Source organism: Chiroxiphia lanceolata, chromosome 15, assembly GCF_009829145.1.
Source record: "Chiroxiphia lanceolata isolate bChiLan1 chromosome 15, bChiLan1.pri, whole genome shotgun sequence".
NCBI lineage: Eukaryota > Metazoa > Chordata > Aves > Passeriformes > Pipridae > Chiroxiphia > Chiroxiphia lanceolata.
In genome coordinates this window covers 8,205,915-8,324,589 of record NC_045651.1, presented here as the reverse complement: position 1 = coordinate 8,324,589, position 118,675 = coordinate 8,205,915, and the positions used below count along the sequence as shown (strand labels likewise).

Genomic DNA, 118,675 nt, shown 5'->3' with positions numbered 1-118,675 from the left:
GAAAAGGGGAGGAAAGGAGTTAGTGTTTTCCCTTAAAGTCTTGGAATGGTTGGATGGGAAAGGACCTTAAAGCCCATCTCGTTCCAACCCCCTGCCATGGGCAGAGACACCTTCCACTATCCCAGGTTGCTCCAAGCCCCATCCAACCTGGCCTTGGACACTTCCAGGGGTGGAGCAGCCACAGCTGCTCTCTGATTCTGTTTCAAAAGATTGCAAACAGTCGCACTCAGAAGTTCGCAGAAACGAAGTTGCCAGACACCTTTGAGGCAGGGGAGGCCGGAAGGGTCACGGTCCTCGCTACAAACCACAAAGGTTTTATCTCTTGCGGATATTCTGTACCTTTGGCGTTTAACTGCAGACAGCTGGGGCTGCTGAGCTCGCCAGAGAACAGGGGCAATAAATCCTGAGCCTACAAGAAATTACCAACTAAGACAAAGAAACTACTCAGCCCTTGAGCTGATTGGACTTTCAGATCCAACAGCTCAGCCCAGCAGGCTCTTTGTTATGTTAAGCTCAGATTTATGTAAAGGATGGGCATAAAATGGAAGATTTGCTCTTGCAAGTCCTACTGGATTCCACCTTTTCAGCAGGTGTTGCTTGTGGCAGACACGGGCCATTAAAATGCAAACTGATGTCTTTTTACACCCACCGGAGTCACCAGCAACCCCCATGCTCCACATAGGAAACAATTGTGGGTGTATGGCTTGTTCACAGCTGCTCCATTGCAGTAACAGAGGAGATTATGTGCTCGACCCTACTGTGGGGTCTTAAAATACAACACGAACAGCTCATTTGAATGTTGGAAGGTACTATACGTGCTTTCCAAAAGAGGTAAATAAGGACATTTATGTACCAGTCTAATGGCCCACAGAAATATGATAACATAGGCAACCCTTAAATCCAAGCATGCTAACAGTAGTCATGTGGATGCAGGATGAAACTTGTAAATTTAACAAAAAAGCCCTCACTATATAATTTTTTTTCCATCCCAAATTCCTTTGACCACCATTTGATTTCTATTTATTTTAAATCTAACCTGTAATCTCCTTAGGATGGGATTTGTCTTACAGTGGCTGGTCTGCATAGTGATTGGCATAGCTGGAGTCTTGTTTCTATCCTGGAACCTTTAGAAACTGCCAAAATACAACGAATTAAGTTAATGAAACAGATTGCACTAACACACTCCCTGTAAATTAAAACAAATCTGTGTTCAGCAAGCGGCAGGAAGGACAGAAGTGGAAAGAAGAAATTATAAATTAGAGAGAGGAACTGAGACAATTGGAGGGAATAAAACAAAATGAATGCAGGAAAAATGTAAAGCTCTACAAAGATGTGTTACAGCAAATTGGCAGGATGGGAAGCTGAGGAAGGTGTAATCTTGGGTGGAGAGAGCGAAGGGATGTGATGTGGTTACAGGCATGAGGCCTGTAAGCAGCAGGTCTGAGTGGATCTCTCTGCACAGGGAAAGAATGGTTTGTGTGGGCAAGATGGGATGTGATGAGGATCTGGGACATAGAAATCTTTAAACTTGACCGTTTAAAGACCTGTGTGCTCAGTATTAGTGATATTGATTTGCTCTGTCTTGAAACTCAGATCTGGAGGTCTGTGAACAGTCACAGCATGTCTGTTAGTAAGTGCAATGGGTGGGGTGGGTATAGTTTTAAGATACTGCATAGATTCAGATGCCCATCATTCTCTGAGCATCACATTCCCTGGACATGCACTGCCAGGAAAGAGCCAACACAAAATGCAGGGTTTTAAGGAACAATATTCATAAATGAAGAATAATCAGGGTTACAGGGAAGCCAAAATGCAGCTTCTCTCAGCTTCCTTGGAGCTGATTTAGTTGCCACAGCAGTAAAGCTGTGTTAGTCTCCAGAAGGAGCTGCACCCTGGAATTTGTGGTGTTACTGGTATCCAAGGTAGCTGGATATGTATAAATTCCTTATGCCTGCTCTTTCTGCAGCTGATCTCAGTGTGAGCACACAACAGCTCTAAAGGTGTGTGTGGATGTATAGGGAGATTTTATAGCAGGTAGGACAGGAGATACCTCTCCTAATATCTAGGTTGAGGTGTAAGAATTTTAGAGAGGAGGTTTTCAAACAAGAGCCTTGCTGAGACTTTGGGACTGCACACATTCAAGAGGGTGTGGTTTATGTAAGTGCAGTAGCTGCAGCCTTTGCTGGCTCTTTGCAAACACAGAAACACTGTGCCACAGGAAGCATCGTGCTTTGCTCCCCTGCTCAGACTGAATTACAGTGACAATGGCTTCCTGTGGCTGTGACAGTGACAGCAATTTCCTGTGACCCTGGGGAAGGCCTGAGGCTCTCACAAAAAGCTCCACCGAGTTTAGTGTTCATAGTTTTATGCAGTGTTAATAAATCCATTATTCAGCGTTTGCAAGGCGCGATCTGCTGTTGTGAAATTTTCAAGGCTTTCCTACTTAAAAACAAGGAAAGCCAATGTGTGTAAGCAATGCAGAGGAATACAGGCAAATAAATTGAAAGTAAGGACTGGGTCTTGATTGTATGCAGCAAACTTGCTGCTTCTATAACATGCTCTTAAAAGAATTGTTAAGTATAATTAAGCAGGTTTGAAACTTTGTTAGTGACTTATTACAGAAAATTGATATGGGGTGAAAAAAAATCAGTCATTCCTGTAATGTTTGATAACTGATTTCTGTAGACATAAAGCTCATTCTGTTGGGCTTATGAATGACTGTTAAAGGATTTGTGAAATCTCACATGACCCAGAAGTCTACCCTGCAATTTGAAAAGTTAATTATGTGCTAAATTTCTTGTGAACAAGAGATGAAGTCAAAGACTGGGGCTTTACCTGATGTCCATAGAGAGAGTTGATTTAAATGCATTTCCATAGCTGGGGTGCTCTGTGTGAGCCTTTGGGGTGAAGTGCTGGCATTGGCTCATTGCTGACATGTCTCAGACTCTATAATTTTAAATGTGAATCTGAAGCTACTTCCTGTCTTACCTTATAGTCTGACTGGTTTCTGCTTTCTTCTGCAGTCTGAGCAGCCTCAGGTACTGGTGGTATCCAGTTGTATCTCCATGGATTTTTCCGTTAAATAAAACAACTTTGAAGATGCAAAATTCCTAATACTGCTACTGTTTCATATTTTGAAACAGTATCACCTTATATCTAGTTTTGCACACATACAATGTAACTGTCTTTTACTGAAATAATGAAATATCTTTCATTTAAAAAACTTAATTTGGGAAGTTATTTCTTGATTGATTCAAGCCAAGAAATATCCTGGTTACTGCAGCATCTTTATAAGAAGTAACTTACTTCTGTAGTGTTTCAAAAGTTGAAAGGATAAAAAATATGCCTCAGGCAGGACTGGAATTTGGAGTAAAAGAGCCTTTTGGGGTTTCTCAGTATTTCCCAACTTTGTTTGGTTTTTTTCTGACCTGTTTCCTCATCCCATTATTTCTAGGTGCATGCTGGTTAATATCACCAATGACTGAAGGAGAAGAAACTTCTGCACCAGCCTTTGTTTTATCTGTAAACTTTTTCCTAAGTGTTTTCTGCAGTATTTTCTATGTACTTATGTAGGAATTACATGGTGGAAATGCTTTTTTGGGCAGTGCATTGTCCAAGATGGAGTTTTTGTGGTTTGAGGGGTCTTTTTTGTTGTTGTCATGTATTTTATTTTTTTTATTTTTCTTCTGATTAAAGTTCTTTCAAAAGGCAGATTTCAAGTTGCATGGAGGTCTCTGTGTGTTTGTATAGAGCACAAAACAATTGGGTAAAACACCCACCACCACCACCTCAAAGCAATTGGGTCCAACCCTGGTTGTAACTTTTACCTGCCATCCCAATACAAATAACTCTGCAGCTTTTCCTGCAGTACCACAGGGACTATTTGTATCCCATTGAAGTCTGTTGCATTTATTCCCAGCCCATATTATAACTGCTTTGTTGTTCCTGTCCTGATCCCTGCCTGCCTGCTGTGAAAGTACTCATCTCAATTCCTGGCTATTTTGTTCAAGAATTACTTGGTTTGGCATTATCACTGAAACTGGAATAAATTGGGGACCTAACTCAGTTGTAGGTAAGGCAGCATGGTGATTAATTTACAATTTCTCACAGAACTCCTCTGAGCAAATTACAGAAGTCTCTCTAGCCATAAATAATATGTCAAAGGAACTTTTTGTTCTTTGTAGTGTTTCTGGGGTTATTCTACATCTGCAGACAAGCTCTGTTCACATCAAGAGAACGTACAACTGTGGAGCTGTGGCTTTTCCTTACCTGTGGTCCCTGCAGATAAATCTTATGTCAAATAGGAAAAACGGGAACTGTAAAATACTGACCTTAGTTACTTACTGAAGTGGGAATCCTACGTAGTCTGTTCTCATTTAGGTTTTGTGCTGACAGAGCCCAAGGAGATGGGACAATAGAGGAAACAGAATTGACTGGTAATCATTTGGATCCATTGTACTTCCCGAGCTGAAGCAGCTGCCAGTGTGCCTGTGACACTGTGTCCTTCTCTTTGTCACTTATTTGTAGCCTCAGTTTTGCTGGCTGTGAAAAATGAACAATAACTTTTCACTCACAGAAGTCTAATGTGGTTTAATTATAGTGAATGTTTAAAAACAACTTGAGGATGAAGTGTTGTGTGAGTGCTAAATGTCATCCTTGACAATGACACAGTAACCAGATCATTAGTATTTCAGATGCATCTAGTTGTTCCATAAATTACAAATTAATTTATCTCCTTCAACGAAGAGTTACTGATACATTCATCTTTCTTGCTAATTGTTTTACTTAAGCAGTTGGATGTATTTCAGTAAAGTGTCTGGTGGAGACAAATGTGTTTCCCATCTAGACATTGTCTTACATGCAACAATTATATATGGATTGGCTGCAAATCAGAGCTAGGCACTGCAGTGTGGTCACCAAAATAGAAAAAATATTGGGATTTTCTGGGTAGATTTCCAAAGGCTGTGCCTCCTGAAGCCAACTTGCCTTCCTGCTTTACCTGAATAAGACCAAGTAACTCTTGTCTCACATCCTTGCAGGAATTTCCACACGTCATTCATAGCTGGTATGTTTTGTAACTGGATCTTCCTTTGAGTTCACTCTCTCCAGTGTTTTGAAAGTCATAAAATAGAGACACTTTGGAGCCTGGGATTCCACACTAACGTGGTTCCTTCTGCCTCTTTTGTGATAGTTTTGAAATGTTCAAAAGGGAGGGGTGGGGCATAAATGACAATGCATTCAAGTTTTTCAAGCCTTTCCCCGTGCTTAAAAAGGCCAAACAAAGGTATTGAAAGCTTACCCTTGCCATGTAGTTGAATTCTCAGTTAAAAAACAAACAAAACAAACCTAACCAAACCCAAAAATAAATCCCAGCTTACCCTGAGCTCTGCAACTCTCCTGTTAGCAGTGGGAGGAAAGCCACACTGAGCTGGGAACTTCCCACACCATATAATCACATCAATATAAAGATATTTGGGGTAATAATAATTTCTGATGTAATTCCACTGACTTTTTAATCCAATTACACTGAGGATCCTGATGGCTGCAAACACACACACACAAAGGCACTAACAACAGTTGGAGAGGTCACGGCCCATTTGTGTATGTTAATGTCTCTGTGCCTGACAAGCACATTTCATCTCTTTATCAGATGCTCCGTTCTCTGACAAAATTAGAATAAAAACTTGCAGTTAGCAATTTTCAATGCCAGAATTTTTTCTTTCCCTGACATTTTTTTGGTAACATTTTGCTGGGTGATTGGTTCCCATTCCTGCTTTGTCTATCTGTTTCATTTTTCTTTCTGTCTTTCCACAGGGTTCCCTTTTATCCACCCTCTTACTTCCTCAGGCCGCATCTGACGTGCTCAGTTTACCAACTCAAGAGCTGCTCTCATCACAGACAAGTATTTTCAGCTCTTCTGATTTTGAAAGTAAATCTTGGACTGTGTCTGTCCCTGTCTGCTTTGTGTATTTTTCCGTTCTTGATAAAAATGATGAATGAACCCTCATGTGTAATAAAAATGGAAAGTTATTATTAATTTTAAAATATCACAGGTGTCGAGGAGGAATATATAAGGAAATAAAGTGCAGAGATTGCCCTCAATCAACCTTTTTTTTTGGTGGGGCAGAGGAGGGGGAGAGGGAAGAGTGGTTGTGTCCTTATGTCCCTACTTTAAAAGACAGTACAAATTTTTAGCTCTTTAAGGTCCTTCCACCACACCTCTTACAGATTTTTGTTCTTCTCAGTGTCTCATGTTGTGCTTTGTTGTGGACTTTCAGTTGTGGAGCCTGTTGTCCCAAGTGTATTTCAAAACAAGGAAAAGTGTATCCTTGTGTTCTATGCGTATCTGTCAGGCATGTTTTCTTACCCTTACCTAATCTAATTCCAGGTAGGATCAATTTATGGAGTCATCAGGTTCAGCTTATATTCCCGTCAGAGCTCATCAGCAATACTCAGCATGGTCCTTTGCAATACAATTCATTTGACAGAGTTAGGTCACTTCTTAATTACTCTTACCATGTAATCTTGTAACTTCTGGCTCTGGGGAAACACTGTTTGGAATGGGTTTGCACATTAAGAGAAATAATGCATCACACTAAGAACTTGCTCTCGTACCTTTCAAGCGTGTGCTTGATTGGCAATGGTTGGGAAATTGTGTGGCCTTCATTCAGAGACTCTTTAACTCAAGACTTACAGTCATGTAAAAAACATTCCACCATCTCCAGAACAAAACAGGCTGTGGCCCTGATATTGTAATCAATAAACTCCTCTGTTTGTTTTGCAAGGGTTGGTCATCAGCAGCTGATTCACAAAACCATATTAGAGATGGTTGACATGAGACATTTGATGAGGACACGTGGGGATCTGAGGAAAAAGTTGGTAAATGTTGCTTGTCTGAAAGTTTTGGGGAGTGTAGAGTTGGAGTGATGCAGTCAGAACACTAAGAAATCCTTTTCCTTGGTCCTGTCACAGACAAGTCCATAAAGTGACAAGTGCCAGGGTACAATAACAGCTCTGTCACGGTGTCACTCAGCCTGTGACTTCTGCATATCTGTCTGTTAGCAACTCTAAAAGCGGAAGACTAATTTAATTAAAACTAATCTTGATAATTTGAAAAACATTGTGCCTTTTAACTGCATTCCCTGGGATCAGAGTGGCTGGATCTTGCCTTTTTGCTCCTGCATTTTTTGTTTGTCACGATCATTGTCTGTGACCCACCTGCCAGTTGAAGTCCATGTAAGTTTTGCCACAGCACAATGTGGAGCACTGGATGCTTGTTTATATTCAGAGCGTTGTTTTGTTACCAGAAAGCCATGAAGAGCTTTAACAGGCGATTTTGAGACATGGAGCAGGGGTTTAGAGCATTTCAGTGCAATTTGAACTGCTGTGTTGCAGGGGTGGACAGTTCAAAGCCCTAAGCAGGAAGGCAGTGCTGTCTCACAGAATGTTTTTACCCACGTCACAACTGCACAGCCCGTGGAGTCTGGCTGAACTCAGGACTTTGTGAATGTGCCTCTGTCAGAAAGCTGGAATGGGGTGGTTCAGATTTTTGCAATTCTTCCATTTGTCAAGTGACTTCTGAAGCTGCAAAAGCCCAGTTTTTATATTACTGAAGTTAGCAGGAATGCTTACAGATTTGTCACGTACCAGGGTCCTGACTTTTTCTATGTCAACAGCTATATCAGTTTTGGGTGCCACAATATAAGAAAGATCTGAAGCTCTTAGAGAGTGTCCAAAGGAGGAACGTGGGGATGGTGAAGGGTCTGGAGGGGAAGTTGTAGGAGGAGCAGCTGAGGGCACTTGGCTTGTTGAGTTGGAGGAGGCTGAGGTCAGACCTCACAGGGATCTGCAGTTTCCTCTCGAGGGGCAGTGGAGGGGCAGCTCCGATCTCTGCTCTGTGTGACCAGTGACAGGAGCCCAGGGAATGGCTGGAGCTGTGTCAGGGGAGGGTTAAGTTGGATATTGGGAAAAGGTTCTTCCCCCAGAGAGTGGTTGGGCACTGAACAGGCTCCCCAGGGCAGTGGTCACAGCCCCAAGGCTGACAGAGCTCAAGGAGCATTTGGACAACGCTCTCAAGGACATGGTGGGAGTGTTGGGGTGTCTGTGCAGGGCCAGCAGTTGGACTGGATGATTCCTGTTGGTCCCTTCCAACTCAGGATATTCTATGATTCTATGATACGGTTGAACCTACTGAGGCTGTACAGTATTTTCTACAAAGCATCTTGTGTTATCTGTAGGCCAGGAGTTTTAATGCTGTAATTAAAATACAGAATGTATTTTCTAGGCAAATGCCCAATGTCACCACACACTTTATTTGTTTTGCTACCAACTAATTTAAATACTAGAGAACAGGTTGTGAAGTAAAGTAATATGTCTGCCTCAGGGAAGGGAACTTGAATAGTGGTGCTCAGCAGGTACTGCAGATTCTTGAAAGGTAAAATGCATGAAAATAGTTCAGAATGTTTAAACACTGTTATTTCACTGGTGTAACAGCAGTAATGTCTGATCTTGAATTGCATATGAAGGACGATGCAGTATCAGTAACTTTCATAACACAAATTCTGTTCTTTCTAGAGCTGTCCAACTGAAACTCTCCCCACTCACCCCTCAGCAAATAATAAAAAGAAAAATGCCAGCCTCCAACGACTGTTTCACCAGCCTTTCGAGGAAATATGTTGGTGTACCTACGTTGCATTTCTCTATAGCTGTACTAATCTAATTCCCCATATGGGGCTTATCACAGAACAAGGGCCAAGCCTGCAGTACCAAGGATATGCTGATGTAGCTGGACAGCACTTTATTTTTTAACAGATGGAGTTCTTTTCCCACTACAGCTGAAACCACCATGCTGAGCAGCACAAACTCTACTGGGAAAAGATAACTTTGCCAGTTTAAATATATTTCTGTTCACTGGAACAATTGGTTAGAAGTGTGTGGTTGTTTCTCTTCGGGCTTGTAGTAGGCATTTTTAGGCTTCTAAAAAAATCGAGAAATGCTTTAAAATGCATTTTCCAGGCATAGTTCATACTAGTTTAAAAATACAGAAATTAAACCACAACAGAGATACTTCATGCTGAAAAGGAAGGACCCAGTAATGACTGCTTTGTTGCTAGATTATAGGGTTCCTCTATTAGGCTCAGCCTAACTTCTGGAGTAAAAAGAGATGGAAAACTGTTAGAAAAACAAATGAACTGTACCATGTCATTGCATTTATTATGGGGAAAAGATTGAGAATTATTTAAAACTGCTTCCAAGCAATCTGCCCATCATACAGGATTCTTTCCTTGTGGTTTTGAGGTCTGCAGTCTGGATAATTCATGTCAGAGCACCACTGGCACCTGGAATTGCTTTCACCCCCTTGTCATTGATTACAGTGTCAGTTGGATGTTTACTGAATGTTCCATCACCAGTTCTGTACTTTGGTCTAGTACATATCTGGGGGTGGTCAGTTTGTTCTGTTTTGGCATCCATTGGAATGACAAAAATGTTCTGAAATCTGGAATTTCATGATGTGCCTGTCAAGTGACACATTTCTGTAGCAAATGAGTATGGTGAATCGTACAATATAAGGGTCTGGGTCCCAAAAGAATCAACAGAATTCAATCATGTTATATCTTAATGAGAATGCAGTTGGGATTCTGCATAAAAGCTGAAGCAGCCAAACATCTCCCCAGCGCAGGGGAAGGAACAGAAGGAGAAAGGAGAAAAAATGTCTTATCCTCTCTGAGACGAAGAATGAAAGATGTAGAAGTCAGCATGGTTTAAAATTTGATAAATGTAATATAATCAGTCATCACAAAGCATCCTCTATACCTCATCTGTGCTTGCAGGCACAGAACAGACTTTGCAGCTGCCTCCTGTATGAAATTTGAAAGGCTTAAATGCTTGTGTAAACCACTCAAAACAAAGTGTATTTTAGAGTTCAAAACACTGTTCTCTAATACATTGTAATTGTGGAAATGTGATATTATTTCTCCGGTTTTTCATCATGTTTTCATATATAAGTATGAGTGGATTTTTTGTAATTGTAAGAGGGTTTTCCTCTATGGCACAAATTTAATATAAAAGGGATTCATGGTACTCATGATGTTTTTCCCTCAGAATAAAATCAAATTGGCTGGTTGGTGCAGATTTGGACCAGTGATAGAGAAGATAAATCCTGCCTCTGCCTGCAGACTGGAGGCCAGGAATTCCTTGTCACATCAGCAGAGAGGCTGTAGTTACAATTTGACTATAATTGTGTTTTTTCTACACCAATCTCAATTTGATTCTAATTCCTGAAATTGCCCAGAATGAGTCAGATCTGGTCAGGCCAAAGGAAGTTCTTGAATCATTCCCAAAGGGTGGAAAACATGAGTCAATTCAGAGGGTTAAGCACATAGAGACAGTCTTTATAGGCATAAAGCACCCACAAAGCTTTACATGGTGGGAGAGGGGGTCCCCCACAGTGAACCAAGGCTGGATATTCTGGATTTCGGGGCCCTTGTATCAGCAGAGCTGGTGAATGGCTGGAGGAGAGGAATGACAGCAATGGATGGGGAGGGAAAATGGACCAATATTTCAGTTACATGACTGGTTTGGGATTAATGCAAAGCAATATGCCCAGAAGGGAATAGATTTGAGCCATGGCTTGGACTTGTACCTTCTCTTGAGGGGAAACCAGGAAAATTAACAACATGGAAATAGGCAGAGGACTTAGAACTGTGAAGGCAGGAGATGAGTCTGTGACATGTTTTGCACAGTGAGGACACAGTTCCTTGCATTCATTAGCATTTCTGTCACCAGCTGTATCAGCCTGGGTGCACATATTGCAATTAATAACTGTGCTTCCTCAATAGTTCTGGGGAAATCTGTGCTCCTGTCATGGACCACAGGGAATAGCTGCTATTTAGCACCAACGGCTGTTAAGCTGTGGGAAAACCTCTCATGCAGAGACCCAGGAAACAGGAGAACTGGATACAACACAGTGACACATCAGAGGTCGTCTTCAAATATGCTTTAGTTTTGGATGGTGGTGCTTCCTGGCTGTTCATCATCACAGGCAAAACCCAGTGCATGTGCTGAGTCAAGAGGAAAATTTGGTGAAAATTCCCTATATAAAGGCAGGGCCTCAATGATAATTTACAGTCAGATAGGTATCATAAACAAAATCCTTTTCTTTTAGCTCTTTTCTCCTCATTTGTAGCCTCTTGCATCTACCTCATTACTACGCTGCTCTTTGTTAGTGTTGTAAATCTGGAGACCTAATGGTGCACAAGCCCCTTGGAGGACAGCACTGGCTTTTAAAATATTCATTTTTATGCGGCTCAGGGATATCCCAGTCTGGCTGTAATCAGAGGAAGCAGGAAGGAGACAAATAATCACTGAACATGACTGCTCAGGGAGCAATTCCTGTCAGAAAAACAATCAGCAGCAAAGGTGATACAAGCTGGCCTTGCACCCCCAAGCACAAGTAAGAGTGATGTGGGCTTGTTTGATACCCATAAGAGTATAATTGCTTCTCTCTCTTCCTTCATCCCCTCACCAGCTGCTTCTCCTTCTCTGTGCTGAAATGCCTGTTGTTCTCTCAAACTGCTGAGCAATGTGGGGCTCCTGGAAGAGGAACCAGACTGTGGGAGCTGCACTTCTTTGTGCAGGTATTTCAGAGCCCTGACCTGCAGGGACAAGCCACAAAGCAGAGGATCCTTCAGGACACTTCCGTCCTTAGTTATTTTTATTGTTTGTCCAAATGGTACAACTCTGCTTGCAGCCAGACATCAATCCAGAGCCTGGATTATTCTAAATGGAACATTTGCTATGAAGTCAGTTTACAGCAAGTTTCCAGCCATGGGAGTCAAACTGATACCAAATTTATCTTACCCAGGCTTAACAAGTAGTCGCCAGGCAGTCATGGTCCAACCAATATTGATTTAAATGTAACTTATAGCAGGGGTTGGATTTCATATCCCCAGAGTAATTTCTTGTGCCGTCCAAACCTCATTGAAGTGTCTTGGTGAAAATTATTTAAACTCACCTGTTGTATATTGGCACAGGAAGCTGTGTCTCAGTCACTGGGGTTCAGTGGGAACATGTTAACTCCCAGGACCTTCACTTTGTGCTCAGTTCTGCATTTTATTAAGAGATATAACTCCAGACTTTTTTTTCTTTATAATATCAAGATAACAGCACTAGCAAGGCTGAGTCCATCACTGCCACCTTCAGTGGGTAAACTCTGTTTTTCTTGAAGATAGATATTTAAATATTTATATGGTAATGAAGAAAACAAAACAACCAAACAAAATTTGTATAAACTCTTTAATGACCCTGTATGAGAAAATAATACAGAGGCCACAGCAGCTCCAGGGCTGGCTCAGCCAAGCAATGTCACATAGAGCTCTCTTTCTCTTTAATTTTTTATTTGGATCATGTCTGTATGTAGGTCACAAAGACTTAAACGTGAAGGCACTGACCAGACAAAACCAAACCTCTCAAAAAAATACCATTGTTATAGGAGAAGGATTCTTTCTCTAACAAGACCATGAATTAGTACCAGAGGACTTCAGTGTTCCCTGTGTTTTGGTTCACTGTGATTCCCATCCCCAGCATGGGAGAGGCAGAGCTGCAGTGTTGTGTGCTCAGCTGGGCTGTAACTGCACAGCCCGAGAGGCCACAGTGCTGCTTCAGGCCATTTCTCTTCCTGGCCTTTTGTGCTGTGATGACCCCGTACAAATCAATCCCAGTTTGATCATCCTTCCTCAGGAATAAAGAAGGGATGTGAAACCTCTCGTTGCAGTTCCCCATCCAGTACCTTTCTGCTTTCCTCCAGTCCTTTAATCACAGGGTCTGGACAAACATCTCTCCTGCTGCCTCCACCCTTGTGAGCATCGCTCCGTGGCCAGTTGCCACCGTAGGGATTCCCTGCTTCCCTGCAGGGATTCCTCCTTCCTGCAGGGACATCCACGCTCCACAGTCTGCCCTGAGCAATCCACTCTCCAGCTTTGAGGAGCCCGGGGAGGGGAGGGAGAGCAGACCTTCGGTTCATCCCTCTGGTCAGCCTTGTGCAAGCACAGGAACAGCAGCGTGGAACAACCACCTCACAGGCTTTACTTCTGGGAGAGGAAGGGGGAGGCTGTGGAGCTTTGGGGCACAGAAGGTCTCAGTGCTTCTGAACAGAAAGCTCTTGGTGACACTTGGGTTGCAAATAGTAGTTCTGGGTGGCAACAGTGCCACCTAGATAAAAAGCCCTACAAAAACCAAGGTATAAACTGGGCCCGAGAGTACAAATCGGTAGAAAGCTCTGTAGAAATGCAGGTTGATGGTTTTAAGATCAAAGAATGGTGATCAGAGAAACCATTAGATCCCCCTTGGCTTTAAAATCCACATTATGCACCCAGACTTTGCATCACAGTCTGTGCATGTGTGATGGACTAGTGGAAGGTGTCCCTGCCCACGGCAGGGTGTTGGAAATAAATCATCTTTAAGGTCCCTCCCAACCTAAACCAGCCTCTGATTCTGTCATTCTGTGATTCTGTGATCTTGAATTTTGTAAGTACAACAAAAATTCCAGTCTGATGCAGGAAGAGCTGAACTATTTTGGTTTCTTTACACCTTCTGTCTTTCAGGACACGAGCTGCAGCTGTGGATTTATAAACCACAGATTTTGGCCCCAGCTCAGAGGCAGCACAAAGCTCTGTCGCTGGATGGTGCTGTGGGCCAGGCACAGGTGAGATCACCTGGATGGCAGACAGAGCCTGGATGAGGAAACACAGGAATCCTGGCTGCTTCTGAAATCACCAGGGGAGTCACAGTAATAATCCTGGCCACTGAAATCCTGCATTAATGATGGATGCAACTGCTTTTTAAACTGCAAATTTTGTCAGAGCCTTTTCTGCCTGAGGAACCAGAATATCATGAAGTTGATTCTCCAGTCACTGAACTAAGCATTTTAAGCCCCTTGAGAATAAGGGATTTGTGTATGTTACCAATCTGAGCCATTCAAAAATGGCTTAGATTAAAAATCAAGTTTTAAAAAATAAACAAATTTGTCACTGTTTAGTTTTTTTTTTCCCCATGATGCTTTCCTGCTATTTAGGATGGAAACAGCTGTTGTTTGGTACTACAGAGTAAAGAAACTTCAAGTGGAATTTCAGATTTTGAAGTGTTTTCCAGATTTTTCTTCTGATTCTGGAAGGAATCTTGAAGAAAATATGGCTTATTCCAGGGTTTGAGAAAATCACAGCTGTTATCAACATAGTCTCATTTTCCCACTTTTACATCAATGTTGTTTGATTAATAACAGCCAATTTATTGCTGAGCAATTCAAGAATAAATAAAACCGCTGAAGACAGACACTAGATGTAATAAAAGCAGTTAGTGACCAGAACATGCAGTTGCGAAGATCTACTTGTTTTGGTGATGGGGAAGAAATGGCACGTGAAATGTATGTGTTTCCCTGCCACAAAAGTATATTTATTTTTCCTTTTGCATGTATCTAAGGCAATATAAACAATTTCAAATACTTGTAAAATATGCAGTGAGATGTTACTGTGAATCACACACATCAAAGCGTAGTTGAAGCTCAAAAAGTTCTTTTGTGCAAAGAAAACTGGCTTTTCTTGTATTTCAAGAAAAGAAGTGGATCCTTCTCTGCTTCTCACATTTTCAAGCCCTCTCTGTTCCTGCATGGTTGAATTGCATCAGTATTTTCAATGGGGCACTTTGTAAACACTGCACTAACATAAGAAAAATTCACCCAAACACTGGTTTCTCTTGTCTGCCTTTGAGATTCTTTTAAGACAAAATCCTTCTTTGGGTGGTTTCCTGTTGTAGAAATAACTTCTCCCCATCACCATGCAGGTGTCTGTCCCACAGTAGTATCTAAATGTGATATTCCCTTTGACAGAGCTTCAGGAACTGCAGCTGAAGGAATGCCCTGGAATAGCAGGATTTCACTGTGTGGGGTTGATGTGCACAAATAAAACATCAGGTTTTACAAGAGCAATAGATGGAGCAATATTTTTGTACCAGCCAAAGTGTGGCATCAGGACCAGGGCAGGGATTGTCCCTCTGTGCTGGGCACTGCTGAGGCCCCTCTAGTGCTGTTCCAATTCTGGGCCCCTCAATTCAAGGACATTGAGGGGCTGGAGCATTTCCAGAGAAGGGAACAGAGCTGGGGAAGGGTCTGGAGCACCAGGAGCAGCTGAGGGAGCTGGGGGGACTGAGCCTGGAGAAAAGGAGGCTCAGGGAGAACCTTCTCACTCTCTCCAGCTCCCTGACAGGAGGGTGGAGCCAGGTGGGGGTCAGGCTCTGCTCCCAGGGAACAAGGGACAGGACAAGAGGAAATGGCCTCAAGCTGTGCCAAGGGAAGTTCAGGCTGGACATTAGGAACAATTTCTTCATGGAAGGGGTTGTCAGGTGTTGGAAGGGGCTTCCCAGGGAGCTGATGGTGTCCCCATCCCTGGAGGTGTTCAGGGAATGACTGGATGTGGCACTCAGGGCTCTGGTCTGGTTGACAAGGTGGGAATCAGTCACAGGTTGGACTCGATGACCTTGGAGGTCTTTTCCAAACTGAATGATTCTGTGATTCTGGGGAGGTCCTGGTTTCACTTCAGGAAAACTGATAAAGATACAGGGCCCTGTTCTGGAGAAACCATTATGTCTGAAAGGTGGGGAGGTGTCTATTGATATTTTAACAGGCAGCCTTTAGTCAGGATTTCTGACTGTTCATCCCATCTCTCATGAGCTGGGACAAACTACTTATTATGTATTTAAAGTACAGGACTGGTGCTGTACTGAGTGAGGCTGGGGAGCAGCATGATAATGTGTGTGTTTATTCCATCCATTCTGAACTCTGACTAACCCTCACAGTGGAAGATGTTCCTCTGGCAGCCAAGTGGGAGATTTGGCCTTTCTTTAGCTCTGCAGCTTTGTGTATTCACTTCAATAACCATTGATAGTCCAGACACAGAGATGGTGACATTACATAAGTAAACACGCATGAAAATAAAGAAGTTGTGAAATAGCAATATCTTTAAATTATTTTTTTTTTATGCCTTCCACTTTGGGAATAAGAAAACCTTGTGTTGACATTTGCAGTAGAAAGGGTCTGGTTCAAAATCAAAAGATGTATTTCCATGTATTAAATGACCTAGAAAGTTTTCTTTGGAGACATATAAAATGCATATCTGTGTTTTTAAATGGGGATTTGTGTTATTGAAGCTGAAGGGTAACCCCTTGCTTGCCTGAATTTCTCATCATAGGTATCATGGAGTAAACTCTGCAATATGTTAAAGAAAATGCTCTTGAGTATCCCAAACTAGAGGGAAAGGGTGAAGGGAACATGACTCTTATTAAGGTATGGTTATAAAGCGGATGCGAAAACAGATATTTCAGATGCTTTAAAAATGTGTTAAAGAAATGAAAAAACTAGTTTTGGGGTTTTCTCTAGTATTAACTGTGATTAAAATAAAAATCAGAGACTGACTGGTGTGCAAAAATATTATTGAAATTCAAAAAACCGAAATGGTTTTATATTTAACCTCTGTATTAGCTCGGGTGTTGAACAGAGAAAGTGGAATTCAGTATTTACTCTGCAAGGTAGAAATATTTCCTTTATTAACTTCAAGATCTTTAGTTATGCATTTGATGGAACTTGGTTGGCCATGGATATGGGAGCATGTCCTAGACATAGCACTGAGGGTACTGGGGACCCTTACATGTGTCTCTGGATTGCTGTCACTCTTCAGCACATTGACTCCTTAAAAGAAAGACAAGCAAAGACAGAAGCTCTTCCTGTCTTTGTTCTGCCTTGAAACAGTGCTTAAAACAAACGAGCTTTTCTTTAAACAGTGTAAGGTAGAAACAGAGACAAGTGGAAAAATTGTCACTGGGCTCGAAAATGTCATTTTTTTGAACAACTCCTGACCAACATGAAGAAAGGGTTTGTGCTGAATAAATACAAGTGTTCTGCAAAATCCTGAACCCCTTCAATTCCTGTTAGATCCTCAATTAATGTAACAAAATGCACTGTCTTGCAAGAATAAATAGTAGTATTTTATTAAGTAGATAATGTTTGTTGTTAAAAGCCCACCATTCCTTCCTTATTACCCATAAGCTACACAAAGTAGCCTATGCTCAGTAAGTCAGTAAAGTGACTAAAATTGATAAAGGCCAATAATTTATTACTTTCTGTTCTAAATTATCCATATGTTATATCTTTGTAGATTTTGAAAACCCCTCTCTTCTGTAAAGCACTTAAAACACACAGTCACAGAATCACTGAGGTTGGAAAAGGCCTCCAAAATCATCAAGTCCAACCTGTGACCCATCACCAACTTGTCACCCAGAGCAGAGCACTGAGTGCCACATCCAGTCCAGGGATAGAGATTCCACCACCTCCCGGGGCAGCCCCTTCCAATGCCTGACAACCCTTTCCATGAAGAAATTCTTCCTGATATCCAGCACTCCTGTGTGGTGCACATTCATTCTGTATTGGAACATAGATTTTCTCCCCTTTTGGTGGTGGCTGAGGATGGTTAGGAGGCCACAGCCATGTGAGGGAAGACTCCAAATGAGATTACCTTGAAGATAAGCTCCCATTTGGAGCTGTGTTGTCCTGGTGTGTCAGCAAGTACAATCATATAGATGTTATCAAGTAATAAAATCTTTACAACACATGGCATGAACTGTGTAGATAAAGGGGAGATTGTTATTGGGGTTTGGACAGAAAAGTTCAGAAGAGTAGTTGTAATGATTTGTATCTTTAGGGTTGTCAGTTATTAACTTTATTAGAACTATAGGTACTTTTCAAATAAGATATCTATAGAGGGTGTATCTTTATCTCAGTTTCTTAGTCAGGAGACTCTGCAGATAAGGTTGAATTATGTCTTCCATTTTAACAACCTTTTAAATGTTGTCTGTATTAGACTAAAACTATTGAGCTTCAAAATATTCCATAGTGGTTCTTAAACCAAAGATGACATTTCAAAGAAATCAGGCCAGTTTTCTGGGAACCAAATTGAGAGTAGCCAAAATCAGTTTTACTGTGCATTTTCAGGTTACCTGAGCAGAAACTGGTATAAAAAAATTCAAGTCTTCTGTTGTAGTTGTTGTTAAACTTAAAAATCAATAGAGCCTCCAATTTCTGCTGTCTGTCCCCATTCCATGTCATTGGATACAACTGATAACATTTGGTATGGGATAACTAATTAAAGGGAAGAATCATAAAGAAAGACAAGAAGACTTAAATCCACGAGAAGTTGCTGGTATCAGGTATGTTTTTCCTTAGGTTTAGTTCTCTGTTTTCAGTTGCCCAGCCCAGACCTCAACATTCCCACCAAGGTACCACTCTGAGACCAGGAACACCGGTCAGAACTGAACACTTCCCACAGGAGCTCTGCCAGCTTGTACAGCTTCAATGAATCACTTGGTTGGGTTCCTTTCTGGTAAATCCCTTTCTGGAGATCCAAACAGACAGAAGGTTTTCCCGAGAGACTGTTTCAGCAGGAAATAATTGAATTTTCTTTTAGGGAGTCCCTCAAAAATCCAGTATTTTCGGCAGATCTGTATCTTCCTCCCCTGTAAATATTTCTATCTCTAGTAGGATCCTTTTTCTCCTGTTTTTGTTAGGCAGATCCATGTCCCACCTGGGACAAGGACAGGGTCTGGGCTGTGTCACCTGTAGAGCTGGCAGGTGGATTTCTGTTAAATATTTGAACTCTGTACAAGCTGTTCAATAATTCAGCCACATGTTGTTGGTAATTACTTCTCTCTGCTTATGGCTTAAGAATAGTAACACCTCGGACTAGACTGAATGGGTACTTAATAAGGCAGCAGTGTAACAGGACTCCCCTGGAATTACACATTACATTAATACCAAAAGAGTTCATTCTGAATTCATTATGAATGATTGCTCTGAGTACCAGAGGAATTAATAATCATTAGTCATTTACTACAGAGGGTTGCTGAATAATGGCCAGATATAGCTGGTTTAAGCCCTTACAAGCTTTCCTGAGCAAGTTTCATTCTGAAAGAATCATTAAATGTAACTTTCTGTTCACTGGAGTGTTCCTACTTATACTTTGAATGTGTACTCCCAGTTCAGTTGCATTCCAGCTCTAAAAGCACTTCAAAGACACACAGCCCAGTTCATTCACTGATGGAATTACTTCCCTTATCTCCACGCTGTCTCCCAGTGTTTCCCATTGGCTTTATGCAGCACATCTGAGAGGTTAATAAACTTTAAAGGATGCTGGAAAGCATTCAAGGGCAGGGAGATTCTGACAGACAAAAGGAATGTAAAAGCATTATATTTATGACTTTGTGGCAAGTAAATTCTCAAAGTAAAGATATTCGAGGCCTTTGATTTGGTTCCTTAAAGCTCCCTCTGTTCCCAGCAGCATTTGAAGATTCAACTGTTTTGCATATCAGAGGTAGATGACTTGGGAGACACAGGGAATTAACTGCTCACTTTAGACGACCTTTTCCTTCAGGAATGAGCTTCCACACAAGTTTTACTTCTTTGACAACTTGTTCATGTTAACTGTCTACAGCAGCAGCACATTTGGAATTTACATCATCCCAATAAATTCAAATACAATGTCGAGCTTTTCTGCAGAACCTCTCATTGTAATCAGTGAATTATATCATAGAATATCACAGAATAACCTGAGCTGGAAGGAACCCACAGGAATCATCCAGTCCAACTGCTGGCCCTGCACAGGACACCCCAACACTCCCACCATGTCCCTGAGAGCGTTGTCCAAACGCTCCTTGAGCTCTGGCAGCCTTGGGGCCGTGACCACTGCCCTGGGGAGCCTGTTCAGTGCCCAACCACCCTCTGGGGAAAGAACCTTTTCCCAATATCCAACCTAACCCTCCCCTGACACAGCTCCAGCCATTCCCTGGGATCCTGTCACTGGTCTCAGAGAGCTGCCCCTCATGAGGAAGCTGCACATCCCCATCAAGTCTGACCTCAGTCTCCTCTCCTCCAGGATGAACAAGTGTGGGACATGTTCCCTGCCCCACAGGCACCAGCAGGTGCCCACCAGACAGACCAGGATGCTATGGAATAAGGAGTTTTGGTTTGCCCTACACAAAGAACCTCTGGGAATGAAATGGATGGGTAGTCCCAGTGTTCTGAAGACAATGGCCCATTTCTGAAAGCTCTTTTCAGCTTTTACACCTGAAGCTTTTTATTCCTTTACCTTTTCTGTTACCCACCTCGTGCCAGGGAAATATCTTTATTTTTTTACTGGACTCAATTACAGCTGTTAATTCAGTAGGATTTGAACTGAGTTCTGTAAAGCAGAAGTAGAACATAACCAGGGTTGTTTGCAGCATGCATGCAGGCTCTGCGCTGTAGTAGCTAGAATGGGTTTAATGTACATACTGTATTTAAAATGCCTGTATACCTAGATAATTCTGTTTTAATTATTTTTAAGTGGTAATTCTGGAGTTCTCTGCACCAGTTAGCTCAATGCCCAGCCCACCTGCTGTACAGGTGTGTAAAAGCCAGCATCACACGCTCACAGCTCTGAAGAGGCAAGAAAATTAGGAATACTGTAAATACAAAGTGGAAGATCATTAAATGGATACTGGTTTTAGCTGCAACTGAAGAGATAGAGGCGTAGGTGAGTAACCTGATCAATTGTGCAAGTGACTGTAACTTTAGTAAAGTCAGAGGCACTCAATTTCATTTACCCTTGGAGTAAACATTGTCCTGACTCAGTGTTTGTAGACTGCTTAATGACACTCTTCATTCTGCAATATTAAAAAATGAAAATAAGAAAAACAAGCTGTCCAGTTTTTGAAGTAATTCTGGTAGGATATGTGCAATGACAAGATTTCAGGTTTGAGATTTGAATAGGAAAACATTTCCCGCCTCAGGAAAATTTTTGCAGTTTCTAAACTTATTCACTATTCTATTTCATTTTGTAGCAAAAAAATGCAGGAATGAAAATACGGATTTATTTCAGAATGAGTGAGAAGAAACATGGGTGCAAATTCACAGTGTACATTAAAAATGCCTCTGCACAGACAGGAAGAGGTGATGGTATCATTACCAAAACCTGCTCTAGACTGATGCTGACCCCGGGCAGCTTGGCAGAGCAGCACATTTATTAACACTTTACCTTTATGGTTTGGATGCATGTTTGCAACCTGCTCTGGAACCCCCATGCACAGCGCAGTGTACAGCTCCTTGGAGGTGAATAAACTCACACTCAGTGTGTGGCAAGAGCGACCCAACCAGTCAAACAGTGATTCATTGATAATTTCCTGTGCTCCAGACGTGCACAGTGGCTCTGTGCCCACCACGCTCCCACAACTCTCCGTGTCGTAGAGTTGTGTAGATGTCAGCACTTTTATATCACAGCACAAACAGTTTGTCAATAACATCTGATCTTTATAGAGAGAGAATATAAAAGCTCAAGTACTGTTTATATAATCTGATTATCTTTTTCCTTTTACACAGAACTGGCTCATTTTCCTTATCCAGTCTGATCTATCTCCCAAGGTCCATGTGGTGTAACCACCTCAGTGGCATTGTCCCCTGGAAGTTTTATGTGAACAGGAGACTTTATGACTTGAGTTCATGGACCTTCTTCCCAGGGTTGTGCAGGTCCCTTTGGAACACTCAGAGTCCAGTGTAAGAGGGTTTTGGTGCTCACCTGAGGACAGTCTCCCCAGTCACCCTCTCTCCAGCTGGGGCTGGACACTGGGGAGCTTTGGTGAGCTTTTGGTGTACACAGGGGAAGTTCAGGAATCTTAACTAGAGACTTGCTCAGCCAGTTGTGCTGAGCTACTGGAAAGTCCCATTAGAAGTTCCCTTCTTGCTGGATTCAGGCTCTTCACTCATCAGTCAGTGTGTTAGTCTTGAAATTGTCTCATTTTTCCCTGTAAGAATAAGTTTAGAAACTGCAAAAATTTTCCTGAGGCGGGAAATGTTTTCCTATTCAAATCTCAAACCAGGAATCTTGTCATTGCCCATATCCTGCCAGAATTACTTTGAAAATTGGGCAGCTTGATTCTTATTTTCATATTTCAATTATATAAAGTATGCTTCCAAACAGAACAAGGCTATGATCCCAGGACACTGCTTTGAAGCCATTTTCTCCCTGTTTCATTAAAACTTATTTTACCTTTATTCCATCACGAACACAAAACCGGTGGAATCTTGAAAGTAAAATCGTATCACTTTGTTTAAATATGCACTAAAATGAAAACTGAGCTTTTGGCCTTGATTTCTGCTGATCTCCAGATTATTCTCAAGGATGTTTCATTGCATGATAACCTTGATTTTCACACAAGTCAATGGCATTGATGCCAGTGACTCACATGGGTCATAAAAGTATATCTCCAAGGGGTGTGGGCACAGGTGGGCTGAGCAGCTTGAGCTGGTTTATAAAACCCAGGGCCTCAGCTCATCTGCACTGATCCATTCCAGTCATTCCAGCTGCTTTTTCGCTCTCCCAGCCACTTCCCAGGGGAAACATGGCATTTACAGGCAAATACGAGTTCGAAGGCGATGAGAACTATGATGAATTTGTGAAGAAGATTGGTAAGTCTTGGCTTGGGGTGTCAGGCACAGGTCATATATTAGTTGAAGTATCTTTTTTTTTAAAGAAGTGGCGTTTTAACTGAAATTATTAGAAGGGTGGAGCACATCTCCTATGAGGAAAGGCTGAGAGAATTGGGATTGTTCAGCCTGCAAAAGAGAAGCTTCAGGGTGAACTAATTGTGGCCTTCAGGTACCTGAAGGGAACTGACAAGAAAGGTGGAGAGAGACTATTTCCAAGGGTCTGGAGAGACAGGACAAGGGGGAATGGCTTCAAGCTGACAGAGGGCAGGGTTAGCTTGGATATTGGGAAGAAATTCTTCCCTGTGAGGGTGGTGAGGCCCTGGCAAGGGCCAGGTTGCCCAGAGAAGCTGTGGCTGCCCCATCCCTGGAAGTGTCCAAGGCCAGGTTGGACGGGGCTTGGAGCAACCTGGGCTAGTGGAAGGTGTCCCTGCCCATGGCAGGGGGTAGAACTGGATGATCTTTAAGATCTCTTCCATCCCAAACCATTCCATGACTATGATTCATGCCCTGAGATCAGCTGGCTCTAAGCCTGCTCTTCCACAAGGAAAGCTCTTCCACAAGGAGATGCAGTTTTTGTTGTTATCACTGTCAGCTGCAGGAAATAGTCCTGTTCCACAGAAGGAATATTCCTTTTCAGTGGCAGCAGAATGAAGGGCCAAGATGTTTGAAATATGATGATTGTGAAGGTCACTTTTCCTGTCTCTAATATTCATTGGTGGGGGTATAAATTTAGTGTGACTATACTTGTCATAATCTTACATGGGACCAGGTCTTGGTGCTTTCAGGGCCTGTCCCAGAGGTTACCCTGAAAAAGTTCTTTGGGACACTGTGAGCTGTGCAAACAAGCTCAGTGCTTCTGTTCATTTATTTAAAGAGCAATAGCAAATATAAAAATAGGTATGTGCAGCTAATTAGCAAAGGCACAAAGGTCACACATATTAAATTCCATCTTCATGTGTAGGTTAACTAGAAGGGATTATTTATATGTACCTTTTATCTATACATTTATCCTGTGTATTTTTTCTCAGGGAAAAGAATGCATTTTAAAAAATGCATTGATGTCCCAGTATCTTCCTTTATACCAATTTCAACTCAGAGCTTTGATAGTGTAAAAAAACAAAAAAGAAAAAGAATTCAACAATTGTTTGAGCAAATCAGATGCTCAGACATCAGTGTCTGAGAAAAAACACACCTCTACCGTGCTTCAGTTCAAGTTCAGCTGGTAGGTTATTAGGTTTGATAAACTGGATGTTTTTATTGATTAAGGTCTTCCCAGTGACAAGATTGAATTGGGAAGGAATTGCAAAATAGTGACTGAGGTGGTGCAGAATGGAAATGACTTCACCTGGACACAGCATTTCCCAGGAGGCCGCACCACAACCAACACGTTCACAGTTGGCAAGGAAGCAGACATGGAGACCTTTGGTGGTAAAAAGTTCAAGGTAAATTCATTTGGCTCTTAAGTCCTACAGCCTCGGTTGTTTTTGAATTTAGGGTGAAAAGCAAATCTGTCTCAGGACTAGTGGAAGGTGTCCCTGCCCATGGCAGAGGGTGGAATGAGATGGGCTTTAAGGTCTCTTCCAACCCAAACTATTCTGGGATTCCCTGATTTTGTGATCACCCACTCACACTCATTTCTGGGCTGTTTGCTGGGAGGTTATTACTGTCTGAGATTGCCACTTCAGAATTAACTCCTACAATCCTGCCCTTTACTTCACTGCCAAAGCACCACATAAATCCCTGAGGATGGAATGAGAAGCACAGCCTACAGTTCAGCCGTTTTCAGAGCTATTAATGAATAGTGTGTAGATTTGGAACCTGCAGGTATTGTTAGAGAAACATTTTTCTATTTAAATTGTGAACATTTAAGAACGAAATCACAAGGATTTCAGTCTTGCTCATGAGGCTGAATGTGCAACACACAACTTCTACCATTTTAAAAGTAAAAACTTTCAGCATCAGGGGTACAGATGTTTACAGAGTATCTGATAATAGAAATTCCTGCAATCCCAGGAACATTAACCCTTTCTCTATTACAGGCAACTGTTAAAATGGAAGATGGAAAGCTGGTAGCTGAGTTTCCCAACTACCGTCACACTTCAGAGATCAGTGGAGGAAAACTGGTAGAGGTGAGTGCTCCAATATCCAGGGTGGTTTATAAAAAACAAAAACCTGAACAGCACCAGGCCTAAAATTTTAAGCTTAGAAAAAAATCTTTAGAAAGTAAAGCAAAACTATTAAATAACTTTCTCCTTCTCTCTAGATAGCCTTCTACAATTTTGTCCAGGTTTAATCCAAAAATTAAATGAACAAACTTTTCATCTTATAGTTTTGATCAACTTGAAATGTAGATCTTGCATCTAAGGCACAGTTTTATAGCTGGAAGAGTGGAATGTTCAGACTGAAATATTCCCAAACCACCATGACTTTGATTGTATTCACTGTGCCTATGCCTCAAGAATAGCAAATAGAACATACAAAACTACGCACCTACATATTTCTATGAAGTTATCGGCTTTGCTTTATTCTTAGAAAACTATTTACCTGCAACTCCTCACAGAATTTCTGTAGAACCCTATTTTCTTAGTCTTATCAAAGGAAAAACAAACCCACAAACAAAACAACAAAGAGGTTGGATTTCAAGTATTATCTTATTTTGGAAACAAAATGGTAACGCAGCTTTGGAAGATTATTGAAACCCCAATACCAATAGTAAAGCTTGTTAGACAGATTGGATGGCCAAACATCACAATTTCTGATTCTCACGAATCATCCTGAATGGACTTGTGTCTGTGCCAGTTACAAATGTCTGAGTGTGCCTTCAACAGGGGTGAGTCATTCTGGGAAACAGGAAAGGACACTCACCCTCCCCGAGAGTGATTGTGTCGGTCATTTACTGCTTCTGGAGAACAATTATCTCACTTGTCTAAAACCCTGACGGCTTGGAGTTGTGAAGCCACATCCAACCCGGGAGACATTGAAGTTACCCCTAAACCCCTGTTTAGAAGTTGTGCCTTTTGTATAAGGATATTTTTGCACTGTGTATCTCAGACCTGACAAGGATGTTCAGCTTATTTTCTAGATATGTCTCCTACCCAAGGGTAAACGATGTGTCAGTAAAGAGCAGGCTCTGAGCCCGTCCCCAGGGCTGCTCACCTGTCACACTGAAACTCTAATTACACTGTTCAACTTAACTTTTGATTTGTTCTTTATTCCAGATTTCTACTTCTTCTGGTGTAGTCTACAAAAGAACCAGCAAAAAGATTGCATAAGCCAGCAAAGCCTGTCTCTTCCAGTGCACTGAAAATCAACAATAAAATCAATAAAATAAAGTGGTGATTGTCTTTCTCTCTTTCTGTGCATTACAAGTGTGAAGAATTTTCAGAGTGATGTTATCCTCATGTTAACTCTCACTCATTCCTAAATATCTGACAATTACTCAGAAAATCAGAACACAAAAATTAGAAGATGCAGCAAAGCACTTAATGATGCTGTCCAGGTATTTCAGGATATGATAGAGCCTTGGCATATTCCAGTATTTCCCACCTACCACTTACTTAACAGAAGCTCTATTCAGCTTCTGCCTAGAGAATCCTCTGCGTGACCTGTACGTCAAAATGCGAGACTTGATGAAAATATTTTGCCTCACTGCAAAGGGAAGAAGTTTAGGGGCTTAAAAGCAAAAGAAAGTCAGTTTATTGCTCATTAGAAGACAAGATTCATAGTGCCAGCATGGTTTTCTCATTCTGTTGGTATCTGCTCTTGACCCAAACTCTTAGAAGACATTTAAGGTTTCATGGACAGACTCCTGTGGGAAGACTTGGAGCTGTATTTTCTCATTGCAATCCTGGTGTCTACCTGGGGTGCCTGTTTCTGGAGGGAAGGTTTGTGCTTCAGCCCTTGAGTCTCATTTGTGAGGCTCATCCCCCTCTGTGGCTCAGAGGCCCAGGATTTTTGTTTAAGCCCAGCCAAGCCCCTCACAGCTGCTTGCTCACTCCCCCGCCAGCAGGATCAGGGAGGCAATTGGAAGGGTAAAAGTGAGAAAACTTGTGGGTTGAGATAGAAACAGTTTAATAGGTAAAGCAAAAGCCATGCACACAAGCAAAGTAAAATAAAGAATTAATTCAGCCCTTCCCACGCAGGTGTTCAGCCATCACCAGGAAAGCTGGATTCCAGCACACAACACTGATTTGAGAAGACAAATCACCCCAAACATCTCCCTTTTCCTCCTTCTTCCCTCCACTTTATACACTGAGCATGATCTCATATGGTCTGGAATATCCCTTTGGTCAGCTGAGATCACCTGTCCCGGGTGTATCCCCCCCCAGCATCCCATTTACACCTAGCCCCCTCCCCAGGATGGCCTTACAAGGGGCAGGAAAGGCCTTGGCTCTGTGTAAGCTCAGCAATAACAAAAACATCTCTGTATTATCATCACTGTGTTCATCCCAAACCCAAACCACAGCCCCATTCCAGCCACTAGGAAGAAAACTAATGCTACCTCTGCCCAAACCAGCAGACTTGCACAGTCCAGCTTAGGCTTTGGTTTTGTTGGTTTCCATGCTTTATTGTAATAAATGTAATAATTAAAGTATTCTGCACCAGTATTTGAGTTACATGTCAAAGGCATGTTGGAATAATCGTGGAAAACATAATGGATGGCTTTGAGATGGAGAGATTCATCATGAGGCTGCTTAAAGAAGTCCTGGTGCCCTGTGGACTTGTTGATGACTTCAAGTAAATATCTAAATAGCCAATATAGGCTGTCAGAGCCAAAGCTGTGGCATTCTCTGGTAATACCAGACATGTCCATGTACAGGCCACACTTTGCTGGATTGAAGCCTCACATATTTCCTACTTTTTACTCCAGACCATTTTCTCATCCTATATTTCATTGAGATAATCTTGATCAGGATATATCAGGAACCCAGTAAATAAGCTGTCTGTCCAGTAGGGATCATAAAAGAGCCCGTTCTGTTCTGAGTAAAAGATCTGCAGCCATACCTCATCCTCCTGCTTCAGAGAAAGGATGGTTGATCCAGAGGCAACATCGTGGTTCCCAGTGTTGGCATCAAAAGTCTTGATCCGGTACTGCCCGTTGTGGACCAAGCCAATGGCCAAGTGTTTGTTGGCCAAAGTGATGTCGTAGGTGAAGTAGTAAATACCTGGGATGCTGCATACGAATTTCCCACTGGAAGCATTGTAATGTCCTCCCTCATTCATCAGGATCCTGTCAAATTTGATGGGCAGCCTTTCCCTTGGGTAGCTCTTGGAGACTGCCACAGAGAAGGCAGATTTGGCTTTGTTGGCATTACAGGTGCAGGGTCCCGGCATCCCAGCCTCGCCCTTGTTCCCTTTGGGTCCTTTCTTTCCTGGTGCCCCGTTTTTCCCAGGATTACCCTTTAAACCCTTGGGCCCTCGTGGGCCTGCCTTGCCAATAGCTCCTGCTTTCCCCTTCGGTCCTGGCTTGCCAGGGTTTCCTGTTCTGCCTTGTGGACCTAGAAGACAAATAACCTCAGTTTTTCAGTGGAAGAGTTGACATGGCAGGTGGAAATGCATTATATCACTGCAGCAGAGTAATGCATTATATCATTGCATTAAGGAGGAAAACCTTGCTGGTGTGAGAGTCCTGATGAAATACTACCTGGAGCTGGACATCTGCCTGGACTGACTATCCAGGGTTGTTGGTGTGATAACAGTGGAACTCAGGAGCAGAACAGTCTGCCCCTTTAAGGACCAAAAGTCTGGTTCTATTATCTGGCTCTCTTGAGAAAAAGGAAGAACTAAAGAAGAAGCTTTAAATACTTAGGTTTTACAGGAGTGAAGCTGGTTTGTGAAGCTTTTGGAACCTTGCTTTGAGCAGGTAGAGTATTTTTAATCACGTGTCTCTTTTTTTTTCCTTTTCTTTTTTTTTTGCATTCAGCATGAAAGTGTTAAAAAAAATTAAAAATAAATGTAGGTGTAGTGAAAGACCAGCCCAGCCCAGCTGGGGGATGAACCAGCAAACTCCCAGGTCCAGGACCGGCTTGAGATGGGAAATGGGAAGTGAGTTAGGCTGTCACAGTGATTCTGATGTAGTAGTATCTGATATAAGCAGATTCATGAGGATTTATGCACTGTCTCTTAACCTGCTGTAGCAATACTGGATTTAAGTGCAGCTGTGGTTGGAAATCTGTTTTCCAGATTCCCGGTTTTGGGGGTGGGAGAAGGGAGAAGGGAGTAAGGCGCATGTTGGGCTCGCTGGTGTTGGCTGAGGCAGGAGTGCACTCTAGTGTGGCAACAGGAAATCACTGGCTCTCCACCACAGCTGATCCCGGCGCCTCCTGACTCCAAGGGTGGATCCAAAGGGCAGCCCCACCTCAGGATTAAAGAAGGGTTGTTGTTTGCTTTGATTTAGGTCCAGCATGGCCTGAGCAGGGCCTGTCCCCTGGTGCTATGGGCAGTAAGTACTTCATTTTTTCGACTGGCTCTGTTTTGCCTGAGAGCAGGAGTCAGAGACCAGTACTTTGTCTCTATCAGAACAGAGCAAACCTCACTCTGTAACAAAGTGAAGCCCATAGGAATTGCACACAGTGGGACATGATGTGTGTCTGGAACCCGTCTGACAAGTGGGACAAGCTGGAGAGGGGAGAGTGGAAATTTCTGGAAGAGTTTCCTCTGAGATGTTGCCTGTCCTTGGGTTCAGTTTTGGGTGACAGGTTGCTGTGAACTGTTGCACCACAGCTTTTACACATTCCCTTGCTGTGCTGAGCACTTTTCCCTTACCTTCATCGCCGTGCTCGCCTTTATCCCCGTCCTTGCCATCCTTGCCATCTTTTCCTGGGAAGCCCATCCTGCCAACTGTCCCTGGAGTGCCGGGCACGCCGGGGGGGCCGGGAGGCCCAGGGGGTCCTGGCAGGCTGCAGGCCAGCTGGGGACCTTCCTGCAGCTCTCTCTTGGCAAAGCCCCCAAGGATGTGGTTTGCCACACAGGGCACAGTCCAGAGGAGGAGCACAGCAGAGATCATGGCACAGCCTGTGAGGAGGAGATGGGATGTGGTGGCAGCATGTGGGGTATGGCACCGGTGGGATGGGTGAGAGACTTGCATGAAATTGGGAGGGAACTGGGCTTTTTTTGGCAGGATGGGGGAGCTGTTTGCTTTGGTGTGACATGAACTCAAGGATTGGCTCATGGAGTTTTCTAGGTCAGACAATATTTTTTTCCAAGCTTACTCTTCTCTAAGTCTGTATCTGTGGCCACTGCTCATTTTGTTCTGCTACCTGGGCCTCTTTTCCCCAAAAAACCAAGGAGCAACGGCAGAGGGGTGCAGAAATCAGCTGCCTGGGATGAGGGGAGTGGAGGAAGGGGTTTGGTATGGTTGTGCCCAGTATGACCTGCCCTGCAGTTGTGTCACTGGGGTTTCTTCCCAAGCACAAACACATTGTGTGACGCAGGGCAGGATTCAGGAGACAGGCTGGGGAGGCTTTGGCCAGTCCTTACTGCCATTTGCCTGTCAGAACAAGCTAAGCCTCATAGCCAACATCCCATTCCCCACTGCAGCTTGGCTGATCAGGAGGCTTTAGCAACTCCCCAGTAGTGTCATGTTTAACTCCTGCACTGGAAAGAAGATGTTTAAAGTACTGGATAAATTCCATGTTGGCATTAGTGTTCTCATCCTGGTATTGGCTCCTGAAGGGGTGGAAATGCATATTTAGATGTTCCAAATCCAGCGAGCTGATCCTACATATTTATGCTCAGTGGGAGCCCCCAGTTCTGCAATATTATAGTTAAGAACATGCAGAGGAGTGGGAAATGCAAACCAGATCTCCAGGCTGGTTTTGGCTGCTAAACCATTTTGTTCTTAAGCTCTCTCTTGCTATTCTTATACGTAAATTTATTTGCTGCTGGTGAAAGGTGTCAGTTTAACAGACTTGTGAGATGGAAAACACCAACCGGTATTCATGTGGAGAGTTGAACAAAGGCTTCTCAGCTCGTGGAAAGGGAAACAAAATGTTAAAATTCCTGTGAAGTGGGGAGATCACAAGGAAAGCTATATCCCTGCTTCCCAAGAACCACCTCAAACAGGGCAGAAGAGAAGCAGGAGGCATCTGGAGGTGAATGACACTAACAAGTTGTGGCAAGAAAAAATGTCATTGTGGAGCATAACCTGGAAAAAAGCTGGGAATGTTTCATGTAGAGAAGAAACATGTGAGAGGGAGCACAGGGTGGGAGGGCAGCTCCTTCTCTGAAAGTTTCTTATCATAAGTACTTTTATTACCTTGAGACAACCCAAGCCTTGACCTGATGGGATGAAAAGTGGCAAACAAAATACCCTGAGGCTGCGAGGTCAGTAGTATCAGTACTTGGATAGATGGGGAATATCCAACTACCTGGAGCCGTGCTCTGGCACAGTTCCTGAGTTGGTGTTAATTAAGGACTCCAGAAGAACGTTTCATCCCATATCACAGCAACGTGTGTGGGATGCAAAGCACAATCACATTCACAAAGAGGATCTATAAATAACCTCTTAAAGAAATCTTTTTGAAAGAGAACAAACCTCATTCTGTTCCACCTTAAAAGGAGAATTGTTCCTCGATGTAGAACGTACTATGAGCTCCAAAAAGCAAATTGGAAACAGATCAGCATCTTTTCCCTCCACAGTACGGGCAGCTGGCCCAGCAATGGGGGCCGTGCAGCACGAGGACTTATTTTTCTAGTGACATTTTAATTAATGTTTTTGTTAATGGGGTTAGAGACCCTTTGGCCATGACCAATGCCTCTTGTGCATAAAAGAGGCGTTTCTGTAAGAAAAGATTTTGCCTGTAAGAACGAGGACCAGTTGTACTTTCTGCTGCTTCTGGCTGAAATCCCAGAGGGAAAGTCCTCGAGGGTTGCCAGATGTGGGGTGGTTTGGTGGCATGTGCACTGGCTGGATGGTGATTTTTGGCCAGGGAAGCCACCCTGTGCCATGTGGTGGTAAGAAGAGGAGAGTCTGCAGGAATTGCTGCTCTGAGGGAGGGAGGAAGGAGTAGGATGGTCTGAGTGGGGAGCCAGCAGCCAACAAACACCATGATTTTCTACTCTGTTTGCTTTCAATACTTGAGGCTTTCTCAAACAGAACAACCATCTTTCTGCTTCACAACCTCCTAGTGCACTTCAAGGCATCTCAATTAGTCTTTAAAATAATCAGTCACCACGAGCCCAGTTCTCAGCTCTGGTGGTTGCCCTGCAGCATCCCCAGGGTGGAAGCAAAAGGAGCCCATGGGTGTGCAGGGCTAATTTAGGTAAAATAAGGTGTGTCACCGGTGACAGACAGCAGCTGAAATGGGTGGATTTAACTTCTGATATAAGCCAGTGAAGCAGTTATACCAACAAGAGCTTGATTTGTTCTCTGCTGCTGCACAAAGCAATGTCAAAGGAGGGTGATGCACCTTCTGTCCTGAACCTGTACTGCCGTCTCGGCTTTAGGCAGCCAGGGATTCCTGTGGCAAACCTTTCCTAGCTTTGAGCTAAAACCCCTCACAGAAGCTGCCGAGGTGGGTGCTCTCAGCAAAAGGCTGAGGAGTGTTTCCCTCATGGTGTAGTTCTTTAACTGGCAACTGTTGCCTTCAGGGATTTCTGTGCAGGCTTTGGAAACCTGAGTGCTCAGTGACTTAGACCTTTTTTGGGAAGTTTTCAAAGTTAAGGTTAAGAGGAGGGAGAGAAAAAAAAAGGAAAAGTAGATCTACTCACCACGACTAATCCCCTCAGTGAGATCTTGATGGGCGCTGGCAACCAACACCTCAGGCAGATGTTTTGCTGCAAATCCCTTTCACACACAGAGCCCCGGCCCCGTCTTGCTGCAGCAGCGTCCCGAGGGCTGGGAAGGATTGACTTTTGTCCTTCTTTTAATTATTGTTTTACTCCTTTTTGTGCGTATTTTTAGCTTCTTGCAGCAGCTCTACTTTGGCTCCACGTTGCCAAAGGCATATTTTTATTATTGTGTAATGGATCTGCGCCTCTTCCTCGGTCACGTGGCACAGGAAGAAATTTTTACACACATATGGCTGGAAAGCTCTTGAGGCTGGGGGAGCTTTTCCCTCTCTCTCTCTCTCTCTCCCTTGCAGTCTTGTAGGAAAGGCTCAGGACTTGACTGGAGCATTTCTGACTGACACTGCCCCTCTCTGATGTAGTTGCTGCCCAGGAAAGCAGGGGATGGGTAATGCAGATCCAGCTAGGGAACAACTTTGACACTTTATCCTGGAGCATTAGCAAGGGAAGAAAATCTTGTCCTAAGGGTGGAAAATCATTTCTAGTTGCTCTAGGTTTGAATTAAAGACAGTCATGAAGCAGCAGCTTTGCAAATGCAAATTTTGAGAGGAAGCTGCTTGTACTTCAGCACTGCTTCAGGTGGATGCGCAAGACAAAACATGACTCTGTCATAGAGTTGGCATGGCAGGAATGCTTCTGTCTTGGGAAAGGATTGGGATTTTGTTTTAAGCTTGTAAAGTTATTACAACCCCCCAGCAACTGCTTCAGGCAAAGCAGGAACACTAGAAGCAGTGGCTGAAGGCTAAGCAGGATGCTCTGGGATGCTGCCAGGGTTGGTATCAACCAGACTGATCTTTTTATTGTGGATTCCTGTCCTGGCCCAGCCAAAACCCTGCCCAGGGCCTGGGACAGGCATGTGCTTGATGGCAGGGCTCCAGATCCTGCCCTGCAGCTCTCCAGCCACTGAACAATTTCTGCTCAGTGCAGACTATTAGCTGATTAGGAGCACACTGGAATTGTCATTCCTTACTCTGCCTGAATTCATCCTTCTCAGAGATGTTGTGGTTTATTTTTAAGCTTTCCCCTGTGCTTGCTTTTGGAACATGGTGGGAACAGATATAATGTAAAAATGAAGTATGTACACAGTTTGCTTTGTGAGGTGGGACCAGTTCAGATGCTCATGGGAGGAGTGGGAATGTTTGGCTGAGGAAGCACAGGGCTGTTTTTGTGCTGTGCCAATACTCTTGCAGAGCTCCTGCTGAGCCAGTGCCTCAGCTCCCTGACACTCTGTGATGTTCCCTGCCATTGAACAACCTCCAGGAGAGCAAACCCCCTTCCCAAACCCACAGAGTCATCACCTGAAATTTCACTGGGAAAAGGGCTGTTTTTAGAAAAGCTGCCATAGGTAGGGACAGATCCAGACACTGCTCCAGTGGCTGCTTTTCCCTGGGGCAGCTCCGGTGATGAGTCAAATAAGAATCATCATTTTTTGCCTGTTTTGATAAGGTTTGGAGGAACCCAGCTCTTGTGGAGGGCCTCTCCTGCCTGGGTGTGGACCAAAAGGCTCCAGGCACTGCAGGTGCAGAGGTCTTGCCTCAGATTTCTTATGAAATCAGATGAAAACTTCCTGTGGGCTTTGCCACGGTGCCAGTCAGATTGGCCTGGGAAGCCACGCTGTTTTACTCAGACACCAATGGTGTTGGAAAGAAAAATACCACTATCTTCTGCTTATCCTGCCCCACGGCAGCTGTGCTGGGGCACCGGGGCTTTGGGATGGGTGTGAAACAGGCCAGGGATGACATGATTCTTGAACACACAGCAGTCCTGCCAGGAAACTCCAAGTGTGACCAGGAAATTCACAGTTATGGGTGATTCTGAGCCCAGATCTGCAGCATGTTGAAGGTAGCAAGAGCCTGACCTAGTTTGTCAGCGTGGGGAGAGGCAGTGCTGGGAAGCTCCTGCCAGGCAGATGGAAAATATGTCTGTGCTGCATGGCCAAGCCAAGCTGCTCTGGGGTCCCAGACAGCTCTGCTGGAGAACATGCTTGGCAGCACACTGTGTTAAACAAATAAACTGCCCGTTACAGGGAATCAGAGCAGCCCTGAGACTTGTTTCTCAGTGCATTTTGTTTCAGAGAGACATTGCAGGGAAGCACTAGGAGAGATCATGTCCAATCTGTGCTGCTCTTCAGCAGAAGCCTCCCTGCCGTGGGTCTCTCCAGGATCCCAGGGAAGGCTCGTTGCTGCAGTACAGGGAGCTGGCTCAGGCTGACAGCCCTGCTTGCATAGATCACAGTGGGGAATGGAGAAGGGGTTGAACGATGCTGAAACCAGCCTTACTAATCAATCCCAAAGTCAAACGCCCTGAGAGTGAGGTGAATATGTAGCAGATGGCAAAGTACCTGACAAAGGAACAAAAAAGTGAAAGTACTGACAACTTATCCAAAGCTGCAGAACGGGCACAGCTGGCCTGGACACATCTGATTGACAGTCCAGCACTTTATACCATAAAAGCCCAGTCCCAGTTTTTAACAGAGGATCACACCCCTTCTTGGAGTGTATGTGGAGATTCCTCCCTGGAGTGGGGACACCCCTCAAGGTCATTCCTCAAGGTTGAGCCAAAGAGATTTGCCCATGGTCATTGGTCTGGGTCAGTAACATCAATCTCTACTTAATAATGATTTTTGCTAGCTTAGTATAATTGATTTAATATAATTGCTTCAGCTTCACTTCAAAAATAGTGCACTATACTATATAGTAGTTATAGCTACCTATACCATCTAGTAAACAATTCTGATTAAGATCTTTTAGTCTAAACATTATCTTAATAAATCACTTATTTTTATATAAGTATATATATGGTTTACTATCCTTAATCCTATGGGACAAAGTGGTATAGGGGTTCAATTACGCCTGTATAATCCTTTAGGCACAAAACTTAGACCAAGTCCAGAGCTAAGATTGGATTGGATCCAGCTGCACCCAGGCTCCTCTCTGAGGGGGAGATCAGGAAGACAGGGTGCCCTTTCTGCACATCGTGGCTCATCGAGGTCTTCCCTAATAAACTTTGTGCCCATTGTGGATGGGCTGCCTAAAAGGTGGGTGACTGCCCCAGGACAGCAGGTCTATGTCCAGTGAGGGAGGATTTCCCCCTGTTTACTTTCTGAGCGCTAACACATTTCATTGTTAGGTACTGACCTTGCAGCAACGACTTTGTAACCAAATAGTTCAGCAAACGCCAAAACAGCTGAAGTTCACCCAGAGGCTGCAGGCAGCCAAAAATCCAGCCTTCCCATGGTACTGGGCAATAGCAATGGAAATGTGCTCCTCATCAAAGACGAGTGTCAGTGCTTTGGGGATTTTTTGGGAGATACTAATTGGAGGGAAGAAGTGTTTTTTCTACCCAAAAGGCCTTCAGTACTAGTGTAGGATGGTGATTTGAGTAGTTTTTATTGCCCTGCCTAAAAGGAGTTTGGAAGTCTGTAATCAGTCTACAGAGAATGATTGTCCCTCTCCAAAAGCCCCCATAAAAATGAGTCAAATCTCTGTTTAAACTTCAAGGATGCCCTTGAGACCATTAGCTCTGCTTAGGATCTGCAGCCCTAACCCATTAAGATAAAAATAAATAGAGCTTATTTTAGGAAGACAGAAGTGGGAACCAACCCAAGCACCAGTGAGCCACCGCTAGCACAGAGCAGATGATGTGTAAAAGTTGGGGTTTTTTCTTCTGTTTCAAGCACCTTCTAATTCAAAGTGAAATTTAGTAACCTTTTTGACTCACCAGAAATGGCACCTGTCGAGTAACAGAGTTAAACAAGAAAAGACTTCTGAAAATGCCTTGTATTTCCCAAAAATACAGAGAACTCCAGATCTTCTGCTCTGGAGTCTGTAGCATGAGCAGCAGCAATCCCAGTCCATGGGGACATGAGCAGCACTTGCCCAAGCCAGGAAAGCCAGTGACAAATGTCTGAGAAAATAACTCACATCTGTTGTACAGCAGGTTACCTGCCCTATTTGCTGCTTGAGGTAACAGCAGCAGGCTTTCCATTTTTCTCAGGTCTTACTCTTCAGGGCTTTCTTTGCTCTCCAGCTCGTAAATAAGAGCTTGCCACACAGGAAAATACCCCAGGAAAGCTGAAAGAGATAATAACAAGCTTGGCAAACTCATTTTTCCACACCAGCACACTAAGGCAAGAGGAAGAACATCTAATATGGGATTCTAGTTTCCTAGCTTTTAAAATAGTTTGCTCCAAATATTTTCTTCCTCTGTTCTGAAAAAAAGGGAAGGGAGAACTGCAATCCTGCCTCCATGTTTCTAAAGAGGAGGGGGAAAAAAACCCCAACAAACCAAACAAAAATCCCAACTAAGTTCTACCTACTCATCTACATTTTTTTCACTGAATATTCCTAGACATCTACAGTATCTGAAACGTATTTGACTATACAATTGTATAACTTCAAATTATACCTAAATTAAGCTAACTATAAGATGTTCTCAAAGCACCAGGTCACTACCTTCAACCTTCTTTGTAAACAAAAAGCACATTCAAGGCTTTATCACAATTTCATATTGAGTGAGCAGCTGGGGAATGGGTCCTTCAGCTCAGAGCAGGTGAAAGCTATTCCACCAGCACACGAAGAGAGGCCAAAGGTCAAGAGGAGGAATATTTAGCTTTATATATTCCTGCAAATAAACAAGGATTAATTAGACCAGGCAACACTGAGGCCTCTCTGACTCCTTCTGTGGGCTGGCACTCACCCCCATCCTGTACTTTCCCATGTGAAAAAGGTTAACTCAGAATTAGGGTCTTGTTTATAATAAGCTTTCAGGGGCCAAGGCTCATGCCCAACTGCAAAGGAGCTTGTGGTTTCGGGAGCCAGCTGCAGATCTTTCTCTTTGCTTTCTAATCAGAAAGAAACCTCCCTCCCATTCCACACCTGCAACATATATAAGGGATCAGGCTCAGGCACTCTTGTTTTTCCTTGGATATCTTAGGGGAGATATATTTTTGGTTGCAGCCCTAAAGAGCATGGAGAGCACTTGGAGAATTTGTGTTTGTTTCTACTGCTGCCTGCCCTGGCTCTCTGCTGGCACCCAGTGCTCCCCCCACTTCAGGGGCCGTGGGGATTCGGACAAGGCCCCTGCCTTTTTGGAAGCTCCTGAGGGTGCTGCCAGTGAACTCAATCCAGTGTTGCAGCTGCCCCAAGGTGCAAGGCGAGGCTATGGCCCCCTGCCTCCCCTCCTCAAGGTGCTGTCTGATCAGGGCCCCCAGAGCTGGGATAGTGAGGTCCCCAGGCTGCAGCCAGACTCCAGGGCCCTCCGGTACATGAAGAGGCTCTATAAGATGTCGGCCACCAAGGAGGGGATCCCCAAGGCCCACAAAGGCCACCTCTATAACACTGTCCGACTTTTCACTCCGTGTTTGGAATGCAGGCGCCGCCACAGGGACCTGGTGAAAGGTAGGTGTGCAGTGACCTGGGTCGTAGAGGCTAAATGGGGTTTTTCTGTGTGTTCAGCTCTTGCAGCATGATATAAAAATAGCTTTCTTCTTTAGAGCTGTTGCTATTTTAATCCTCAGGGCTGTTCTCCTAAAGTGTAGGAGTTTTTCATAACCTACTTCTCCTTGAATGGCATTAGGTACAGACTTCACAGTTTGGGAAACACCACGCAAATGGTATGTGCAAGACGATACTGGTGTTTCGGGCTGACTCATCTCATCGTGAGTCAGAGAAAGCCACAATCAGGTTTAAGTAAAGTAAGAAAAATGGAAAAAATGCCTAGGCATAGCGGGCAGCACACTTCCTTCTACTGCCTGTCTTGGTATTGCTTCTTTTCAAAAAACCCACAGCACTGGAATGAGACTTGTATCAAACTGCCAGAACCCATTGCCAGAGGATTCCTCTCCACGTCTCGTACATTTGCTAGGGAAGAATCACAACCAAAATCTGTGAATAACCTGAAGGGAAGAGTAGAATTACTTGTAAATCAGGCTCAGGACTGAAACTAGGTTGGCTGGGCATCCTGTAACTTATGGTTTTCTTAATGAGGGCTGATGACAAGAACAGCACCCAGAAGTCACTGGCCTTTAATTCTACTTAAGTGACTGCTGACAGGTGATCTGAGTTCTTCTGACTTGAAATTTTCACTAAAAAGACAGATAACCACAGAAAGAGAGATAAACACAAACATCATACTCATACTTCTGCACAGGAAACAGCAGTTTCAGATGGAGTTTGTGGTTTGTATCATCTGGAGTGCCTTGCTCCTGTTTCCCCATACCAGCACTAAATAGACAACTGCTGAATTATTCCTGTACTGTTTCTTTTAATGAAAGGAATCATAATAGCTCTTAAAACCATAGGTTTCCTTGGGTCTGTTGAAATTTCTTTTATGTCCCTGCCCAAGGTAGATATTCCAAGTAATAAATGTAAGGGAGGGCATCTAAATTGGTTTCTTTTGCTGCCGAATCATTTCTACTTATCCGCTAGTATAGTATTTATGTTTAGTGGAAAATTAAGACACTCTTAACTCTACAGCATTCTGTTTCCCTTCCCAGGAGATGTTCACTCGGTGGATTTACTCTTCAACCTGGATCGTGTTACTGCTCTGGAGCACTTACTCAAGTCTGTCTTGCTTTATTCCTTTGACACATCTGTTCCCATTTCCTCTTCCATCACTTTCATATGCCATTTATCCATTAAGGAACATGATTCTGCCAGCCAAATTTGTCCCAGCATTTCCCACTCTCTAGCTTTTAGCCTGCACTTTGAAGTTAGAAAACGCAAGTGGGTGGAGATCGACGTGACTTCTTTCCTCCAGCCTCTAATTGCTACGAACAGGAGGAATATCCATATGGCTGTGAACTTCACTTGCCTCATGGGTGACCCACAAAGGAGCACAAAACTGGAAAACCCTGTTAATGTGACACTGGTTCCCCCTTCCCTTCTTCTGTATCTGAATGACACCAGTGAACAAGCTTATCACGGGTGGAACTCACTTAGGCACGGGAGGAAGAGCCCAGTGCAGGTCAGGCAAAGGAACAGCCCGCTTGTGGATCCTATGGGTGACAAAGGAAAAGGGAATTCCCAGGGCAAAAGGGCCTCTCGACAGCGAAGGAATGAGAATCTGAAAGCAGCACCAGCAACTTCACCTAATAACTTGAGTGAATATTTCAAACAGTTTGTGTTCCCTCAAAATGAATGTGAGCTTCATAACTTCCGCCTAAGCTTTAGCCAGCTAAAATGGGACAAATGGATCATCGCCCCGCACAGGTACAGCCCCCAGTACTGCCAGGGGGACTGCCCCCGGGCCGTGGGGCACAAGTACGGCTCTCCCGTGCACACCATGGTGCAGAACCTCATCTATGAGAAGCTGGACCCCTCTGTCCCCAAGCCCTCCTGTGTCCCAGCCGAGTACAGCCCGCTCAGCGTCCTCACCATCGAGCCCGATGGCTCCATTGTCTACAAGGAGTACGAGGACATGATCGCCACCAAGTGCACCTGTCGGTAGTGGTGTGCTCTGCTTCCACTCCAGTTTTGGGTATTTCTGAGTTCTCAAAGTGTCTGTAGCTATAATCCACTGAAGAACGTTGGTGTAACCTGATTGGGATTTAGCATGGAGTTAGCAGAAGGTGTTTACACCATAGCACTTATTTTTGTAGTCACTCAGCCTTTCTAGAATGTGCAATTAAATGTGAATAGTATCTTTTTATTGCAATAATTATGCATTTAAAATGTGGAAAAGGTTTCAACTATTAAATGTATATTTTAAACTGCTTTCTTGTAGATTTAAAAGAAGAAATAAATGCCTGTCACCCATCCCTTGACATCCAGTGCCTTCTAGTCTGCCTCTCTACAGAAATCTTGTGTCATCTCCAACATATGTCTAGGAAGAGAAGAAACTCTTTAATGTTAAAATTTCTTCCTAAGTTTTATATTCTTTTTCCCTACCACATTCCAGCTCTTCCAAGCAAGAAGACATAAATTTTCCACACGGTTCTGTAGAGTTACCAAGTGGTTTCTTGCTTTTCTTTTGCTGCACTCTTTGGGCTTTCTCAACAAAAAGGAGGGTAAGAGTTTAAGGACAGCTGTGGGGTGACTTGTGAACACTTAAGTCACTGAACTATATCAATAAGAACTGGTACCAGCTGACAGGTGAGCTGCTAAAACCAGGAAGGCTTCATCTCGCTCAAGAACAAGAAACAGCTGTTCATGGAGTGAGGGCACAGGATTGTTCAGGAGGAACCACACCACCACTGGCTTCTCAACTATGAAGAAATGTTTAAAAAGCTTAAAAAACACCCTGAAGGCTTCTAAAAGCCCTAAATGAGTTTCTGTGAATGCTGTTCAATTGGTTTAGTGTTCTGAAATGTGAGCCCACAGTCTCATTTCCTCTTGCAATGAAACTGTAGGTAACAGTGCCTCGATTCTAGATGCTTTCACATCAAATTTTTGCTGTGATTGTTTTATTTTCTCCTCCTAGGTTTCTTCTAGTTTTAAGAATTGCATCAAAAAAGCTGGTTTCATGCAGGAACCCAAGCTAGGAGATATTTAGTTGGGGTTCACACACAAGCACTCCCAGATTTAGTTTGGTGGTGGTTTTGTTTGTTTGTTTGTCGGGGTTGTTTTGGGTTGTGGGGTGTTGTTTTTTGGGTTTCTTTTTAAAGGCTGTGGAGCAGAACTGTCCTGTAAAATTTTTTCAGAACAGCCTTTAAATTTGACTTGCTAAAACATTGATACCTAAATGCTATAATTTTCTCTGCTAAGCCATCCAAACAGCCCCTAGCCTTAGATCCTGAGCTATACAATTCCAGAGGGTTGGGAATTCAGCCTGACAGGGAAGGAATGTCCCTGAAGGGACAGTGTGGTGTTACACTGCTGTGACAGTTCACCCAGTCTCTGTGATCTGATCGATGTCAGAGTGCTGGAGTGCTCTGGGGAGGTGCAACAGGCATAAATCTGCCGGAAAAGTGAGGTTCCTGCTGCAGGTTTCAGCCTGAAACTGCTTTTGGTTAAATACCAAAAGCTCAAAGCAAATATCTTGATGTCACACAAAAGACATCCTGGCCCCAAACAACACTGTGGGTGGTTGGGTGAATTCAGGTTGTGTCATTCCCCCTGATCCCTTCAAACTCTGGGAATTCAGCTTTGCCAGCCTGCCAGGGTGGTAAATAAATTATTTCCTGATACAAATGGAAAACGCTATTTCAGATGGAGAAACCCTGGATTTGAGTTAGTGACAGGTAGCTGTAGAAAATTAGGACCTCAGCCCCAGGGTAAAGGTCAAGATCTACTCCCTAGAGAGCACTAGACCACCACAACCCCCACACAAAAGTGGCTTTTTCTCCGACATTTACTTATTTTTGGTACTTTGGCGAATTTTCACGCCCTGAGGTGCCGCCGCCCCCTCACTCCCCTCACAGCGCGGGTGCCGCGTTTGACCCCCTCCCTCAGGGCAGGACCCATTCATTACACACAGAATTTATTGCAAGCATCGCTTATTCCACACATAATTCATTGCAAACACCTCTTATCACAAACATACTTTAGTACAAATATCATTTATCACAAATAGAGCGCGTAACCCGCGGTTCCAAGCGGCGCCAGGGGGCGGCGCAGCGCTGAGGGAGCGCCATGGCCACTGCCCGCCCCGGAAGGCGAAGCGGCGCCGAGGCCGTTCCGGGTCGGGCGGCGGCCATTGCCCGGTGACCGAGGTGACTCTGCGGCCATGGGGAAGCACTTCGGGAACCTGGCCCGGGTGCGACATGTCATCACCTACAGCCTCTCGCCCTTCGAGCAGCGCGCCATCCCCAACATCTTCTCGCACGGCCTCCCCAACGTGATGCGCCGCTTCACCTCCCAGGTGTTGAAGGTGGTGCCCCGTGAGTACAGCGGGGGATTCTCCCCCTTTTTGTGCCCCCTCTGCAGCGTAAATTTGGGGAGGGGGGATGTGGGTCTGGCGGGGAAGATGGCGGGTTTGTGGGACGCTGTGTTTTGTCGCAGGAGGTCGGTGCAGTGCGCAGTGCAGTGTCCCCTCACTGCGGTGGCCCCATATTGTGAATATCCCCTTATTCCAGTGTCCCCTTACTGCAATGTCCCTATATGGTGAATATCCCTTTATTCCAATGCTCCCATATAGCAGTGTCCCGTTACAGAAGTTTCCCCTCATTGCATCGAATGTCCCCTTGTTGTGAATGTCCTCCTATTGCAGTGTCCTCTCATTCCTGTGTCCCCTCATTGCAGTCTCCTCAATATTGCAGTGTCCTGTTATTGCACTGACCCCTCATTTTAGTGTCCTCTCATTGCAGTGTCCCTATACTGAAAGTGTCTTCTTATTCCAGTGTCCCTTTATTGTGATTGCCCCGTTATAGCAGTGTCCCGTCATTCCCATGTCCTCTGATTGTGCCTGCCCTCTCTCCCTCCCAGCATTTGCCGTCGGATACCTCATTTATTCCTGGGGGATGGAGGAGTTTGAGCGGCTGAAGAGGAAGAACCCGGCTGACTACGAGCACGACCAGTGACCACATGGCCCCGGAGCTCATTCCCGCACTGTTACGGACCTGCTGTGCTTGTTCCCATGGCCAAAAGGGATTAACAGGGAGATAAGTCTTGTCTAATAAATTGTAACTTTGCCCCATGACTTTGTGTGAAATCTCTGTCTTAAGCTGTTTAAGGTGAGGAGCATCAAATCCCTTGTCTGGTTCTCTCTGTACAGGCAGATAATCAGGCTTAAGTTCCCTGTGCTCGGATGTTTTTATTGTACAGCACTTCCAGCTTTCGTGATTCCCGTTTCTTTGAAATATTCCTCAATATAAAGTGCAGTGAGGGCTGGTTTGAAATGACAGTTCCTTGTTCTATTTATTTTCCCATCATTGGCTGCTATTTTTCCTCCAGCCTTGAGATCTGTGAAAAACAAACATTGCCTGATTTGGCATTGATTACAGCTGGATGAGCTAGACAGTGGCTCAGGATTGGGGATGGACCCTGACCTCTCTCTTCACTGGAGCCCTGGCCAGAAGATGAGAGGGAACAGGAACAAGCTGCACCAGGAGAGGTTTCATCTCCATGTAACAAAGGGATTTTTTCCAGTGAGAACAATCAGTCCCTGGAACACCCTGCCCAGGATGAGGGGGAGGCCCAGGGAAAGATTTCAGGAGGTGACTGGCTGGGGTGCCAGGTAACCTCATATGGGCTCCCACAAAATGCTGGACTAGCTGATCTATCAAGGTTCTTTCCAACCTGGGCTGTTCTCTGATCCTGTGCTTCTAATTACCTAGTTATATTAATGTTAATTGGGTGATTAACTACACTCTGATATCTGATCATTGTTAATGGGCTGCATTAGAACTTTCTTGAGCACATAACTGATAAATGCCTGAAGATGATTAAAAACCAGCTGCAAGTAGTGAAGTCACTTAAATAGGTGACAAATTCACCCCGTGGCTCTGAGGATAGAAACAAGCTCCACTGTTTGAAGTCCAGAACACTTGGCTGGTTCCTTTGTCGGAATTTTTTCCTTCCAGTGTTCTGCTGACTGCCTCAAGCACCCGCCCTACACAGAGCAACACGTTGGTCTCCCTGCTGTGCTATTCCTGTACCTGTACTGGGAGTTTATCTTATCTGCAGGGCAGCAGTGACGTTTACCTGTATGAGTTCTCCACGTGCTCAGGGCTGGGAGACAGATGCTCAGGCTCTCACTTCAGGAAGCTGGGGGGCAAGCAGTTTTAAGAGGTCATTGCTTGAGTATTTTGGGGCTCATAACATATACTTAAAAAGCACGAGACTAAGCTCAGTCTCTTGTGTATCCTCCAAGCACAGCCTGAGGTTGGCATAAACTGCAGGAAAACCAGCTGGCCAGTGCTGCAGGTGTTGGCAAAAATGTTCTGTGCTTAAATGTACCTGCATTTTGGTTCACTGGTATTTTCTAGGCTGCTTAAGCAAGCAGGGAGCAACATCTGGCTGTGAAAGCTGGCAGAAGTGTCTAGAGGCAGATTTATAGGATCATAGAATTGCCTGGGTTGGAAAGGACCTTAAAGCTCATCTCATTCCAACACACTGCCATGGCAGGAACACCCTGCACTAGACCAGGTTGCTCCAAGCCCCATCCAGCCTTGTCTTGAACACTTCCCAGGGTGAGGCACCCACAGCTTCTCTGGGAAACCTGTGCCAGGGCCTCACCACCCTCACAGAGAAGAATTTCTCCCTAACATCCAATCTAACCCTGCCCTCTGTCAGTGTGAAGCCATTTCCCCTTGTCCTGTCAGTGTCTGCCTGTGTAAAATATCTCTCCCCCTCGTTTTTACAAGCCCCCTTAAACCACTGGAAGGAGATACTTCATTCAGAACTTTCTGTCCTGCCCATCGAGCCTCCGAGAGCCCTGGAGCAGCTGCTGGGTGGTCTCAGTGACAGCCCCCGTGAAGTTCTGCTCAGTAAACATTTGGTTTTCACTGTGTTGTCTCACAGCTCTGCTGAAGGCCAGCACTCCCTGGGGCTCTCACGAGGTCCCTGCCCCTGCTGAACTGTGTCTGGACCAGGTGCCAGACAAATGTAAACGGGGGCACCGGCACGGTGGCCACGTGCTGGCCCCGGGGTGGCTCAGCCCCGTGCCAGGGTCAGCCCTGAGCTGCGGGGTCAGCCCACAGCTCCAGTCCAGGCCTCTGCCCCTCCTGCTCCTCCACCTGTTGCTACCCTGCCCAGCCATCCTCTGACCCCTCCAAGCCAACCTCCCCCTCAGACACAGGCCCTGTTCCCTGCAGGGATGGTTCCCCCTAGACCTGTGGCATTGGCACTTCTGTCCCTGGGCATTTCAGAATCTGATCAATGCACTCAAAAATTTTTCGGTTGTTGGTTTATTTTCGTCCTCCCTTTGGTAGCTATTAGAAGTGGCAACACTCTAATAGTTCTCACATCTCTGCTGTGGGTTCTTACCAGCCTCCAGGACTTGTGGGCATGGAAACAACTGACTCAGTTTTGCCCTTTTGTTGCCAGTTTCTTGCACAGTTTGCTGCCTGACAGGCACATGTTGATGCTATTAGTGACCCAGAAGGACACACAACAATTTTGATGTACCATCACAAAGTACCAGCCTTACCCAGCCAAAAAAGCTGAGAGATGATGACTTACAGAGGGCTTTGCTGTCATTCCAAATCCTGTGCTTCCGTGGATGAACTCAGGGCTACTGCTGCTGTCTTGTTCTCCTTTCTCTGTTCTACACTAGTGCCTAGTGGAAATAGCAGAAATTAGAACTCAGATGCATGTAAAGGAAGGATTTAATGGGAAAAGTAATTGGGAAATTCCCAGCCAAATGTAAAAGAAACTTTTAAATTCAGCTACTTGACATGCTATGATTTACTGTCCCACTTCCTTCTTGTCATAAAATCCAGGAAGGAGAAATAATGAAAAATTTTGCTTCCTCCTCCCAGAGAAGCAAGACAAACAGGGCAGAGGAAGGAGTGTAAGAACTACCTTAGGAAAGGAAGAGATAATCCAATATTGGTTGTAGACAGTATACTGGTTTTAAATAAAAAAGGGGAGGTTATTATTTATTTATTTATTCATAAAAAACTGGGAAGGTTTTTTATTTAATCCCAGTGAAATTTGGGCTAAGGGGTAATCATCTGACAGCATGGCATTATCTTAATCTAAGTCACTTACCTTCCACGCTGGCACTTGTGCCTTCATATTAAGCAATCACAGAAATAGAGCCTGTGACATCCAGTATTTACAATTTAGCTATAGGATAGTTCACTATTTTATACAGTATCTTCCACCTTGAAGTAATTTAAAACGTGTTCCAAAAATCCCACACACTGACACAATTAAGTTGGAATTCTTTTTATGTCACCTTGCAATCTCAAATGTCTTGACCTGACAGATTCGGGGCACATGGGACAGATGTGGGAGCCAGACAGAACGACAGACTGGTTTGGGTTGGAGGGACCTTAAAGCTCATCCAGTTCCACTCCCTGCCATGAGCAGGGACACCTTCCACTAGACCAGGTTGCTCCGAGCCCAATCCAACAAGATACACAAGATCTCACAGATGAGGAGACACAAACACTGGGACAAGTGGGAGAATTGTGTAAGCGGAGGATGACAGAGGAGATGAGAGGTAACAGCTCTGCTCAAACACTCTTTTCTCTGCTGCTGCAATCTCAGTCTACAATGGAAAAAAATGAAATTCCTCTTAATGACAAACAGCCCATCCACATCCATGGGAGCTGCTGGCACCGTTTGGAAGCCCGATGGTGAGTGACAGGCACAGAGACAGAGACAGCTCATCTAAGGAACCGCAGTCCTGCCACATGGAGCACCTCAGCTCCAGACAGCCCTCGAGCAGCTTCTTCCAGTATCCGTTTGGAGATGATTATCTTTAACACACTTCAGGACTCCTGGGAAAAGAGCTCTATGAGTTACTGCACATTTTACATTCCCAGACCCATCTGAGAAGTGTTACACCTGCTTTTTGAGCATCATATGCCTGGAAAGGAAGGTTAAGCAATTATCTTACGGTTCTTTCCTGTACCAAGAGTGAGAAGCAGAATCAAAAGCACAATCCTCTGCTCCAAATAAGCTTGGCAAGACAACACCCTGGCTGGCAAACTCAGAGCAGCACACACTGAGTGGCATAGATGTTAAATAAGGTTATGGCTTTCAATCTTGACCATAATAATTTGGGCCAACCCCCCTTTTGGATGCAAATAGACCATGGAGTTCTGGTAACATATTAGGTAGGATTTAAAAAAAGGAACAGTTGGCACAATGGGTAAGGTGACCAGACAAAGTACAAGTGGAAGGGGAGTAAATTATTAGCTCAAGAGACAGGCCTTGAACCAGATCACTTCAGCAGATGTAGACTTAGCAATTCCCTCTTGCTCCAAACCGAACTTTGTTCCTGTAATAACTGGCAGCTGATGTAACGATAAGAGAATGAAGTCTATAAAAATCTAGCTGAAAGCCTGGGAAGTTCTCACTAGAGTTCTTCCTGCCTCCTCCGCCCACGGCTGGTCGAAGTGACAACTCACGCTGGGAAGATGCACTGGTGGAAAATGATGGCAGTCCTTTTGCTCTGCTCACTGCTGCTCAGCCAGGTAAAGAGAAACAACTATTGAAATATAGCTACTGAAATAAACAATTAGAAATACACTATTTAAAGAGCTAATTCAAATGGATAGGTAGTTAACGAAAGCTGCTATGATTTGGATGGAGAGCTGGCTGGAGTTAGAGGTGACAGTAGAGCTTTTTTAGAGGATTCAATGTCATAAAAATGAAGTGTAAATGCCTAGTGAATATTGGGCTACTCTGAGCCATAACTTAGCAAGTGATTCTGCCTTTCCTCCCAAGATTAAAAAACACTGTTAATTTTGGTACTTAGTTCTTTGGGGTTGGGCTACAAGCAATTAACAGAGTACGCTATGTTCTGAAAACCAGAAACATTTCAAGTGCTTCACTTAATTTTAAGACAATTGACCTCAGCATCAGAGTAACCACTCGCAGGTGCCTCATGTGCTGACAGTCACCCTGGCTCTGTTTCAGGCACACGGTGCATCCCTGCCCCAGACCCGGGTGCCACGGCAGCGGCGGATGACGCCCTTCTGGAGAGGAGTGTCCCTGAGACCCATCGGAGCCTCCTGCAGGGACAACAGCGAGTGCATCACCATGCTCTGCAGGTAACTCAGCCTGGCCACGGCAACCCTTAATACTGTGTGATGGAAAGGAAGTTCACACTTAGTCTCACCCAAACGGGATCCAGAGTTCACAAAAAAAGATACCAGGAACAGGGATGGGGCAACAGACTCAGACTCTTTTGTAAGCAGTGCAAACAGAGCAGAGTCCAAGTTCCTTGACTGCCAGTCTTAGTCCTTTCACTGCAACCCCAAATAACCTGGCTTTGCAAAAAGGAACAGAGGACTCCAGACAGCTTTTAGGTAACCACAGACCTTAAAATTAATCCTTCCTAAAGCCAATGCTGTTCACTTTAAAGCATGTATTAATTAAAAGTAAAAAAAACCATGCATTACATCTTACCCTAAATTAACCACTTTAAGGTGCTTACTGAGCTCATAGTTTAAAAGACAACAGTATCAAACACCACTGAGTTCTCATGCACACTAGATGTGAGCAAATTTTCCAACTACTATAGTTGAATACATAAATTGAATAGTTAAAATTTCTACTTAGTGACTGAAAGGTGATTTTGTGTGGCACCTGCTGTACATATATACCAGAAATCACAAACGATGTAGAACATAACCACTTTCTACTATATGTAAATAGGAGAAATGGATAAATATATCCTATTATTAATAAATATGATTATAAATAAGATTATTTCATATTCTATTATAAATAAATAGGATAAAAAAATAAATAGTACAGGGTGGTTGGGCTGTATGCTGTGTTTGAAATGAATCATTGGGTTCTGCTGCTTCCCAGAACTGAGCTGGACCAGCAACTACAGGGAAGTACAGACAGAACAGGACCCTGTGGACAGGACTGCAGTTCTGTACCATTTCTACACTGCACCTGATCCTATAGCCCTGAACAACACACATTTTGGAGCTACGATGTAAAGCTAAGAACAGAAAACGAATCAAGACAAACTGAGTAGAGTTAGAGGTGAACACAGTGTGCAGGGCTACCTGAGCTGGACCACTGCTGGAACACCTGGGCGTGGGGAGCACTGCCAAGGATGCACCTGGGATACCTGTCTGAGCCCAGCTCAGTGGCAGCCCCAGCTCTCAGTGCCTCATGATGGTTTTTTTTCCAGGAAGAACCGCTGCCTCCTCTCCACGGCCTCGGCATGAGCTCATGATGACAACACCCCTCACTGTTACTGCTGACGATGCTCCACACACTTGGGACATATTTATTGACTGCTCAGGAGCTGGACAGTGATTCAAGCAATCAAATATAAACCATATTTAATACTTCTGTCACATGTGCTGATAAAAGGACTTCAAGAGCTCAAGACCATCTCCTGCCGTGGCTGCGCTCTGTGCCTCAGGATGCCTCTGGCCAAGCTCAATAAAAGGGCTCTGCCTCTCCTGCTCGTTTGGGTTTTTTGTAACGGTTCATATTATTTATTTGAAGGTGTGAATTAAATTATATATTCAGCAAACCACCTTGGTTTTCCTTGTATCCTGTGAGCAGAGTGGACGGTGAGTGCAGAGCTGGTGCTCAAATCCAGCTGGACCTTTATCCTTCCACCTGGCAGGAGCGTAAAGTAGATCAGGCTCCATCTCCTCAGTCTGACAGATGAACTCTTATCAGTGCTCAGATAAAGGCCTGTTAGAAAGAGGGAGCCAAACTGATAATACTGATACCAATTTCAATATCCCAAATATATCCAGTGATAACTGGAAGGAAAACTATTTACTTTTAATTATTTCTAATCAAATTTACTTAAATACATGTCCTAGACTGACTTTTGCCACTGACCTTACCTCCTATTTTAAAATAAATTGATCAAAATGCTGTTTTGAGCTGCTGGATGTTAATTCAGAGGGCTGAAACACAAAGCAAAGCACTTTGGATTAAATAAGAACACACTGGATGCTGCTCTCCTTTTGTTACACAGAGCACTAGGATCAGAAGAAGAGAGAAGTCTGCCTAAAAATGCACTTCCAGGGAAAACACCCAGAAAACAGATACAAGCACAGGGGATTGGAAGTTTAATACAGAAAATCTATTTGATATTTATTAAACTTAGTTTCTCCAGTTACAGTTTTGCATTGTACAAAGCATTTTAATGACACAGTAGTTAAAAAGATCTTTACAAATTGAAATGTGATACCCTTTTCTCCAAATATTTTAATTGCCATAAATTTGTTTAAAAATACACATTAAACGCATGTTTCAGACACTAAACTTTCTATAATCTCAATACCACAAAATACATAGAATATACTATACAGATGTGGAAAAAATCTAGTTAGTATATAATACTTTGCTCACCATTACAGCTTTATTACGTGAAATGCACATACTGACTTAGAAATCCTAATTTTGAGCCCCAAAGTACCCTTTGAAATTTCAAATGTATTGCAACAAATAAAATCACAGTTTGTTTATTTTTTTCAGGTTTTGGTTGAAGACAGATGCCCAAATCTTTTGATAGAAAACAAAATGTAACACATGGACTTGTCATGTACAAAGCATAAAACAGAGACATCCCATTAGTTACTAACAGTACCTTTCTGTAGGATTAATCAGGGCTTCATTTATAAGTGACAGGTTAAAAGTTACCTCCCCCCCCAGCCCTCCCCCAAAAGAAAAACCCCTTCTTCACCAAATAATAATTTCAAATAAGATAAAGGATTTTTAATAAATATATAAGCACTTTATCCTCCATATACAAAATTTTTTTAAAACAATTTAAAAGGGGGACCAGATACAAATGTCAGGAACTGTGCTTGAAGAGTCATTCCTGGTCCTTAGAGTTGAGTTTGGGATGTGGAATGCCAAGGCAGCCCCAAGGAGCTGCTGCAGCAGCACTGTGCCCCCAGCTCCACCACAGGAGGGTTGCATATAAAACTGAAGACAGGGAACACTGCATTGCCATTTTCCTACATTGCCTGGAGTTACACCAGGAATGGGCACATTTCCATGAAGTTTCCAGGTGAAATAAAACAGGTGAAGCATGGACATACAGACAGCCCAGCTCACTCCATGCTGCAGCACAGCAGCTGGAATTGCTCAGACAGTGGACTGAGGGACACTCGGCTGAGCCGGTGGCTCTGGAGGGTCCAAGGGGCACCCAGCTCTGCCACACTCCCCCTGAGAGCAATTCCTGATGGCACAGGTGCCCCTTCCTTCCATGCCTTCCCCTCCCAAATGGCACCACGGACCGAGTCCTCAAACAGCATCGGAGCTGGACACACCACGATTCCCCACTGACAACTTTCCTACTTGGGAAACCCTCTCCTGGAATAGCTCTGGCTCTGTGTGAGTTGGTGAGCAAAAGCTCTGGCTCCTCTCTGTACTTTAAGATGTCTGGCACTAACTTTGTTGCTTGGAAACACGGGGTTTTCCGTAACACTGACACATCAGATGGAGAAATTTAAACCCTGACTGAAGGATTTGTCGGAAAGGTAAGAATTTGGAAGTTGTTTACTCCCCAATGGGTAATTCAAACTTGACTTGCTCAGGCCCTTGTGGATCTGCCTCAATACAAACACTGCAGTGACAGCAAAGATCTGTTCAGAAAATTACATTAAATACAACAAAGGTAGTTTCTCTCTCTCTTTCCAGCAGTTTGCCATTTGGGCAAACTCCATAATTCTCTGCCTACGGCTTTATTTTACTTGCCCCAGGCAAGTGCTACATCATTCCCATAAATTCTGACTCTCTGTGTGTAGGGGCCATTCATAAATACATTTCAGGGCATTTTTTGTTACCACAGCAATCAAGCCTCAGCAATCTAAAGGAATATACATTGCACTCCTGGATAATATGCAATATTTATCACCAATAAGATGGTGACTCAGCACTCAATAAATAATATATCAATATAGTCAGTTGCACCATAATCTAAAAACAAGTATAACATATACTTTGGACAGACTGAGTCATATATATATACATATATATTAAAAGACACATACAATACAAATTGCATACTGCCATCGAAAGCCAAGGAGAGCCATCCGCCCGCTCTGCTTTATGGCTACGAGATTCAAATCAAAACAAAACTCTCGGGCTGGTTTACTCTGGTGTCCTGAAGATTTGTTTGGAATTATAAATGGTTGCACCTTATCACCTGGAACCTGCAAGTCTGAGAGCAAAGTCAAACAGCTGAGCAAGCCTAGTCTGATTGAGCCATTCTTAAGATTCACCAACTGGGACCACGATCAGCGAGGGAATTAAGATTACGGTGTTGATATGTATTAATACACACCTGTCCAGGGAATGATTTGGGAAGCCAGAAGCCGGGGAGTCCCTCCTTAGTCACCACTGAGATGGGTGTTGGTGCTGCAGTGACCTGCACTCCCACCGTGGTGCTGGAGGTGCAGAAGGACAGGAACAGACCCTCCCCTCACTTGGGTAGAGGGATTGAAACCTAGGACATACTTGCTTATTTTTTTTGGCTATGAGATCTGACTAAGTTCATAACTTTCCTCTTGGAAACAACGGTGGATCCCAAATTAACATATGCTTTTGGAATTGTGAAGGTTAAACTGATCTGTTTGCAACAGCCCCAGATGCACAAGGCATTTCTGATCCATTAGCAAGCCCGCTGCAGATCAACAGGACACATGGGACAGCACTCCAGAGGATATTCCACCACGGAGCACCCTGTTCAGCTGGGACACTTCCAACCAGCTCAGGTCCACATTTTGACATGATGCAAAAAGCCTCCTGTTCATTTGAAGACAATTTCTAAGATCCAGTGATCTGGGGATAAGCGACGCATTTTTAGGAGACCAATTTAGCGTGACACCAAAAGGTATTTGTGGGACTCTAGTTAAGGAAAAAAAATTCCCAGAGATGAGACCATTCCTGCTGAGAGCAATGGTGACTGTGCACAAAGGAGCAAGCCAAGAACAGCCATGCTGGCTAGTGCAGCACTACACACAAAACCAACCATGAATGCAACTTCTACAAAGGTATTTCTACAGCGTCAGAGGTGTGCGAGGCACTTCAGAGTAGGAAAGGAAACACAGCTGACAGTGTCCCATGCCCACGACAGGGAGTTTGAGGGTACAGAGTTCTGTCTCCAACAGCAAAGACTAACAGAAACGTGACCTTGCACAGTGATTCCATAAAAAGGATGCTCCAACAGACCTGAAGAGTCAATTCAGCGACCAGGGAAAACCACAGGTCTGTTACTCAATGTATCAATCCGGACGTAGCAAAGCTTTTCTGGAAGTACAAAACACGCTGGGACGCAAAGGAAGCTCTACGAATATGCAGCTACCTTGTAGTAGGTTACTAATTTGCAAAACTTCTAAACTCTTAAAGCCCATAGGACATACTGCAGTACTAAGGAGCGTAGAATTCTATTCCTTCTCTCGAGGTTGCCGTGATTTTGGCACTTAACTACACCTACACAAAAAATTTAGTGCAATAATTTTCCTGAACATGCACGTTCATATCTGGTACAGAATAAAGGGTTCAGTGGGAGAGAAAACAAAGCAGCATTCCACAATCTCACTCCAAAGGATTCAGAGTTGGACTCTTGCAAAGGAGACCACCGCGATGAGTCAGTTTGTGTGACAGACACTGGGACTTGGAAAAAGGAAATGGAATTTTACCCAAGTACTGCAGAAGACCACTGCATACAGTATACCTGGTCCTGCTGTAAAACATCTTGTAAACAGTTCATAAAATCTTCATCTAAAAGTAAGGCATAAGGCACACCAGACATGTTGGGGGCACTAAGCAATACTGAAAGCAGTAGCATTTGAAACCTTTTACTCAGACAAGCACCTCATGTGAAAGGTACTTTGGTTTGCACTCTGAGAGCAGCCAACTGCAACTCCAGAACCATTTGTGTTGCACCGAGTGAATGTTACGCCCCATCAAATGTTAACAGGACCTTCATTACCACGGGGCAAAGCCAAGTTTTAGATCCATTCTGCACCAGAACAGTCGTTTCCCTGCAGGAGCAGGTGAGCTCCCACCCCACGGTGGCTGCGGCACTGCCAGCCTGTAGTGTCCATCACCCAGCAGACCCCAAGAAGACGAAATGGACCTCGAGTTCTACTAAAGATTCCTGGTTTCTCAGTCAATGGAAAAGATGCAAATGACAGTTCTGGTAGGAATTTAACTACTGTTGGGTTTTAACCACAAAGTTCACCCATTTTGTAAGTGTCAAAAAGTGACAAGCACGGAAACAAAAGGTATTTTAAATGAAGAGATGCAAAAAAGCACAAGATTGTCCTTTTCCAAAGCCTTTCCTGTTTGCATCGCACCCATCGGACTGAAGGTCATTCCTACACCATTACTTGGATGTTACATTAAATGCAAATTACTGTAATGTTTTGTGATTGTTATAGTGTTAATCGATGGCTTGAAACTGCCTTGAAAACAATCCAAGTCAGATCCAGCTAAATATTTCTCCATATAAATTTCTTTATAATTCATTTAAATGAAGTATCTCAATACGTAGAAGAATATCTGGAACTTTTCTATTTAGTACAAATTCTGCAATAATAAATCTGTAGTTGTCATTTATTAGTCGACTCATAGGCATTAGGCATGAGAAGTATGGTGTCCCTACACGTTAGAACCTATCAACCCTAGTTCCTTTTACAGGCTCTATCACCACAAGACATTACAGAGTAACAAAGCTCACAAAGTACTTAAATAAAGTGTCTAGGTTTAATTTCTAAGTACTCAAAAGGGAAAATTTAGGGAAGAAGAAATAGCTAAAACCAGCCCCCAATGGGGCTTTTCAAAATTAAAATTACAAAAATTAAAATAAATAGGATTTAAACTGACTATTTGTGTATTGTGACTGGAATTCCAATGATCTATCCATGACAGATCAGCAAAACTACAACTTTCATGTAGCAAATTTTAAAATATTTAAATAACTTAAACCGGGAATACTGAAGAAGTCCATGAACCAGCTGATTTGGGGTTAAACACAAAACACAAATGAGGATGGGAGACATGGGAAAGCATTCCTTGCTCTTAGTGTCAACTAAGCAATGTGTTATGGCAGTCTTCCTTATTGACATGACACAGTGTTGTGGAGAGAAATCAGAGGCAGCGAGAAAAATGGGTTTGATTTTGGGTTCCTTCAGTTCCAGCCTCACTTGGCATCGAGGCGCAGCCAGTGCAGGCCCTGCCGGGTGTAACGCACCAGCTCGGTCATGATGCTCGTGTTAAAAACCAGAGGGCCCATAACTTTATCCAGTTCAGCAAAGAACTCTAAAACAACAGAAACACGAGTTAAATAAGCACATTTTGGAATATGGGACATACGACACCCAACCGCCCTGTATTTTCAGCGTGAAGGTTTTGGATTAAGAGAAACAGGAGTGATGAGAGATGGCTGAGTGGTGGAAGAGTAAAGGAAAAAAGGTTTTTCCTAATAAATTTCTTTACTCTTTTGCAGAAGACTGGTTGGAAATGATAAGACTATTAAAGTATTGCCAAAGTTCCTTGGCTTTTCCCCTCAAACGTGTACTTCACTTTAGAATTTCAGAATGGGAAATACACCAAGTTCCTCTTCCTACACTGAACAATTTACAAGAAATGCAACTAAGATTTTTACATCTCCAACACCACCTTGACAAGCACAACACCCAGCTCAGGTAATCCCTTCAATCCAAGGTGTAACTTTCCACCTTATTTTGCAGAGAACCTGGTTCAGCATCCTGGGCACCATTAACTGCCTCTCTGAAATCAAAAGCCCATGAGCGTTTGCACCCTCTGGAATGCCTGAAGTTATAAAGTACCTGTGTAAGCCCTTACCTTTCTGTTCTCTTGCCAGCTGTTCAGCTTGTTCCCAAATTTCAGTGGCATAGAGGAAGTTGGATGTGACCTGGACGTAGCTGGCAGCCATCTGATGGATCCTCTGCGGGATCGTCACCGAGGACCCGCTCCCTGAAGGATTGGCTGCCCCAGAAGAGTAATTTCCTGAATTCCCTGGAGACAGCTTTGGAGAGACTGGAGACGGCATCCCGACAGGTTTGCTGCTCACCCAAAGGGAAAGATTAAATTGGAAATGCATGAATACACGAACTTTCAACACCTCATGCTGTGAGACACCCTCCAAGACCTCTCTGTCCACACTGAGGGTGTGGGATGATCAAGCACTCCCACTTTACACATCAAAAATCAGGATTTGCCCTACAACAAAGTAAATACTCGAGGTAGTAACTGCTGAAGATCCTCCAGCTCTTACTTGTAGCTTACAAAACCCCATTACCAAACATCTTCACCTCTTAATTCAATAAAATCTTAATTCATTGTTTGAATAAATTGAACCTTAAAGAATGAAAAAAATTTCAACTACCTGGTAACCACACTGCCATAATATTACATTATATAATTACATTATATAATAATACTGCACATAACACAATGGAAATCTGAAATGCCCTCCTAAAACTCATTGAAAGATTTATCAAAGGTCCATTTTTGGGTTTAAAAGAACAGAAGTAAATTGCTAATTTACTTGCAGACAATGCTGCAAGTATGTGTAACCATTTGGACTTGTAGCACTAATAAAGCTCTTGTTTTGGGGGGAAAAGTACTAAAGTAAACAACAAAACTCAGTGAGATAAGTAACTTGTGGGTTAATGACCCTTTGTTTGCCTGACAAACCCTGCACAGCAACATCACCAGCAGCAGTCTCTGTTCTCAGAATAATTACACAAAAAATAAATCAAAATCCACACCCTTAGAACTATTACCCCAAAAGCTGCTCTCTGAGCACCTCAGGCACACGGGAATACAGAAAATGTGCCAGAAGTTGAGAAATACAGGTAACAGCTTTTACTACTCACCTTCCCATACCAGGTGATGGTGCTTGAGAATTATTGTAGCAATTCTGTTTGGAGAAAAAGACATTTGTCACCTGATTTATGTTTATAATTTATCTAGTTACATTTTATCTGGTTATTTACTTGGTTATTTTTGACCAAATTGATTTTTGTAGTTTTTCTTTTAAGCAACATTCTCAATAATATCACAGTATTTATCAACTGAAATTTGGGAAAAGATCCTTTTTTACTAATGACTTAAGACATGAATTAAGGGGTTATTTTAGCAACACAAAGAAGGATTGGAGTGGTCCTCTGCTCTAACCATTAGATACCACTGTCCCTTATGGCAACATTTTGTTTTTTTCAGCCTTTTAATAGAATGAAATCTGCTACTACTGGCATTGAACAATTAAAAGATCTCCCAAATTTATTAAAGAAGACAAAATTAACAGAGAGTTGACATGCCCAGACCAGCAGGGTTATGACATCCAAGCTGTCTCTGCCCAGCTTTAAACTACTCAACTTTAATATACTTTCAAGGTTCAGTTCTAAATGGGTGTATTCCAAGTTCACATGTAGAGGTCTGAAAATTGGATCTGGGAATTTTAAATGATGTAGAGCTTTAATATCATTAGGTTTTAATATTCTAAGAAAATACACCTGCAATTACCTTCAGATGTTCAGTCAGAGTTTTTGAGTATTTCAATGCACTTTCCTTTTTCAGTTTGAAAAGCCTCAGGTACAGCAGAGCTTGGCACCGAAGGCTGACCAAAGACAGGACAAAAAACACTCAAGGTCAGGTTTAGCATAACTCAGTGGGTTTCAAAAATCTAACAGCTGTGCTCTTAAAGTTTTCTCTACCAACTCAACCAAGAAAATCCACAACTACCTTTAAATTCTCCAGGAAACTGAAACAGCTTCATAAGCCTCAAGCTGAAACTTTACCTTTCAGTGATTTTGCTGATATAATGAGCTTGGGAGACAATACAGTGATTTCCTAGACAAGGGTTTCCTTTATTTTTCACCTGTGTCAGGACATTCTGAGCACTTTGCCACAGCCTCCCCTTTCCCTTCCCCCTGAACCAAGGGGTTCTGGTCCTCCATACCTGTTGCAGACATTCCATTAAAACCTACAGGGCTACTGACAGTTCTTACAGCCAGTCCAAATGGTGACTTATCCCTGGAAGTGCACAGGATGGACCCCCATCCTCTCTGCTGTTACTCCTTAGTGTTTCAAAGACTTGATCTTCATGAACATCCCCTCTGCCCCCATTTACAGCAATCAGATATACAGCATAAATCTTTATGTACAGTCAAGTGAAAACCTCATGTATTTGGTTCAGAAACACCCCAGAGCTCAGTGGAACACAGCACTCCATGCAGATAAAACATGTGAAATCCATCAGGGCACTGTATGAAGTGCAGAACACACGTACCAAAGCACTGCCAGCCTTTTGTCCGCAGCCGTCGCATCCGGTGCCAAGTAATTCTTCAGTTTCATAGTGTATCTGCAAACAGAGGCATCAAGTGAACCACAAAATAAAAATTACAGTTTCATTTATCGATCACAAAACGCTTGACACGCTTATGAATTTCTGATTTCAACTGTCTTCACCATTTCAGGAACCTCTCTCAGACTCTAAACAAAACACTAACTGGGCAGTAACCAGAATTATTTTGCTTTTCATGGGTTACTCGCTGTAGAGAGACTTCAAGAGCCTTAGCAGAAACCATCTCAACCTTCATGGAAACACTTCAAACCTCAGCAACTGGAACGAACTGGTCAGTGATCCAGTTTTAGTGGGGAATGACAAAACATCTCAAAAGCTGGTGGCCAAACCTCAGTCCATCTGACAGCTCTGATTCCCAGGCCCCTTCCCCACCCACTTGTCTTTGTATGTGCTTTGCAATGCTTACTTGATTAATTCCACAGTTTCTGAATACATAGGGAACGGGGACTTGGATTCCTGAGCATTTTTCTCCAATGCATTCCCACACTCAATGAAGGACACAACAGCATCCAGGTAGTACACGGCCTTCTCAAACCTGTCCGACTGCGGAGAGGGGAGAGACACTTTTAGGGATGAAAAGCAGAGAGAAGTACAGGAAAGTTCCAGTACAGAAGGGCAGCAAAATGGCAAAGGCAGCAAACCAACCCCAGGATAACATGCAAACACTGGGTAACGTTGGAGATTAACTTACCAAAGCATCTGCATTGTGTTTCAGCTTCTTCGCTTCTTGCAAATAATGATCAGCTGAGTAAGTCCTGCAAGAGAGGACATGGATTTAGGGACTCAGCCCCACCCATATTTCATGGCCTTTTATTACTGAAGCTTCTTGGTGTTGCCAAATTTCAGATTTTTTTCTGTTCCTAACTCAAGCAACACTATGATAAAACTGTTTACATAGTTTCAAATTAGTTCTCTAGTTTCAGGTAATTCAAAGAGTATTTCAAGCAAGTTGATTACCACACATGAATTAGTTCAATTTACCGCATTTGATAGCCAAGCAAACCAAACACTTGACCAACAACAAGGGCAGGGGAAGGAAAAAACCCACAAAATTTGAGGACAAATTAAACCAGCACCGTCAGGACTTACATTGCTAAGGGTGTGAAATATATAAAATCATGACAGAATAAATCAAGATGCATTCAGGTGTTAATTGCCTTTGCTTTGCCACCTGGGACAATCAATGCTAAACGATTTCCTCAACTAGATGAGCACAAGGAGTCATAAAAGTGTAATGATTCATTTCAACGCATTAACATATTCCGTACAAGTTGATTAAAGTTTGCAATAAATTATCCCATCCATCCTATCTTACTTGTCAAAGAATTAAAGATATTTGAAATGAACATTTTTACCAGACCCCTTACAGGAAATTGATGTCATTAAAAAGCAACAGTTAATATTAACAAGATTCTATAACTGTAAAATTGTTTCAATCAGTTCTAATCTGATGAAATCCTAAAATGGCTCCGTTATAACCACAAGGTTAGAACATGTCACAATTACTGTTCCTTGCAGTAGCCTCTCCTTATGGCTTCCTATACTTCCATACAATTTCAGGTTTTAATTTTTTAATAAGTTTGATCTTATCTCAATTTCTTGGCTCTGTTTTATCTTGGGATAATCACAAAATCCCCATGAACTATTTTGTCCTAAATGATTGTGTATCCTAACCATCATATGTGCTCAACTTTTTTCTATTTCTAAAGAGCTTTTAATCAGAAAGCTACTATTATATTTGGTCCAAAGATAATTTCATCTGTAGAATGAATTTAAAGAAGTGCTTCCAGAGTAAACCTTGTGCTGAGATCTGAGTTGGCACAAACGAAACCTAAAGTCTGCACAAGATGAAGAAGTATTTGTTTTATTTTCCTTTCAAGGTATTTTCTTTGACAAAGAGCTTTCATGTCAGATCTTTTGTGAAGCAAAATGACAACTCTTCTCTGTGAGGAGCTGGCTGTGCTTGAGATCTGCAGCCACAGAGAGGGAAAGGCAATTTTCTGTTCTTACCTATCATCAAAAACGAGCTTTGCTCTCCTTGACTTTGTACTTTCCGTAGCCTGAGCAGAGGCAGGAGGGCAGCTGGAGGAATTGTTCACAATCTTTTCCTGAAAGGGAAATCAATGCCAAATAATACATTTAAAGAACAGTTAAATTTCCTCTGCATTCAAGAGAAGCATTTGTTGTGTAAATTTCTCCCCTGACTTCACACATTCTATGCAACAAGGACAATTTGCAGCTGCCTGAGTTGCCACTGAGCACAGGGAATAAATAATCAACTTCCAGGAGGCTCCCACCTAGTGCTGGCACAGAGCAGACACCAGGCTGGGATGGAGCTCCTCACTCCAACCCTCTCCATCAGAGGGAAGGATGCAGCCAAGGCTTTCTAAACACACTTAGATCCAGGAAATTCCTCCCTCAATCTCCCATGTCACTGTTTCTAAATTTTGTTCTTCCACTCTTAACAAACAGATGATGAGGATTTTGATTTCTCATTTCTATAAACAACACACTCTGCTGAATGCATTTGCCTTGAAAAAAACCCCACAGGAGTAGGTACTACTCTGAGAAAGGTATGAGTAAGCACAGCTGAAGTATAAAATGATAAACATATCACAAATGTACAATTGGCTTTGGGACATTTATATTTTTAAATTTCATCACATCTAAATTCTTCCCAACCTAAATCTCTTAAAAACCATTTTCTGCACCATCTTCATAACCATGTTTTTTCCCCCCAACCACAGAGAGCACTGTAAATTCCTGAGCTGGAGTTAAAATTATCTTTCTGAGCTCTTACAATGTCATAAAATGAGAGCTACAGCTTCCCACCCCAGCACTGAGCATGGACCAAGCTCCTGCTCTCCTGCAAAACCAGGACAAATTCTATATCTGCTCTGAGGAGACAAGAGCAACTTCATTGTTCCATTTACCAGTGTGTAGACAGCTTCCTAGTGATATTTCTCATTAACCAATTAATACACAGGCAGCATCAGTCACCAGGAGATGACTAAGACTAAACTAATTTCATTAATTAACAGAAGAATTTGCAGGATAACCATTAGTATTCCACCTCTCCCCCAAAGTGTTTTCTAACTGATGGATTTCCAAGGCACCTAAGCACTATGACACAAAACAATGCATACCTAATATTAATTCCATTTTAACTTGAACTAAAAACTATTTAGATCAAACTGTAGAGCAAAGGAGGAGGTTTAAGGCATGTACAGAGTCAGTCCTTTACCTTGGCTTCCTTGGCACTACTGGAACCCTTCCCCTCTGTCTTCTTCTGCTTGGAAGAGGAGCTGCTTTTGCTGCCACTGCTGCTTTCCTTGCCTGGGTTGCTGCTGGATTTTAAGGATGATGACTGACTGACCGTCCTCTTCCGGGACCCGTGTTCCTGCTTGGAATCTTTCTGTAGGACTGGGGCAGCAGGAGATGGCAGTAAATCCTTCTCTTTAACAGCACTTGGCTTTGAAGACCTGCACAAAAGGAACAAATTCAGGGTTAGGGTTTCTTTCCTTAAAAAACAAACCCAAAACCAACCCGACAAAAACAACCCAAAAAACCCCAACACACAAAACTCTGATTTTTAACTTTTAAACTGAAAACCCCTTGTTTTTTAAACAAGACTTGGTAAACCAGCTACAGAGAAAAGGAGAATAATTTTGGAGAATAAGTTTCTTCAAAGCCAGATTGAACTCGTTTTCACCATTTTATTTGTTCTGACCTGAAAACACAGGCAAAACTAGACAAGTTCTAACCATAAAACCACACCCCTACACCAGTTCTTAAAAAAAACACCCTAAACACTCACAATTTCAGCACTGCAAGCCAATGCCAGCGCCAGGCTGTCTGTGCAGACCAGCCAGCCAACAGCTCCAGGGAAAGATGCTCCAGATAAATCACTGGAACCCAGGGAATGGGAAAACTTCCTCAGTGCAGCCTTTCAGGACAGTCTTACTTTGGCTGCTGAGGGATGCTGTTGGCTATTCCTGGCTTCCCACAACTATTATTTCTACACATTATTCCTGTAAAATCATAGTTTCATTTAATTAAGTGTCCTTCAGAGAACTGCACTGGCAATCAAGGAAATATCAGAAATAGTAGGTGAAAAAGCAAAATCAAGCTAGAAATGTATGCCTTCATTCCACATCTGCTTCCTAACAAACACTAAGACACTGTTTAATTCAGGAGGGGTGAAGAAGAGTTGTAACATCTGATGTGCTGCAGCTTCTCACATATTTGTAATTTGGCAATTACTAGAAATATTATCCATGGCACAATTACACCAGTTTTCAATTGCTTGAACTGAAACAGCAGTTTTTAAAAGGCAGTGGAAAAAACTTACTCTTTTCTGTGAATTAACACTGATTAAGAAATAAATCAAATAAATCAATTGCAAAAAGCATGGGAAATTCAGAAATAACATATTAAACTGTTTGCTATTTCCATATTACTTTGCTTTTGGGTCACTCTCTCTTTTCTTTAGCTAAAGTTCCAAGCTAAATTGATAGAGGCTAAATCCATGGATCCAAAGCTCAGTGCCATCAGCTTCCAAGACAAAGTCACCTGTGTAATTTACTCTCAGTTTACAACCTTGCTAAATGAAGAATTACCAGATTGGGTTAATTTAAAAGCACAGATTTTGCAAGATCAAAAGGCCAGCTGCAGAGCTGCTTTCTAAACCAAAACCAACTCCACTGTGTATTAGAGAAAACCAGGAAGCAATCACCTGACTTCTGTTAAGTAACACAAATGTCTTTGGCCAATGTTTTTGGGTATGAAAATTGATTTTCACCAACTAATATCAGAAACTCTGAAATAAATTTTTTTGAAGGTAAGAAATAATGAAATTTTACTAAATGATTAAGGAAACACTTGGGGTAGGGGAGTGGAGAAGAGGGTGCAGGCAGGTACCATCCTCTCCATGACAACCCTGAGCCTTCAGTGTTTGGAACAGCCAAGATACTCACTCCCTACTGCTGGAAGTCTTGTGTCCTGATGGAGCTTTTTCTTCCAGTTTCGTTTTCTTGCTTTCGCTGGCTCTGTTTTCATCCTCATTCTGAGTAAAGCAAACAAAAAATACATCCAGGACATATCCACTTGTACAGCTTCACTGACAGCGGCAATATTTCACATTAAGAGACCTTATTTAGCAGGTGTTTCACAGTGTGCAGAGTAAAATACACACAGAACACAAAAACATAACCTACAGCATCTAATCCTTATCAAATATTTGACCAGACCCTGATATTGGAACAAAATAAAAAACCAAGTCTGGCTACTAAACTACAACCTGCATAAAAGCAGTAGCAGCCAAGTTGTTCATTTTAGCACAAATATATTATCATAATGAAATCTGCCAAAGGCTTTGGCAAAGATCAGGAGACAGATTTTATGTTGTAGGGTTTAAAGAGTGTCTTATGAACGCCAGGAAAGGGTAAAAATCTAATCAGTCTATTAAATTAAGCTCAGAGATGTTGAAGACTATATATTTATATAAATTTAATCCTGAAGTCAAAGGATCTTGAAGATGAATTTCTCAAGTGTCTTCATGGAGCACTTGAGGGATCAACACAGTGAATAAATGGAAAACGAGGCCTCAGAGGAAATCCCCTGGTAACACATCCCACATTCAGACCCAAAAGGTTTCTGTTTTGTGACACTGATGCTGCAACTCTGAGCCTTGTGACTAAGGAAACACAAGAGCAAACAATGAATAGACCTGTGGTGCCAGTTGTGTTTGGAGCACTCAAACCTAAAACTGGAGGGATGGGGAAAAGGGGAGTTCTTTATTTGCCTCACACAGGATTCCATCCTCTCTGGTAGCACCAGGAAGCCTCACAGTAATCAGAGGCTTCCCAAAAATGAACCACCAGACTGTTTTCTGGGATAAAACCTAAATTAATTGGTCTTACCAAAGCTTTCTGGTTTAGATGTCAGAGCACAGATCTTTAATGCTCTAACTCCAAATGTGTACTGAAAGGTGTAACTGCTCAAAGAAAGAAAAGTCAGTGAATTCAGACCCATTGGAGCATGCAGGTGCATTCTCAGGACATCAGGAATTATACAGCAACACTTGCAAAAAGTAATTATTCACTGTACTGGTCAGTGTGATCCCCTTTTTACAAAAAACCCTCGTTTTCTGACTTCATTTCTTTAACTAGAGAAAATAGGGAACTTTGTTAGGAATAATAGAGGACAAACCTCTGTTTGCGGTTACATGTCAAGTCTCTCAGATGACATTAATTTCAGCAAGTGATCAAGTTTACTTTGGTTGCTCAGTGGGAAAACTGGTTTAACTGAAATTATCTATCCCCTCAAATGACTCTCTGAATGATTTCACAGAATCCTTGGACTGCAGATATCAACAAAGTCTCACAACCACTGCCAAATCCCTGTCAAAATCAGAGCGAAATCCAGAGTAGCACAGGGATTTCTGAATCCCCGATCCAGGGTTTCACAGCCCTAAATTCACAGACACCAGATGTTTATAAAAACTGAAAGTGGATCACTCAGTCCATCTGACAGTCCCACGTTTGCTCTGTCCGTGTGTTGAGGTTTCTAAAAGCAGTTTAAAATTACACGATCAACTACTTCTGACATTCCTCCCAAGAGTAGTATTCCTCCACTGATTCCTCTCCATTTTACTGCCTCCAGCCACCCTTGCTTTTTACTTATAGTTGAAGACATTAAATGCTTTTTCTGAAAAATATTGAATATTATTATGGAGAGATCCCCTGCTCCCAGTGAAGCAGCACCCCAAGATCATGTTTTCTGCTGCTGCCACACCCAAGGTGCAGTCCTGCCTCATCCCTTATCCTGGCAGTAGCCAATTCCATAGTTCAGGGAGCTGACTGAGATGAAAACTGACTTTTTGGGTTTTTTTTTCCCCAGGTGGATTTTCCACTGGATCAGCTGCCTGTGCTGGCCTGCAGGGCACGAGGAGCTGGTGCCAGGTCAAGGGGAAGCAGGAGAGGGCTGGATGCAGAGCTCAGAGGCACAGAATGTGTGTCATCTCCATGAGCTCTGGCTACAGGGCTAACAAACACTCTTACAGGAGTGTCCTTCCTCCAAAGGAAAATCCCAGCAGTCTCTCTCATAAGAGCACAGGGATGATCCATGTGTTCTACACAAACAGGCAGCAAAGCCATTCCTAAATCGCTCAGTTGCTACACTGAGGGGTGATCTGGGTTCTGGGATACACACAGTCCACTGTGGGCTGAGGTAACAGGCAAATCTCTCTACGAAATTATCACCTGTTTGTGTTTCCTTTTGCCTTTCGTAGAACTTTTGTCCGACGGCTGTTTCTGGGATTCCCTGGGGTGCTTCTCCGGGGCGCTTTTCTTCTCCACTTTGGGTGCATCAGCATCCTTGTAAGGCTTCCCTGGTATTCGGGATAAGAGGCTCAGGTCAATCTTCACAATGAGTGGGTACCTTTCATCAGGATCACTGAGTGGTGAAAGAAGCTCTTTCTCTTCCATAGGAGAGAACATTCTTTGCCGAAAAAAGCTGTCATCCTCCTCCATGGAAGATTTAACAGGAGTCCTATTGCTCTCAGAGTATTTGGGTGTTTGTGATGAAGGAGGCAGACTCTCATTTTCATCTGAATCAGAGGATGAGGTATCTGTTTCGATGAATTCCCTGGATTTCTGGGCAGATTTGCTTGAAGCCTTGTATTTCTTTTTCTCTGTTGTAGGCCGAGGGGAAGACTTGGGCTCTTTCTTTATATTGGGTTTCCTGGAGCCTTTCGTGGCCGCCTTATGCCTGTTCGAAGGGATATTTGTTGCCATGTCTACTGGGGTTTCACTTTCTATTTTAAGACCTCCTCTAGGCTCTTCCACAGATGTCTTTTCTGCTTTCTTGGGCTGTTTTTTCCCCACAGTCCTCCTCTGTGCAGAGCTGTCACTCTGGGCAGGTGATTTCTGCCTGCCCCGACTGCTCTCCGAGCCCTTCTGGGTGGGTTTGGAATCTCGCCCTGGTGTAGAAGAAATGGAATCCTTGGATCCACCTTGATCAGTGTACCCACTCCCTGTGCTCTGATCCCGTCCCTCTTTTTTGTAGCCTTGGGAGGATGGAATATTGCTGTCCACGGAAGAAGCTGGTGACACTTTATGGGAATTGACTTTGTTCAACCAGTTATCCAGTTGCCACTTGTTTGTCGGCGGTGGCTCTGGCTAAAAACAAATTAAAAAACAGAGTTAGAGAAGATATTTCATTTTTCATTGCATTTCTTCCATCTTTTCCATGGGATAGCTGTGTGATGCTGCACACCAAAGCAAGAGGTGCACCCAAAAACCTGAGATAAATAACAAATGAAATACCGGTATAAATAACAGCTCAGTTTTCCCTTCATCTGGAGCAGCTGCTATCAACAGGCAGTATTTGATGTCATAGTTTTTTAAGGTACTGTTATTTAACTTCTGCTTTCCAACAGACAACTGGTGGTACAGACCACCTCAAACTTAAACATCAGGTGTCTGTTTATATAGAGAGTTGTCATACCCAACTACAGGTCCTTCGGCAGAAGAACAGTCCAGCTTGAAAAAGAACCCATGTTGGTCTATTTATTTTTTCCAATAGTTTGAGAATTTATTAATCTTTCCTGTGTTAAAGCTGAGCATTAATGCCAAGCATGGGTCAAACCCTACCTCGGGGGATGCACTCTGGGATGGTTCATTGGCTTCACTGTCACTGGAACTGCTTTCACTCTCCGAGTCAGATCCTGAGCTGCTTTCAGAGCCACTGTGGCTGCTCGAGTCATCCCTGGAGTTATCTGCTCCTTCACTGTTATGCTGGGAAGGTTCAGAATTACTGAAAGAAAAATGGTGAAAAACAAACATTACCCAAGCCCCAGATACATCCTAGAACTCCTTTCATTAGAAATTACAAAACATAACATTCTAATTAACATTTACTAGAAAATTCAACATAACTGAACACAGTTCATTGTGGAAACAACCAAACTTTGGTTTTTCCCTCCTTCCCAAAGTGGTCAGTGTAATTTGCAGGATAGACCCTATTTAATCACTGATTAAATTCTAATCACCTTTTGCTTTAATACAAGACAAAGGACAAATACGAATTTTGGAAACGAGCTCAAGCCAAGAGTGCTGACTAGGCTGAATATCTTCCCTCTCTTTCCTATGCTGCAATCCCCCAGGAATTCCTACCTTCCAGGTGTGCTCCTTGGCACTGTCTTATCGCAGTCCTGCAATTAAGAAAAACAGCATGAAGCTTCTAGAAGTTATTTTAGGCTTGTATATACAATTAAGTTGCAAGACATCAATTTAGAGCCTTTAATTTTTTTAATATAGCATCTTCATTCAGTATTTGCAGCAGCTTAAATTTATCTGCATTTTCCTTACAAAGAAAGAAAAGCAAGAGTTATTTTCTCCAGGTTTTCACCACAAATCTCTATATTCTGACTACAGTTGTGAGAATTCCCATTTCTACCACTAATTAATAACACATTTCCATCTTTTTGAATCATATGATTCAGCATTTAACAATGCTGAAATCCTAAAATGCCCAGGGTACTTGGAGTTCATTGACTAAATGCATTATCTCCAAGTTTTCCACATGAAGAAAATCAAGTACTAGAACTGGGAACATGAAGAAAAGAAACACCAGAGGAGTGAAGTTACTGCTGGGCAGCACAGACATACAGGTATTTTTATTTCACATGCTGAGGGCCATTTCTGGCAGAAGCTGCATAAAGTTAATACCAAAAAGAGTAAAAAAGAGATTTTTTTTTTTATAAAAATAAAGGTGCTGCTGTACTCCCAGTGACATATACAGCACCTCTTATCATCCCAAACACGCTCCCAAGGTACCAATGCACAGAGATGTTCACACCATGAACTCTTTAGCTGGAATGGCAGAACATGAGGGTTCCATCTTAAATAATGAGCCATAATTTATGTTTTAAAGTACACTATTGCCATTTGGTGTTCAGAGAAAGCCCATGTGAAATCAGTAAACAAGAATTTCTAGATAAAAGCATAATGTTTTCACAAAACAATTTTCCCCCAAGATTACATTTAGGAATACCTGAGGTTTGCCTAAAAACATTCCACTAGATTTTAGTTTCTTAATCCCAAATCTCCTGTTAAATTGCCCAGTTTGCTGCTGGGATACTGATCCTGCTGCAGGACTGAACCATGAATGAATTCAGTGTTTTTCTGGAACTCTGATTTAAGGAACATACCTGCTCTCCATCGCTGTCTTCGCTACTGCTGAGTTTTAAGTCATCTTTCAACATACTAAGTAAAAGGGAGAAAGTGAGACAAGTTTTTCCAGGTACTTTAATTACTTTCAAAGCATTCTTCTAGATTTCAACATGCCACTGTTTATCCTACAGAGAGGCTGCGTGGGTGAAAGCCACCAGATACTATTCAAACATTTCACGTTTAAGAATGGTGAGCTGAGTCATTCTTTAGAGAAGAATAAGGATTCAGGTACTTTTGACTCCTTAGTCCATTCTGCTAAATTTAGAAAGGAAATTTGACACAATTTACTGATGTGGGAGGAGGTAACTTGTATATGTTCAACTTCTTACACACAATGGCCAAGAACAGTGTTTTAAATGGAATAAAGAAAGCCAACAGCAGTGGCTGCTTCCTGTCTTGTGGCAACAGTGCAACTGTCCTAAGCCATAACTAATTATTATTATTCAAAGCAATAATTACTTATAGTAGTCATACATACACACACTATTTCACAAGACTGAAAATACATGAGCACACTGAAAACATATTAACAGGGTTTTTACGATTACTGAGAAATATATTTGATTATAAAAATAAAACATCTTACTCTGTCTGGTTCGATTCGCATCTGCAGAAAGAAAATGAGAAAGGATTAAAAAGTCTGACACTTCTGAGTTTCACAGTAGAGCTGTTCCTACTGATGATCTGGAAAGGAACACCAGCCTCTAGGATCGTGATCCTGAAATATTTGTCACTGCTATCCTTTTCCAAAAGATGCAGTTATCTCCTTTTTAGAGGCTTTTTTTTACCAGATCGTAATCACTTTTTTAAAAAAAAAATCATTTAAAGCTGAATTGTCACAGTAAACATCACCTAAACTTTCTTCCCATGCATCTCAGCTCAGCATGTGTCCAATGCTGCCTCTTGTTCTCACATATCCTCATGTTTCCCATCTTTGGAAACAGCAAAGTTCCTCTCAGCATCTTCTTAAACTGCATGTTTTGGGGAAATTTACTGTAAATCTACATTAATTGAGGGGGGTTTCTTTTTGTTCTATTTCTTTCCCATAGGTCATGTGCTTTTTAATCTTGCCAATTCGGTGGCAGAACTAGACTTAATTCTGTGACTGCATCCCAACAAATGGTAACTGAGAGTAAGTTTTCAGATTCTACTTTCCTTAACATACAATCAGCCAGTAAATATTAATTTTATGGGCATATTTTTTGGAAACAATCTTTTAACTGCATATAATTGATTTTTAGGTATGAGAAAGGTGGACTAGAGCCATCTAAAATATTCCAATTGCTTTTAAATTTTTCTGTGTTGCTGTGTCCATGTCCATAACTAATGGAAACATTCGTCAGTGAATTAAAAGATTGAGCAGAACAAACCTCACAAGATCCCAGACAGAGTTTTCTGTCTCCTCCAATCCAAAACCTTTCCTTATCCTGTATTTGTGACACCTACAAGCTGCTTCCAGCTGACAGCTCTGCAAGGCACATGTTTGGTAAGTCCTGTCCTGCCCACTCTCACATGCTGATCCCCTTCTCCTGCCAGCCAAGGAGAGGATGCTGAAGTGTCTGTGCAAGAACTGACACATTCTACTAACAGCTATTTTCCAAATCTCTTAAAATATGACCGTTTTTTGTGAAATGTTTTCTCAACAGCTACTTACGATTTGGATTGATGACCATTGGATGTTTTGGACGAAGGATTATATCGTTCTAGAGGAAGAGAAAAAGAAATGCACAGTTGAAAACTCTGGCAGCAAAAGAAACCACTCCAAAGCTGTCACAAGGACACAGTCATGGATAAACCATGAACAGCTGAGGGGACAGGAAGGAGCAGTAACCAGGTGACACGAGGTACAACCTCTCACAGACTGAAAGAGGGAGGGAACGCCAAGGCAAAGTACTAAATACAGCCAATAATTTAATCAAGAAAATCTAGAAAATCATTTAAATCGTTGTCTAAATGAATACACAGTTTGTTACTAATGTTGTGAAATCTGTTTTGCTTCTACTAAGATTAAACTATTGCTTTCTGCATGGAGGATATGGGATATAGATCTGTCTGTTGAGCTCTGACTGTTTCAGCATCCCCACACAGCTTTTGAGTGGATGAGCAACCTCCACATCCCAAAATCTGTCTGCAACACCAATTCTGACAACAGGAATACACACTGATATCATCTGCTTTTCAGTTTGTTTTTTTCCCCTTCCCTTTTCTTTCATCCTGGTAAATAACTGAGACTGTTTAAAGCTTTCCAGAAAATCCAAACTGGAGTTGAAAACTGGCTCTGTGTTTTAATTAACCTTCCTCTTCCTTTACACACCTAAAGATCAGCTGCTCCTATAACATGAGCCTATGGTTTAGCATTATGGAATTAAGCTTTAATTTGTTTCCTTAAATCCCCACTGTATCAGGTGTTCACATTAAGCTGCTTGTGAATATCTAAGAATAAACCATTCTTCTTTTACTATTTAAGCTGTTTAATCACTTCAAGAAGGAGTGGAAAGACTTTTGGAAGGTAACAGTACAAATGGATTTTAATTTTAGCTGGTATGTTACCTGCGTTAAGTGTTACTTTCAGCAATATTCAAAATAATTACACAGTTAAAAGAAATAAAAACTGCTTTTGTCTAAAATCCAAAAATGCATTCTGGGACAAGAAGTTCAAGGATAAGCATATTATATGAGTTCTTGACCAGTTCTCTCTCTTGATTTTAAAATGTCAAAGTGAAAACCAAGAGTAAAACTGCAATGTCCTTTTTCTACTGAATATAAGCAAAAGCACTATTTCAGTTTCTAATTTGTCCCCAAGCAGGGAGTTGGGTTTTGTAAAAGTGTTTTGGTTTAGTACTCAGCTATTTTCAATTCAATCAACCAAGGCAGCATTTTTTAAAGAATTAGAAAATGTGATCAATTAAAAATAGTTATTTCTTCCTGCAACTCAGTGATAACTTTCTATATCTGAACAAAGAAACGCAAAAGGAAATAAAGCAATTGTTTTATAGCTTAAAACTTGAAAAAGTAGACTCCATCTTATGACCAGTCTGGAAAATCTCATTCCCTAAAAAACATGACATCTTAGGAGATGCTGAGAATCATGGATGTCAACAAAAGCATTAAACATATTCCAAGAAGTTTAATATACTCACTCTGTTCTCCAGTGCCAAAACTGGACTGCTGAGATTCCTGAGGGAAGAAAAGATCACAAATGTTGGGTTTTTTCCACTGGGAATTTTAACATACTAAAAACCAGGCTGTAAGGAAGATATTCTTTCTACTTCAAGGACGGCGTCTAACCTCTGAAAAATGGGGAAGAACTATCAACAACCAGAAAGAGAGATTTATTATCCAGGCCCCAGAGCAGCCCAGGTGAAGAGCTTCCCACTCCTCTTCCTCATCCCAGCTCACCCATGTCCTTGCTGTGCAGTTGCACTGCATCATAGCTGGAACTCCAAAATTCCTCTGTAACTTCCATAAATCCCAGCTCCCTGTATGTTTAGCATGGAGAGGAACCATTCAGAATGTTTGTTTATCCTCCTTATACACAAACTTTGCTGCTTGTTTGAAGTATTTTCCTTCAAACCCTTTTCTCCTCTTTTTCCTTTTCCAGGCACACACAGCACCCTGAGGGACAACCAGTGAGGACACGAAAAACCTCTCAACAAAAAAATTTATCTCAGCCACAAAGGACCCTAAGGGACAATCTGAGATTTAAATCGTGACCAGCTCTGCACACTCTGCCCAGAATACTCCATGCTGGTCCCTGGTAAATCCAAACAGGCCCAGGCAGCCAACACAGTGTTCCCAGAATAGCCAAATCTCCATGAAATCACACAATTCCCTTGTGCAAAAGCCAATAAACAATGATACTACAGATTTACAGAAAGGTTTGGGTTGGAAGGGACCTTAAAGCTCATCTTGTTCTGTCCCTCTGCCATGGGCAGGGACACCTTCCACTAGCCCAGGTTGCTCCAAGCTCCATCCAACTTGGCCTTGGACACTTCCAGGGATGAGGCAGCCACAGCTTCTCTGGGCAACCTGTGCCAAGGCCTCACCACCCTCACAGCCAAGATTTTCTTCCTAATATCATATATAACTAGCTGTGAGAAACGAAGGCTTGCAAATTTTAGCACTTTTATCATCTTCAGTATTCCCGTTCCACAGAAACCTCAACTCTGACTCCCAAGACACAGCAGATCATAAACTTTTTTGAAATCCTAAAATACTGCTTTAACAAACAAATACACAGAGGCTACTGAGCTACTGAAAACCCACTTCCAGGCTTGAGTATCTTTTTAAAATAGGACCTTCCTATTTTAAAATGAGGACAACTGCCAGTCCCAGAAATACAAATTGAGTCAAATATTTTCAATTTTTTAGCTACATACACACGTTTTACCTAAATGGTCTGGCAGTAGCCTACCAAAATTACAATAAAATGAATTCCACTTTTTCTGGTACACCTGTGAACCAGTTTTGCCACACAGCCAAGTCGGTGCCAGGCAATTTATAAAATGGAGGTTTTTAAACACACAAAAGCTTTACACAGCAAAGCAGACTTAAAATGTTTCAATTTCCCTTAACTTTGTATTTCTCAAGTGGAGCAGTTGCAATAACGCACTGAACAAGTATTTTGTGCAAGGGGAACTTGATGGGGAACCTGATAAGGAACTCTCCTTGGAAGGTGTTTGTGATCTTTACTAACTGAAAGAAAGGAAGGGACAATAAAATAAAATTAACGTCTCTTTAAAGTGCAAAGTAAAGATGAAGTCTTGTGACTTCAACAGAAAGCAACAGTCACACTTCCTTCAAAATAAAACCTGTTTTTTTATCTTTTACACAGGTAGGAGGAGGGCAGATGTGATTCCCTGAATCTCTTTTGCCACTGGCAGCTCAGACGCCAACAGACTAAGTCAAAAAAGAAGTAACAACCACACAGTAATCAAACACCACACCTCCAGAGGCACTGCACTGAAGGGAGCATGGGATGGGGAACTGGCACCCCTTTACCAGCACATGGATGAGGAATTTGCAGAACACACCTGCCTAATTCCTCGCTTTAGTCAGCTTCCTACTTGGAAGGCAAAGCACAGGTTCTCAGCTAAGTGCACTTTAATGAGGTGTTATGGTTAAATGTGCAACTTTTTCCAACTCTCTTGCCATCTATTGAATACATATTTCTTTAAGAAACTCAGAGATCAAAAAAAAAAAACAAACCAGCTCTACTTTCAACTCCAAAGATATTTACAGCAGCAGCTTCTAAAGGTCTGCTTCAGAAAGAAATTCAAAACAACTGAAAGGAAGGAAACCCTTTTAACCAAAATATAATAGACTGCTACAGTTACACAGGGAAGACACTTAAGCAGGAAACAAAAAGTGTGACAAAAAAACGTGGAGAGAGGAACTCTCCAGCTGGACGGGACGGCATCGGGGGCCAGATTCCCCCCTCACAGACCTGGTTGTGGTGAACGGGACCCATTTCCATTTAATAGCTGAAATCTCAGGTCAGATCTCATTTCTCAAAAGGAAGTTTCTGTATTGCTGCAGATCAAGAGATCCAACTGCTCTCCTCGGTCACTCTGGCACAGGGCAGGAATGGAGGAACCTGGAGGCAGAATCCACCTCTCTGTGGCCTTCAGGCCCCGGCACAGGTACAAACAGTGCCAAGCCTCCCATGGTGCTGGGAAACAAAAACCTTCCCCTCCCCAACAAACAGCTGGAGTTTTTTAATATATTTTATAAACATGCCAGTATTTTTGGCGTTTTTGACTGTGAGCCCATGGATAAAATTACAGAGTGTTAGGTCACGGGATAACATTTTTTATCAAGTCTCAGGAATCTACATATTTTTCATAGCATCCATAAAACTTTCCCTGACCTATTTTCATGGAGCTTTATCTTCTGATTCAAAGACTTCCTGGTAACTGTTAGATATATTTATAGTAATCAGAGAGGCCCCAGTCAGGAGTTTGAGTTCCTTCAAGCTACTCACTCTCTACACACAGGGAAGGCGATCCCATCCCAACAGTTCGACAAATAAAATCAAGTGGTCCACCAAAGGGAGCTTAATTCTGTGTGAACAGGAAAAACATACCAACTTTTGCACACAGGAGAAATGCTGTGAAACACTTCAGCATATGACTTGTAATAAATGGAGCACAGTATTAAAGAGGAGGAGCTTTCCTGCAACAGAACCGTTTGATTAAAGTAAACCACTGTTTTGTTTTGTTTGGTGAATTCTGCTCTGGGCCCAGACTGCACAAGCCTATGGCTCACTAACTCACTGGAATTCTGCATAGCTGCTGCTGCCAAGAATGACAGAGGGGAGAAGGCAGAGGAAATTATAGGCTTTGGATGCAGAGAGAGAATTTGACAGAGTTCCACGGCTAAGATGTGCAGCCACAAAATAAAAAAGCTGGCAAAAAGTCAAGAGAGTCAGAGCAGCCATAAATGGAATTTTTTGCAAACTGGGTGAAGAAACACAATCCTGGCTGAGAGGTTCAGAAAGCCCCACAAGCCACCTTTTTTGTTCAAACGTTAACACAACTGTGCAGTCCTAGGTAGTTTCTCTCTGTGTCACAGACGTGGATTTCTGCACAGTTCTCCCCAGACTGAGTCAAATGCCAGGGATACACAGAAACAAGCAGTATTCAAGTATTCAAAGCAGTGGAATAAGGACCTTTGTTGATGAGGAAAGGTGTGGGATTTCTTTCTCTATAATAAAAGGTACGAATTATTTCCAGGCTGACAGTTTCATATAACACAGCAAATAAACCCTGACTAAGAGTAGTATATGCAAGATTAATATTGATCTAATGCTAAGAAAATAGATGACAGGATTTACTTTCTAGATATGCCTTCCAAAGTAAAGCTGAGAACTGAATGGCATGTTCTGAATTTTCTGATCACTGGAGAGAAACAAAATGCAGTGAAACAGGAACGTGCCACACAGAGGGTGGTGACAGCAGGACTGCCCATGGCTCTGAGATATCCAGCCAGGGTGAGAAGCTCAACTCATACCAGTCTGGGGCAGTTTTGTGGATATGCACTTCCAACATGGACCTGGAACCTTTGGCTGAAGGAAGGTGATGTCAAATCATTCACATAAGAGGACGGGTTTAGACATATCACATCAGAGACCTCAGGGAGAAAGTTTTCTTAAAATTATTCTCTCAACTGTTCTCGTTTGGGGAGCAATTTGGATCAAACAGGAAATTAAGAGCAGCAAATGATGCTCTAAAACAGCAGTAGGTCAAATAAAACATAGTCTTAATTATTACAAAGGTAACTTCTAAAAGACAAACAGTCTGATTTCTATAGTCTGAAGCTATGCCAAGTTAGGGGTGGGGCACCCCAATTCCTCCCAGAGATATGTTGAGTCTGGAGAAAAATCCTATTGTTGAGTTGAATCTTTTACTGGTAATCAGCAGATACAGGAAACAAACCATGAATTCCTGGATGAGCCAGGAATCTCCAAGCTGGGTTTTACCCACAGCTATCTCCCCTGCCTACCCATGGGCTCCCAGGATCCTGCAGACTGCAGAGCTGCTCTTCAAGGCAAACAATTCCCAGTGCCAGTGTACCCCAAAACCCTGCAGCTGGGGCTGCCAGACCCAGCCCCAGGGAAGGAGAGAGAGATCTCCTTCCTCAGAGGTGTCAGCTCCAGCAGGTCTCCTGGAAATGTGCCCAGAGCTGTCAACAGCAGCAAAGAGGTGGTTTTCTCTTTAGAATTAACAGCTTAAACCCTTCATAGTTATTAAGCAAACAAGGGGTTGGGAAAAGGACCTTTTGAAACAAGTGATCTGAACACTTCCGATTTTTAAAAGGTTTTAATTTTTTGTAAATGTAAAAATCTCTTAGAAATGGACTTCAAAATAAGGAGGAAATTTCAGTTTAAGCAGAGACATACAGTTAAATTTCTCAGCATTTACCAGCCAGACTCTGATCCTTTGCTACATGGAGGGAAACTCACTTCGTTCTACATAAGTGGTACAAACCATTTTCCTAATAGGGAAAAGGCTCAAAGGCATTTTCAAGCTTCAAAAGTATCCTGAAGGTTTGAATTTATGAAACAAAAGTTAAAAAAGAAAGTTTTATTATAGACAACCTTGCAGATTTCTATCCGTGCAAACCAGAGGAAAACTTTGGACATTCCTCATAAGGCCCCTGTTGACAAGTGGTTTTGAAGCAAAATAAAGATATATAAAGCACTGAAATAAACCCAGATTATACAGAATTGAATGTAAGAGTTCCAAAATCCTGATCTTCAACAGGAGTTACTTTTACAACATTCAGTATTTGAATACAGCACTGACCTTTGTTGGAAAGGGGAATTTGGAGGGTTCAGTTTTGCATGGTGTATGGATTGCAGTCAGTGGAGGGGGCCAGGAGTGGGTCATCTCCTACAACAACAAGAAGAAAAATTAACAAAATTAAAGCAAAGATTTCATTACAATATGAATTTGAATGGTGACTGTCTCTCAATTTTCAGCTCATTGTTCACCCTTCACTAAGATTTATATTCAAAACCTTAATTTCCCCAATGTGCAACAAAGATTTTGCATATAAACAGTTTAAAATTCAGGTTATCCATGAGAACAGATATTGCATGTAAACCTGAATTTTAAATTTTTATCCCTGAGAACAGATAGTTAAGACATAATAACAAGCAGAAAGGCATAAATCAATAAACTTGGTTGGCCTGAACAGGTTGGCCTGCAGTACAGGTCAGAGTCTGATCATTTCAGACCATGAAGAACACGTGTGGGACACGGGAGCAGAAGGAAGAATCCTAGGAAAGGGAAACCTATAGAGTTTAAGGAAAAAGGGGAAAATCAAATGCCTGAAGCTTCAAAGAAAGTGTCTTGTATTCTTTCAGAGCATCTCTAAGGACCATGTAGCAATGAAGAGGAGATGGCAAGTCATGGAAATGCTCAAGGGGGACCTGATGATCCTTTTCTGGGAGCAGACATAGGACGGGGAACCACAGGACTCAGGGAAAATAACCCAGGTAGGAGACCGGGAAAATTCTGCCACAAGGTAGCAAAACACTCACTATACTCTAGAAAGTTATCAGAATTAAGGACTATATTCTGGTGGAAGAAATGGCTAGTTTTGATTACCAGGGAGGAGGCATAAAAGAGCAAGAATGCAGTGAGGATATTCAGAAGACTGTGTGCACACCCACAACACCCAGTGCCCAGCTCTGCTCCCAGTTTTCCCAAGTCTCCTTGTGCTAGAGGAGCACCTGAAGAGCCCTCCTGTAAATGACTCGCAGCCAAGGCAGTTTGAAAGGCACTAATAACTGCAGAGTCCTTCCACTTCCTCAGGAATGTTTGAATTTTCAACAAATAAATGATGAAGAGCACAGGGAACTTACTTTGAGGATTTCATCCACACAGCTCACCTCGCCAGATGCTGATGCCTACAAATCAAAACTTAAGGTTAACATCTCCCAAAGCAAATTTTCCAGGGACTAGAAACACTTAAAACCAAACTTCAATCCTTATCATGACTCATACGGACTCTACATAGATATAAACAGCCCTTGCTAATTCCTTTCATCAATTTTAATATCAGATAGATCCACATTTTTATGGCATGAGTCACATCCAGTTATGAAAAGCAAATACATGAGATCTATAAAACTGTGACAATGATCTCTTACTTTTCACTCGACAGTTAAAATGATCACAGGCACTCAGTGACATTAAAAACTTCGAGAGAGGGGAATGAGAATTGCAGCTTTCAATCATTTCCTGGAAGAAGTCACAGGATAATATCTTGAATTCAAGTGCAGGACCGTGAATTCACAGAAATGACAAACTGCATTCCCAAGTAAAACACACATTACAGAGTGATTTCAGAAACAGCAATAATTACCAAACTATGAATCTTCTGCATCCCTGACTGCCACAAGCAGAAAGAAGCAAAGCCACTTCAGGATTCATTGCCTCAGCACTGACATGGCAAGTCTTGACAAATAAAATCATTCCTAATTTCCTTACCTGTGTCCTGAATCTTATTCTGCTATTTGTTGAAACCCCAGGAACAAAGGCTTTTCTCTGGCTACCATGATTCAAGGAGTTAGAGAGGACATGCAATGAGATCTTATTACCAGGAAAGGCACTCTCCTTGTCAGTGAGTTGGAGTCAGAGTCTGTGCCTTAATGAGTCAAGAATTACCAAACTCCTAAAAGTTGTTAACCCAATAGTATTTTATATCCAGCATGACTTACAGAAGTCCCTAACCCTGTTTAATTTGGTGAGTTAGGGTGAGCTTCTTTTCCCTAGGTATATATAGTAATCACATTTAGTAATTGTTACACACTTCAAAAGAAAATCTGATATAAGCAGATATTATCAAGTCTAAGTCAACTGGGCTCTCAGTAACAATGTCAGTATCCAGTTTGTCAAAATATTTGTGTGTCCTACTATTTCATTAACTTCTAACTACAGAAACACTCCATGAAAATTAGCCTCTCTGGGTTATCTCACCCTGCCTGAATGTCTCAGCCTTTACTTAATAAAAATCTCAGTACCCACATGGAAGAAGCAGAAGAAAAAAAACCTATTACTTTTGCACGTTCCCCACTGCCTTCGCTGCTTATGGTTAAGGTGCTTTGTGTAACAAAAAACACAGTGTTTACTAAAAACTCACTTTTGGTTAGGTAGATTGGGATTTTAAAGAAGCTGGAAAATCCCAGCCCAAATGGATTTACATTTCAGAAGCCAGGAAACAGCCAGCAACTTACATCCAGTGGCTGAGAGGGAATTTTCAGCTTGGTTAGGTGTGCTTTGCTGCTGGGCTTCAGCTCGTTCACGGCGCTGCTGTGGGTCTGACTGCTGTAGTGTTCCGAGGATAACTTTGGTTCCATGGATTCCTGCCCATCCATCGGCCTGACGTATGCAGTGGGTTTCTGTAACATTGAACTGGACTTGGACATTAGTGAAGGTGGAAAAGACTGATTAGAGTGTTGTCCACTTGAAAATGAGGGTACACGGGAGGGAGAGTCCCAGCTGGGATCGGGATCCCGGGGCGACTTCGACCGTTGATGTTCTTTGCTGTGGTGATCATTCCCATGAGATCTCGAATGGCTGGAGCTCAATGAGGAGACAGCAGGTGGTTTTCCAGGGCTGGAAGAACGGGGTTTGGAGTGTTCAGACCCATGCTGGCTTTTTTTCCTGCTGCTGCTGCCGTAGGAATCGCGGTCGTGCCTCTGGCCGGCGCTGCCCGTGCCGGTGCCGCCGGAGCGCTGCCCGTGCCCCGCCAGGCCCGAGGAGCGCTTCTGGGACTGGGAGGAGGTGCTGGGAGCTGGCCCCACTGGAGTCCATTTGCTGCTCTGGTGGGAGCCTGTGCTGTGTCTCTGATCACCAAAGAAGCTTTGGTTTGATTTCTCGTCGGGTGCTGATGGAACGGTCGGTTTGGGAATTGCAACAAGCTTTTGGAGCGGTCTGTCTCCTATGAGATCCGTCATTTCATCATAGTTACCAAGCATGCTCTGGATACGACTGGACAACTTGTCTTCTTTGCTGGTCTAAGAAAACAAGTTTTAAAAAGCAATGATTTGAAACCAATTACAATTTCACTTTCACTTAATTGATTTGATAAGCACTGCACTTAATCTAAATTTCAGGTCTAAGTTCATGGCTAGAATTCATGTCTCTTTTGCCATTGTTGCCAATTCCCAATTTTATTTCTTAAAGCAGTAATTTAACAACCTAAAACGTAAGAAAAAGATGTACTTCAGCAGCAGGAACAGCTGAAAGAGCATTAATCAGTGCTTCAAATAATGCAATGGTGAGCTGGATGCAGGTTTAAAAGCAGTAGATGCCTACTGTCATCTAAAACATTATTTCTCTAACACAGAATGCATCAGTCCTAAAAAGTTTTAATTAGTAGGAAAATAAAATCAGCTTAACCTCACCCCTGTATGTAATTTTTAATTGGTATTTATACTGGCACAATGTTTGTTGCCCAGAGTTAAAAGGGTTCTTTCTTCTATAACCATTTCGTTTTCCAAATTAGGTCTATTGGATCATTCCCCATGCATCCCAATCAGCTCCAGTTAACTTCATAAAGGTGGGATTTGGTTATCAAGCACAGGAAAGTAATGGGAGGACATGAATAAAAAAAAATTCACCAAATATTCCTCAACTTTCCTCCTGCAGGAAGTCAGTTTTCAGTAACAATGTTTTATTTCTTACAAACCACTTGAAATTGTAATAAGGGAAGAGGTTTGCTTTCAAAGTGAGTTCTGAGCTACATAATTAAAATCTTAAATGGTGTTTTATTAGTTATCCCAGAATTAGGTTATTTTTTCCAATTCTGCTGAGTAAAGCAAATGTGGCAGGAAGCCCAGCACAGGCTTAAAGCTGTGCAAGATCATAAACAAAATCAAGTCCTTCAAAACTAAAAAAAATCAGATACAAACTACTGGAGTACTAGTTAGAGCTTATAATTCCATCCTATCAGGGATTTCAGCATTTAAAATTAACTTCCTATTTAAAAATTCTCTTTCTGAACTTGCCCAGATCTGGATTACACTGATTAAAGGTTAGAAAGTTTAGCAACCAGCATTCATTCACCCCAAAAATGGTAACTTGGCATCACACAATGGACAGTTTAAGTGTTTTGAGTCACCGTGCAGAAAGTGAAAGAAGGAAAAAAATTGTATGATTTTATTTTTCCTCTTTCTCATTCCCTTCAAAGCTTCCCCTCCTTCCTAAGCACTGTAAATCTGCCAGTGGAGCTGGTTAGTGACTGTCCAGCCTTATTTTCAAGCCCTGCTTAAATACTCAGTTGCCGTAAGAGCTTTGGATCTAAAAAGAATGCAGATAAAAATACATTTAAAACATGATTTCTGTCATAAACCCTGCATTTCTAAGCACTGCAGAAACTCACCACTTTGTAAGGTTCAGCAAAGAGAGGGGAGTTGGGTGGAAAGGCTTCGTCACCCTGCTGAATTTCTTGATTTCGCCTTTCCCTTTCTTTCATACGCAGCACATTCCGGTCTTCACGGTTCATGTTGCTACGGGCAAAACAGATAATTTCTGATCACAGAAGGAAACAAGGAAGAGATGTGAGTGCACAGAGGGACGGGAGTGCACAGAGTCAGCCCCTGGTCCTGTCTGGCCAAAGAATGAGGATCATAACTCCTCAAACCCAGATGTTTGTCCAAATTCAGCCACTTCCCCCTCCAAAGAGCTGTAACCCCCAATCCACAGCTGCTCTAACAGGGAAACTTTATGCAGTATTTAAAAAAAAATTGAAAAAAATCCACAAAGTCCTCAGGCAAGTAACTATTTCAAACCATTTCACAGCTCGACTCATTTCGCTGTCTCAGCCCACGCTGCACATCTCCCATTCATTTCTAAAATACCTTTTCTCCCCCACAACCCCCAGATGTTCTGTAACCCCCCACCCATTCAGTGCCTGGCTTTTCCTGTAGGTTTGGGTTTATTTTTGGTGCTGACATACCTTTTTTTGGCACCCATCCTCCAACATATTCTAACCTCAAGCTTTGATGTGGTTTCCAGGTCTCCCTTCCTCCCCTGACTCCCAAAAGGCATTTCTACTCAGAGCAGTAATTTCAGGGAAGTTCTGGCAATATTGCACCTTCTGCCTTGGACCATATTCTCCTACTGCAAAAATTCAGATTAAAAACTTGCTAATACCCCTTCTTACAAATTTTACTTTGCAGTTTGGTTGTGCTGCTGGTGTTAACAGAAATACATCAAATTGTTGCAACACACACACAAACAAAAGCTGGAAAAGATTCCCTCTGAGCTTGATAAAGCATTGGGACTTAAAGGAGTAAACAAAGTAAGATGAGAAATAAGGTGGTACTAATTCCTTTAATATTTAATCCCAGAATGGTTTGAGTTGGAAGGGACCTTAAAGCTCATCTATTCCATCCCCTGCCATGGGCAGGGACACCTTCCATTAGACCAGGTTGCTCCAAGCCCCATCCAATTTGGCCTTGGACACTTCCAGGGATAGGGCAGTCACAACATGTGCCAAACTTTCTATTAAGTGATTTAGAAATGTGCTTTACTGATCTGCACAAAGTACAGTAGGTGTTCCCAAGAAAAAGTGATGTTCTTCCACATAATTTGCAGTCTAAAACGAAAATGTTGGCTGCTTAGAAAACCATTATTTCGTGTTTTTAGACAGCTGCCTATTAAAAAGAAAAAAAACTTGCTACAGTATGACCCTGAAATCTGTGTAAATCCAGCTATCCCATTCTCAACAGAAAAACTTCAACTCATCACTCAGTTTTTAAAATACAGATCTCTTCACCTCAATAATATTATAGCCTCTTGCATTTATTTCTTTTATTCATTTGGTTTCATTTTGTCTGTTACTCTGAAAACAGTGAAGTCTAAGAGGACACCTAAACCAGAATAAAGCCAAGGTATAAGTTTAGATCTTGAATGCTTTTTAAGGCAACAGGTTTGTTGTATTTCCCTGCACCATAAACAAGGTATGAGCATCATCTTAATTCATGCAATGATGATATCAAGTCTATGAACACAATACATTTTAAACTTTATGTGAAAAATCACTTTTTTCTCCAGTTCCCCTGTAATCAGCTGAACTCATGTAACTGCAGGTGACCATCAAGGCCAAGAGAGGGATCTATGCACTGGAATGTGGCCAGCAAATCCCTTGGATTATTTTGGCATTCATGACAAACTTGTTTTAAAAGTTTGAGGCTTAAAAAGCTCATTCTTCAGACTGCAGCCCAATTTCTTACACATGCAGGATTTAAACACAGACAAATAACAGATTTAATTATAGACATTGATCAGTTAAAGCCAATTAGAACAGTCTGAGTCTCCAGCATTTACAATTGAAGGCAAATTTTGAGGCAGAGAATAGAAGTGCCCTCGTTTTGGGTGGTTCATTCTCATTAAAGGGATGGGATTGGGAATTATATACCGCTGTACATTCAGAATATTATAATTCTAAAGAATTTTACATCTATAATTTTCAAATAGAGGGTTAAATATTAACAAAGACTTTCCCTACTTTTTACGGAGTCGAGGATCATCTTTTACAATTTTATCAACATTTACTGTAACTCTTGGGACTGCAAAAAACCCAGCATTTTTACCAACACAAAGGTACATTACAGCAAAGATTCATTTGAGATACGAGCTGGAGTAAACCCAGAACTGATCTGGCTGTACCTGCCCAGGTCTATGTAAAATTAGTCATCAGAAATACAGCAGTTAATCACACTTTTAACCACTCCTCCCCAGTCTTTTGTAATGTAGCAAATGATAAAACACCTTCGTGGGTAGTCATGTTAAGTGGATTGGGTTTAGTTTTCTTGAATTCTTTTACATTTTTTATTAGAGCAAATAGTTTGAATGGGATTCAAGTTAGACCTGTTTGTATCTAATCATCTAATCTCTACATAGAGCTATTTTAAGTTCCTATAATGTGTACAAAGCTATTAAAATCACACTACCACTAAATGTGTAAATAAAGGAAGTTAGTGAGGCTTCCTTAGCTCTGAACTTCAGACAACTTCCCAATTAACTTCCTATCTTGCACAGCCACGAGATGTACCAGAAAATAAGCTGCCCATGTAGAGGAAAAGCAAGGAGAGGTACTTTGAAAGCAGATGACCAAGGTCTGTCTACTGATCAACATTGCCAGCAGCTACCTTCAGTGTCAAGGAAATTGCAAAACTAAGTTTTCAGACCACTTGAATTACACCAACCCTGTAAAATCCACTATATAAAATTTACTGGTAAGACCAAAGTTCTGTACTGTTTGCCAGTCCTCAGTTTTTTTCCCAATTTGGAGTGGACACCAGTCCCATCTCCTGCTGGCGCTCTGCTGTCTCTCAGTTTGGATTCTGGCTGGGGGAAGGAGCTCTGCCCCACCACTGCTCCCACCAGCAGTGCAGGCTGCTCAGAGGCAGAACTGCTTCTCCCTCTCCCACATTTAAACCTTTTCCCACAGGATGGAAGAGCTGGGAGCAGTTGGGTGCAGCCAAGCTCCCATCACTCCTACCCCATCCTCTGGGCAAGAGGACAGCTCCTCTGCTCCTGTCTCTCTGCACACCAGGCCTGGAAGTGGAAAATGAAGATCTTGTTGCCTTGTACCTGCTGCTACCAAGAGGATGTTGCTATATCCCTTTTCCCAGGAGTCCTGAGCAAAGTGTGAAGGAGAAGCAGAGCCAGGCTAAGGGAGACAAAACAGGTCCCTGCAGCAAGGACCAAAGTCGCCTTAATTTCCATATCTGGGAAAAGAGAAGTTCAAAATTTAAAAGAAATTAGAGAACAGGCCTAAAGCACAGTACAGTATTTCCATTTTTAGGAAGTTTAACTCTACGTGTTTTGAGTCATTACTTGTGCTCAGTGTGCCCTGCTGAACTCCACACAGTCTGTGTGTATGTGACTGCACAAATGACTGTTCAGATCTCACGCCTCTGCTCCAGCTCAATAGGAAGAGTTGAAAGAAAGAAGGAAAATCAGCAGGGAACTCACAGAAACTTCTGACACAACATTCCCTTGTGTATATTCTTTAATCCTCATTAATTACTGCTCCAGGCCCACCAAGCACATCAATTGCTCAAGTATCACTCAAATCACTCGTACCAGAAACACAATCTTAACTTCTCCTTCCAAAGTCTTCCTAAATCCTATTTGGTATTTCTGTTCATCCTTAATCCAACAAGGGTATGGCTTTGGCTTGAGTTTCCTCAAGCCATCATCATCTTGGATTTTATAACTAGTGTTATGAAACGGTAGCGCTGGTGCCACCTTCTCCTGCTTCCCACCTCCCACTCCCCTAGCCCCAGGCAGGGGGGGCACATCCCAGGTCTGGGACTTTTGGACCACAATTTCAGACTAAAAATAAACCCCAATCAACACACCCATGATCGTCAAAGTTTTCCTGGCAATGCTGTTAAAGAGGACCTTGGCCAAACCCTGGGTACAGGCATAGGTCTGGCAGCCTCTTCTCACCCCCCTGAACCACATCAGGCATCCCAGCTCCTGCCCTCAACCCAGTTCACCACCAGCACTATCTCTCCATCTTCCCAGGCACCATAAGGTAAAACCATCAAAGGTAAAGGCTGGCCCGAGGAACCCTCCAAGTGCAGCCCCTTAAAAGGGATCCAAACCCATCACATCTCAACCAGGTACTCGTGGAACTTCAAAGCCTGGTTACAACACCTCCACTTCCTTCAAGACATCCTCATTTAACTCCAAGGTTTCTTCCATCTCAATTGGTTTCGCAAGCAAGAGGAATCAAACAGTTCATTTATCCAGTGCTGGTTAACTGGCAGTGCTGAAACACAAATTTTGTTTGACAACATTTGGCCACAAACGATCAACACGTTCAGAGAACACAGAGCAGCTCGGGCTCCGTGCGGGGCACACCCAGCTCTGGGGGCACACACAGCTCCCATGATTGTATTCTTTTTTCTTAAAAGGAGGGGGAAAAAAAGGCTAGAAAGCCTGTTTGTAATAAGGAATGATGTTTTAAGAAGGCATTTAAAAATACCTGAAGCTGCCTTAATGCTGCATCCAGCTCCCTCCCAAAGATGCCTGTTAATTATTTCAAATACTTTTCTTACTTGTAGCATGAACAGCAAGGGGCATCTCAGGAGCTGGCACAGCAAGCTTCTCCCAGTTTGTGCATGGAGTATGGCATTGCCACAAATCCTGCACTAAAATGCCAGTGTCAGCTTTTAAATCACGCTCACAGAAAAGCTGTTTAAAAAGGGAGAAACTGGAAAAAAACAACAAAACCCCACTGCTACACAAAAAGGAACGTGCTCTGGTGTCACCAAGATACTTAACAATACTTGATACTTAACAATAAAAGTGAATGTGTAATCTTAACTTCCAGATTTCTATGTTATGGTAAAGGAGAAAAATGCAGAAAAAACATAACATTTCCTACTAAAATGATACAGCTTTACCCAAAAGAGCACAAACAGGAGGATTATCCAGGATAAATTTAAAGAATAATCACAATGCTGCAAATACAGAAGCAGCACAGAGTCATCTTCAGAGTTTTATAACTGAAACAAGGAACAAAACTAAAAACAAGAGCTTACAGAGAATTTGAATATTCATATGTGTTCAGAAACAGGCAAAACCCAACTTCTCAAAAGGATGAAGCTTTCTGTTTCTCTCCCTCACACCTTCTGATACTGCTGCAACGCTCTGTGCCAAGGGAGGGGGATTTGGTTTGGGAGGACTCCACATGGGATTTGCTCCAGCAAGGAAAAGGTTGGTGATACCAGTAGTACTCCAAAACTATAACTCAGTAACTCCATATCACACAGTAAGGCTGCACAGCTGAACACAGGACAGCTTGAGCCTTAATTCTGTTTGGGTATTTTGATGAGAACAAACTCTTCCACAGCTCCATCTCCAGAAGAGAGCTGTCCCTCCTCCCAAGGCTCCGTTTGAGTTCTTGGGAATAGGATTCAAATACAACTGTATTGCTAATATGATACAAATATAAATCAGTGATTCACCACTAACATAAATGTTTCTCATTTCTATAACACAAACACAACTGTTCGTATCCCACCCTTCAGATTAGGGATTCCTGCTGCACATTCCATGGGGGAACATAAAGTGCTGTAAGAGCCAGACGGGAACACCTTTGTACATATTGTGAGGGTGGGAGAGCTTTAAATAAAAATAATAAAAAAAGTGAGTTGGCCTAGGTCAGGTTAATGTTTGACAGAACTCCCAGGGAGGGCAGAGCCAGCAGTTTGCTGCAGGCACTTCTCCTTCCCACTCAGTTCCAAAGCACCACAAAAATCCCCACAGAGCACAATGTGCCTGGACTTGCCACTGCTCCTCAGACAAATGAGCACAAATCCCTCACCACCGTTAGCTGAGAAAAATCCCACAGCACTTTCTGTAGGAGCACGTTGTTAATTCCAGCGTCTCAGTCAAGTGATGATGCAAGTAATTACATCCTGCTCTTGAGTTTTATCTGCCAGAGTCCCCCTCCATCCATCAAATATCAGGTTACCCAAGGATCAGTCAGCATCTTCTACCTGAGGAGCCAACACAGGGCAATGATGGATAATATAAAAGAATTACAGGGATCATTTGTAACTCAACACCAACCACTGGAAAAGGATTTGGTGATCCTTTAGAAAGAGACTCTGCAAGTATTTCATTAAATCAGTTCAGATGAGAACTGGTATATCATTCATTATATGTGAGATCCAGCACATAAAAGTAAAGTAGAATCACAGGATGGTTTGGGTTGGAAGGGACCTTAAAGATCATCTAGTTCCACTCTTCTTTCCAAGGTAAAGTAAAAGAACTAAGGTAAAAGTGCACACCCAGCAAATGGATTTTAGAAGTCAAGTTAAGGAAGAAAGTTCTATTTTCAGCACTTGCAGTATAGCTCATTCAAACCTAAGTTTTAAGTCCACTTCTAAAACATACTGATAAGATAGCCTAACATTGTTTATATCCAAGAAGAATTTGATGTAATTCACTCAGAGGACCTGAAAAAATGCACAACCACCCATCCTTTAAAATGTCTCATTTTTGTGCAGAAGTATTACTCGGTAGGTAAAACATCTGGTTCCCTCCTCCCTGATGAACCTTACACAGAAATAAATTCCCAACTCTTTTCCTGCACAGAGAACAGACCTGCTCACATCATTTTCAGTCCCTCCTTTCTGTCCTGTCTCTTCAGAAATGGTAGAGAAACAAGGGAAGTGGCAGGAAAGTCTGGGAAGTGACAGCACAGCTTCACATTCCCTCCTCCTCTCCTGGTGCACAGAGAGCAGAGGAAGGTTCATTTCCCCATCCACTGTCCCTCTCTCCATCACAAAGTTCCATCCTAGCTGATGGCACAGGTCCCACAGAGGAGGGACCCAACAGTGCAGTTACTGACTCAGAGGAGGAGGAAGTCTGTAGGACTGAACAATGTCATACAACAAAGCTACCACCTACCAAAACGGTCATTTTCTGCACCTACCACAACACCCAGTCAGATAAGACAAAGGAGCCTCAATAAACTCCTGTCACAAGAACCAAGCCTGAGCCAGGAGAGGGAAGTGAAGCTGCTACTGTTCAGCAAAGTTCAACTTCAACTTTGCATTCCTCGGCTTTTGCATTTCTGTTTGCCTCATCCTGCAATACCAAAACTACTGTCAGGAACAGAAGACTTTCTTAACCAGGCAATGATATTCTCTTTATCAGCATCTGCAGCTCAAGCCCTGACATCCTACAGCTCAGATCACAAAACTAACAGCCCAGCAGCACAGACCAAACTCAGCACTTGACCAGTCACAGTTTTGTTTCTCACTCCTGGCAAACTTCAGCCCAATTTTATCTCCCAGTCAACAAATAACATCCTTCCCATCTTTGCCGTTCTCCATTGCTGCCAAAGTCAATAATTCACCCAGTGCACAGATGGACCATCCTGAACATAAGGTTTTTACATGCACTCCTTTCATGTCCACACAGGCAAACCAAAGCATATTCCAATACTGTTTCTCAACAAATTTCTGCCCTCTAATTGGGCAGAAACTTAATAACCCAATTCCTGTGCCTACATGTTCTTCTGCTTAAACTTTGAAGCCAAAACAACTGCCGTTTAAATTTTATTAAGCAATAGTTTTTCAGACATCTAACATTAATCTGGCTATTATCATTCTGACTTCCTCACATTAATTTACTTTCATAAAAGATATCATTACATTTGAGTGTTATGAACTCTGTGGCATTAGGATTAAGAAAGGATTCACTGACAGAAATTCTTTGATAAATCTGCTCTGTGTCAGATTTGAAACAGCAGACAAGGTTTTAATGAGGTGCCATCTAAATTAGGAGTGAAAAGGCAAAAGGGAAAATCACATTCAAGGTTCATATCCTTCTCCCATCTTAACTACTGAAAAAGAAAGGAGAGAAAAAGTTTATCAAATACTTTACCCTGGTTTAACTGTCATTTCCTCCAGCTTTACTCAAAGATCATCTGTCTGCACTGTCTCACAAGACATTTATCTTGGACTTCCTACCGTGACCAAGGTTTCACACATTCTGCTGCATCACACATTGAAATGAACATCAGGGTTTGAGATAATGAATTCTGCCACTCTCCAAACCACTTGGGTCTTGTGCAACTGCTTGCAGTAGCAAGGTCTCCTCGGCCCAACACCGTGTAACCACTGACAGTGTCTCTGCCTCCTCCCTTGCTGCCTCAACATGGCTTGTTTTCTGAACACAGCTTTTATTTGATGCATCTTCACAACACAAGCGCAAGTAATAAAATATTTTAGGGCTGTTAATGCATCCTGTGCCCAGCTCTACTTCGTTCTTAAAGCAGAAGGGAATTTTTAAAATTTGAGAGTTTGGTTTGGGTGTTGGTCCAAGCCCCCATCCAGGGCAGATGTCCACAGCAGTTCTCAGCCTCTGTTCACCCCACTATCCTGGTTGTGCTCACACAGAAATGTATTGGAACTGGTTATGCTGAATTTGGGAAATCTGTGCAGGTTCAAAATAGGTATTTTGGGAGCAGGGTTATTTTTAAATAGAGAAGATTGAACACTCCACAACCCCAAAACAGAGAGTAGGAATAACCAACCTGTTTAAAACCCATTTAATAACAACACCCAATGAAATTCCACAAGTCTCATTAAATTACTGGTTTTTGCATCACACTGTCATAGGTGAACTTTATCTGTAACAGGCAACAAGTAATGTGGTTATGAGGGATGGAAAACCAGAAGGATGCTGGGGAGCACGTCAGCAGAGCAGCCAGAGTTAAAAACTTCATCATTTTATGATTTAACTCTCCTCAGAACCATGGGAAAACACTCAGGGTGTGACACAGAAAGATTCAGAGACCCAAAGTGAACTATGTTTCCAGGTTGTTCCCAGAACAACTGAAGGGGGTGGAAGGGAACCATCAAAACCACCTGAGTTGATGCACATCAGCATCAATATATTTTCAATATTATTATCAATACATTATAATCAATATATTTTCAAAAGTGGTGGCTTGAACACTCCCAGCACCAGTGCTTCCCATTGGCAGCTGCAGCAGTTCCACGATTGCTTTAGAGCTTGAAGGAGCCTTTGTAAAATCCACAATTTTGAGTACCAAAAAAGAGAGAATACAGATTCTCCCTCCGAGTTTTCAGCCCTGACTTGCATGCAAAGAGTTTACCAAACTCATCACCATTTCCCACCTGTCTAAAATGTACGTGAATGATGTGACAGCTCCGAGACCTGGGATGCTTTCTGCTAACTTACAACTTTCTTTTTAAATTTAAATACACTGAAGATGAGAGCACATTGTAGTTAAACTCTGCAAAAACCCACTAGGGAAGAGAAGCATTTAAGATTTGTAGACAAAGCAAAAAAAATTTGGAAGCGAGAGGAAGGGACCAGAACTATCTACAGAGGGAAGCTGAAATGCAGCAGGAAAGCCACAGCTTTGATGTGTTGTGCTTCCAAACAAACACTGCTTAAAAAAGTTGGAAAGTTTTAACCTTTCATCCCACCTACTAAATGCCACCTGTACTTTATAACCCCCTTAAGCAGATTGAGAAAATCGTTAATATTTCAGCTACCACTGAGCATCAAGGCATTCAGTGTAGTATCTATTACCCCAGGAAAACAGTTGATAAATGTTAATTTATCACAGAATATAGAGCTAAGTATTCTATTTATTGTAAAAAATAGAGCTACTGTAGAAAATAGAGCTATAAAAACTCTTTTAATAAAATGACACAACCTCATTTTCCCATGATGATAATGTTTGGGGTTTTTTTCCCCAAAGTTCTTGAAGTTGTTTGCACTTTTCTGGATGTGGCCTTAAAACAAAAGTCATGCTGTTAACAGAGATTTAAGTACCAAAAGGAAACTGAGCCACCTGCACAGAAGAAGCCTCATGTCCCAGGCAGGGCAGTCTGGGCACAGTGTAACTCTGTGCCATTACACCACAGAGGGCATTATTATCAATAATCATTATTATGAACTCTTGTCCCCAGAACAGTTTTTGGTCTACCTAAACCAACAACGTAACTTCTGCATTTGATACACTAGCAAAGGACTTGTGCAAGCTGGTGTGGAACTGCTGCTCCCAATGGGCTTTGTTAAACATGAGCCTGAAGACCTGACAGGTGTGAAACTGCAAAGCACAGGATCCTAAAAACACATTTAATTTACAGCCAGAGAAACTCTCTGAGTTTTGCCACTAGAGAAAGAAGTTCAGCTTTTTGTCACATGAAGTTAAAGGCAAACACAAAGGACGTTGCAAAAGCAGTGTCAAAATCCAGCTGAATTTCAAAACCCTTCATGCAAGAGCCCAGTTCAGCTCACACCGAGCGTGTGCTTGGGTCAGGGCTGGAGCCTGGAAAGAGCTCTGGAACAGCCCAAACTGCTTCAAGTGCCACAGAAATTACTCGGCAAGAAATGCTTCTCATTCCTCCAGCTCCCAGGCATGTGTCAGACAAACCAGCTCTAGTTAAACAGTTCTGGTGCCCTTCTCAGGCACCTGGCACTGCTGGCAACTCCTCTTTGTGGGTTGATTTAACTGAATTCTACTAAGCGCAAGCTAATATTAATTATTAAGGTATGACTCACTATTTAGAGTGAGAGTCACATGTAATAATTTTTCTGATTGCATAACTTCATATTTATAACTGAATAGCAAGAAATCAGCCCATTAGACCAGCCAACAAGATCCAAATTTTGTACTCTTAAATAAAAATGACGATTAGACCACACCCATTCTGATCATTTATAGCTTTTGAGTCTGTCAGTAAATCATGACTGGATGTATTTTAACATTCCTCTGAATAAATAAAAAAAAAAACCAACAAACCAAAAAAAATAAACCAAACAAAAAAATCCCCCCCAAAAAAATCGACACAAGCTATTGGGGTCAATTAGGTATGTGAAGAGGCTGCTGTGAAAACATCTTTAAACGTCAATTCAGCATGGATCTTGCTTCATGTGGCCAGGAAATAATGCAACTTTTTCCATTAAAAAAAAGAGAAAACTGAAGGAAAAAAAACCAACATGAAGTAAAAAAACTGAAGGGAAAAAAAAACGAAGGAAAAACCACCAAAGAAAATCCACTGAAGAAAAAAAATTAAGAAAGGTGGATTTTAGAGGGTTATTAGTGATTAACAAATTTAAGCTGAAGACTACTTGTTAAAACTCTCTCCTATTAAAACATATTTCTGGTAATTATTGGCTAAGAATGTGTCACAGTGCAAACTCCTTACTTGTATTTTTTGCTCATTAAATACAATTAGTGCAGCTCTTTCAGCACAAGTAATCATTGCTTCAGGAAAAACCTTTTCACCCTTTATCTTTTAAAGGCTGGTTTACACCAAACCCCAGAGTTTTCATCATGTTAGATCAACGCTTCAATATGATGCTAATTTATCCTACTGGCAACAGAAGAATAAAATTAAATATCAATTAATTAAATTAAAATATATTAATTAATAATAAATCCAAAACTTCACAATTTAAAACAATTTTCCAAGCAGGTACAGTGTAAGAAAGTCACAAACCACAGGTGAGCTGGAGGGTTTAACGGTAAATCTCAAACAAACACAACACCCCAGCCACCCAAAAATACAAAAACCTCCTGGAAACATGCAAACAACACTATCAGTAACCTCTGTTCCATATAGGACCACCCAGAACATCAAAAAAAACCCCATGAGACAGGAAAAATATCAGTATATCAGTCCATTTTATCTCCTCTTGGGCAATCTTTGTGCTTCAAGGCCCGTGAAGTTACAAGAATAAAATAGGATTAAGACATCTTTGTAAAATCAAGCATTTTTGACTCCCAGCAACTTCCACTGGGTTAATTTTCTTATTTGTTCCAAAGCACAGAACAACTTCCTAAAGTTACAACATGTAAGGTAAGTCCTTAACTTGTCCTTTAATCTGTTTCCCATATTCAATTTTTCTGAAATTTTCACCTTAATGGTTCAGTTTCTCAAATTTGGACTTTGACCTAGTATTTTTTTAATTAAGTAAGGAAGTGCTTATGCCAACAGTAATGTAACACTGGAAAATGAAATTGGAAGATCTCTTTTTTTTTTTTTCCTCCAGAAACTCTGGTCACTCCTTCGCCCACAAAATACTCAACATCAAACAAACTAAATTCCCATTTTGATGTAGCTTTTTTGGTTTGCTGTTACCCTTCCCTATAAGAAAAAACAACATTTTGGAATGGTTTAGGCTGGAAAATCCCTCCAAGACCATCCAGTCCAACCATTCCCAAGGCCAAGGCCAACACTGCCCATGTCCCCAGGTGCCACATCCACATGGTTTTTAAATCCCTCAGGGATGGGGACTCCAGCACTGCCCTGGGCAACCTGTGCTAGGGCTGGAAAGCCCTTTCCATGAAGGAATTTTTCCAATATCCAATCTAAACCTCCCCTGGCACAACTTAAGGTCGTTTCTTCTTGTCCTGCCCCTTGTTCCCTGGGACAACCCGCGCCGCTCCTGCTCCTTTAGGATTTCCTTCTTAACATTTCCTTCCTACTCCATTAGTTCCTCTGCAGACAAACTGTACAAAGAGAATTGTGGACTCTTATCTCTTCATCCTCCTCGCTTTAATGATTTGTGCACATCAAAGCCTGATTAAAACCATTTAAGCACTTCCATCACTGAAATCTCTTTAACGTCTTTTGGAAATTAAATTAAATGCAGAATCAAAAAACCCCTCCATGTCAATGTACAAAGCTGGACAATTATGATCAGATTTGAGCTTCTATAGTATTGTCAACACAGATGGAAATACAAAGTATTTTTAAGCATAATTTATATTTAAAATATAGCAGACAACCTATAAATACTCAATATTCATTTAAAACCAGACACTTGAAACAGGATTACACTAAGTGAATACTAGGAATTTCAGAGGAAAATGAAGTGAAAAAGTGAATGACTGTTCAATGGTGTGAAATTTCCACAGGAACCAACTGTTGAGAAAAGTATCTACTATGGAGCAATTTACTTTGGTGAAATTTTAGAATCCAAGCTAAGGACAACTGTAAACAATTTTTCCTTTCTCAAGAGTTTACCTTGTCTCAAGTTTTTAACTGATCACTGGTTAGAAACAATATTTTTCCAATGTTTGGTTCTGAAAATTAGGAACATACTACTATTTTTCCTTAAAATTGGAAAATGTATGTAAATAAAAGGATGTTTGATCCAACTACAGTGAGACACCAAACACTTGCCTCCTCTTCCAGATCCCAAAGTGACACCAAAACCTGGGTGCAGAATCATTTTAACACCACATACAGCAAAAGTTACAGAGTTTTAAAATCTCTTAAGTTTTTATCCAACCTTTGGATCCCCGTTGGTTTGACACATTCTGAGACATTCTTCCCAATCCAGGAGCCACCTCTGGGAGCTTCAGGAGGGGCACAACCATTCCAGGGCTCATTTCTGCCTTTCCAAGAAGAACCCACTAAACTGAAAAGCTGAGGGAAGTCTCCAGTCCAAAGACAAATAACTTAAAGCTGCTCTTGGAAACTGCAGATAATGAGGGAACATCAATCCTTTAAAAACAAACACACTGAAGAGAATCACACCATTATCCTGCCTCTTGTCTCCTACCTCTAGTTTTTATGTTCCCAGTGTAGTACTGGGAATAAATAGTGAGAAACTGCTGTGGGGCTGCAGAGGAGCACACGTATCCACAGGGAGAGATTTGGAAAAATAAAACAGTCTCTCCTGGAAAACATGATCACTACAGGATTACAACATTAGTTAAAGTACACTCCATATTTGTTTAATTATAAGACATGAAAGCAGCATGTTCAAGTAATTTATCAATAAATGTTATGACATGAATAAAAACTAAGATGAACTATTAAAAAAAAAAAAAAAGGGGGCTCTAAGCTGTGTCATGAGGGGTTGTTTTCCATAGAAAGGAGTGCTGGAAAATTTCTCTTAATGAGCTGTTAACAGAAGAAAATTAGTTCAAGACTTCAGGGCAAGAACTTCCCGTATTCCATGTTTGTAAAGTACAAGAGCACAAGATTTTTTTTTTTCCTGCTGGTACCTGGTGCTAGTGGCAGTTCATAACCTGGGTTTTACATTCATCAGCAAGAATTAATGAACCAAGTAAGAATAAGAGACAGAACAACCTGAAGAACTACAAACACTTGGGCAGAAAAGACAAAGCACTGCGTTAGGGGAAAGAGAGGTTTGAAAACACCAAGTTGGAGAAGGAAACTTGGGAAGTGGTAAGAATCCGAGAGCCTGGAGAGGTGGCAGACACCAAATCAGACACGAGTGCATGAGGGAAACATCCTCAGAGCTCCGGGGAACGTGGAATTTTGGCCGGTACATCCAAGGCTGGCACAGCCCCAGCGCAGGAAGCCCCGGCAGTGCCACGCTGAGCTCTGTGCTGGGCTCGGCAGGGACCACGGCCTGGGGTCACTGCAGAGAGCACCAGCTTACCCAAAACGGGAAGTGTTAATTCAGCTGGAATATGTACATCTAGTTCAAGGACCTAAGGAAAGAATAAATGTGGATTCCCGTAGGAGAAAGCTCCACAGCCAGAGAACAGCACAGCTTTAACCGTTCAGGGTGACTACGATCACGCTCCGTGACAGGAAGGAGCAGGAGCCTGTGCAGTTGAATTTCCTGAGCAGTGACAGAAGCCCTGTCATTTCACAACCTGGAGAACATTAGTGACTGCAGAGAAGGAAAGATCCTGCAAGAGAAGAATAACTGCCAGAGAAGTTCTTTCATCTCGAGCTTTGCAATTCTACGAACTTGATTCCTTATTTTCTTACTTTAACACAGTTAGCAAGACATTTTACATACATCTAACTCTGCTCTATCTAAATGTAATCTGTTAAACTTTCCTGACTTGTTTCCAGACACTCCCTCTTCATCCTAGGCCTCTCCATCTCCCAGCTCGGGGTGTTCTGCTCTCACAGATGACACCAACATCGCCTCATCCTTGGTACAAACTCAGACAGACACAGAAATCAAGCGACAAGGAACACAGGTGGTCTCACAGAATGGTCTGGGTCGGAAGGGACCTTCAAGATCACCCAGTTCCACCCCCCTGCCATGGGCAGGAACACCTTCCACAGCTTCTCTGGGTAACCTGTGCCAGGGCCTCACCACCGTCACGGGGAAGAATTTCTTGTTAATCTCTAATCTAAACTCAAATTTAGATATCTGATCTCTAGTTTAGTTATTTCTTAGCCTCTGCTGAAGGTAACTGTGAGCCTGTAGTAATGTGATGGAAAGGAAATATGCCTGTAGAACAAACCACATGTGAGTAACAAACTGAAATTACGTGGCTGAGAACAATTATTGCCACAGAAAAGAGACCTCAGAGTCACCAAAATCTCCAGACTTTTCTTACATCCTCACACAAGCAGACCCTAAACACGACACGCCAACAAACAACTCCCAGCTCTATACACATGTTGCTGCAGCCTCTTGGAAGCTGCTCACATTCTCTCCACATGCCCATGAAAGGCCAAATCTCCCTATGGGAGAGGTGCTGCTTTCATGTCTCAGCTCTCAAGATTCAACTCTTAATATATCCACCCTCAACACTTAAATTTCTCTTGATCTGGAACAAAGAATAAGACCAGCAATGATTATAAAATTCACTAACCAAGAGGATGAGCAGGAAGGAAGGGAGGCACCAGAAACAGTCACAGGCAGTTGTGTCACCTCTTATAGAATATGAAAATGAACATGAGGGGGGACACCATGACAGCAGTTTCACCATCACCTCATCACAGGTGCTTAGAAGATGCTGAGAGCTGCTCTCTCAGTCAGTAAGGGCACAAGTCACATCTGCCCTTAGTCACCTCTGACATCCAGGAGCACCCACGGTGGAAAATGACGTGCGGCAGAATGTCCCTGCCAGCAGCTACAGAAGGAAGGAGGAAGTGGTTTGCACATGCCAACTTATCACAGACCACCTGGAACCTCAGGACAGATTTCTGCTGCAGCTATTTATCTCCAAACCCCCCAAAAATGCGAACTCTAGGGCTTGTGCAGATAAAAACATGTGGCATCTTCTCATTAAAGTGATGGGTAACAATCACGAAAAAGCATCTGAACATTCCAGCTTCCTCAAAAGACATTCTCAAAGTCCAAGTAATATTTTACTGGGGTTTTATCATGTTTTATCAAGTTCAGATTGTTAGAACCGGGAAGAATGCAAAATGTACGAATTACTCTTTTTGGGTTTCTGTGTGGCATCTTGCACAAAACCTCACCCCAGGGGCTCAGTCTCACTCTCTCAATATTTGAGACAAGGAGAAAAGTCATAAAACAAGAACTGTAGAGATGTTTAAAGGAAGTATCAGGGACCTGAGAAAGTTTTGAGACTAGAGTTGAAATTTGCTCTTTTCTTACACCACTGTTAAAACTGTACTGAAGTCACAGGGGCAGATTCAGGTGTCACAGTATCAGAAATATTTAAAGTTATTACAGAGTGTCCAAAGGAGGGACACAAAGATGCTGAAGGGTCTGGAGGGCAAGCTGTAGGAGGAGCAGCTGAGGGCACTTGGCTTCTTGGGCTGGAGGACACTGAGGTCAGACCTCACCAGGGTTTGCAGCTTCCTCACTGGGGCAGTGAAGGCACAGCTCTGACCTCTGCTCTGTGTGACCAGTGACAGGACCCAAGGGAGTGGTTGGAGCTGTGTCAGGGGAGGGTTAGGTTGGATATCAGGAAAAGGTTCTTCCTCCAGAGGGTGGTCAGACACTGAACAGGCTCCCCAGAGAAATGGTCACAGCCCCAAGGCTGACAGAGTTGGCTAACGCTCTTGGAGACAGGGTGGGATTGTTGGGGTGTCCTGTGCAGGACCAAGAGGTGCACTTGATCCCTGTGGGTCCCATCCAACTCGGGATATTCCATGGTTCTATGACTCTAACTGCTGAACAGAGGAGAGTTTGCTCTCGCACAGAGCTGCAAATACACTGTACAGCAGCCAAGAAATGATAAAACCCGATATTTGTACATTAATAAAGGCAAGATATTGGTAACATTTTTTGTTCCTCACCAACAAGATCTGCCCCAGTCCCAGTCCAACCACTGTGTAACTCCAGTGTGACCCCCCCCCCCCTTTGCTGGGACTGTCTCACACCTCCCACAACAGCAGCCCAGGAAGTTTAATCACATTTCCCTCATTAGAGAAGACAACAACATGACAAATCCAGTGCACAACCACTCCCGCAAAGCACTTCACTAGACCTTGTTCTGCAGTAACACCCCCAGGCTGCAAATCCCCTGTGCCAGGGACCTGGGAGAATTCAGGAGTTTTAAAGGAATGTCAAGAACTGGAAATACACCCGAGAAAAGTTCAGCAGCTGGGAGGGAGCAGGTAATAAGGTGACAAATAAATGCACACACTGGAGCAGAACAAGTTCATTTTAAAGAGTGATGCTGAGGAAGGGCCTGCTCAGTCCCACAGGGACAGGTGGGGGGTCTGATGCCGTCACTGGAAACAGGGGAATGTTTAAAGCCACCAAGTCTTCCTAAGAAAATGACCAGAAAAGGCTGTAATAAGGCAAGGAGATAGGATGGTCACACAGGGTTTCCCACACCTGTCCCTTTCCAGGCTCCCTTTCCATTGTACATCAATTTCCCAGGCTGTACATGAGATATGGGTACAAACACTCAGTAGTCCCCCAAAATTAAGTTATTCACTTGCTCGTGTCAAGAAGAGAATCAAAGTCACAGCACTGAAAGCACCAACCCCTAGGTTACACGTTTCAACACTTTCTTGCTTTGTTTTGTTCACTGGAAAAGGGAAAAGAGTCAGCCCAGGCTCAAGGGACGTCAAGCGACTGCTCTTCTGATCACCAAGTACAACACAACCCCCACCAGGGACGAGGCTTTACATAACAACCCTCCGCTCACGGGATGCGATTGTGTCCATAACCCCGAGTCTCCCCTGCCCCGACCTTCGGCAGCACCTGCCCGGCCGCGCCTCCGGTGACCGCGGCAGCGCCGAGACACTCCCAGAACCCCTCCAGCCTCTCCCGGTCCCGCCCGCTCCATCCACGGGCCCCGAACCGCGGAGAGCAAAGGGGAAGGAACAAAGCCCTGACGTCAATTACCGGAACAGGCTCAGACCCATCACTGGGCCGGGAGCGCAGCGGCACCGCCGCACCGGGACCCCCCGAGCCCCCGTTCCAGGGATACCCCGGGCTGCGCCCCGCGGGGAAGGGCACGACGGAACCCCCCCGACTCCCCGGGGTGTCACCGCGGGGCTCGAGCGCGGGGAAACCCGCGGCTCCCGGCGGGAGATGCGCCGCAGAGTGGCTGCTCCCACCCCCGGTCCCGCCGGTCCCGCCGGGGGGATCCCGGGAGCGCCCGGGGCTGCGCGGGGCGGGGGCGGCGCTGCCCCGGGGCCGCGGGAGGCCCGGCCCGGCCGCGCTCACCTGCGCTCCGCTAGGCCCGGACCATCTCCTGGCTGCCGCCACCGGCGAACTCAGAGGCCCGAGGAGCCGCCGGCGAATCCCGGAGCGCCTGGGGCGGGCCCGGCCCGGCGGGGGGGGCGGCTCACAGCCGGGCGGCGGCTCCGCAGGGGTCCCGGCGGTCCATGGCGGGCCGGGGCCGTGCTGGCGGCTCGCAGGGGTCGGGCAGGGCCGCGGCGCGGGCGGGCTTTGCTGGGTCGGGCCTGGTCCCGGTCCCGATCCCGATCCCGGTCCCGCCTGGCGCTTCCCGGCGGCCCCCGCGCGCCGCCGCCGCCCCGATCACGTGACACGCGGGGGCCCCACGTGACCCCGGCGGAGCGCGCGCGTAGGAAGGCGGGGCCTCCTGCGCGGCCACGCCCCCTCGCGCGCCGGCGGCGGGAGGGTCACGTGGCGCAGCGGGCGCGCGCGGGGAGCGCTCCCGCATGTGCTGGCGCCCCCTGGCGGCGGCCGGAGGGACCGCGGGGACCCCCGGGACCGTCCCGGGACCCCCCGGGGCTGGGCGGGATATCGGGAATCAATTCTGCCCTGGGAGGCGGCTGAGGCCCTGGCACAGGTTGCCCAGCGAAACTGTGGATGCCCCATCCCTGGAAGTGTTCAAGGCCAGCTTGGACGGGACTTGGAGCAACCTGGGATAGTGGAAGGTGTCCCTGCCCACGGCAGGGGTTGGTCTTCATGACCTTAAAAGGTCCCTTCCAACCCATTCTGGGATTCTCTGATATTCTGGTGTATCACACACATCTGGATGAACAAACAAGGCTGTGAAGATCCACCTCACACAGAAGCCACATTTCAGTGTCCATTAAAGGCACAGCTTGGACAAATACCTATTCATAAAGCAAATTAAACCCAGGGGTTAAGTCATGTTGAATAATTTCTTTATCAACCAAATCCATTTGATAGTGAAACTCCTATTTATTAACGACTCTTCCCTCAGAAAATAAATCAGTCCACTAATCCACATGAAACTGTATAATGCACTTTTCCGTGTGAGCACCCAAAACCTTTGCTGAGTAGCAGATGTTTGGTTTAATAAAGCCCCAGATTCAAATATTGGGTTGTCTCCCCTTCTCCTGCTCTGCCCTCTGTTCCCAGTATTTCTCCTTGAAAGGTGATGCCTTTTCCCGAGGCTGTTTTCCTGCCAGGCTGCATCAATAGCTCCTCTCCAATGAGCAATGGCAGCTTTGCCTGGAATTGCAGGGATTAAAAGGGCTGTTCAGCTGTGCAGGGCCTGTAACCGCTGAGTTAATGCAGTAATTTCTAGTTAGCAGGGGTTTAATAAAATTAATGATCTTTTGCAGCTTTGGGAGACAGTCCTGAAAGAAGTACGTTTCCCTTGTTAAAAAATATTGAATCAAAGCATCCAGCAGGAGATTAGGAAACAATCTAGTGGCACATGAACCAGAGTAAGGCTCTGGCCAGGCTGGGGGAGTTTACTCTGTAAAATAAGAACAGGTAGAGGGAAAGTAAACAGAAAGGGCAAGTAAAAAAAAAAAATATTGTATATTAAACATTTCTTTAGAAAGACTGAGTAGAGAGAGGGATTTATGGTTGGACAAGTTACTGGGGAGCAGTGCTACCCTTCTGAGCAATGCAAAAGCAACTTCAGATGAAACCATCTGCACACAAACACCACAAATATTTTATATATTTGCAGTAATCACCAACTTAGCAACTACTGTTTAATAATTTATTAACTTTTCCCATTAAATGGTACATTCACTCAACAAGACTTAAACAATTTTCTGGTAGTTTTATTTACAGTCTGCAGCTTGTTCTGTAAAACACAGGAGTGGTCACAGAGACACACAACGTACGTGTTTCCAAACATTTAAATAAGTACAGTTTATTCCAAAGTAATTGTACACACTACTCTTCCCCATAAAAATATAAAAAATAGTTTAGTTACTATATTTTACCTAAACCAAGATATTTAAGAATTCTTCCACATGTGATGCCCCCTCCCCAGTAAGAGCACTCCAATAATAACAAATTTAGGAGACTGCATCACAAAATAAAATACTAATACCAACTGCTTCAATCCACCAGAAAAAACCAAGTAACTCCCAATCTGCAACCAATCCCTGTTCTGCAGTGTGTTTGGATTCTGCTTTTGTTAGTTTTGTGGGTTTTTTGCACTACTTTGCTTCTCCCGTGGCAGTTCTCAGACATGTACAAAGTGTTACAGACAAAGAGTGATTGATTCTACTGCAGACTGTAATTCACCATGTGCCCAAGAGCATGGCCTGGTGATCCTGCATTACACACATTTCTCGGCAAAAATATCAAAAGGGGAACACTTTCCTTTAGGAACTTAATTTCTTTTCTGCTTTTCTTACTGAGCATCCAGTGAAACAGCCTTTTTCCCCATCTCCTCGAAAACAGTGCCCAGTTTTGTTACTGTTTCTCTGGTTTATTGACCATATTCTGTATGAGAAGCTGATGGAGTCCTCAAAAACACTCACTCTCGAGCCCTTGTCTCACTGGGATACGTTTAATTTACAAAAAAAGGCACAAGGATGAAACTCCAAAGCAGCATCAGCTCTAATTCACTGCACTGCTGCTTTCTGACAGACTCTGTGTCTCAGAAAACACTACAAATACATGAGCCAAGGACACAGAGAGTGGAAAGCCCAAAGCCTCTGGGCAGCACAAGCACTACATTGATCAGTAACAACTCAACACTAGTTAAATTGGATGTTGCAGTTAAGACTTGACCTGGAAGCATCAGGAAAAGCCATCAGAACACAAGCTCAGCAGCACAGAATCCATTTGTCACCAGCGAGATGGAAGGCCCTGTGTGTGACACATTGTGCATTCAGGTTCAACAATGCCAGAGCTCCACAGCAGCACTGTAAAACTTCTGCTTTTAACAGTTTAGAGGATTTTCTCAATGGAAGTGAAGCTGTCATTAAGAGAGGAACAGCACATGATGCACAGCATAATCTGCAATAAAAAGCTCTTGCTTTCTAGCATGTAAACATCCAGGTTACTGGACCTTAGCTCATATAAACAAATCTGATGATAGATTTTTTTTTTTTTAGAACTAAAAAAGTAAAGTCTTCCATAAAAGGATAAACCACAAAAATACTCTTTCAGTAAGTCTCACGTGCCCTTTGATACCTCCCATGTGGTATGAACAACTATGCAAAAAACACTTAAGAAAGTTTTAGCAGTAGAAATGTTGACCATTGAACTGTTTGGCAACCGTGTGCTCCAGACACCTCTGAGTGGTGTCACTCCCTCCACACCAGTCCTGCCCCACCCCAGGCTATTTCTTCTTCTTCTTCTTTGGGGGCTCATCATCAGAGCTGCTGTCACTGCTGCTGCTGCTGCTGCTGGAGGAGCTGGAATCTGAGTCGAACTCTGAAGAGGAGGAAGTGCTACTGGAGGATGGGGAAGATGAGGAAGAAGAGGAGCTCTCATCACTGTCACTGTCATCGGAGGAGGAGGAGGTAGAAGAGTCCTCGCTGTCAGAGGAGGAGTCGCTGGCTGAGCTGTCGCTGCTGCTGCTGCTGGAACTGGTCACACTTTTGGATCTGGGAGAGAGCAACCAGCTGAGAACAGCCCTGCCACCACCCCCACATCACACAGTGTTCTTTCTGCTGTGTTGTAACCCAAAGATCAATTATCTGGCCTGAACATTTACAATCTAAGACAAATTCCTGTGCCCTCCCCTCTCCTCCCCTTTTCCAACCCCGAACGAATGGATCTTGCCCAATACAGCAATGGCAGAGGGACACCACATAATCCAGCAGGACTGCAGAGAGAGGGTAAGTGGGAAAGCTGGCCAGGATCTTGTTCCTAGCAATGACCACGGGCTTTCCTGACCTGGCTGCAGAATTCTGAATGTCCTGTACTACGAAAGCCTTGGGGAAAATTAGCCAAGCTCAGTTCCCTGCTCCCCCCTGCAACACAGTGAAGTTCTGGCAGTGTAAGAGTCGGGGGAGGTTTAATCAGTGATTTCACCAAGGTCAGAACTGTTCCCAATGAAAACCGTTCTTAGATTACTCCTGGCAAAAGAGCCCAGATTACCTGCCACTACAGGATGCCTATGTTTTCCAGGTGGAGAAGGGGTGGAAACAATCCAAGATACAGACAGAATGATGAACACAGCAAAGAGGATTTCTGTATGCTCTGCACATTTTTTTCCATGTTTAGCCCTTACTGAGGACATTGCTCTCAAGATCAACATCTCTGATTACGTGAGGCAACATGAATTTCAAGAAAGTACAATTCAATTCTCCCATAGATCTTTCTCCCAACAAAGTGTAATGGCACTGATTCACCTCCCTTCCCAAAGTCAACCAAAGAACATGCAAAACTGTAAATTATAATAATGCGGAATCTCCTTTCCATTAGAAAATTAAAGCAGTATTTTTTATCAGAGGGGTTGTTTAAATACAACTCATGAAATGCCTGTGTTAAGGTTATTAAAGAGAGACTGATTTTTTTAAACATATCAGCCATGTCAGCTGACAAATGTGGGAGTGTGTGTTGAGCTATGAACCACAGAAGTTTTTATAATACATCTGTAATCTGTTATCTCTGTGTGTGCAGACACAACAGCTCTTTATTACAGATAAATCCATAAGGGCTGGTTAAATACTTATTGTCTGGGAAAAACTACTTTTAAGATGAGGAAAACAAAACACAAAAAGAAATGGGACAAGTTTCAATCTAACCAGTTCCATTAGATGTGCAGAATCCTTGACATGGGCAGGAATCAGTCAGAGGATCCCCTGAGTGGTAACTCTTTAACATCCTTTTCCTGATCACCTCTCACAGTATCCACAGCAGCAGTCCAGTGTTTAGGTTATAATCCAAAACCCACTCACATAAACATCAGAATATTGTACTGCTTCTCCTGGAGGAAAGCAATAGCTGCATTTGGGAGAGGAAACAGGCAGGGACTTGTTTTCAGGTGATGCAACACGTAGCCTGTTGGTACTTCCAGGAGGAGGATGGAGATGGCAGTGAGTAAAATTCAAATAAAAACGTAATGTGAAATAGGTAACGTGACAATGCAGATGCTGGAGGTTGGTAGATGTAAGATTTTGGGTCTACACCACTGTCAAAGTACAGAACTTCTCCAGCAGACAACATATCTTCTCCTCAAAACAAGTTTCTAAAAGTTAATCTCCTGTGTGATCCTGTGCCCCAGCTGTGGGACAAGTGCTGGTATCACCCAGGCTGTCACCCTGCTATGCTCCAACCTCCCCCACCCCCGGGGTTTTAAACCCTCACAGGTGCCACTCACATCCAACCTACAATTCTGGGCACAGTAACAGCTGGGGCCTGAAGAAACAAGCGAATTAGAACACAATTCCACCCTTTAGAGAGGTGTGATCCGATATAAAGTGGGCTTTCCATGGATAACCAAAGCATGGCAGGTGGGAATGCTGAAGGACACGTGCACCTGGAAGGCAGCTCTGTGTCACCTGAGGTCACAAGACTCTGCAGCAGCTGCTTTGCCTGAGCCTGTTTTTCTGGTTGAACCTGAGATCATTTATTACTGTTTATATCAAAACAAATATACTCTGTGTAAAGGGTTCGTGCTCCTACTGCCAGAACCTGAACTTTTGCATAGTTTTATTTTAAATCTGGACCTTATATATCCAATGGTAACCCTCTGCTGAATTGTCCACATTTAATTCTTCCCATATAATAAAAATATAAACAGTAAACTATCTGAAAAGGAGTTTATACTAATGGATTTGGTGCTTGCATAAAAACAGGAGGATAACTCAAATCTACAAGAGTTTTAAAATTTCAAGGAAAAAGTGACCAAACCACCCAATCCCCCAAGGACTCTTTTGCTCTGTTCATTTTTGCATTGGTTTGGAGCTCAAATACTCTTGAAAATAATTCTGCCAGTAAAGGCTGCAGCATCTGAGAAAGCTGAGACAAGAAGGGGCCTGTGTTATACTGTTTCGAAATTAGTTAATTTATGATCTCACTGGTCCCAAGTAACTCCAACAATAAATGGGCACTACTGGGAAAGGAGCCTCTGATAAAACACACTCTGATAGCCAAGCATTCCAATAAATGTCACATTTCACAAGATAACCTCAAATAGAGCCATGTTTTAAAGATCTGCTGTGCCTTATTCACTTACTGCCACACAAGGCAAGAGGCCTAGTCTTTAAACATCTCCTGAAAACTGGTTTTAGATCAGATTTAGAGAACTGACAGCTAAATGAGAAGAGATACTGAGGCTGTTACAGGACAGACATTCCCCCCTGGAGTAAAACTCCCAACACGATCACCAGGAGTATTACAGCCTCAGTTCTGGCTGTTCCTCTGCTAATAAAGCAAATTCCCAAGCAAACATTAATGCAAAGTCAAGTACAAACAATGTCAAAAGAGTTCTTGGCTCCAACTAGTACTTGGAGTGGGGGAAGGTTTATTTCCTGGATTTTGGTTTGGGATTGAGGTAGTTCTGTTTGGTTTTGGGGTTGGATTTTTGGTTTTTAGGTGCTTTATTTCATTCTCTAGACAAAGCTTCAGAGAGAGAGAGCAAGCTGGCAGGAGGGAATGAAAACAACAAAAGACAGAGCAGGATGAGCAGGTGGAACAATGTCAGACCAGAAAACAGTGTGCCAGTATTGCACAATTGTTTCAGAGACACTTGATGGACTTTGAGGCAGAAATACAAACTTTTTTCGTCATTAAAGCAAGATCATGCAGAAGTAGGATGATCAGGAGGGAGAAAAGCAGAGAACCAGGAATTTAGAGTTTTTGGATAAGGAGGAGTAGAAATTCTCCAAATATCTGTCAGACAAAAGGCTGTAACAGGCTCAGAGCAGTAAAGCCAACACTTCTTCACAATGTTGACTTTTCCCACCCCCTCTCAAACTCCTGCAACACTCAGGGCAGGATCCCAGCCAGGATCAGCTGCACCATTTGCCACCCATCTCACATACCTTTTTTTCTTGGTCTTCTTTTCTGCAGCACTTTCTCCAGCACTAATTAAGGGGGGGAAAAGAATGGCTTTGATTAATGTGGTAGGAAAATTAAATAAATAGCAGCACAGTGAGTTTAATATGAGCACACAGCAGTGTTCTGCTGGCAGAGCCATTAAGGCACCAGGCAGCTCTTTTCAGTCCTGTGCAGACCGGAGCAACAACAACTACAAGGTAGGAGAATTAAAAAAACCCCAGCAATTCACCTCTAATTTTCTGTGTTATGGATGCCTTACTCTCATCTTTGCTTCATTTTATATGGACAGCAGCATTTTGAGATGGGAAGGCACAGGAGAAAAGGACACAAAAAATTGTATAGAACTATATTTAACAGTAACTGAATTGATGGAAACAAAGGGTAAAACACTGAATTAGCCTGTAGCTTTCACATTTCTTTCAAGTGCAAAAAGAAACAGAAAAATTTATTTTAGTGATGCTTTCCAGGTATGTCTTTCAGATTCCCATGTGACCATCCAGTCACACAAAGTTTTAGTGGTAAGTGACACAGAAGAAAGTTTCTTTTGACAAAACACTGAGGGAGAAGTACTTTTTCAAAGCAGTCTTCACTGCTGGATTCTCTTTTTAAAAAGAAAACAAAATTCCTTCAGTCAAATGTGCCAGTCACGTGCTGTTTTCAATCCATTGCAGATACACAGCACATAATTCAACCTGGAATGTACCTGTGTGATTCAAGTATTCCCTCATCATATCCTTACAACACAACATGCCACTGACCTATGAGGAAGTTGTACATTTTCATGATCCAGGATACCTTTTTTGCTCAACTGAAACTTATTATTAGAAGCCATTTTGAATACATAAAAATGGAAGTGAAAACTTCAAATATATTTCATTCAGGCATTAGAAAACAGTATGTGTTGATAAAGACTACAGAAAGGGTAGAAAGAAGAAAGTGTTAAGAGTAACCTGCATTGTATTTCAATAAAACTTCAGTGCTCTTTATAAGCCAGAAAAATGAGATTTTTCCAATTTTTTATTTTCACACATACGCTATGGAAACATTATCATCATATAGAGGAGTTTTTCACACTCCCCACACCCTCCTGTGGGCAAGAGGAAGATTCACTGATATTCAAATTCCAACCCAAGTTATAATCCCTCCTGTTCAGATTTACATTCCTAAGGCCTTACACCCTCTGAGGGTCATCAGGTGTTCACAGGTAAGATGAGTCACTGTGAGAAACAGAATTAAACCCCAAAGCACCTTTGAGAAGACAGGACCTCACTCAGTGTGTGAGGAACTCGGGCACAGGGCTGTGCCTCCCTCTAGAGTGTAAGGTGTAGGTTACTACAGGAGTTACTCCAGGCCCTGCAGTCAGACCTGCTCTGGGCACTCCCTCGCTCTCCCTGTGGCCCCACAGTGCCTTCAGAGCCATAAATCACACTCTGTGTTGGGTTCAGTGCAGTAACATCACTCAGGAATGAGCATTCTCTCACCTTTCCTCCCCTCCCAACTCCTGCCCCAGGCCGGGCAGGCAGTGAGGGTTTTACTGACACCTCCAGAGTGTCCATCAGAATCGTGGGGTCAGCACCGGGCCAACAGAGGGATCCTGGCACAACTATGACATGAGTTCATGCTGAAACAGCTTGGATGTGGTTGTCAAAAGTAAATATTGACCTTATTAGGCTGTGTTTGCCTTCTGGTTAATGATCCCTGCCTGGATCTTTAAAGGTGGTGATACAAGCACTCCAAAGCAGAGCTGTGGGAAACCCAGCTTCTCTGTGACAAGGAAGAACCTTCCAATACAAGTGATATAAAAAGCAAAAGTGTGCCCTAGGAAGCTGTTTTTCCACAAAGGAAAAGCTTCATCCTTGGAAGTGTAACATTGGCACCTAAGGAACAGGATCCCTTATGGCACAGCTAAGGAGCTTATGATTATATAACCCCTGTGAATCCAGCCCAATTTAACCAGGATTAAACACTACTCCTGCCTAAGGATTAGTCAGTCTCCCATTCACAAGATGACTTTTCACAGCATGTGCCCCTCACACTGAGGACTGTTACAGCCCAAAAATCTCCATTTGTGACAGACTGGACAGTCCTGGAATTCCTACATAAAATTATCCCATCCTCAGACTCAAGCAGAAGGACCAGGCTTCAAGGAATTTCACCCGCAGTTGACAATCCTCCAACGTGAACTTGCAGAATTCACCAGAAATACAGCAGAAAAGAAACAAGGGAAAAATCTGAGTCTCAAACTTTGCCTAAAAACTTCAAGTTTCTGAAGAGCCCATCCAAACTCTATCTCCAAGCAGAGCAAGCTTCAGAGGCCCAAGCACTACTGATGTCTATCTACAATACGGGGGGACTGTAATTACTTCAGGATTACTCACTGGATCAAAATTAATTTCAAAATCAAACATTTTACGTGGCTCTTATCACAAGCTAACGAGCCTCCACTTCAGTCAGTGTTTCAGGCCTGTGACTCATAATTGCTGCCTGAGCTGCAACAGCTGAGGGAGCCACAGGAGCCCTGTCTGCCAGAGGTACCACCCTTTTCTCTCCCACTAGGATAACAGCAAAAGGTGGGAATGCTCTCCATAACTCACATCCTGGCACTGTGATGACCCACAGCCAACACACTGAGCTGGAAGTGGCAGTGACTGAGGGCACATGTCCAAAGCCTCAGTAATTCCAGCTGCAAGGGCTGTGAGGGACCTCACACGGTCCCTCCTTGGGGCTGAGGCAGCACCTCTCCAGCTGCCAAAACCAAACTGCAGTTGCAATGGCAGAGATAACCCTCACACATACAGGAATTTTATGGAAAACTGATGTGTTGCATTGGTTTTCGCTCTAGAGCTGCTTGTTAAAACAGTTATTAACCTTGGGGGAAGAACACAAAGTGTACTGAGAGCAAAGCAGAAAGGAAATGACACACCACATGCAGAGTTTCATTTAGATTTCTCTGTTAAGACGCATCTTTCACTTTCTCAGATGTCAAAACAGGAAATAATTATGCAATTCAGTGAGGTGTTGTTACTTTATGCTTGAGAGTTAAAACCACCTGATAACTCCACTCCCATTCACCCGTTTAACCAGTGCAGCTCCCAGGGAGCAGCAGGGGCTGGGCTGGCACAGACACTGTCAGGTCGTGCCCAGAACACCAGGTTTAACTCCACATTCTACCAGCAAACCTGAACAGAAGGGCAAGAGTTGTCTCTTTGTTATAAACACATTTACAGTCCTCACACCCACCTGCTTGTACCATCATATAAACATGAAATCAAGTAACCAAGGAATTCAGGAAACTGTTCCATTAAGAAATGGCTCCAACTATTTTAACTTTGGCTTAGTGGATTTTTTTTTGTTACAGACAGGCCAAAATGCTTCTAAAGTGTATTTCAGAGGAGCAGGTATTAATGAGAGACTTAAATTAAATTAATTAAAATGATATTTTTAATTCTGTGGGACCTGAGTGTACATATTCCACCTAATATGCAAATCACCTCTAACATTACGCAAACATCACACAGTCTGGAGGAAAAGATCCCAGAAAATGGTCTGGGACACCATCTTTGCTTTTATTTCATTAATAAACCAGGCATTTAATCCTGCCAATCTTACCTCTGTTGCAGTAATAGTTGTTTTTCTTTCTCTTTCAGGATTTTGGCCAGTTGAGCTGTCCTTGAAGGCCTGTGCAGGTATTTTCTCTTCCCTGTACATTCATATGTCCAATGGCCAAACTCTAAACACTTCTGACATCTCACATGCTGCTTGTTTGCCTCCCTAGAAAAATGCAGAATTGCTTAAGTGACTCAGTCCAAGTCTGTTCAATCTAGTGAAAAATTATTTACTTTTTTTTATCATGCAGACTTTTAACCACATCAAGTCATGATTAGACCAGATATTCACAGGTGCTTCAGCTTTTCTCTTAAATCAAGACACAAACAGTAATATCAGGTACATGCAGAATTTAAGCAAACAGATTTTCATTTACTAATATAATTTCACATGGGAACAACTACACTGCATACAATTTGGAGGTGGTTGTAGATTACTTCAGGTAAATAACTGAAATTATGGTTTAGAACACAGTTAGCAAAAAGCAGCAGCTATAGTTCAAAACCCCAGAATTTAACACTCAGGCACCAAATTGCTCAATTCTCACAAACAGCCTAGGACTCCCAGAGATGCTCCTGGTTGTACCTTATTTGAATTTACTAAGATTCCCAAAAGCCTGGCAGAAGGTTTATCCCAGGAACAATCAGATTCCTGCTCACTTTGTGCACAGTAAATCCAGCCAGACTCCCCTGATTGCCCTGTGCCCCCAAACACCTGCAGTGTCAGTGAGAGTTCACATCCATGTTTCAGTTCTTGCACCGTGTAAAATTCTGTGAGCATCTTCAGAAATCAAGGAAGGGAAAACACTCCCACTTCCACACTCAAGCTCTTAAGTTGCTGTTGGGAAGCTTTGCAAAGCTGTTTTCCCTTCTCCTTTACAAATAAGGAAACTCACACCCAGCCAAGGGACTGCTCAAGGTCAGGATCAAAATTAGTTCAGAGCCAGGACTGAACTCGGGACTGTGTCACTCCTTTCAGTGCCCTGTGACTCCTGTCACCTCTTCCTACCTTCTGGTTTTTTTTCAAGCACCAAAATACAAAGTTTTCAAGGCCAGCCCATCTAAACTGTCTGTAATTACCAGCCTGGCTGAACTAGGAGCCTTCCAGACTGTTCATTAATGAGAATAAAGTGACAGACCAGCAGTGAGCACTTTTCCTCAAAATGAGCATTGCACTTCTAGGCAAGGTAGGAATTGCTTCTCCCTCAGCTTCAGCCACCTTTTGTGGCAGTTCTTGAAGGGAATCTTGTATTGAATATCCATCACTCATTCAATGCAGAGGCCATTTGGCTTCATAATCAAGACTTAGAAATACTCAGCTAAATCAGCACTAAAAAACTAATTAAACTTAAGTCTGCACAACACAAGCAACTGGGACTGGAGCAGGAATTAGAATGTCTGGGAAGGAACAAAACTCAATGGCTTTGAGAGGTTTGTTTGTCTTTCTCTTGCACTTCAGGCTCTGCCACAGCAGTTACACAGAAGCTCAGTGATGACTCTCCCTCCTCTTCATTGACATAAAACCCCCAAAGTTGATGTTTTTCTCTCTCAAACCAGCCCAGACTTTTGTCCACAGGAACAACATGGAAGTTTAAAGCAACAACAATATAACGCAGTGTTTCCAGGGCTTTAGTTCTACTCACATGAGTGGAGCAGACAGTTCCATGCAAGCTAAAAAGACAGGATTAAGTCCTAAAACCAATAAAAGTAATTACCAGAACATCAGATCTGCTCACCAGCCACAGATCTGCAAACACCACATCAGCACCAACGAGTTTAACACTAATGAAAAGCACAAAACTGAAGCAAACTTTTAGCAGGGATCAGTGATCCCAACCCTGGAGCAAAGGTTGGCAGAGGGACAGCTCAGCACAGACCCACCAAGCACATAAGACATATCAAACCTAAGAAATAAGTCCTTGACTCAAATAAAATAGTAACTGAAAAGAAGTCTTTTAAAATCCCAAATTACTTTCCACTAGAAAACAGGAAAGAGATTATTACTAAACTATGGAAAAGGCAGGAGAATGCAGAAACCATCCACATTCTGCCCAAGTAGTGTGATCGGGGAAAAAAAAAACCCAAAACACAGTCAAAGAACTGAAACATGAGAAATAAATTAATCTAAGGAAAAAACCCAACATCCAACATCTACAAACAACTGCAAAAACAATGTCAGCAGCACGTGGCGGTGGGACACATACACACCTGCTGCACTTCCCAAACAAGCAAAAACATGGTTTTCCTCATTTCGGTGTTTGAAATCAGATCTTTTTGGTGCTGAGGGGATTATTTGATTGCAAGACCTACATCTAGCAAAGCTCGTTTATGTTTTGGGGGTATTTTTTGCGGTTTTTTCCGTTCTGCAAATGTACCACAACACGAACCTGGAGATCACTTTTTTCTTAGTTGGGCTGTCGAGCGCCTGCGATGCGGTTCAGTAACCACATGCCCGCACCACGAGACGCTCCCCGCCGTCCCGAGCGCACGGCTCCCGCTCCTAGGGCGCCGTTTCCCAGCGCCGGATCCGAGCGCCAAAATCCAACAACTTCCTCTCCTTCCCCACCCGCCGCTCTCGCTCCCACCGTTTATGGAACCACGGAACACGCCGAGCCGGGCAGGACGCACAGGGATTCTCGAGCCCAGCGCCGGGCCGTGCACAGGACACCCGAATGCCATCGTCTCGCAGTCACCGCGGCTCACTCCAGCATTTTGGGGGGGGGGGGTTCCCCTCCGTCGAGCAGCGCTCTCCCAGGACACAGCGCGTCGGCGAAGAGGGACCTGAGCGCCGGAGAAGGGCTCTGCCCCGCGGCCCCGCCACTCCGCAGCCCAGTCCTCGCCCGGCACGGCCCCCCCACACCCGTCCCCCAGCCCCACTCACGCCTGTCTGCGGGCGATCAGCCGGTGCATGGGCGTCGCCATCTTAGCGCCTGGGCCGGAAGTGAGCGCGCCGCGAGGTGTGCCGGGAAGTGTGGCGGGCGCGGTGCATGCCGGGACAGGCCGCTGGCCACCGCCCGCTGGGGAAGCAGCGGCCGCCATAGAGAGTAGGTCCTCCGGTGGCCAGAGCGGCTCCGCCCGCGAGACTGCGCTCCCCGGCGCCCCCTGCCGCGCCCGCGCTGTCATTGCATCTGTGTTCAACTTCACAAACGGGCAACGGTTCATTTATTTCACTAAATGGCCATTTATTGCCTCTCACTTGTGCCTGTGGCAGGATAGTTCTATATTAATACTGAAAATGGTGGGATATAAAGTGTTTCCAGGATACCAATAGGATATTAAGTACTTCCAGGATACTAATAGGAGTAATCACAATTCAGCATTAAAAAATGCTTTCTTGATGATTTCTGTCACAAAATTTCAAACATCCTTTTAAAACTGATCCCGTGAGAGAACAACGAGTTTTGATAAAGCCAATGCATGAAGCCACATTCCTTGTGGCTCTTCCTTGGCTGCCCTGCTCGTTCCAGCTGGCACAGATTCCCAAGGAGCTGCCTGCTGGGTGTCAGAAAGCTCCCGCTGCTCCTCCTCTTCTTTGTCGTGCCAAAATCTCTCCTGCCCTGCCAGAGACATGAAGGGATGATGTGGGAGCCAGAAATACTGCTGCTGGAATAGCTGGGGGCTGCAGCCCTGGACGATGGATGGACAAAAGATTTGCCTTACAGTTCCCAGATCCATCTGAACTGTATTCCCTAATGGAAGTTGCTATCTCACCTACAGAGCTTTCCTTAAAACCGGCCAGCTTAAGAACATTAAAATCCAAATGCTTCTCTTCATCACAAAGCAAACCTAGAACAGCCAAGTGAAATGAGCACTCGCTGCAGTGAACCTGAGCATGGACATGGTCCCTGCTGGGCCCTGACAAGTGCCATGAAGAGGAAAACTCCCCTTTCCTGCCAGAGCATGGACTGGACACCATTTCTGTGATGGTTTTCCCATGTTGTGATGGTGATTTCAGGGACCAGCCTCATCACAGCATGTTTTAGCACATCAGAGGAGGGAACCCCAGGTGAGATCCCATCTGTTGGGATATTTCAGATGACTTGCTTATGAGAATCAGAAATATGGGAATCCCTTCCTAGGCAAAATATAAAGCAACATAAGCTCAAAATCTTTATGTTTCTCTGTCTCTTCACTTCCCAAGCAAGACGGGTTCCCTCATTCCCTCTTCTGCACATTTTCCTCGCAGCAAAAATTGCTGAACACAGTTTTCATGTGTTCATTGCTGGCATGATATTTGTGTGGTAAAAAGGGTCTCCTCTTCCAGCAGAGTCACAAAAAGGATTTGTTTCAACTACTTAACAGATAAGGAAATATCTAGGGGAAAAAAAAGTATTTATAATATATCTAAACTTAATGCCAGTATGGATGTCAGTCTGTTCTAGTAAAATCAATGCAGACACTCAATGTTTGTATCAGTAACTAAGAGCAGACCCAGCTCTATGTTTTAGAATTCCAGGCTTGCATAATTCCAGACTCCATTGGTATCCACCATATAAACAGACAGTTAGAGGATGGTACAGCTGAAAGAAAAAAGACAGAACTGGTTTGAACTGTTCCTTCACATGAAGGAACCTTCTGGAGCCTCAAACCAGAATAGTCTTCATTAGGTCAGCTATTGTCAAAGTTCGCTGAAAGGGACAATGCATCCCAAAAATCTATAATCTATACAGACACTCAACCACGGTTCCCTTCAAAATAAAAAGTAAAAAACAGGCTTTGTTATTAGAATGAAAATGAAATGAAAATGAACTAAACTGATGAGCTGTGAGGTCGGGATGAACTCCCCTGCCCAAGAGGGGGGAGTGTTGCTATGGGACTGTTATCCTGACTGTGCCCTTAGCCAGTGCCTGCTGGGGACTGTTCCCTGCACCAGCCTAGAAATCTCTGCCCTATTTTTAGATTCTCAGCTCACATTTTGGCAAACGCTGAGCACATCCCTGTGTCACCAGATCCCAGATGTCTCCCAGTGGAGCGTGAAGCACGTCAACGAAGCGGGGACGTCACCCGTGTGTGCGGTTTGTGGGATCTCACATCATTAGCTGTGTCAGTGGAACGGATGACGTGGATCCAGAACAAATTCCGATGTTTTCCTCTCCTGGGCAGAGCGCCAGCAGCCTGGTGCACTCAAAGGAGCCTCAGCAGCAGGCAGAGGGCACAGGATGGGGCAGTGCTCCCAACCCACACAGGGTGAGAGGAGAAGGCTTCACCCACACCATGTGTGGGCACAGCACACAGAATTCCAGAACTTTTAGGAGGCTTGTGGATAGTCTGGGTGGAGAAAATCTGGGCTGAGCTCCAGTCCACAGGGTTTCACCCATCTGGGATGGGCTCATGGCCCCAGCTCCCAGTCCATGAGCAGCACAAGCACTGGCCCCATGGAAAAGGGCATGGCAAGGACAGACTGTGGGCTCAACCCTCCCTCTATTAGGATCTGTATGTTTTGGGATGATAGAGCTCAAAGTTACCCAGCAGGTATTCCTGCTGCTTCCAGTTATGTGGGAACTGTTTCACAGAATCCCATCTCTACACTTGGGCTGAGCTGTATTTAACAGTTTTCTTCCCCCAGCTCTCCTTAGCAGACTTTCCAGAGCTGGATTGCTCCAATTGCTCCAGGATCTCCTTGCTTTCTGGTTTAATTTATGGGTGATCAGTTGGTTTATCCATTTGTTGTTAGCTATTCCTTGGTTTAATTACTTATTCCCATCCCCACATGTTTACTTTCCACTCCCTGACCAGCCAGGTCAGATGCAGGTCACTCTCCTCTGCTATTATTTCCTACTGAAGTGCTTCCAGGTTTTTTGCTCTTAGTTCATGTGCCCATGACCTTAATCTTTATACCATTGAACTTAATTCCAGTCTTACTACTCCAGTCACTGGGATCATGCGGTGTTTCACTGATATTTTTTTTATCACATCAAAAAATTTAACCACTATTTAAAAATTTCTCTCCTAAACTCTTGCATTCCGTGAAGGGATGCAACAGGCTGAGAAGTATCTTACATGCTTAAAACCCATTCAGAAAGACTGCTCCAGGGCACTAATTTCCAGTGTTAAGAAATACATGCAAAATTATGAACTGGCCTTAATTATCCAATGATGATGTATGTGCAATACACAGCATCCAGGAACAAATAATTGTTTCAAATAATTTATATATTCCTTAGACTTATGCCTTTGTTGCTATAGTGCTCATCACTTTCCAATATTGGTTTTGTAGCCGCTTTCCTCTTTTTTTTTCTGTTTGCATTTATTATGTTTCTTTGGGAATGTTCAGCTGGCTGGTGTGGGGTTTGTTTGGCTTGGCTTAATTTGTAAACACAGGAAATCTAATTATCTTCCAAGTTTGATGGAAAACTATGGAAACCAGAATAAAAGGGAAATTTATCTTTTTCACATTTATTTCTCTGAAAATTCTTAAGATAACAGAACTGGTAGAACCCGGCTCCCATGTAACCTTTGGAAGCACAGACAGGCAGGATTTCAGAGAACTGGGTTATATGTGGTATGAGTCAGAACAGAGTTCTAGGCAACCTGATATCCCAGATCCCTCAGCTGAGGGGATCACAAAGCCCATTTCTATTTGAATATCCCAGAATAGGCTGATGACCCATACATTGGGTGATGTGCACAGCTATTTCCAGCAGCCCAAAGAATAGCCTGTGACAGATACCAGCCAGGGATTATTTTAAGCCCACATTCGTGGTCGTGTTTGGCCGGTGTTAATGAATTGCAAGACTGACTTGGAGGTGCAATGAACTGTAAACTGAGGCTGGAGGTTCTGGAAGAACAATGGGAAACACTGTGGTGGTGGATTTGCAGTATGCAGGCACTGAAATCATGTATCTGTTTTGCTTATGGATCATAAAGGATCATGTGAAATGTGCCAGGCAAGGATTTATATGTGAAGCTCCCCAGAGGAGTAAGTTTTGAGAAGGTCTTGGGGCTGCAGGCTGAGATCAGGACTGACCAAGGCCTGTAACCAAGGTTGAGTAAAGCACTGAATGAAGTACAATATGGATACTCTGAAAAACAGACAAAATCACTCCTAGCATACAAATTAACATCAGTCTTTTCCCCATTTTTTATTCCCCTGGTTTTTGAGGGTCACACATCTGTAACACCTGCCAGGCCACAGGACACCCCTTTGGAGCTCCGAGCAGAGGGATGGTATCAGGTACATCACCAGCAACTTATTCATTCTGTTAAAAATAGCCGTGAGTTTTGGGCCATGTTATGATCACATTTTGAATACTTTCTCTTAGCTGAGTTACCCCACCAGGTACTTCACTGTTCCATTCAAAGTTGCTCTCTCTCTGCAAATCACTCTTCACCAGGGAAGAAAAGATAAAGCCTTATTAAAGAATATGTATTACAGGAGTTCAAGATAAGCTGCGTGTCTTTCAGCTGTCATCAAATCCTACTTATTGTTTAGAAATAGGTACAACAGTCTGTTCATGTTTTGTACATTAGAAGTCTCACTTCTTACAAGAAAAAACGTTCAGAAAATAGAGGAGAGCAGGGAGAATTGTGGAATCTGTTCCACTTAGATGACTGCATCGTGACACCTCAGGTTTTGGGTTGATTTATTTATTTTTTGCCTGGCTAGGGGTTGTATGTGGTGACCAGAACTGTCTGTTTGGGCTGGCAGGGCCCCTCTCCCCCACCTCCTTTCGGTCCCCACAGGCAGCAGCCCTGGCAAAGTCCCAGGGCCGTGTCCTGGCCCAGGGTCAGCGGTCACATCAGGGCACTCTGACACAGATCCCCTCTGACACCAGACTCTGCTCCCTGTCTCTCCTTTTCAAAGGGAAAGTGACAAATACAAGAGGAAACTCTTTTCCCGGTACTGTGGGTTGTACAATATTCCCACACGGACCAACGGCTGGTTCTGTTCCTCGGCACCTCGCTCTGCACTCAAGGATGTCGAAGGTCAAACACTTCATTAACATTCTGTCATTAGCACCGTGATGCAATTTCCAGCCCACTGGCAGCTGCCAGAGTGGCTCTGGGGCAAGAGTCCTTCCTTCCTGGAATATTGAATTTCTCCGCCACGTGTTTTCTGTGTCACTAAAACAAGGAGCGGGGATGTAAATACAGTGCTGGGAACTTGGTAACGAACGTACTGTTTATAACACATTACACTGACGTATTTTTGGTGTGTTTTATCTCAGAACTGAAAGCATTCCCAAGCATTCAGTTTCACCAAATCCA

General features: G+C 43.1%; 7 protein-coding genes across 15 annotated transcripts; 4 read left to right on the top strand and 3 right to left on the bottom strand.

Annotated features, from left to right (window-relative positions):
* The first annotated feature begins 22,430 nt into the window (after positions 1–22,430).
* Positions 22,431–25,851, top strand: FABP6 (fatty acid binding protein 6). Its single transcript, XM_032703074.1, has 4 exons — positions 22,431–22,537; positions 23,825–24,000; positions 24,598–24,687; positions 25,777–25,851. Exons 1-4 carry the CDS (start codon positions 22,471–22,473, stop codon positions 25,828–25,830), a joined length of 387 nt encoding a protein of 128 aa, XP_032558965.1. The 5' UTR covers positions 22,431–22,470; the 3' UTR covers positions 25,831–25,851.
* Positions 25,852–27,093: 1,242 nt separating this feature from the next.
* On the bottom strand, positions 27,094–32,811 carry C1QTNF2 (C1q and TNF related 2). The gene is made up of 3 exons (XM_032702660.1): positions 32,270–32,811; positions 29,324–29,572; positions 27,094–28,056 (listed from the first exon to the last, which is right to left on the bottom strand). The coding sequence occupies exons 2-3, from the start codon at positions 29,562–29,564 to the stop codon at positions 27,443–27,445; spliced, it is 855 nt and encodes a 284-aa protein (XP_032558551.1). The 5' UTR covers positions 29,565–29,572; positions 32,270–32,811; the 3' UTR covers positions 27,094–27,442.
* Positions 32,812–37,316: 4,505 nt separating this feature from the next.
* On the top strand, positions 37,317–39,966 carry GDF9 (growth differentiation factor 9). The gene is made up of 2 exons (XM_032702659.1): positions 37,317–37,746; positions 38,844–39,966. The coding sequence occupies exons 1-2, from the start codon at positions 37,317–37,319 to the stop codon at positions 39,794–39,796; spliced, it is 1,383 nt and encodes a 460-aa protein (XP_032558550.1). The 3' UTR covers positions 39,797–39,966.
* A 1,979-nt stretch (positions 39,967–41,945) lies between these two features.
* On the top strand, positions 41,946–42,925 carry LOC116794195 (cytochrome b-c1 complex subunit 8). Its single transcript, XM_032702661.1, has 2 exons — positions 41,946–42,167; positions 42,712–42,925. Exons 1-2 carry the CDS (start codon positions 42,014–42,016, stop codon positions 42,804–42,806), a joined length of 249 nt encoding a protein of 82 aa, XP_032558552.1. The 5' UTR covers positions 41,946–42,013; the 3' UTR covers positions 42,807–42,925.
* Positions 42,926–43,548: 623 nt separating this feature from the next.
* AFF4 (AF4/FMR2 family member 4) lies at positions 43,549–100,128 on the bottom strand. 8 transcript variants are annotated; one of them, XM_032702657.1, is made up of 23 exons: positions 99,891–100,127; positions 81,367–81,501; positions 79,217–79,999; positions 77,843–77,887; positions 76,779–76,865; positions 71,613–71,649; positions 70,127–70,175; positions 69,059–69,079; positions 68,451–68,505; positions 67,414–67,451; positions 66,892–67,054; positions 65,500–66,417; positions 63,214–63,302; positions 61,482–61,719; positions 60,248–60,345; positions 58,929–58,992; positions 58,644–58,780; positions 58,163–58,234; positions 57,397–57,490; positions 56,748–56,791; positions 55,711–55,931; positions 45,409–45,505; positions 43,549–43,992 (listed from the first exon to the last, which is right to left on the bottom strand). In XM_032702657.1, exons 2-22 carry the CDS (start codon positions 81,487–81,489, stop codon positions 45,423–45,425), a joined length of 3,459 nt encoding a protein of 1,152 aa, XP_032558548.1. In that variant the 5' UTR covers positions 81,490–81,501; positions 99,891–100,127; the 3' UTR covers positions 43,549–43,992; positions 45,409–45,422. The 8 variants fall into 8 exon arrangements, with proteins under 8 accessions (XP_032558548.1, XP_032558547.1, XP_032558546.1 ...); XM_032702656.1 differs by lacking the exon at positions 43,549–43,992 and adding an exon at positions 45,126–45,313; XM_032702655.1 differs by lacking the exon at positions 43,549–43,992 and adding an exon at positions 45,126–45,293.
* Positions 47,148–49,758, top strand: LEAP2 (liver enriched antimicrobial peptide 2). Its single transcript, XM_032702663.1, has 3 exons — positions 47,148–47,375; positions 47,821–47,954; positions 49,055–49,758. Exons 1-3 carry the CDS (start codon positions 47,319–47,321, stop codon positions 49,089–49,091), a joined length of 228 nt encoding a protein of 75 aa, XP_032558554.1. The 5' UTR covers positions 47,148–47,318; the 3' UTR covers positions 49,092–49,758.
* Positions 100,129–101,653: 1,525 nt separating the features above from the next.
* Positions 101,654–113,470, bottom strand: ZCCHC10 (zinc finger CCHC-type containing 10). Of its 2 annotated transcripts, none has more exons than XM_032703115.1 (4): positions 113,349–113,470; positions 110,472–110,633; positions 106,847–106,888; positions 101,654–103,459 (listed from the first exon to the last, which is right to left on the bottom strand). In XM_032703115.1, the coding sequence occupies exons 1-4, from the start codon at positions 113,387–113,389 to the stop codon at positions 103,192–103,194; spliced, it is 513 nt and encodes a 170-aa protein (XP_032559006.1). In that variant the 5' UTR covers positions 113,390–113,470; the 3' UTR covers positions 101,654–103,191. The 2 variants fall into 2 exon arrangements, with proteins under 2 accessions (XP_032559006.1, XP_032559007.1); XM_032703116.1 differs by lacking the exon at positions 113,349–113,470 and adding an exon at positions 112,778–112,994.
* Positions 113,471–118,675: the final 5,205 nt, after the last annotated feature.

Coding starts and splice junctions, on each gene's coding strand:
- FABP6 (XM_032703074.1), top strand. CDS start 22,471: ATGGCATTTACAGGCAAATACGAGTTCGAAGGCGATGAGAACTATGAT. Junction 24,001..24,597: donor TTGGTGGTAAAAAGTTCAAG/GTAAATTCATTT, acceptor TCTCTATTACAG/GCAACTGTTAAAATGGAAGA. Junction 24,688..25,776: donor GTGGAGGAAAACTGGTAGAG/GTGAGTGCTCCA, acceptor TCTTTATTCCAG/ATTTCTACTTCTTCTGGTGT.
- C1QTNF2 (XM_032702660.1), bottom strand. CDS start 29,564: ATGATCTCTGCTGTGCTCCTCCTCTGGACTGTGCCCTGTGTGGCAAAC. Junction 28,057..29,323: donor AGGCGAGCACGGCGATGAAG/GTAAGGGAAAAG, acceptor TTTGTCTTCTAG/GTCCACAAGGCAGAACAGGA.
- GDF9 (XM_032702659.1), top strand. CDS start 37,317: ATGGAGAGCACTTGGAGAATTTGTGTTTGTTTCTACTGCTGCCTGCCC. Junction 37,747..38,843: donor CCACAGGGACCTGGTGAAAG/GTAGGTGTGCAG, acceptor TTCCCTTCCCAG/GAGATGTTCACTCGGTGGAT.
- LOC116794195 (XM_032702661.1), top strand. CDS start 42,014: ATGGGGAAGCACTTCGGGAACCTGGCCCGGGTGCGACATGTCATCACC. Junction 42,168..42,711: donor GGTGTTGAAGGTGGTGCCCC/GTGAGTACAGCG, acceptor TCTCCCTCCCAG/CATTTGCCGTCGGATACCTC.
- LEAP2 (XM_032702663.1), top strand. CDS start 47,319: ATGCACTGGTGGAAAATGATGGCAGTCCTTTTGCTCTGCTCACTGCTG. Junction 47,376..47,820: donor GCTCACTGCTGCTCAGCCAG/GTAAAGAGAAAC, acceptor GCTCTGTTTCAG/GCACACGGTGCATCCCTGCC. Junction 47,955..49,054: donor TGCATCACCATGCTCTGCAG/GTAACTCAGCCT, acceptor TTTTTTTTCCAG/GAAGAACCGCTGCCTCCTCT.
- AFF4 (XM_032702650.1), bottom strand. CDS start 81,489: ATGAACCGTGAAGACCGGAATGTGCTGCGTATGAAAGAAAGGGAAAGG. Junction 67,452..68,450: donor AAGACAGCGATGGAGAGCAG/GTATGTTCCTTA, acceptor TCTTAATTGCAG/GACTGCGATAAGACAGTGCC. Junction 56,792..57,396: donor CTCTGACTGAACATCTGAAG/GTAATTGCAGGT, acceptor TTCTCCAAACAG/AATTGCTACAATAATTCTCA.
- ZCCHC10 (XM_032703115.1), bottom strand. CDS start 113,389: ATGGCGACGCCCATGCACCGGCTGATCGCCCGCAGACAGGC. Junction 110,634..113,348: donor CTGATCGCCCGCAGACAGGC/GTGAGTGGGGCT, acceptor GCATTTTTCTAG/GGAGGCAAACAAGCAGCATG. Junction 103,460..106,846: donor AAGAAGACCAAGAAAAAAAG/GTATGTGAGATG, acceptor GCTCTCTCCCAG/ATCCAAAAGTGTGACCAGTT.